This window comes from Kogia breviceps, chromosome 5 (assembly GCF_026419965.1).
Source record: "Kogia breviceps isolate mKogBre1 chromosome 5, mKogBre1 haplotype 1, whole genome shotgun sequence".
NCBI lineage: Eukaryota > Metazoa > Chordata > Mammalia > Artiodactyla > Physeteridae > Kogia > Kogia breviceps.
In genome coordinates, this window is record NC_081314.1 from 56359172 (window position 1) to 56470074 (window position 110903).

At 36.8% G+C, this 110903-nt stretch overlaps 1 protein-coding gene and 1 non-coding gene across 11 annotated transcripts; both read left to right on the plus strand.

Annotated features, from left to right (window-relative positions):
* Positions 1 to 34671: 34671 nt before the first annotated feature.
* On the plus strand, positions 34672 to 100063 carry ECT2 (epithelial cell transforming 2). 10 transcript variants are annotated; one of them, XM_059065453.2, is made up of 26 exons: positions 34689 to 34776; positions 38040 to 38191; positions 38817 to 38896; positions 39011 to 39103; positions 40624 to 40806; positions 42667 to 42756; positions 43607 to 43714; positions 44673 to 44746; positions 45458 to 45588; positions 45732 to 45847; positions 45948 to 46010; positions 47362 to 47584; positions 51962 to 52098; positions 57719 to 57838; positions 65877 to 65945; positions 67335 to 67445; positions 68336 to 68432; positions 70038 to 70119; positions 72838 to 72916; positions 73306 to 73425; positions 82731 to 82869; positions 84504 to 84658; positions 93630 to 93737; positions 95139 to 95285; positions 96966 to 97235; positions 98494 to 99813. In XM_059065453.2, the coding sequence occupies exons 2-25, from the start codon at positions 38062 to 38064 to the stop codon at positions 97188 to 97190; spliced, it is 2880 nt and encodes a 959-aa protein (XP_058921436.1). In that variant the 5' UTR covers positions 34689 to 34776; positions 38040 to 38061; the 3' UTR covers positions 97191 to 97235; positions 98494 to 99813. The 10 variants fall into 10 exon arrangements, 9 of the variants coding, with proteins under 9 accessions (XP_058921432.1, XP_058921436.1, XP_066890123.1 ...); XR_010840670.1 differs by lacking the exon at positions 96966 to 97235 and adding an exon at positions 90284 to 90326 and having other exon boundaries at positions 34693 to 34806; positions 98494 to 99816; XM_067034022.1 differs by having other exon boundaries at positions 34693 to 34806.
* Positions 58460 to 58597, plus strand: LOC131757894 (U4 spliceosomal RNA). Its single transcript, XR_009336042.1, has one exon. It is a non-coding gene; the product is annotated as a U4 spliceosomal RNA (small nuclear RNA).
* Positions 100064 to 110903: the final 10840 nt, after the last annotated feature.

Here is a 110903-nt window from a genome sequence, read left to right on the forward strand (position 1 = left end):
AAAGGACAAAGGTGGCAGCTTGAAAGGTCTCCCCATGGCTAAAGCTGGGATAATTTTAGCATTAAAATAAATAATAATGGATTACAAACCATTGAATAAAATAAATATCTAGGAGTCTATACTAATATAAATAAATAGGGAAACACCACGTGAAAAAAATTCTTTCAAGTGGGTCAGTGGTAGCAGAAAAAGCATTTGCATCCAGATTTCCTATTAAAGATAGGAGTAGGGGAGGGGATATAGAATGAGAGAGATAAAGAGAGAGAGAGAGAAACTTCACCAGCAGAATTACAACCAGAGATCCAGAAGGAAAAAATTGGAAGAACTGTTTTAAGGAGGTGGTTAGAGAATAACTCCAAACTTATTGATCGAGGCCTTAAAACACCTGGCACATATACATTTGCAACTTAATATAGTAATTTAAATGTAACCTAATCCAAAGTAATGAAATAATCGTAAATTTGGGACTGAAAATGAGATTCTTGGGAGAAAGTTGGCTTCCTATACAAAGTTTGGAATAAAACATTTATATGAAGGGTACACTTAAATCACGTGTCAAGCATTCAAGTTTGAGATCATCATTTTATCTTTCTTTTCAGTTACTAGTTAAGCATATAAGTCTAAACAGAAAGAGATATATAAGTTTGTGAGTGAATGTATGTACATAAAGTTAGAAGCTAATTTCTACGGGTGATTACAAACAATCCCAGAGCTACCAACCGAATTGACAACTGGATTGATTCACATAATTTTCTTTCAGGTAATCTGTAAAATAATTCAAAGTTTTACCTGTAGACTTTAATATTTTCTTCCTGGATTTTGATTATATTCATAAAATCATAGATCTTAGAGCTGATGAAAAAAACAAACAAACAACAACAACCCCACACCTGACCCATCCTTCCATCTTCAGCCAGTAGTTACAAGCCTGGTTTATAGATGAGTCTTTTGAGGCCCAGAGCAACTTGTTCATAGTCTTCTAGTTTGTAAGTGATAGAACCAATATTCACTTCTCCTGCCTCTCAGTGCTGTGTAGCTTCCCTTCAGCAGTGCACTAAGAGATAGAAACCAAGAAAAAACAAAGAAACCACTCTGATTCTCAGTGCTTCTTCTGTAGATCTAAGAGTCTTTATAAAATGAAACCAATCTGAGATAAATTTAAACACCTTCATCACTTGTTTCTAATACTTCATTCATTCCACAAATATACCTGGTCCACACTAGGAAATAAAGGAGTGGGGGCAAGGCAGTAAGGTCTCTGCTCTTTTTGATTTTGCATGCTTGGTAGTGATGACAGTTGTGGGGTGAGAGTAAGGAAAGTAGAGAAAGGAGAGCCAAACAATAGATAAATGATAACAATTAACAGGCATGGAATGCTAACCACAAGCCAGGTTCTGTGATTAACACTTTGAATGTATTAACTCATATAGTCTTCACAATTCCTATGAAGTATGTGCTCTTCTTATTCTGAAAACAGAGGCACTGAAAGATGAAGTGCTTGCCCCGAGTCACCTAGGTAGTGGGAAGTATAGCTGGGACTTGAGCCCATGGAGTCTGGCCCTTGTGCTCATGTGCTTTACTGCTCAACTCGGCTGCCAGGTGGTTAGGACTGGGAAGAAAATAGAACAGGGCAGTGTGATACCTTCTGGCTGGTTGCTGCTTTAAACTGGGTGATGAAGGGGACTTCCTTAAGGAGATGCCATTTGAGCTGACAGCTGAATGACTAAGGAGACAGCCATGCAGGAATCTAGAGGGTGGGGAACAAGTGCAGAGGCCCTGAGGTGTTACGAGTTCAGGGAACAGAGAGAGTGCTGGAGAGGTAGGGGTCATGTGCAAGGGGCGGTAGAGCAGGCACAGTCAGAGAGGTAGCACGGATGCAGAAGGGTGGATCGTCTAGGACTGTGTGGGTCATGATAAGGAGGTGGCATGGGAAGCCATTGAAGACTTTGCAGCAGGAGAGCAAGAGAATTTAATCTGTATTTGAAAAGAAGCACTCCAGCTGCAGTGTAGAGAACAGGAGGCTTTTTCAGTCATCCAGATCAGAGATGATGGTGGCCTGGATGGGCAGTGTTAACGGTGGGACAGAGAGAAGGGGCAGATTTAGAATACATTTTAGAGATAGGGGAGACAGGACATACTCACAGATTGTGAAGGGTGATAAAAGGAGAAGAGTCAATAAAATGCTCTGCTTCTAAGGAAATCATGTGTGATTTGATGTTTAGACAATTGACGTTTCTGTTTATATAGAATATCTTAAATTAGTTTTTATTAAGATCTCCTAATTATATGACATAGCAATATCATTGCTTAACAGAATTTTTACTTTTATAACTTGAAATAGTTTACCCAAAATGCCATATACTATGCCATGCGAAGTGGGCTTCTTCGTCTAAGGACAAGCAGAACTTTAGTTCAGCAAACACTTACTGAGTCCTGCTGTCTACAAAGCACTGTGATAGGCGCTGTCATGATAAAAATGGTCCCTTTCCCACAAAACAATGTCCACTCTAGTCAGAGAGAAAGTCAGATAAACTTTTTATTATTTGAAATATACAAATTCCAGAGCTATAGAGAGGAGGAAATCATGAGTAGATCTGTTCTAGAAGAGTGAGGAGTAAGAAGACCTACAAGAAAGGTGATGACTGAGCAGATTGGGCAGGTTGGACAGGAGTGTGCAGGTGGATATTAGGTAAGATCATCCCAAGCAGAGAGGAGAGCACACACAAAAGTCCTGAAATGTGGTATGAGCTGCAAACAGTTCAGGTACTTCTCGGGCATCAAATGCAGGAAGGTGGAGAGATTAACCTGAAGAGTTAGGCAGGAGGTCATGCAATGCAGGGCCTGGTGGGTTGTGCCAAGGAGTCTGAACATTATCCCCGGGGCAGTGGGGAGGCACTGGATGATTTACGTTAGATCTAGTGACAATGGAGAGGGTATGCGGTCTGCAGGAGAGCAGGGGAAGCTGCTGGCAGTGTGTCACTTCCAAGGTGTCCGAGAAAGATGATGCTATTGTAGTTCAGACTTGTATGAAGTGTTGGTAATGGGGTTGAAGAGTCCAAAGAGATCTAAGAGGTAGAATCAAAAGGACTTGGAGAGAGAGGGAAAAGGTGATTTCCCAGATTTCTTGTTGAAGCAACTGGATAAAGAATGGTGGAAGAGTAAAAGATTTGAGGGAAAATGACAAATTCACTGGGGAGTATTTGGGTTTAAGGTTTCTATGGAACATCCAAGAAGAGATATTGAGTAGACTCCTAGACATACAAGTCAGGAACTCATGGGAGAGGTCCAAGCTAGAGATGTAAGTGTGGGAGTCTTCATCCTATAACTGAAGCCCTGACAGCGGAAGAGAGAGAAGCTAAGAGCTTGCGAAGTGTGAGGAAGAAAGCCAGGCCTGAGGGCCTTGACATTTACTGATTAGGAGAAGGAAGAGGACAAGCTGACAACAGAGGCCAAGAAGAAGTGGTCAGAAAGGGGACTGTCTGATCTAGACAACTGAGTAATGATGGATAGTGAAAGTGAGAGAAAATCATTCAGAAGTTAAATTTCTGGAGTTTCCTAACTGGATTTGTGAAAGGGGAGAGAGCGGATGGAGTCAATAATGACTTCAAAGTTTCTGGTTTGAGTAATGTCATCAACTGACATAAGAAATATTGAATGCAAAGCAGGTTTGAGGGTAAGATGATGAGTTCAGTGCTGTGATGTACTAAGAATTATATTCAGCAACATCCTTATCACTATGATCTAAATTCAGTGTTAAATATTTGAGTAAGGTCAAAGCCACTACATGATATGTTGAAGAAAATTAGTTTGTGAATTACTGTATTTATAATGTATGTGCCTACTTTTCATAATCCCTCTACTGATTATGGTTTGAAGCTCATCCTTGATCCTGCCAACTGTGACATTATACTCACTTAAGACAGAAAACCTTGGCTTGTGTTCAAAGAACAAAAGGAAGTTTTTCTTTTTTCTTGCAACCATCCCATTATGGTATCATCCAAAGATCTATGACTTCACACACACAAAAAAAATCCAGCACACAACTCAGCGACCACAGCGACGTCCAGTCTCCCAGTTTCCTGGATCTTGCCCTCAGTAATGTATTAGCTTCCTATTGCTGTTCTAATAAAGTAGCACAAACTGAGTGGCTTAAAACAACAGAAAGTTATAGTCACATAGTTATGGAGTCTAGAAGTCTAAAATCAAGGTGTCAGACATCCATGGTCTCTCTGAAGGCTCTAGGAGACAATACTTCCTTGCCCTGCTCATGCTACCTTCTGTGGTTGCTGACAATCCTCAACATTCCTTGGACTGTAGATGCATCCAATCTCTGCCTCTTGTCTTCACATGACTGTCCCCCTGGGTACAGGTCTTTGTGTCTCATCTTCTTATAAGGACATCGGTCATATTGGATTAAGGGTCCTTTCTATCTCACTGTGACCTCATCTTAACTAATTACATCTGCAACAACCTTATTTCTAAATGAGGTCATATGCTGAGGTACTGGGAAGGAAGAGAATTTCGGAAGAGTGTGTGGCACTATTCAATCCAGTATAGTACTCAAGAGTCAGATGAGTAATGGAAGCACATTAGCCGGGCATTCTGCCCCTTCCCCCACAGTGGCTGTGCACGTTCCCAGGCCTCCTGAGATAGTTTGGGCAGTTCCTATACAGGTGATGTTCTCCTTGCTCATCTTCTGAAGCTCAGTCTTTTGTCTTTGGATTGACACCTAATCTAATAACTAATTCAGACTGATGGGAATAGGGGTGGGGATGTATAGGACCTTTCCTTATAATTGGCCTCTTGGAAGTAATACTTCCTTTGCTTTCTAACTCAAAACTGTCCTGTTCAGATTTCAAGCTGATAGAAGAAGAGTATATGTGGGGAGGATCATGGCCAGTGGTGATGGCTGTTTGCAAAAACATGGCCGTGGCAGTGCTCAAAGAATCTACAGCATGCATGCGCGTTCACACGCACACTCACGCGCGCGCACACACACACACACACACACACACACACACACATCTTCTAAAATAAGATAGAAATTTAAAAATCAGAAGGTAAATAAGGTCAGTAGAAAACATGAGACCATTTTTTTAAACCAGCATCTGGTCAGCATTAGCTCAGGTACTCCCAAAGGAGAAAGATACTTAGCAATAAGATACAAGGTGGGATCTTTGACCAAAGGTATTTCTCATTTAAAGTCAGGCACATTCCATTATCTAAAAACTTCTGTGCTCTCAAAGGAACTGATTGTTATTAAGGTGCCCTTGGTGGATCTATCCACTGGAAAAGGTGTGACCCAGGTAGATGACTGGGCATGGTTGTTGGTCCTGAGGTGCGTCTGATGGAAAGTGGTGAGTTGGAAATCAGGGTTCCAGTCAATCACCTGTGAATTTGAATATAATCTTCAAATAAATTCCAAAGTTCTTCCCAAGCCTACCAACCTTGGCTGGTCCGCTTCTGCCTACTCTGTAACTCACCTAGTGCCCTCTATGCTGCAGCCACACTGGCTTCTTTTCAGTAAGTCACTTCTATGAAGGCTCTTCTGCCTCTGGGTCTTTATTTGTGTCATTCTGTGCCATTTCCTCTACCTGGCACTCTCTGCCCTCTACTTTTCATCCTAGTTGGCCCACTCTTATTATTTAGGTATCTGTTTAAATGTCACTTCCTCGCGGTGACAATATCTTACAATGTCAAGCATGTAATACATTTGGACCTTGAAGCTTGACATAGAAGAACCTTCTGTAACTGCTACCTGATCAGTTAGCAGTTAAGACTCTTACCTTTCTCACAAAGCCAACTTAAAGGACCTACCTCTGGGTAAAGGGGACGAGTTAGACAGAAAGTTATGTTATTGGATATTTGTATCCTGAAGAAACCTGTTTTAAAGTAATTTTCAATATTTCTGAAATACTAACATGATTTTCTTATTTCAGAATCTTGTTTCAGAAAGATTATTGAATATTTGCCTGCTTAAAAGCTATCCTTTTAGTATGGTTCTGGTTAAGTATCTTTTCTCCATTTTCCATTTTTTTTTCAGACTTTCAGATTGACGCAAATGACTGGGTAACACATTTAAGGCTTATATTCCTTTAAACCCTGAGAAAATGATTTCATAGTTCTTGATATAAAGTAGCTCCTTCCATTTTATGTGTGCATTCAAGAACCAGATATCTTTTCATGGTCTATGCATGAAACTATGTAGAAAGGAATTGATAATATTTAAACATATAATATCACAATATGTTACAATTCCCTTATTATCTTTGGACACAGATGTCATTTATTTTCAAAATCTGTAGACATTTACCGGTGACCTACTAAGTATTGAATACTGTTTCATTCTTGGGAATGGAATAATATCCCTGCAGGGAAGGAGTTCTCAGTCTAGTAGGAAAGAAAATAAATAAACAGGAAAATAAACAGAAGAAAACTTGCTAAGTGCTATAGGAGAGGTGTAGATAGAATATCTGAGTAGAAGTACACAGACAAGCGCAGAAAGGCATATGCAAGCATATTGTGTAATCAAAGGTTTGGGTGCAAGAGCATGACACTTTCAAGGAGCAACTTCTGTTGATTTTATGAATCATATAAACAAGTCTGTTTTTAACTGAACTACTGGTGGGACCCGAGTTAGTGATTTAAAATCATAATTCATTTCAGTGACTTAATTGCATTTATGTAAATCAATGATAGCATAATCCGTGTATAATTCTCAGGAATAAATGATTTATATTGATAAAAATATGCTTTGTAATAATTAGCTATTAAAAATGTCTACTGGCGAAGTAGTCAAGATGAAATTTTTTTTAAACATCTTTATTTGAGTAAAACTGTTTTACAATAGTGTGTTAGTTTCTCCTTTACAACAAAGTGAATCAGTTATACATATACATATGTTCCCATATCTCTTCCCTCTTGCATCACCCTCCCTCCCACCCTCCCTATCCCACCCCTCTAGGTGGTCACAAAGCACAGAGGTGAACTCCCTGTGCTATGTGGCAGCTTCCCACTAGCTATCTAATTTACATTTGGTAGTGTGTATATGTCCCTGCCACTCTCTCACATTGTCACTGCTTACCCTTCCCCCCCCCATATCCTCAAGTCCATGCTCTAGTAGGTCTGTGTTTTATTCCCGTCCTACCACTAATCTCTTCATGACATTTTTTTTATTAGATTCCATATATATGTGTTAGCATACAGTATTTGTTTTTCTCCTTCTGACTTACTTCACTCTGTATGACAGACTCCAGGTCCATCCACCTCACTACAAATAACTCAGTTTCATTCCTTTTTATGGCTGAGTAATATTCCATTGTATATATGTGCCACATCTTCTTTATCCATTCATCTGTTGATGGACACTTAGGTTGCTTCCATCTTCTGGCTATTGTAAATAGAGCTGCAATGAACATTTGGGTACATGACTCTTTTTGAATGATGGTTTTCTCAGGGTATATGCCCAGTAGTGGGATTGCTGGATTGTATGGTACTTTAAGGAACCTCCACACTGTTCTCCATAGTGGCTGTATCAATTTACATTCCCACCAGCAGTGCAAGAGTGTTCCCTTTTCTCGACACCCTCTCCAGCATTTATTGTTTGTAGATTTTATGATGATGGCCATTCTGACTGGTGTGAGATGATATCTCATTGTAGTTTTGATTTGCATTTCTCTAATGATTAATGATGTTGAGCATTCTTTCATGTGTTTGTTGGTAATCTGTATATCTTCTTTGAAGAAATGTCTATTTAGGTCTTCTGCTCATTTTTGGATTCGGTTGTTTGGTTTTTTGTTATTGAGCTGCATGAGTTGCTTATAAATTTTGGAGATTCATCCTTTGTCAGTTGCTTCATTTGCAAATATTTTCTCCCATTCTGAGGGTTGTCTTTTGGTCTTGTTTATGGTATCCTTTGCTGTGCAAAAGCTTTTAAGTTTCATTAGGTCCCATTTGTTTATTTCTGTTTTTATTTCCATTTCTCTAGGAGATGGGTCAAAAAGGATCTTGCTGTGATTTATGTCGTAGAGTGTTCTGCCTATGTTTTCCTCTAAGAGTTTGACAGTGTCTGGCCTTACATGTAGGTCTTTAACCCATTTTGAGTTTATTTTTGTGCATGGTGTTAGGGAGTGTTCTAATTTCATTCTTTTACATGTAGCTGTCCAGTTTTCCCAGCACCACTTATTGAAGAGGATGTCTTTTCTCCACTGTATATTCTTGCCTCCTTTATCAAAGATAAGGTGACCTTATGTGTGGGGGTTTATCTCTGGGCTTTCTATCCTGTTCCATTGATCTATATTTCTGAGTTAGTGCCAGTACCATACTGTCTTGATTACTGTAACTTTGTAGTATAGTCTGAAGTCGGGGAGCCTGATTCCTCCAGTTCCATTTTTCGTTCTCAAGATTGCTTTGGCTATTCGGGGTCTTTTGTGTTTCCATACAAATTGTGCAATTTTTTGTTCTAGTTCTGTAAAAAATGCCAGTGGTAGTTTGATAGGGATTGCATTGAATCTGTAGATTGCTTTGGGTAGTAGAGTCATTTTCACAATGTTGATTCTTCCAATCCAAGAACATGGTATATCTCTCCATCTATTTGTATCATCTTTAATTTCTTTCATCAGTGTCTTATAATTTTCTGCATACAGGTCTTTTGTCTCCTTAGGTAGGTTTATTCCTAGATATTTTATTCTTTTTGTTGCAATGGTAAATGGGAGTGTTTTCTTAATTTCAATCTCAGACTTTTCATCATTAGTGTATAGGAATGCAAGAGATTTCTGTGCATTAATTTTGTATCCTGCTACTTTACCAAATTCATTGATTAACTCTAGCAGTTTTCTGGTCGCATCTTTAGGATTCTCTGTGTATAGTATCATATCATTTGCAAACAGTGATAGCTTTACTTCTTCTTTTCCGATTTGGATTCCTTTATTTATTTTTCTTCTCTGATTGCTGTGGCTAGAACTTCCAAAACTATGTTGAATAAGAGTGGTGAGAGTGGGCAACCTTGTCTTGTTCCTGATCTTAGTGGAAATGGCTTCAGTTTTTCACCATTGAGGACGATGTTGGCTGTGGGTTTGTCATATATGGCCTTTATTATGTTGAGGAAAGTTCCCTCTATGCCTACTTTCTGCAGGGTTTTTATCATAAATGGGTGTTGAATTTTGTCAAAAGCTTTCTCTGCATCTATGGAGATGATCATATGGTTTTTCTCCTTCAGTTTGTTGACATGGTGTATCACGTTGATTGGTTTGCGTATATTGAAGAATCCTTGCATTCCTGGAATAAACCCCACTTGAACATGGTGTATGATCCTTTTAATGTGCTGTTGGATTGTGTTTGCTAGTATTTTGTTGAGGATTTTTGCATCTATGTTCATCAGTGATATTGGCCTGTAGTTTTCTTTCTTTGTGACGTCTTTGTCTGGTTTTGGTATCAGGGTGATGGTGGCCTCATAGAATGAGTTTGGGAGTGTTCCTCCCTCTGCTATCTTTTGGAAGAGTTTGAGAAGGATAGGTGTTAGCTCTTCTCTAAATGTTTGATAGAATTCGCCTGTGAAGCCATCTGGTCCTGGGCTTTTGTTTGTTGGAAGATTTTGAATCACAGTTTCAATTTCAGTGCTTGTGATTGGTCTGTTCATATTTTCTATTTCTTCCTGGTTCAGTCTCGGCAGGCTGTGCATTTCTAAGAATTTGTCCATTTCTTCCAGGTTGTCCATTTTATTGACATACAGTTGCTTGTAGTAATCTCTCATAATCTTTTGTATTTCTGCAGTGTCCATTGTTACTTCTCCTTTTTCATTTCTAATTCTATTGATTTGAGTCTTCTCCCTTTTTTTCTTGATGAATCTGGCTAATAATTTATCAATTTTGTTTACCTTCTCAAAGAAACAGCTTTTAGTTTTATTGATCTTTGCTATCGTTTCCTTCATTTCTTTTTCATTTATTTCTGATCTGATCTTTATGATTTCTTTCCTTCTGCTAAATTTGGGGGGGTTTTGTTCTTCTTTCTCTAATTGCTTTAGGTGCAAGGTTAGGTTGTTTATTCGAGATGTTTCCTGTTTCTTCAGGTAGGATTGTATTGCTATAAACTTCCCTCTTAGAACTGCTTTTGCTGCATCCCATAGGTTTTGGGTCGTCGTGTCTCCACTGTCATTTCTTTTGTTGTTTTAAAATATTATCCTTTCCACTCTTTCTAAGTCCATGTGGACTTTCTAAGTCCACCCAGCCCAGGCCTGCCCCAGGGCCGACAAGTCAGGGGGTAGCAAATTTTAATTAGAGACATTTATCATTAATAGGGGTAGGAGGGAGCCCAAACTCAGCCTCCCTTGGGGCAGAGACCAAATTGGCCTCTCCTTCCTGCAGAGATGCTGGGCCCCTGAACTTGTCTAGGAACCTGGGTGGCTGGGTCTCAGGGAGGGGAGGAAGGTGGGCATCACAAGCATCTACTTCCATGACCACCCCCTCCATTGACACTGCAGAGGTGGACTACGGGAAACTGAAGGAGAATCTGCACAAATTGGGCACCTTCCCCTTCTGAAGTAAGTGGGGCCTGTCCCCTGTGGGAATCCAGGGAGATGTGAATGACCCTGGTCTCTTCAGCCAGAGACCAGAGAAGGGCACACAAACTCTGTCAAGCTGTTCAGGGATAGTCGGGTACCCTGGGGTCACTTTATTATGAGAGGAACAGAGGCATTGGGCACTCGTCTAGAGTCATAAGACAGGCAGGAAGCTCCCTTCTGACTTGTGACCTTGACTGAATATAGTCTGCTTCAGTTTCCCCAGTTGCAAAGGTGTAATCTGCTAAAGACCCTTCTCAGCCCAGCATTACTGTGGAGATCACCTGGATAACAGGTATGAGATTCCTTGTCAACCACATATCCTGTGTAGATGTGAGTGTACCCAGACTGTGGCCTCATCTCTCTCAAAGCCTTATTTGCATACTCTCTTCTGGGCGAAGCCTCCCTTGGCAGAATTAATTCCTATTCTGATTTCTCTAACTCATTTCCCACTTTACATATGGCCCTCCCCTCTTTGAAGTTAGGGACCAGATCAAATCTGTGACATTGAACATACAACATAGCCACAGATACAATAAAGGTAAAAGAAGTAGCAAATTCTGCCCTTCCTGCCCTGCCCACCCTCATCCATCACGCATGACAATTCCCTGAGGCATACTTTCAATAGCCTCATTTTGCAATGGGAAGGTGGGGCTGAGAATGACATGGTCGTTTGCCCAAGGTTACTCAGATAGATGGGTGGGATTAGAACCTGGGTCTGACTGCACAGCACAGCCATGCTTGTTTCACTCCACTGCACTGACTGCTGAGTCACTAAAGCAGACTATTTCAACAAATAGAGTCTGGTTGGCACCAGCTTTAGGAATGGATAGGCTCTGGCTGAGATGGTTGAGTGGAGCAGTTAAGAACACGGACTCTCGCACGTGGTTAGGACTCCCTGCTTTCACTGCTGAAGGCGCGGGTTCAATCCCTGGTCAGGGGACTAAGATCCCACAAGCTGCGTGACACGGCCAAAAAAAAAAAAGAACGTGGACTCTCAATTCAAATCCCAGCTATGGCAATGACTTAGCTGTGAGATAATCTCTCTAAACCTCAGTCTCCTCATTTGACACATGGGAGTATAATAACGCCCACATCATAGGATGGTTGGGAGAACAATCTGAGAGTATGCAAATGAAAGTATGCTGTAAATTGTAAACAGTGATATACGTTAGAAGGTATTGATCCAATGATAATTATTACAACTAAAAAATTAATGAACAGAAACCTCAAAAAAAATGAGTTGGGAAGCCAGAAGGGGGAGCTCTCACACCTGAATGATAGCAGAGCCCAACAGGAAGAAGAAAGACTGGTTTCCTGGCAAGGACTCAACCAATGAAAAGCCATGACTCTGTTCACTATAGCCCTCCCAACTTTCTTTACCCCTTTGTAAAAGAGTTCTTCCCTTGCCATGCAAGACTTGCCCGTGGCTCATCATGGTTGTAGAACCCAAACTGCAATTCTCTGCTGATCCTGAATAAACACACTTCTTTTCTGCTGGAGAAATAACTGGCAGTCTATTTGTTTTAGGTCAACAAGAATGACAGTATGATTGGCACAGTGGGCAAAGCTGTTTTGTGACAGTGGTCACCACTGGCCTGACCGAAACCCCATTCACGTCTCAGTGCTGAGGTGATATAACCCTTCCCTAGGGAACAGTGAATGCCCTGTAGACACCCAGATTGAGTACTGACACAAATTCTAAATAAGTTTCTGCTGGGGCTCAACTCTAAAATCCGTGTTTCTCTTGCCTGATCCTGGACCTTTTTTCCCTTTTTTGTAGCCCAACACTCAGGGGCAGAGCAGGAAACCATCACATATCACTTTGCCAAGGTCTTCTGCAGCAAGTTAAAGCCCCTCAAAAGAGGATGTGGGGGCTTCCCTGGTGGCGCAGTGGTTGAGAGTCCGCCTGACGATGCAGGGGACACGGGCTTGTGCCCCGGTCCGGGAAGATCCCACATGCCATGGAGCGGCTGGGCCCGTGGGCCATGGCCGCTGAGCCTGCGCGTCTGGAGCCTGTGCCCCGCAACGGAAGAGGCCACAGCAGTGAGGGGCCCATGTACCGCAAAAAAAAAAATAAAAAAGAAGAGGATGTGGGAACCTACCCTTAATGAATCAGTGAACATTTAGAGACTCTTCTGGAAAGCATTGCGTGAAACTGTGTAGCTATTTATTTTAGCATTGTTAATTTGTACTGATTATTTGAACAAAGAGTATTCTTTTAAAATAAAAGTCATAACCAGAAACTGGAGGGAGGGGTTGTTGCAGAGGGCCATTTGGCCCTGAACTCACACCAACAAACCTCAAAGATGAACTTTCAATTATTTCCAAATGAGGTCAAATGGATGAATACAGAGCTACTCCAGCAGGACTGGGGGAACAACATTCCCCATAAAACTTTAAGCTTGTGTCTTATCCCCTTAGTATGTAGAGTGGACCATGGTTTCTTGTGATAAGGTATAATATTTTTGTGTATATTGAATCCATTACTTTGTTAATAAAATTTTTTTAAAAAATTCTTTCCTACAACTGCATGTCTCCTGGTATTAGATTAATGTCTAATTACTCAAAATAAGATTATGGTTTTGAACACTTGTAGAGATTTGACAACTTGCTTTCAGGATTAATCAAACTAACAGGAAAACACTTACCTCTCTTAAGACTAACCAAAATCCCTGCTGATTAAGCTTAATCTTGTAAGTACAAATGTTCAATCTTGTATGGTCTCAGATACTAAACAAATATATATCGCTCACTTGCTAAATGCAACCCTTCAAAAACTTGAGGAAGGTAACCTGGAATGCTGCAAAGCTATCCTTGGTCCAAAGTGTGCATATATGCCATCCTTAGATAGGTAGAGTGCCCTGCCCCAGTTGGACCCTTGGACTCCAATATACAACTCAGGGCAAGCCCTACCCCTTGGCAAGAGAAGGGGACAGTAAATACATCATGAAGGACTTTGATTGTCAAGGTGTAGCTTAAGCTTTATACTGACCTGAAGGCTAAGGAAGTTGTTTGAGAGTCTAATGGAAGGTAAATAACATAATCAGATCAACATTTTTAAAAAGATAATTCTGATAACATATGCTTGCTGTAGTGGGTAGGGCAAGATGAAAGTCAGGATGTTAACCTGGAAGCATCACTTCCAAGGTCTGTGTGAAAAGAGCTGAGAACCTGAATAAGATAGCAGCAGAAGGGGTGGAAATAACTGGATGGATTTTAGAGGGGCAAGTACACAGGACTGCTGGGCTATTACATCTTGGAAAAAGGGAGGAGTAGAAGATGATTCCAAAGTTTCTAAAGTCGTGGACATTTGGGTAGGTGGCACCATTCACTTAGAAAATACAGCAGAAGAAGGTCTGTGTAAGATAATAAGGTCTGTGTAAGAAGGTCTGTGTAAGTAAGCCCCAGCAGAAACTGGGGCTTACTTACAGTTTGGGGCTTACTGAAGATTGAGTAATTGTGAGACTTCCAAAGGGAGATTCTGGGAGGCAGTTCAATGTATAGAATGTGGATCTCAGGAGAGAGATCTTAGTGAAATGTAGATTTGAATACTTAAAACATTAACAGTATGAAAAAACTTGGTAAATTCACCCAATATTTTCTTAAAATTTAATGACAATTGTCATTTATACAGGTTATTGATAAGTATTTAGAGAAATCACAGATACAGAAAAAAGGCAAGAGAAAAAGGAGGGAGAATAGGAAGGAAAGTAAGGGATAAAGAGGGAGTGTTGGAGGGAAAGAGAACAAAAAGAAAAAAATTTAAATATTTAACTCCTCAGAAATATTCATTTTATTCCATGTTAAAAGGTGAATCATCTGACTCTTCATACATCTTTTTTTTTTTTTTTTTTTTTTTTTTTTGTGCCACACTGCCGCATGTGGGATCTTAGTTCCCTGACCAGGGATCCAACCCGCGCCCCCTGCAGTTGGAAGCACGACGTCTTAACCACTGGTCCGCCAGGGAAGTTCCCCATACATCTTAAAGTAAATATGTTTGGGTGTGTGTGAATGGGACATTATTCCAAAAATAAACTTGCATGAGGATCATAGTGGGCATTTTGTAAATCTGTGGCCTCTCAGAATCTTTTGAACACTCTAAATGTTGGTAATTTCCCACATTGTAAATCCCGTATCTGCAAGCTAGAAGCTATAAGTGTCACCTCTCCAGTCTCTTTCACATCTCAGACACCCAGTGTGTGCCCTAGGTTCTGCCATTAGCCGCACTCATGGAATGCCTTTGACTCAAAAGAGCATCATGAAGAGTCTGGCTGAGAGGCACAGAGCTCTCAGCGGTGTCAGAGGTGAAGGTTGGTGGTACTGCCTGTCCTCATTGTTCCCAGAGGCACAGTGGAAAGTCTCACGGCTTTGGGTACTGCTCCAAGAAGTTTTAGCCTCTGAGAATGATTGGTCCTTTTCTGTTAAAACTAGCTAGACTGAGTTGGTTCTGTTGCTTATAACAGAAAGCCCAGATACAACTGTTTACAGAATAAATTCACGATTATGATGATTTTTAATATTTTATAAACCCAGCTCATTAATATATGAGAATTCCTGAAGGTAGAGGCTAGCCAGTGGTGACACATCCATAGGATACAGAGGAATTACAACTCAGTTGCATTTGTTCTTTCTCCTCCTCTCCTCTCCTCCTCTGTATACATCCATGTATAGGTCTATACCACCGCATTTCCAGAATTAATGAATGCGCAAAATAAAAACATATGCTGAACCTGATATCTATATTTTTGCCCATGTTTTCCAAGACACAAATAAACACAATGCTAAGGCATCTCTGAGAGTTTATAGAATTTCAGAACAGAGTTGTGAAAGGCAGCGAGGGGTATGGGAAAGACCATTGGCATCTAGTCCTAGTTCAATAATGCACCAATCATGTGATCTTGGGCCTCTTTGACCTAGTTTCCTCCTCTGTAAATGGTAGGGTTTTGTTAATAACAACAGCTATTATTTATTTAGCACATACTTTGCTAGTCACTCCTGAAGGAGTGATAAGTAATATTACTATCTTAGGCTAAGAGAGGAGCTATGCAAGGTTAAGTAACTTGCCCAAAGTCACACAGTTAGGCAATGACAGAGCTGGACTATTATGGACTTTGACACATTGTTACCAAAGCTTTACTCTTTAACCTTCATTAGGTGATCTCTTGTGTTTCTTTCAGCTATACCCCTCTAAAGAAATGTATTCTTTTGTAAGTCTAGATAAGAACCACAAGGAAGATGTAAGCTGACTTTCACAAGCAACTTAAACAGCCTAAGGTATTGTTACGTTTTTTGGTAGGCTTAACATCCTGTTAACTCCTGTAGAAACTGACTCAGAAAGAGAAAGAGCCATGAGACTTGGCTGCCTGAGGGAACAAGCCATGATTGATGAATGTGTGTTTGGAATGGCACAGTGATAAGGCAGAGATCCTGGGGTGGGGTCTGTACCAATAGTGAGGGACCAGCAAGCACAATGGTGGCAGTAGCAGCAGCTATGGAATAGAATTAAAATCCTTGATGGTTATAGAACAGGCAGAGTAGGACTGGCAACTGCAGAGCGGTCCCAGCATCGTCATCATCATCATGAGGAACACCTATGGAGTATTTCTTTCTCTGTACCAGGCAGTGTTCTAAGTATTTTATATACATTATCTTATTTAATCTCTTTTTTGGCTAATATATTTCTACTTTTACTATAGATAAATGTATATATTTATAAAAACAGTTTCATACAATATTAAGTTTTTGTCACCTGCTTTTGTAATTTCATATATTGTGAGTGTCTTCCCTTGTCTTAAAAAAAAATTATTATTATTTATTTATTTATTTTTGGCTGCACTGGGTCTTCATTGCTACGTGTGGGCTTTCTCTAGTTGCAGTGAGCGGGGGCTACTCATTGTTGAGGTGCGCAGGCTTCTCATTGCGGTGGCTTCTCTTGTTGCAGAGCACGGGCTCTAGGCGTGTGGGCTTCAGTAGTTGTGGCACGCAGGCTCAGTAGTTGTGGCTCGTGGGCTCCAGAGCGCAGGCTCTGTAGTTGTGGTGCACGGGCTTAGTTGCTCTGTGGCATGTGGGATCTTCCCAGACCAGAGATCGAACCCGTGTCCCCTGCATTGGCAGGCGGATTCTTAACCACTGCGCCACCAGTCTTCCCTTGTCTTTGAAAACAGAGTTTCTCAAACTGTCTGTGAAGGACCAGGGATTTTTCCAATCCTTTTAGACCAATATTTTGTTAAGTTACTCCGATCATGCAGTTGAATGTCACAGCAATGTTAAACTGGTATTAAAGTTTCTAAATGCTTACTCACAATTTCTGTATTTATCTCACTGTGAATTGATAACTGTTTATAGACTGGTTCTGATCTACAGAGCATGCTTTAGGTAACATTGTTTTAGAACACCTAAAATTACTGCATAGTATGAAGAAAAACCAATTTGATAACCAATCCTTTGGGGGCTATAACACTGTTCAATGGCAATCACTCCATTCACTGGCTGGCTCTATTAATTTTACTGCTTGAGAAACAAGGCAAGCTCTACTGTAAATATACTACACTTTTGTTATAAAATCAACTCCCCATAGCATGTTACCAATTACAGAGACTTGCATTTCAACTTAGTCAGCAGCAAGTCTTCAGTTTTGTTTACCCTGCCTCTGACATCTGCCTTCTTTTTTACTGCTGCCATCCTTGTTCAAGACCATAGAATCTGAATTCCTGGGCTATTAAAAAGGTCATCTTGGACTTCCCTGGTGGTGCAGTGCTTAGGAATCCTCCTGCCAATGTAGAGGACGTGGGTTTGTGCCCTGGTCTGGGAAGATCCCACATGCCATGGAGCAACTGAGCCCACGAGCCATAACTACTGAAGCCCACATGCCTAGAGCCCATGCTCCACAACAAGAGAAGCCACCACGATGAGAAGGCCATACACTGCAATGAAGAGTAGCCCCTGCTACTCTTTCTCTAGATAAAGCCTGCGTGCAGCAACGAAGACCCAACGCACAGCAACGGACACCCAATGCAGCCAAAAACAAACAAATAAATAAATAAATTTATTTATTTTAAAAAAAGAAGAGTATCACATAAACAATTTTCGGGGGATAAAAAAGGCCATGATAATTGTCTGCTTAACACCAGCATCTTTTCTTTTTCCTCATTTGAAAAATGAAATGAGCAGAGACTGACTTTAAGGTGTTCTCTAGCTTTAATATTCCATGGTTTATCCCCTGCTGTTCTTATTGATTCTGGCTCTGCTTTGCCCATAATACCTTATCATAAATTTTACATTAGAGTCTTTGCTACAAAAATAATTATGAAAAGGAAGTACAGCCTGGAGATCAGCAGCTGAGATTTGAAAGATACAGCCAGACCCAACATACTGACAATCCAGAAACTGTAACCTTGGCTACCCTGCATTGATGTTTTCTGCTTTTTAATTTGGCACTATACCCCTCCAGGTAATTAATATTTCTGTAACCCTAGGAAGGCAACCACTAAGAGTAATGAGAAATAATAATGAGAATAGTATAGAAATAATGAAAAACAAATTTAAATCCATAGTATTAATACTTTTTAATTGCTTGAAGTATAAAAGTAGTAATGTTTTTTAATCAATATAATCTGTGTTTTTTAGTTTGATAAATGTGTATATATTATTTAAGAAGACCTGATATATCAGACATGATTTTTAATTAATAAATATGAAATTTTATCATACACTTCTGTTTCATTAAATAAATAATCAATGTTTAAATTTATTTTGATTTAGTATCTCATAATAACTCATGTTTAGTTAGTGCAGTAAGTTAGCATTAAACAAAGTACATATAGGAGTGAGCGTTCCTTTCCGTGAAAAGCTCCATAACATTGAAGATCCCATCTGCACTCCTGCCGTTGCCCTCAAGGAAGAAGGCCATTTTGTGTTTCAGAAGATTGGAAAGAAAGAGAGGGAGAAGATAGAGACCAGTTCCCTGAGGTGAAGATGGATTCTGGTCTGACTTTTGGGGCACTTTTCCTGAAACATGGTGGAGGCAGTCCTGAGAGTGATGAAGATCTCAGACCCACTCCCACGCGGCTCCTCAGGAAAAGTAAGAAACAGGGCAGCTGCTGAGTAGGGGCAGCTTGGGAATGCCTGGGGACTGAAGCGAAGTATAATCATTTGGGAAACAGATGGTACTCTTCTTCAAGCATGGTATGACAAGACTAGAGGTGGCTGCCTATAAATAATTAATGCAGGCAGCAATAATTAACATCTCAGTGGTGATCAAAATGGACTGAAGACCAGAATCCTTTCCCCCAAATTTTTTGGATTGTATATGATGACGCAGATTGTTTATGATACTACAGAGGGGTGCAGCCCATCTGCCTTATATGCATTCTCCTGTATAATCAGCTAAACAAGATGGATTAAATATCCCACCAATCCTGTTGAGTAAAAAGCTTAGGCATGCATATCTAATTTAGAACAATAAAGAAAATGATTTTTTTTTGGATCCAGGATTGTGGAGCAGATTCACATCCTTTACAAATATAGTGGAGCCCAGTGTACTCTGACTCAGCCTGAGCTATTTAGGAAACATAGAAAAGGGAGATCACTGTGGGATCCCTGGTTCCTGGCAGAATGTGTCCACATTTGAGAAGAGATATAAAAAAGGACCACCGGGCTTCCCTGGTGGCGCAGTGGTTGAGAATCCGCCTACCGATGCAGGAGACACGGGTTCGTGCCCCGGTCCGGGAAGATCCCACATGCCGCGGAGCAACTAAGCCCGTGAGCCATGGCCGCTAGGCCTGTGCGTCCGGAGCCTGTGCTCCGCAACGGGAGAGGCCACAACAGTGAGAGACCCGCATACCGCAAAAGAAAAAAAAAAAAAGGACCACCAAGTGATGCAGGTGGAGGTAAAGCCCAGTAATGTGGTATAAGCCAAAGATGGTGAACTAGAACCCAGTCCTTCATTTCTATGGCCTAGGAAACAAAGCCTATGCTTAAACCCCCTTCTCCTGGTTCAAGAAAAGTAATTGTGCCACAATAATAAAACTTTTTTCTGTCTTGAGGAATTCTAAAGTATGCTCAAGAAATCAAGCCAGACCTTGCTTAAGACAGTACAAAGTCTGTTTTACTAAAAATTCTTTTCCCTATGATAATCTTGTGATAATCAAACACATATTTGGTTTTTCTTTAGGAACCTAAGATAGTAAGATACTAAATATATTCATTACAATTTTAACAAGATAATGTAATAGATGAATAAACTAGAACTCAAGCTTTGTTTTGTTTTGAGATTTACACTATACTTATAAAGTTTATGGGTAGATGATTTAATATCTAATTAGATATTATTAAAACTTCAGATAAATATATGAATTGTGGTTTCTACCTTAAAGTATTCCAAGAGTTTCCAGAAAATGGGTCTTTTAACTTATGTTCCTTATTTTCAAAGCATGGAAACATATTTGTACTTTCTGCTTGGGGGAGAGTTGGTAAAAGGCCTTGGATGTTCATGGGAAAGTGCTTGGACATATGCTACTGGTAACAGGAAGTCAAAGGTTTGATAAGGAAAATGGCATAATTAGGACTGCTTTGGTTTCCCAAGTTTTAAATTATATAAGTAATCCATGTTTACAATTTTAAAAAATCAACATAGAAGTGCTGTCTAAAGGTATCTACTATATGATAAGATATTGGCTTTTAATTTCACATTAGTGTTCTCAAGAGCAGTGATTTAATATACATCAATTCCTTGGTCAGTCACATTCATGCAAAAAAGAAAACAAAGAAAGAATTTTAATTAGGAAAATGAAACAATATAATTTGAAAATATTGATAAACATCTCAACTCTATGATTCTATACATAATAGCTCCATTTAATCTTCAAAAAGAGAAGCATGCAAAATGTTAATAAAAAATTAAAGGAAATTATGCTTAATGAAGGAGAAAATAGCCTAATGTTTTAATAGCCTCTATAAGTTCAACTGTGTGTGAAAGAGAAGGTAAAAATAATGAGACATAAAGCGTTAGGTTTTTTTTTTTTTTTCACATCTGCGACTCTATCAAGCATCACAACTTTCATGTTAGTAGGCATTAGGGAAACATTTTTCTATTTTATACATATTAACATAAAATTACCTGTTATGGATGGTTAGCATGCTATATGGCCTTGTGAACTCCAGTTGTAAAAAAAGGAAAGCACTATGATGGAGTGGGGATTGTCTACATAGAGCTCACTAAACTCTGAGCTCTATGGTGGCAAAGGCTGCACCAATTTGTTTCATAATTTTATCCCCAGTGCCTAGCACAGTGCATGATGTATAATAAGTACCTAAAAAATATTTGTCAAATGATAATAATATCTAGCATTGATTGAGTACTTTCTATGTGTCATTATTCTAAGCACTAACATCATTTTATACAATTCGCACAAAAACTCACAGACCACTTCATGGGGGTACCCATTAGCTTATTTGCTATAGGGCAAAGGTTAAGAACTTCTGGAATCACACATTTGCCTGAATTTTAGGTTTCCTCTGATTCACCTTTGTTGTCCAAAGTATGGAATTTATTTTCCTGCGTGTGGCTCTGGTCTATAGCATCTTACATACTACTTGATCCCTAATGCTTGCTAGAATTTTAGTAACCAGTCATCGTGGGTTTAAAACTTCTGGAGTCCCAGTGCCTTTGAACTCATATCCCATAAGCTGTGACTCCTGCTAACAGTCACTCTTTTGTTCTATTTCTGTTCCAGAATTTAGTAAAGGTATCATATTCAGGGTCAATATATCACAATCATAGGAAAACAGAGAACTGGGAAGCCCAAGGTCAATTTACATGAATAAAAAAGTATAAATTTGGGAAACAAACAAAGAAAAACTTGCAAGGGTCTCAAATATGTGGGGTTTTTTTGGTAATGCATCTCTAAAAGATATCTTTAAAGACTATAATCACAATACCATTATCACACACACAAAAATAAACATAACTCCTTAATATCATCAAATATCCAGTCTGTATTCACATTTCTTTGATATCCTCTTATTTTAAATAAATTTTTACTGAATTTTTCCCAAAAATTTTATTGTGAAATTTTCATACAGCAAAGTCGAAATAATTTTACAGTGAACACCTATTTTCAGACCACCTAGATGATACCATTAATGTTTTTCTATTTCTGGTTTTATCATATACCTATCCCTCTGTGTATCCATTAGTTTATCTATTTTTTTTACACATTTCAAAGTAAATTACAGATATCAGTACAAGTTCCCTTAACTATTTACTTCAATATTCACATCATTAACTGGAGTAAAATATTTGTTACTTTTTCTTTTGTCATAAAATTTCCAAACAATAAAATGCACAAATCTTAAGTATATATCAAGTTTTGACCAATGCATATATCTGTAACTCAAACTGCTGTCAAGATACAGAATATTGCCATTGCCATCATGCTCCTCCCCATTTACTCCCTATCTCCATTACCTAAGAGACAACCACTGTTCTGATTATTTTCCATAATAGCTTAGATTTTACTGTTCTTGAACATTAAATAAATAGCCTTACTCTTTTGTGTGAGGCTTTTTTCCACTCAGCATAATGTTTTTGAGAGTCAGTCATCCACACTGTTGTGGAAATCAGCGATTCATGCTTTTTTCCTGCTGAATAATATTCCCTTGTGTGAATATACCACAGTTTGTTTATATAGTCTCCGATGGATATCTGAGCTGTTTCCAGTTTTGGGGTATTATGAATAAAGCTGTTATGAAAGTTCTTATACAAGTCTTTTTATGGTCAGATGTATTGATTTTTCTTGAGTAAGCATTAATGTCATAGGGTAGGTGCATACTTATTTTACAGGAAATGGTTCAGATCTTTTTTCAAAGAGGTTGTAGCTTTTTACATTGACCAACAATGAAGGTTCTGATTTTCTCACATCCTCACCAACATTTGGTATTATCAGTCTTTTTACATTCTAATGAGTGTATAGTGTTATCTCATTTTGCTGTTAATTTGCTTATCTCTGATGACTAATGACATTGAGCACCTTTTTATGTGCTTCTTGGTCATTACCATTAGTTTGTATTCTTTTGTAGTGTCTGTTTAAACCTTCTGGATTTAGATCTATCATTTATTATTTGTTTTTTGGATTCTCAGTTTTTTATTCTCTCCTTTCCCTTTTTCTGCCTTCTGGTTTATTTAAATGTTTTTAGAATTTTACTTAATTTTTTTCTGCCTCTTTGCATTTTTATTTATGCCTCTTTGAATTATTAATTTAGTGTTTTCTCTAGGGATTACAGTATACAGTCAACTTTTCATATTCTACCTCATATAACATGTGCTGTGGTCTTAATATTTGCATTCCCCCAAAATTCATATGGTGAAATCTCAATGCTCAATGTGATAATATTAGGATGTGGGGCCTCTAGGAGGTGCTTATGTCATGGGGCTGAAGCCCTCATGAATGGGATTACTGTTGTTTTAAAAGAGACTGCACAGAGATCCCTCACCCCTTCTACCATGTGAGGACACAGTGAGAAGTCAGAAGTCTGCAACCTGGAAGAGGGTCTTCACCAGAACCTTACCACCTGTTACCCTGATTTTGGACTTTCAGCCTACAGAACTGTGAGCAATAAATTACTGCTGTTGGGGCTTCCCTGGTGGCACAGTGATTAAGAATCCGCCTGACAATGCAGGGGACACGGGTTCGAGCCTTGGTCCAGGAAGATCCCACATGCCATGGAGCAACTAAGCCTGTGCAGCACAACTACTGAGCCTGCGCTCTAGAGCCTGCAAGCCACAACTACTGAGCCCACGTGCTGCAACTACTGAAGCCGCACACCTACAGCCCGTGCTCCACAACAAGAGAAGCCAACGCAATGAGAAGCCTGCGCTCTGCAATGAAGAGTAGCCCCCATTCGCTGCAACTAGAGAAAGCCTGCATGCAGCAATGAAGACCCAACACAGTCAAAAACAAAATAAATAAAGAAAAAGAAAAGAAAAAGAAAAAGAAATAAATTACTGTTGTTTATAAACCAACGAGTCTATGTTGTTTTTGTTAAAGCAGCCTAAACAGATTAAGACAACATGTGCAAACTCTGCAACCATGTGGGTTTGCTTAGAGCTCCTGCCTTTCTTTATGCAGTAGTTGTCATATGTATTACATCTACTTACATTATAAACCCCATAAAAAAGCCTATAATTTTTGTTTTAAGCAGTTACATGTGTTTTAAAGAAATCAATAGAAAAATAATCTTTCACATTTACTCAGTTATTTACCATTTCTTAAAGTTCTTCATTTCTTCATGAGTATTAAAGTTTCTAGCTGGAATCATCTCACATCAGCCTGAAAAACTTCCTTTAGCATTTCTTGTAATACTACTGTGCTAGCAGTTAATTCTTAGTTTTCTTTTATTTGAAAATGTCTTTATTTTGCCTTCATTCTGGAACGATATTTTCACTAGATATAGAATTTGGGGTTAATAGTTTTTTCTTTCAGTATTTGTTTGATGTTGTACCACTGTCTCCTGGTCTCCATAGTTTCTAATGAGAAGTTAGTATATTTGCAAATTGTTGTTCTCCTATTTGTAATGTGTCTTTTTTTTTTCCCCATGGCCACTTTTAAGATTTTGCCTTTATCTTTGGATTTCAGCAATTTGACTATGATATGAAAGATGTTCTTTGTATTTATCCTAATTTGGGTTTCTGAGCTTCTGGAAATAGAAACTTTTTCTTCTGGTAAATGCTATGTCTTTTCCCATATTTGAGAAGATTTTGGCCATTATTTCTTAAAATTATTTTTTCCTCTTTCTCTCTCTCCTCCTGGAATTCCAATTAGATGTGATATTTTCCCACAGGTTCCTAAAGCTCTCATTTTTTATCCAAAAATTTTCTCTCTCTCTTTATGATTGGGTAATTTTTATTGGTCTATGTTCCAGCTGACTGACTCTTCATTCTTCTATTAGGTCCATCCATCTGCCTCCTTAGCACAGTAGGCAGTGTGCCAGGCTCATAATCTACTATTAAGCCCATCCGGTTAATTTTTTGTTTTAGCTATTTTATTTTCCATCCTAGAATTCCCATTTTGTTCTTTTTTTAAAGTTATGCTTATTAAGACATTATTCAATACAGTAAATTCATGACTTTTGGCAGAGATATACATTTGTGTAACCACTACCACAATCAAGACATGCATACTTCCATCATCCCCCAAAGTTCTCTTGTGCCATTTTGCAGTAAGCCTCCACTCCTACCCTTTAGCCTCCGTCAACCATTATCTGGTTTTTGTCCCTTTATCATTGTCTTTTTCACAATGCCACATCAATGGAATCATACAACATGTATTTTGTTTCTGTTTTCTTTCACTTAACATGATGCTTATGAGAGTCATCCATTTTGTTGCATGTAAACTGCTGAGTAGTTTCCCATGTTTTGGATGTACTTGTTTATGCATTCACTAATGATATACAGTTGGGTTCTTTCCAGTTTTTAGCAATTATGAATAAAATTTCCTCAATGATTCTCATACATAGGAATGGGATTATTGGGTCATTTGGCAATTATGTTTAACTTTGTAAGAAACATCCACACCAGCAATGTATGAGAGGTCATGTTGCTCCACATCCTCACTAGAACTTGGTACTGACCATTTTTATTTTAAATTCTAGCCACTCTAATAGATGTATAGTAGTACCTGAATGTGGTTTTAACCTGTATTTCCCTGATGAATTGTGATGCTGAGCATCTTATAATGTGCATATTTGCCATTAGTATCTCTTCTTTGGTGGGGTATCTGTCAAATCTTTCTTTGCCCATTTAAAAAAAGTGGGTTGCTTGTTTTATTAAGTCATGAGAGTTCTTTAAATATTCTGAATATGAATCTTTAGTCATATAAGTATTTTGAAAGTAATTTTTTTCCAGTCTGTGGCTTGTCTTTTCACTTTCTTAACTGTTGACATTTCTTAACAGTGACTTTTGGAGCGCAGCAGTTTTTAATTTTATGAAATATAATTTATAAAACTTTTCTTAATTTATATTATGATTCTTGCTTTTTGTGCTCCATTTGATTCTTTTTAATACTATTTCTCGGGCTTCCCTGGTGGCGCAGTGGTTGAGAATCCACCTGCTGATGCAGGGGACATGGGTTTGTGCCCTGGTCCGGGAAGATCCCACATGCCGCGAAGCGGCTGGGCCCGTGAGCCATGGCTGCTGAGCCTGTGTGTCTGGAGCCTGTGCTCCACAATGGGAGAGGCCACAACAGTGAGAAGCCTGCGTACCACAAAAAAAACAAAAAACTATTTCTCTGCTGAGATTTTTCTGTGTTTTCACTAATTACAAGAATACTTTCCTTTATCTCGTTCAGCATAGTTATAATAACTGCTTTAAAGTCCTTGTATCCTAATCTTCAAATCTGGGCTACCTCAGAATTAGCCTCTATTGGTTTATTTTTCTTAGAATGTGTCATGCTTTTTTTTTTTTTTTGATATGGCACAGAACATAGATGTGATGGTTATATCTTGGAGATTCTGAATTCTATTTTATTCTTCAAAAAAATGCTGATATTTTTGTACTGTCAGGCAATTACTTGTTTGAACTCAAACTGAAAACTCTGTCTTTTGAGCAGCAGCTCAAATCTCAGTTCTGTTCTTTTTTCTTGACAGGATTACTTGCAGTCCTCCTTGTATTTGCATGGTTAAGTATTCAGCTAGAGATGGTTTCATTTTATATGCAGAATTTAGCATGCTTCTCTTAGGCTCTCTAGAGGACCCTCTGTAACCCCTTACTTTCCAGCAGCTGTGATTGCCCCAAACTCTGTCCTCTGCTCCTTATGACAGAAAGACTGACTTTTCTCTTAGTTTTGCCCTCCGCATAACAATAACTGCAGAGTTTTCCTATTCTAAAAGTTAAAACATTTTTAAACACCCCATGTCAGTCCAAGATTTTACTCCTCTGCAGAGTCTACCTGCTTTTGTTCACTGTTCAAATCTTTTGGGTAATTGTTTTTTGTACTTTTCCCCTATAGCTATAGTTATTTGTGAAAGAGTTGGTTGTTTAGCAGTTTACTCAGCTATAGGAGAAGCAGAAATCCTGTTGTCATAATTTTAGAAAAAGTTTGAATCATGATCCAAATAAAATCTACATGTTGTATTTGGTTGTATGTCTTTTAAGTATCATCTATTGATTATCCCTTTACTACTTATTTTCCCCTTTCAATTATTTGTTGAAGAAATCAGGGTTTCTTGTAGAGTTTCTACAAGGCTAGATCTTATTGACTATATCCCTGTGCTATAATTTATCACGCTTCTCAGTTTTCTGTATTTCCTAAAAAATCAGATCTAGAGATTAACTAGATTCAAATTCAAAAAGAATTTTTTTTTTTTGCTAGATAACATCATAGATGGGTGTGAATATCTATTAGGAGTAAATCTCATCTTCTTGTTTTGTAAATAAAGGGTTTGGCCCTTCAGATACAGTGGTCAATCATTTCCAAATTCTGTCAGTAGTCAGTGGTTTTCAAATTCTATGTTCTAGAAGAATTAAAATTCCTGCAGTCTCTATAAAGATAAATCATGACCTCTCTTCTTCTATGTCAATTCAGCTTGGCATTTATCTGTTTTATGTATTGGAGTTCACTGTGACATTTCATTTGAAGAAATATTCAAAAAGCTTGAAAACAATGGATAAACTATTAACTAAATTTTCATTATATTATGTAAGTAATATTTTGAAATATTTATTTCCTTTCTTCCTTATTTTCATTCCTTACTTTCTTCTTTCATTTATTCTTTTTTCAAAAAATTTCTGAGTACCTATCATGTGGCAGGTACTGACTTAGTCACTGGAAATATACTAGGGAACAAACAGACAAAACCCCCCTGCTGCCTTCACGGAGCTCACATTCTGGCATGGAGAGACAGACAATAAATAATTACATAACAAATAAATATATACTTGTAGTTGATAATGGCTATGAAATTAAAAGGGCAAGGCAAAGGGGATCAGGAGAGCTTGAGAAGGAGCTGCAATTTTTGGAGGGGTAGCCACCTAGCTGATAAGGTGAATTTGAGCAAGAACTGAAGGAGAAGAGGGGTAAGTCAGGCACATATGAAGGAAGAACATAAAAGCAGAGAAATCAGCCTGAGTTAGGAGTGTGCCTCGTGTCTTTGAGGAGCAGCAAAGAAGCCAGTGTGGCTAGAGGTAAGTAAAGATGTGAAAGGGAGAAGGTGAGGATGTCAATGAGGATTATGTAGGGCCATGAAGACTATTGTGGGAACTTTGGCTTTAGTATGAAAGAAATTAGAAGCCAATAAAGGTTTTGAGCAGAGTGACATGATCTGACTTATATTTTAACAGGAATATTCCAGTTGCTTTGAGAATAGATGGTGAAGATCTATGGGTAAAATTGGGGGCATGAGTTAGGAGGCTATTGCAATAATTCAGATGAGAGATGATGGTAGTTTAGAAAAGGGAAATGGAGGGATAAGAACTAGTTTAATTATGGACATATTTTGAAGGTAGAGCCAACAAGATTTGGATTTGTAAAAGCAACACATCTGGGCATTCTTGGTCACAAGCAATAGAAACCAATTCTAACTATCTTGAAGGAAAAAACGATTTAATTTATTCTGCAAATTCACAGAATCAGTATGAGGGTCAGCCTTGGGAACTGGGAGGAGCTAGAGAGCTCCAGAGGTGTAGGCAGTGTAAATACCATCAAAGATTACTGGACTCAAAGAAGCTGGTCTGCACACTGTTGATGCTATTAGAATGTATCAATATATGATCCTTAACCCTTCCCATATCTTTAGCACATGCTAAAAATTCAAAATCCTTTGAAAGAGCAGATGATGACTGAGCTTTAAGCATGGGAAGAGGATGTGGCTCCATTCAGATCTATGGTAACAGATGAACATTACCTTGCACTAAAACCATATTCAATGAGGGATTTCTCAAAAGGGAAATCAGACTACTATTAGGAAGGAATGGTTAAATGTTCAACAGCCAGGAAAGCAACAACTGTCCACTAAAATGCTCATGATAGAAAATTTGAAAAGTACCAAAAAAAAAGGAAAGGAGAAGGGGAAATAATGCAAATGCAATGGTCAAGATAGAGACATTAAGAACATTTTGTGTATTTCATTAACGTTAATTTTTTTCTAGGCACAGGATTTATATATAGTTGCATTATATACTTGAATATCACTTACAACAGTATATCTCACCTTTAAAATACCTTCTCCAATGCATTTCTATTTACATGTAATTTTTCCTTCATTATTAAACCCACAGTTAATCTGCTTATGCTAAATCCTCATGCCAACTGAGGTCAAATATCCACCATTTTTTGAGGACTTGGGTTCCATTTTTATTTCAATTGCATTAGCAATTCCATTTTTCCATTCATTTGAAGAGCAGCAACAAAATATTGCTAAGTACAATCAAAGTATTCAAATTGTTGTCATAGTAAATATCAGTACTACTCTACAAAGACGGAGTTACTGTCAAAACTAAACTGAAGACAAAATCACTTTGGGATAACTTTGATGTTTACAAGTCAGTATACAGTGTGGAAGAGGCAATTTATAAGTATCAGTGTATAATGTATGAAAGTGTAGGTTGTAGGAAAGCTGAATTTTTGATATGGATAATTGCCTATGTTCATAAACAGTGGCAAGTTTTATCCAATCAGTTTAGTACTATTAGCATTAACTCTCTTCCACTCATAGCTGGAATAGGCATGGTATAAAAAGCATTCAATTCTTGGGTAATTTACTCAACTGTCACTAAAAGATGTAAATTATTTTATCTTTTTGTAAATTTATTAAGTTTGGAAATATGCCACTTAATTTTTCCTGAAAAATTGTCATAAATAATGGGTTAGATAAAAGTAAAAATAATAGAAACCTTTTTTAGGGGAGTTCCCTGGTGGTCTAGTGGTTAGGACTCTGGACTTTCACTGCTGTGGCCTGGATTCAATCCCTGGTTGGCGAGCTGAGATCCCACAAGCTGCATGGAGCAGATGACAAAAAAAAAAAAAAAAGAAAGAAAACTTTTAAAATAACTTTAGAAAGGACATCACTGATATTATAATAAAAATAAGTTCATTTAATCATTAATTCATTTACTTGTTATTTCAACAAATATTTCATTGAGTGCCTTCACTGTGGACAAAATGGTAAACAAAAAGACATTTTCCCTTTCAAGTAGCTTAGATAGTGGAGGAGAGAGACATTAATCCAATAATCACATCTTTGATAAGTACCACAAAAGAGATACTCATGGTGCTGGGGGCTGTATAATGGGGATTCTGATGGTATGGGTAGTTAGCAAAGATCTTCTGAGGAGTAGTAAGTGAGCAAATGCTAAAAGGATTAGAAGTTGTCTCTTAGGTTAAAAGAACGGGGATCAAAGGAATTGGTAGAGAGAAGAGCAGATGCAAAAATCCTTGAGAAGGAAGGCAGGTATACAACTCAAGAGAAAGAAAGTGAACATGGTATAAGATGAAGCTGGAAATGAGTAGAGGTCAGGCCATGGAGGCCTACTAGGATTGAAGGGTTTTAAGGAGGTAGTGATATGATGAATTTGGATTTGCATAATGTCACTCTAAATGCAAACTTGAGAATTAATTAGAAGAAGGCAATATGGATTCTGAAGATCAATTACAATGTTATTCATGCAACAACTTTTGACAACATCTTATATGCCAGGAACTGTTGCTAGGTGTTGGAGATAGATACATTGGTGAACAAGACCAACAAGGCTCTTATGGGACTGAAAGAATCTTTTTTTTTTAATTTAAAAATTTTTTAATTTTTGGCCATGCCAGGTGGCATGCGGGATCTTAGTTCCCCAACCAGGGATGGAACCCACGCCCCCTGCATTGGACTGCCAGGGAGGTCCCTGAAAGCATCTTAATGTCCTCAAAAGTAACATATATAAGCAGTATGAATAAAGATATTGGTACTTTTATAAGTTTAATGTAAAATATAAATATTAGTATCTTTAATTATAATAAAGACAAAATACATTAATAGAAATAAAATTTTTGATCTTGATTTTTCCTTTAACCAGTTACCTGACCTTGGTAAAGGAATATAAGCTGTATGTTGCGGGCCTCGGTAAAATTCATTTGTAAAATAAAGAATGAGACTAGTGAACTGAGATTTTTTTTCCACATCTAAAATTTTGCTAATCAAATTACATAATTTGAAAAATGGCCTCACCATATTTGGAAACCTCTTGCTCCATCAAGGAACGGTAATTCTATTTGTCCAAGTGAAACTTTAAGTAGTAAATTTGTATAGTATTGCAAATCTATGTCAAGTGATTTACAGCCTAATGATTCATATGAATAAAGCAATGTCATATCCTAATTACTGACTGTTGAGGTATGTAAAATAGCTTCTTCTGGCTCACAGTGATTATAATTTCTAAAGCTTGTTTCACAGGCAGAGATGACAGGTTAGAAGATGCTATATTATAACCAACTTGGAAATACAACATTTTAATTGGAAAATGTTAATAATTCCAAGAAAGTACAGAATTCCATGGCTACTCATTAAAGATTTTGAAACAAAAATCTTGAGTGATAAATTCTTAGAGGGACTGAATCTTTGTAACTGTACCTAGCGTGGCTTTATGTATAGCTATGTATTTCAGAAATGCTTTGAGGTGGTAAGGATGGTGACAGGGGAGAAAAACAATTACATGAGTTCTATGTGCCATTACAATGTTAATATTTAGTTACAGTAAAACATTTAATTCTATGATGAAATAGTTAAATTTACTATAAAGTAGATGGTATTATTGGTCAATGACATTTCATACTTAAAAATAAAGCCTAGGACTTCCCTCCCTGGTGGTGCAGTGGTTGAGAATCCACCTGCCAATGCAGGGGACATAGGTTCAAGCCCTGGTCCAGGAAGGTCCCACATGCCACGAAGCAACTAAGCCTATGCACCACAACTACTGAGCCTCTGCTCTAGAGCCTGCGAGCCACAACTACTGAGCCCACGTGCCACAACTACGGAAGCCCGCGCACGTAGAGCCTGTGCTCTGCAACAAGAGAAGCCACCACAATGAGAAGCCCATGCACCGCAAAGAAAAGTAGCCCTCACTCACTGCTACCAGAGAAAATCTGTGTGCAGCAATGAAGACCCAATGTAGACAAAAATGAGTAAATAAATTTATTTAAAAAAAGAGAAAGAAATGTTCCTTGGGTTTTCCTGGTGGCGCAGTGGTTGAGAGTCCGCCTGCCGATGCAGGGGACATGGGTTCGTGCCCCGGTCCGGGAAGATCCCACATGCCGCAGAGCGGCTGGGCCCGTGAGCCATGGCCGCTGAGCCTGTGCGTCCGGAGCCTGTTATCCGCAACGGGAAAGGCCACAACAGTGAGAGGCTCGCGTACAGCAAAAAAAAAAAAAAAAAAAAAAAAAAAAAAAAAAAAAAAAAAGTTCCTTTAAAAACTAAAAAGTAAAACCTAGAAATTATATTTTATCACAACTTTAGGTAATAAAAACAAAATCCACCACAACAAATATTGCCCATTTACTGCAAAAATTTAATAGTCTTTTCAGATATACTAATTCTTATTAGCAGATTAGATCAAACTACAAAAGTGTGAGAAATCTTCTTCATTCTGATTTGAAGAGTGATGGCATGGGCAGTGTGCATACTTGTGAATGCGGGTGGGTATAGGGTGGAAAAAGATATTCCATAACCCCAAACTAACTTTCCTAACTCCCCATTCTCTGCTGCCCTGAAGGAGTACATATGGAAAACGAAGATGGAGATGGAAAGGGGAGGGCGTAAGGAAAGAAAGGAACTATAAATAAAGAGGAGGGAATAAACTGGAAGAGGAACAAGTGTTATGAGAGTCAGGAAAGATGGTCCAGCGTTGTCACTCAATTCAGAGATGGAGGTGGGGAAGTTGATCCTCCAAAGGAAGAATCTCAGTAGTTTGATCTTCCACATTTCATTTCCCCACCTCAGAAATTATCGTATTGTTTGATGAAAATGTCACGCACTTTAATATACTAAGTACTTTAGTTCAATTCCTTTAGTATTATTTGTTGAAAACTGTTCATTCAGCATCTTAGGAGTTGTGAATGACACGTAAGAATTTTTTAAATGGTTTATTCTTTCAAGGAACAAGAAGGCCATATCTTCTAGACAAGAGGAGACATCTTGAGCATTGCAGGCTTTCCCTTAAAAGAGAAGAGAGATTAGGTTTGGTGTAGGACTGTCCTCTCTCTGGTAGGAAAAGAATGCAATGGAGGTCTTCACCGCACCAAGCTTGGCCTGGTGGCTGGCAGGATTTGTGGCTGGGGATGGGTGGGGCAAAGGGAACAGAAACACTGCTGCCATTGCTCCTGAGGGGTGAGAAGGCAGTATAGAGGACCATCAGTCCCATCAGGCAAGTATAGGGCCTCAGCTGAGGTAACAGTAGTGGTAATAGTAGCAGCAGCCACAGCAGCAAAGTAGTAGTAATATTAACAGCTAACATCTACTGAATGTTTATTATATGCTAGAATATGTTTTAATTAGATATATTAACTTTTAATCCTCACAACAATATTCTGAGGTAAGTACTATCATGCCCTTTTATAAAAACTCAAACTGAGGCATAGAGGGGTTAAATGATTTGCTTGAGGTTACTTGCCTAGGAGATGGAAAAGGATGTCACATGGTTAGGAAATGTTATAAGACTGTAATGCCCGTTTATTTGCTAGTCAAACTGCCATATAACCCTTAAAAGGAATCAAGTATAGCTTTTGTTAGGCTAGCATACAATTTGTATGGTGATACCGTGTAGGCAATCAATAGATTTGGGTGCAAAGCCTAACGGGAAGCAATGCACAGAGGAAACAGGTTGCTTTCTTCACTAGCTTAATGTATTTTCAGTGAGGAGACCTTTTGGAATGCTGGGCACACCCTAGTTTAACTACGCAAGCACATTCCAAAGTGAAATTTCAATTACTGTTTTTCTTTGCTTTCGCCCTAACGGTTATCATGGCATTAAATGAAGGGCAGACTGTAAATATTCTTCAATTATCAACAGGGAAACCAATAATTACCAGACTGCTTCACTCATTTTGTGGAATACATTACAAACTTTTCAGGCATTCTAAGGTGGCCTGACAAAGTTAGGAAAAATTCCAAATCCTGACGACCTGTTTGAGACTTTCAGAATGTTCCATTCCAAAGTACAAGTTCTCCTCCTCTTGCTGAAATTTAAGGTTTCAGCAGCGGATTCTCCTTTCTTCCTTTATTTAAACCAGCGATTAGGTGGGAACTATGCAAAACTCACCTTCGGGAGGCGTCTTTTTAAGAGGTTGTGTGACAGGATATTATATTTAGAAAACGAAGAAAATAAAAGATTTTCATGATAGTAATCGTAATTATAGGAAAACCGATAAATTCTTGGCTAGACTTCAGAGGAAAGCAGCAAAAGACCTCAGGGAAGGGGGGGAGGGGCGGGTGCAGCAGCTAACAATTCACTTTGGCTCCAGGAGAGTCTAGAATCTCACGACATATTTTTACATTTGTTCAAATGCAAGCTTATATTTTTTTTAAAAAGGCCTAGAAACACTAAGAATATATTCTAATCATCCGTGAAATTCCCTAGACCATAGCACAGTGCTTTACATACGTCAGGATTTAAGTAAGAGGCTGCTGATTTGAAGTCCATCTGGAGAGACTCCGAGTTCCCGTGTCCTGGACCCCGCCGCGCCAACACAACCACCAAACCCCAAACACCTTAACCCAACTTTAAATTCCTAAAGCTCAGGCAGAAAAATCTTACAGCTCACAGGAATCACTGAGGAAAAATTCATCTGTCAAGGCACTGATTACGTTTAAAGGATGTGGTGGCGGGGGAAAAAAAAAAAAAGCCGAGGGGACGGAGAATCCACTCAAACTTTCCTTAGGAAACAGGATGTTTACTGAGTAAACAAGCTGTAGTCACAAACACACCTGCTACTCCCACAGTAGCCCAGGAGCCATTACTACCACCTCCTGGTCACATCCGGGAACTTCTCTACAGATTCGGGACGTTCTGACGTCGGAGCGGTTGGGTTTATTTGAAACACACGCACAACCAATCGGTTGGCACCTGCGGGAGGTGGGCGGAGAGCAGCGGCCAATCACCGCCCCTCTGCGGGTCACTTTTTGAATTGGCTGCGGCCGCCGGCGGCGAGGAATGGCGGTAAAAGTGAGAAGGGTCGGTTCGTGAAAAGGTGGAACTTCCAGGGCGTCTTTTGAGAGTGGTGAGGGCTCTGTGGGTGCGGGTGGCGGAGGTGGGAGTGGGCTGGCGTCCCTGGAGCAGTGGGCCGCTCTGCTTGTGTCCCACGGCCCCGCCCCGGTGACCGCGAGTTCCGGAGCTCCCAGCCTTGTCTTCCCGGCTCTGGGAACCACACCGTTGCGTTCCCAACAGCGGGGCCGGGATGCGGAGTGGGAGCCCGAGGTCCGCCTGGCTGCTGTGCGTCGTCATCGCTCACCTGGTTGAATATTTCTTCCGAAAGAGTTTCTGGGCAAAGTGGGGAATTGTAGGGAAGGGGGTCTTGGCAAACCGCAATGGGCTCTGCGGCTTTGGGGCTTATCTCAGATTACTTAGTGGTTTCACCCTTGGATTCTTCTTGGCGTCTTCTCATTAGTTTTTAGTATTTAAGGTAAAACGCCAGCTCGTTCCGGCGCCCCACCCCGCGTACAGATGGGTATGGCTTAATGGTTAAAAGCGCAGCCTCTGGAATCAGACCGGATTTGAACCCATGTTTTGCCGCTAACACTCTGACCTGGGGGGAATTAATCTCTCCGCTCTAGGTTTCTTTACCTGTAAGAGGAATATGATAATAGTACCTGCCTCTTAGGATTGTTGCAAGGATTAAGTGAATACAAGTAAAAGGTTTAGAACAATGTCTAAAGGTTTAGAATAATGCCGCGTATTAGGCGTTAAATAAATATTGTTAGTCACAGTGTTATGTAATGTTAACAGTTATTGTAACACCACCAACATATCCAGGAAGGCATTTAGCTCCTCCACCCTGAAAGATGATTATCTAAAAAAATAAGTAAAAGGAAACTTGTTTAAATGACAAATTTTACCTTTGTGATGAAAAAAGGCGTGAGTTGTATTTAGTTAGAAGCTCCTTGAGTATGTTCTCAGATGAGAAGTAATCTGTATGGGTTTATGAACACTGATCCTTTTGTGTTTGTAATAAAAGCTTACAGAATACATAAATGTGAAAAAGTGATTAGTGTATTTCAGTTTGTAATCAGACTGTTGATATGTGATGAGTTTAGCATGCAGCTTTTTTCTAAATTTCAAAACTGTTTTGGCAGTAAATTGATCACATACAGAGTCATCAGTCAATTTTAATTTTTAATCACCTATCTTTTTTTTTCTTTGGCTGCGTGGGATCTTAGTTGTGGCATGCAGGATATTTGTTGCCCTGTGCAGGATCTTCGTTGAGGCCACATGGGATCTTTAGTTGCGGCACGTGAACTCTTAGCTGCAACATATGGGATCTAGTTCCCTGACCAGGGATTAAACCTGGGCCCCCTGCATTGGGAGCGCAGAGTCTTAGCCCTTGGACCACCAGGGAAGTCCCAGTCACCTACCTGTTTTGGTGGTCTTTAAACAGAGAGGCATAGGTGAAAAATGTAAACTCATGGTGTTTTTGATTTATTAAAGTCTCCCTCCTCCTACGTTCCTTAAGGCAGGTTAATTCATCTCTTGGTTTTTCTTTTTAACATTCTTTTAAGGGGACTTTAAATGAAAGCCTGTTTAGATAGAGCCTTTCTTTTTCACTGGAAACATTTAAGTGTGAGACTTAAAAAAATAAGGGCTGGATAGAATTTATCATTGATTGTAAGTAAAGGCTCTTATTAACAACTATTGGAGCACTCCTTTGGAGAGCCTTAGAATAATGATTGCCGTGGATATTTGGTAAGACAATGAGAAATGTCCACATTTTGAGTATATATGAGAATGAATAAGTGTCACTCATTTAGAGAAATCATCTATTCAGTTTTTATCACAATTGGATTTGAGTTGTACTGTTATTTCTTTTCCTGATGTGGAAGCTGAGGCTTAACCTACTAAGTGCAGAGCTGAGACAGGAAGCTGAGTTGCTTGTCTTTGAAGTGTGCACCTAATAATTGGGCTTAGGTCTGTTATTAGTATGTACATTTTCACATTATTTGACATCACCATGCCGAAATGATGCTAATGATACCTGAAACTATTACTTTGCTAAAAATCTGGTGGAACTTATTTGTACATTTTATTATTCTGAAAAAGTAGGAAAGGGTAAATTAGATCAGGCATAGACCTCCAGATAAGATTGGGTTTCCTCTTTATATTTGCCCAATCTTCTGGAAATTTACTTCAAGATAATAAACTTATGTAAAAACCCCAATTTAAATTGATGAAGATCTATTCAACTTTTTCTTTATTCCCTGCTTGCTTAACTTTTCAACTCTTTAAGTCCTAGAAATTTAAAAACAAAAAAAGGTTTTCTTTCATAGTCCAGAGTCTTATTGACACGTGTTAATTGTCTCGTGAAATCTTTTAGACATTTGTAAAGTAATATAAAAATGCAGGTAAGGGAGCAGTCCAGTTATACATGAGAGGTTTGGAGAAATCTAGAGGATAAGTCAAGAGTGGTGGGTCAGGGGTTGAAAGACATGATAGGTGGAGAATTGAGCACTATTAAATACAAGTAGGTGTGGAGTAAATTGTGATCTATATTTGAAAAATGCTGGGAAATGCTTTGTGGCTGGAGCATACAGTCGATGTGGACTGGGGGAAATACAGGAGATGAGGCTAAATAGGCTAGGACTAAAGTGTAAAGTGGATGGTGAATTTGAACTTGGTCGTATAGGGAGCAGTGCTCATGGAAGTTCTAAGTAGCGAAATAATATGGTCACATTTGTTTTTAGGAGCATACCCCGAAAACCATGTGGAAAGTGACCTCTGAAGAAACTGGTGATAAAATTGTTTGGAACTATTGTGTTTGACTAAGTGGCCACTGTGGCATTGGCCACAGAAAGGGGGGCTGGGTCCCAGAGATACAGAGATGCTTTGGGGCAGGGTGAATGAGGCAGATGAAAGAGTATGGCTGGATCATGTTTTTGACTGGAATTATATGGGGGATGATGGTATTATAAATGAATACAGGAAGAGAAATAGAGGGCAAAGGTATGGAGTGGGGAGGTAGCATAGTATTTATGAGTACCTTTTGAGTACTTTTTGACTGTCAGGTAATATCTGAGTACTTTTGGTACATTGTTATTTTTACTGTATCCCTGTGAGTCAGTTATTAGTATCTTTCTTTCACTGAAGAGCAAACTGAGGCTCAGAGAAGTTGAGTGACTTTGTTTGGTTCAGTATTAAAAAAAAAAGGGTAGTGATACTTTTTATAAATTCTAGGTATAATGCTTGTTTTTGCCCAGTAATTAATTGTTTCATGTAATTTTATTCAAATTTTGTTTTTTTCAGCCATTGCAGAAGAGTACAAATAATGGCTGAAAATAGTGCATTAACATCCACTACTGGGAGTACAAGCTTGGCAGACTCTTCCATTTTTGATTTTAAAGTTACCGAAACTTCTAAGGAAAACTTATTTATTGGATCTACTTCATATGTTGAAGGTAAACATGTTATCTGCTTTAAAATATCAAATCACTATTTTAATCCTAAACTTACTGACTAGTGACTTTCTTATGATTTAACTGTAATACTGTTAAGCTAGGCTACAGGTAGTCAGTAAAAATTTGTTAAACTCTTTACACTAGATTTTTTATTATTGTTTGGATAAATGCTTCCCAACTTTGAAGGTGAAAGCATCTTGTTGGATATTGCTTTTTCCGTATGTGAGGGCAGTCTAGCTGCAACATTGTTAGCTAGAATATAGTCAGTTATGACTGGTCAGGAGAAGAGCCATTTCTTCCTTTTTCACTGTATAAATGGATCTTTCCTAAAGTTGCATGTGCTGTTGAAGAGGATGACTGTGCAAGTAGGCGAATGCTTTCTTTGGTTAGGAGGAATGCTGATGTTTGAATACTTTGCTACAATACAATATGTTTCTCTTCTTCTAAAATGATATATGATCAAAGTTTCAAAATAAGCTGGGAATTAAGTCATTTTAATTTCAGGGAATGTTATGATCTCAAACATGGAAAACATTCCCGATATAGCCAAAAAAGGGGTTAGGAACTACTGATTTTTATGTTAGTGAATGAAAATGTTTTACTTAAACATTTTTAATTTTAATAGAAGAAATGCCTCAGATTGAAACAAGAGTAATACTGGTTCAAGAAGCTGGAAAACAAGAAGAGCTTATAAAAGCCTTAAAGGTATGGGAATTTAGTTTTTATTTATTTATTTTTTTAAAAAACTATTTTTCTTCCATCTGTGTATAAATAAATTGATAGTTTTCTTAACCTCATACTTAAGTCTCTTTTCCACAGACTATTAAAATAATGGAAGTCCCTGTTATAAAGATAAAAGAAAGTTGTCCTGGAAAATCGGATGAAAAATTAATAAAAAGTATTGTTAATATGGTAGGTCAAGTATTTCATTGCATGTGGCATGCTGCACTTCCTTTGTATTTGTAGAGTCCACTTATGGTGATTGGTTATACTCTGCGCACTCTGAAGCTAGATTAATAGAAACTATCACATTTATTTTAAAATTTGGGTGTTTCTGAAACCCAAAAATATAATGTTTCATAAATAATGAAATCCTTATAAAGTAATTTGGCACTGTTAGATTTAAATGACATTCCATTTATGTATTTATGAAGATGATACTTTAAACTCTTCAGTTTATTTTTTCTCAATAATTTTATATTTATTCTAAATTCTTGCTTTATTTCCAGAATTACAAATCACAATAATTGACAGTCATCAGGGAATTTACCTCAGCATGTGAAATATATCTAACTCTCTATACCAGTTATACTAGATTGTGAGGGTCTCCATGACAAAATACCACAGACTGGGCAACTTAAACAACAGAAATTTATTTTCTCACTTTCCTGGAGGCTAAAAGTCCAAGATCAAGGTGTCAGCAGGTTTGATATCTCTTGAGGCCTCTCTCCTTGGCTTGTAGATGGCTGCCACCTTCTTGATATATCGTCACATAGCCTTATGTGCATGCACATCTCAGCTATCTCTTTTGTGTGTCCAAATTTCCCCCTCTTATAAGGACACCAGTCCACCACTAATCCAATCTGACTAGGATCCACCCTTGTGACTTCATTTAACCTTAATTACATGTTGAAAGGCCATATCCCCAGATAGTCACATTCTGAGGTATAGGGGGTTAGGACTTAAGCATGAGTTTTGGATATACACAATTCAGCCCTTCACATCAGCCTAGCAAATAAATCCCAAATAATTTACTGACCCATTTGAATTTTCTTTTAAATGGTTCTGTTCTTTAAAAACAGTCATATAGATACCAAAATATCTTCATTCTTTTTCATAGATCTACAGTATAAAGTGTTAAACACTAACTTGCCTTTTTATATGCAACTGCCTACATATTTCATATCTTTCTCTTACTTCCCTTGTATATACTGAAATGATTACGTTAACTCCATCTTTTTTGTAGATGTTGCATGTCATAGTATTTTTTTCTATTTTTCTGAAAACAGTTTGTGCAGGAAGAACTATATGCATGGCATCATTTTCTTGATCAGAATGAAGAGCAGTAGTGGATATCTTTCTAATGCATCTTACTGTCAAAATACGTGTACTTAAAAAATTCATCATCTTTATTTTATATGCATACTAGATACTTTATAATGACTACCAAGTCATGTCAGAAACTTATGCCTTTATAATAATCTTCAAAATTTAAGATCTTAATATGGGAGGAGATATGTTTATATAAAAACATAAGTAAAGAAATATGACTGTTCACTATTAAGTATAATGCTTATTGTATGATTTTAAACTTCTACAAATATAGAAATAAAAATGTTGATATTGAATTGATTTTTAGGTCTTCTTTAGAGAGACACATGAATTAATTTTATAATATTTTATTTCTAATAACTCCGTGAAAAAAAATCCAGGAAATTAAACTGCCATTTGTAAAGATGGAATCAGTTGAAGAATTTAAAAGTTTGGATTCTCCAGAATTTGAAAATGTATTCATAGTCATGGACTTCCAGGATTCTGTCTTTAATGAGTTATACAAGACTGACTGTAGAGTTATTGGACCACCAGTTGTATTAAACTGTGCACAAAAAGGAGAGGTAAGAAAGAATATATGCTTATTATAACTTCTCAAGGTTAAATTTTTATTAAAGAATTTTTATGCAGAAAAATTTCATTAATTGTTGAGAATATGAATATTTAGGATAGGAATAGTAGTGGCTACTCTAATTATAGTCCTTTAATTCTAAACAATATTATTTACATATATTTAGTCTCAATACCTGCAGTATCTTGGGAAGTAGTAGTTTGCTTAAACTTGAGTTCTAAAGATGTGTACATATACATAAACTTTAATTTTCCTCCACACAGAACAGGTACCACAATTCCATTTTTATCAGTTTCTGCATGATTTAAAATTAGAGAAATTACTTTCGCTATTTATTTATTTATTCATTCATTCATTCATTCATTTATATATGGCTGTGTTGGGTCTTTGTTGCTGCGTGCAGGCTTTCTCTAGTTGTGGCGAGCCAGGGCTACTCTTCGTGGCGGCGCACGGGCTTCTCATTGTGGTGACTCCTCTTGTTGTGGGGCACAGGCTCTAGGCGTGCAGGCTTCAGTAGTTGTGGCACGTGGGCTCAGTAGTTGTGGCTCGCTGGCTCTAGAGCACAGGCTCAGTAGTTGTGGTGCATGGGCTTAGTTGTTCTGCAGCATGTGGGATCTTCCTGGACCAGGGCTTGAACCCGTGTCCCCTGCATTGGCAGGTGGATTCTTAACCACTGCACCACCAGGGAAGTCCTACTTTAGCTTTTTGTTTTTAAATAGCATTTCAGTGTAAGAGTTGTAGTAGAGTTAATACCTATTCTTTGGTTTTTGTTGCTCTGTTTTGGCATTCTTAAGCTTGCCTTAACTTTATTTATTTTTTTTTATAAATTTATTTATTTTATTTTTGGCTGTGTTGGGTCTTTGTTGCTATGTGTGGCTCTTCTCTGGTTGTGGTGAATGGGGGGCTACTCTTCGTTGCGGTGCACAGGCTTCTCATTGCGGTGGCTTCTCTTGTTGTGGAGCACGGGCTCTAGGTGTGTGGGCTTCAGTAGTTGTGGCACACAGGCTCAGTAGTTGTGGCTCGCAGGCTCTAGAGCACAGCCTCAGTAGTTGTGGCACACGGTCTGAGTTGCTCCGCGGCATGTGGGATCTTCCCAGGCCAGGGCTCGAACCCATGTCCCCTGCATTGGCAGGTGGATTCTTAACCACTGCGCCACCAGGGAAGCCCTTGCCTTAACTTTAAATTGCTTGGGTCTTTGTGCTTCTTTTGTTATAGATACTAGTAATGAGCACATGATAATCTTTAATTCTCTGTTTTGATTCAGAAGTATTGCTTTCAGAAACCACATAAACTTTTTAAAGGCCAAAATTATGGAAAAGAACATTCATGCATAATAGTGGGAATTAAATATATATATTTTAACCATTCTCTTTTATGTATAGATAGATAAAACCATTTGTTAAATTATTTACTATCTCCATTTTTTAGCTCAAAAATTGGAATCATATTTGGTTCAAGTATATGTACTATTAGTATTTATTAGAAAATATTTTTGACCTCTTTTAACTTTAATTTGAAGCATTTACAGTAGCGTGTGGAAGTCTTTCCTTATAATACTTCATATGTGTCAAAGTACATTTTGGAAATAAAGGTTTGGCTATGAATATTTATGGGTTTTTTTGCCAGTAGTAAAAAGTGTGTTTAGATGATATGTGTCAAATACGATATGGGAATCATGGGAAATTATTGTGAAACTGGGTTTTTGCTATTTGTTGCATATTGAAAGATGGAAGTATATCTTTGGATTGGGAAAGCTAATTGGCAAGAGAGGGAAATACGTTTAGCTTGAGAAAGATGTGTTTTATTTTTACTGTAAAGAAGCTCACAGATTTAAAATTGTTGTATCCTTCAGCCTTTGCCGTTTTCATGTCGCCCACTCTATTGTACAAGCATGATGAATCTAGTACTATGTTTTACTGGATTCAGGAAGAAAGAAGAACTAGTAAGTATTTTAAAACATTCTATTCAAAGAATATTTTTTCTAGCAAAATAAATTTAAATTAGCTTTTTTTTTTAGTAGTTATATCATGGTTTTATTTTTTATATATTGAAGGAGAAATTAGTATGAATATACTAGGTCTTAAATTTTGTGAAGAAATACTCTGAAGAGCCTTGTAAATAAATATTTTGTCTAGGATAGCTGGTATGTGAATTAGAAAAATTTCATGACTATCTAATCTGTTTAAACTATCTTTTTGATAAGTATCACATCAGCCACATTATTTGAAGTTTTTGTTTACGCATTGTGATTTTTTGTTATGCAGGTCCAGCCTTAAAGCATTCTCATTGCTCTGGAGAATTCATAGAAACTTCTTTCTTCGATCCATAAAATTTTTTATGTTAGAGCTAATGGGGTATTACTCTAATTTTGTGGGAAGAATCTTGTTGTGATGGCAACCTGGTTTTAAAAAAATAATGTACTGGGGACACACAGTTTTTCCAGGCATGAGCCCGATGTGTCCCCCTTTGCTTGGCAAAGCAATAAAGCTATTCTTTTCTACTTCACCCGCCTCCAAAAAGTAATATATTTACTTTTTTTACTTGTGTGAAAGCCAGTTGTTAATTAACTTAGTTTCGTGTGATCATCTTTACTAGCTTATCTCTGTATAATTTTGCCTGTGCCAATAAGGCAAATGAACCTTTAATTTTTTTGACATAAAATTTATCTTTATAAAAATTCTCATATGTACGTTATAAATAGAAAGTATTCAGTAAATGCTAAATGAATTATAAACGTAGTTTAAAATGTTGTCAAGTTAATCATAAAGTCAATGTTTACATTTTCTTTTGAGGTGAGATTGGTGACATTGGTTCATCACATGGGTGGAGTTATTCGAAAAGACTTTAATTCAAAAGTTACACATTTGGTGGCAAATTGTACACAAGGAGAAAAATTCAGGGTATGTAAACTTTAGTATTTTTGTATATTTCCATATAGTACTGTTTGAGGATGGATTTAATAGTTGTGCTCTTATCCTGTCTATTTCACCCATAATTTATTGGGGATCAGAAATTCAATTTTTGCTATATGTACATTTAGTAAAAATGTTAAATCATAGGAGTGTGGCCCCTGAGGTTTGAAGGAGACAGTGGAACTTGAGTTAGGTCTTGAAAGATGATTAGGATTGTGGAGATTGGTAGGTGGGTAACAGTTTAGGCAGATGAATAATATTAGCAAAGATTACTATGAGCAGTGTTGAATAAGGAGGTCAGAAGGTGATGAGGGCAGATATTTCTCTTATCTAAGAGCAGAGCTTTGTTCTTATAAAATGGTTCCAAGATTTAACTTGTGAAAATTATAAAAGAACAGGAGAAAATTCTTTTATTGGGATTAAAGTCTTAGTTTAAGATTGCACTTGAATACGTTAGGAAGAGTTTATCACTTTGTTCCCACCCTCCATCAGTGTATTTGTGTAGCAAATGGTAGTTTTAGGGTATTGTTGAATTCCTGGGAGGTATACTTACAATTCATATCTAAGGTTTTAGTGACTTAATCAGAAATATTCTCTTACTCTTACTGCTGTCTTGGGGGTTAGTACTTCCAGGGAGGTAAACACAAAGAGAAATAGAAATATAATAAAGATGAACTTAATTAACTTCACATATGTATTTATTTAAAATACAGTGAAACAGTTTGGACATCATGGGACTTGTTTCAAAGTTATTTTAACCTAAATTGTATGATGGAAAGATAGTTTTTTCTGTTAATTTTTCTTTATATTTTGTTACAAAGCAGATGAACAATGATCTAAGACTGTGCAAAATGTATGTATATAATTGCTTATAACTTGCATGAATGCAGTTATTTAAGGTAAAAATTCACCATATAATTAATGATAAACATGTTTATGTTTTTAGATAGCTGTGAGCCTGGGTACTCCAATTATGAAACCAGAATGGATATATAAAGCTTGGGAAAGGCGGAATGAACAGTAAGTGTTTAGAAATTCAGTAGTTAATTATGTGAATCAGTCACATTGTTTCATGAAGATAAACCCATGTGCCCAAAATTCATAGATTAGTATATAAAAAATTAATTCAGTCTTTGTGAAGCTTAGGGAATAAAGTCTAGGAGGAACAAAGTTTTGTTTATAAAAAATTGAAAATGGCAAGACATCTATGATATCTTTGAACTTCACTTTGTGAAATAATTTAATAACCATTAAGAATATTCTAAAATTATAAGGTAATAGCTTAATGCATCTGGATGTGTGGGTTGTGCTATATTTTTTCTTATTTTCTGTTTGTCTGGTTACATTTTAAGTGGTGATTGCATTTCGTAACCTTGTTAAGCTTTACAATCTCATAATTCCTTGCTATTGTACTTCATTATTACTTAAGATTTTATGAAACTATAGAACTCCTGGAATGCATATAAAATTTCACGTACAGAGCAGAGAATTCCATCTTGTAAAGATTACCCGTGATTAAACTTTGTGAGATGTTATTTCTGGGATGACTGAGGACACGTCAATTTTTTTTTTAACTGAGGTTTTTATGAACATTTCAGGACCAAATGTAAAATATTTTCAGTAAATAGGTTATGCTAAAACCGTGAGAATTACCGTAGATTTATAAATTAACCTGCCTAACTTATTGAATTTCAGTTAAGCTGGTTTTAGAACAGTGTATTTTGTTTTTAGGGATTTCTGTGCATCATTTGATGAATTTAGAAATGAATTTAAAGTTCCTCCATTTCAAGATTGCATTTTAAGTTTCCTGGGATTTTCAGATGAAGAGAAAACCAATATGGAAGAAATGACTGAAATGCAAGGTAGAATTTAGCATAATTTAAAAGTTATATATATTTTATTCCTTATTCCTGCTGATCACTTCCTGGTGAATATGCCTCTTTAAAAATTTGGGCCTGGGGCTAAAGAGTTGGGCTTATGTATGCTCGTATGCTTTTCTCTTTAGGAGGAAACTGTTTACCTGTTGGAGATGAAAGATGCACTCACCTTATAGTTGAAGAGAATATAGTAAAAGAACTTCCATTTGAACCTTCAAAGAAACTTCATGTTGTCAAGCAAGAGGCAAGTAATTCTAGAATGAGATTGTTTTTTAAAAAACATTGGTAATATTGATAGCTTATCTGATGAGATAAATTCTTAATTAAAATGTTCTTTCCCCTAGTGGTTCTGGGGAAGCATTCAGATGGATGCCCGAGCTGGAGAAACTATGTATTTATATGAAAAGGTATGCTTTTTGTCTCTTTTGTCATTTGTTCTGTGAACTTGATTATATAAAGATGACACTTTTTTATCCCCAAAGAGCATAGTATAATTAGCACACAGGTCACCTTTTTTGTCATATTTAGGGGTTTCAGAATAATTAAACAGTAGGATATTGAGTAATAGTCTATGTAGATTTAATGTATTGGATCTTATTTTAATCTAATACATTTAATTCTGTACAAATTCTTGGTAATACCATTATGAACAGTAACATCCCTGTCTTCAAAGACTTAGAACCTTAAAGGAAAGAGATGTGCAAACAGTTATAGTGCTGAATGAAATGTGCTGTAATTGAGTAATGTATGTATTCTAACTAGCTTCACTCTGAGAGACTCGGGCACGATTGAAAGAGCAGATAAATACTGAGCCAGCTTCCTAGGCTAACCTGGTAAGGACATTCATGTTAGATAGCAGGTGGGAGAGGGTATGAAAACTTGAAAGTACATTAAAATAGCAAGTAGTTTAGTATGGCTTTGGAAAAGAGTGTGAGAAAGAAGGCCAACAGATAAAGCTGACTAGATAGGCAGAATCAAGTTTTTAATATGTTAAAGGGTTTGGATTTGTCCTGTAAGTATTGGAACCACTGAAGAATATTAAGGGGAGAGATGGCATTTTAAAAATGACTGTAGTAGAAGGAATATAGGCAAGGAAAAATCCAGCCTTCATGCTGGATCTTGGTGGAAAGTAGTATCATTCACCAAAATGTGACATAAAGGTATAGAAGCTCGCTTTAAGGAAAATTTACTTCAGTTCGAGATTTAATAATTTTGAATAGAATATTTGAAAGCAAAGATGTGGATTTATTGTGTTTCTATAAAATCTAAATATGTACTCTGTTGTTGTTCTCTTTGGACTCTTTTATTCTCAATGTAAGGTTTCTGACATAAAGTTTTAAAAATATGCCTTAGATTTCAGAAGAGAACTCCTAAAATCAAGTGGTATTTGACAAATATTGGAGAGCACTATGTCCAGGCATTGTGCTAAATGCCAGAGATATGGTGAATGAAATATGAATGGTCTCTCTTCCTGGAGTTTATGGCCTAATGGGGAGTAGACAATAAAGAAGCTTACAGACGAATATGTAATAGTAATAGTGCTATGGAGAAAACACATTAGGTGTTAAGGGTTAGATAATTCCAGTGGTCCTTTGATTATTATGTTTCATGAAGCTTCTGAATTACATGGAAGAGTATATAGATGTACAATTGTGCAAAATCCTGATTTTGTCAGACTCATAAATATATTTTTCTTTTGTTCTTGTCTCAGTAAAGAACCACAGAAGTAAAATTGAGCTTTTGTGCTTTTGATTGCAGGCTAATACACCTGAGCTCAAGAAATCAGTATCACTGCTTTCTCTAAATACCCCAAACAGCAATCGCAAAAGACGTCGTTTAAAAGAGACACTTGCTCAGCTTTCAAGAGAGACAGACATGTCACCTTTCCCTCCCCGTAAGCGCCCGTCAGCTGAACATTCCCTTTCTATAGGGTCACTCCTAGATATCTCCAACACACCAGAATCTAGCATTAACTATGGAGGTAATTCACATTAAAAAAATTTGATCTTTAAATTTAGTGGAATAGAATAATTATTAGAATATAGATAAATCCCTACTACAGTGAATATGAAAGGCTCTTTGTTTTACATTAATTAATTAACTTATTTTTGGCTGCATTGGGTCTTCGTTGCTTCATGCGGGCTTTCTTCAGTTGCGGTGAGCGGGGGCTAGTCTTCGTTTTGGTGTGTGGGCTTCTCTTTGCGGTGGCTTCTCTTCTTGTGGAGCAGGGGCTCTAGGCATGCGGGCTTCAGTAGTTGTGGCACTTGGGCTCAGTAGTTGTGGCTCTTAGGCTCTAGAGCGCAGGCTCAGTAGTTGTGGCGCACAGGCTTAGTTGCTCCGCAGCATGTGGGATCTTCCCGGACCAGGGCTTGAACTTGTCTCCCCTGCATTGGCAGGCAGATTCTTAACCACTGAACCACCAGGGAAGTCCCAGAAAGGCTCTGTTTTTAATGACCTTTGATGTGTCTGAGGAGAAAAGGCACATGAAAATGCTTACATTTAATAGTTGCTTGCTATATACTAACTGTTTATGTATTTTGTGTATTAATACGATAGGTTTTATTGTCCCGGTTTTACAGATGACTAGATTGAGGTTAGAGAAGTAAAACTTGTCTGGGGTCACAAAGCTAGAAAGTTATAGAACTGTTCAAAGAGCAGGTTCTTAACACACAGGAATCATAGAAGACACGTAGATTATGGAGAAAATAGGTACAGTGAAGTCAGAGGAAGGTGAATTTACTTTGTTCTCAGCTGATACAGGAAGCCATCTATAATTAGCTCTTCTCCCTTTTTTTTTTTTTTTTTTTTTTTTGCGTTACTTGGGCCTCTCACTGTTGTGGCCTCTCCCGTTGCGGAGCATAGGCTCCGGACGCGCAGGCTCAGCGGCCATGGCTCATGGGCCCAGTTGCTCCGTAGCATGTGGGATCTTCCCGGACCAGGGCACGAACTCGCGTCCCCTGCATCGGCAGGCGATCTCTCAACCACTGCGCCACCAGGGAAGCCCCCTAGCTCTTCTCCCTTGATCTTCAATTTATCCCCTCCATTTTTTTTTAGTCTGCACACAAATTTGTTGTGTTTTCTAATTTATGAAACAATCAAAACCTTCCCTGGACTCTGTAATACTTTCCACTTACTGTCCCATTTCCCTCTTCCCTTTCATATAGGTAGTCTTGAAGGAATCACCTTGATCCATTGTCTCATTTCCTTGCTTTTTATTTTCCTTTCAATTCATTCCAATTGAATTTCATTCATTCCAGCTGCTCTTGCTGGGGGTGCTGACAGTTTTTGTGTAATCAACAGCATTCAACACATTAGCAGCTACTCCTTCCTGGACACATTTTTAACTTTTGGCTTTTGTATATCACTCATTTCACATTATCCTTGACCTAACTTCTCTCTCTAACTCTAAATGTGGAATATTATTCCTGAGTTGTTTCTTCTCCATTGAATTCTTCCTAAATGATCTCATTTAATTCCATGGCTTTTCTATATGCTGTTGACTCCCAAATTTGAGGTTTTCCCTGTCCAACTATATACTTGACACCTCCTTGTTCATGTCTAATACACATCCTAAACTTAACATAATCAAATTGGAACTCTTGATTCTCTCTGCCACTCCAACTCTGTTCCTTTGTTACCCTCACTTTATCAACCTTTTCTGTAAAAATGGTCTCTCTTAGACAATTGCAGTGGTCCCCAAGGTGGTCTCACTGTACTCATTTTTGTCTTTCTACATGCAGACTAACCAGTCTCTAAAAACGTATAAATTAGTTCATGCCATTCCTCTGCATGAAGTCATTCAATGGCTTTGTATTACCGTAGCTTTCAGGTTCCTATGTAATCTTTCTTCACCTACTTCTAACCTCATGTGCTTTTGTCCTCCACTAATCCTCTCTGGGTGTCAGTCATAATATCTTTATTATTCTTCAGATTTTTCTACTATAACCATACCTCAGGAACTTTATATTTGCTCTCCCTGTCTTGAAGAAATCTTATCGGGGTTCTCTTTAAAGTTAAGTCTCTGTCCCACTACTCCTTCCTACCAACCCATTACCTGGTTGTCATCTTCAGTAGTAGTTATCACGGTTAGAAATTGTTTGTTTACTGCTTTATTTTACTTGCTTCACCAGAATGTAAGCTGGAAGAGAACAAGAACCTTGTCTAGCTTCTCTGCTTTATTCCCAGTGCCTAGTATAGAGTAGGTACTCACTAAATATTCATGGAAGGAATTGAAAGTCAATTGAAGGTAGGCCCAGAAAACTGAGGTGGATTTGAGATTATAAGAGGAGCAAGAATACAGGTAACAGCATACAAAATGAGTTTTTAGGGAATAGTGAATAGGTCAGTTTGCTTGGAGTATGGAGGAGTAAGAGTCAAATTAGAAAGGTTAATTGGGGCCTAATATTAGAGAACTTTGAAATCAGACTGGCATGTCTGATCTGTATATTGTCATCAGCAAGGAACTTTAGAAACTCGAGCAGCAGAGTGATTCATTGAGTCAGTGATTTGTAGTGGATTATTCTGAAGAATGATTAGAAGTAAGGCAGTTTATAGGTAGCCTGACCATGAAGTAATCTCTAGAGACTTGGGCCACAAGGTGGACCTTGGCCCTAAACCAGGGTTGATGATGTTTGGAAAGAAAAGTTAGAAGCACTAGGGAAATATTGATAGAATAGAGTGATAGCGAGGAAGAGGAGAAGATGGCAAAGTATTAAATGGAAGAAATTCTACCGTAGCAAAAATAGAAAGTTTATATTTTGGAAGAAGGAGTGTAGTTTGAGAGAAAATCGAGGTTAAATTGAGGTAGAAACGTCCAGTAGGCATTTGGAAAAGCTGAACCAGGTGCTTGGGTGGGGGATTATGATTAGATATGTAGATCTAAGAATTTACTGGTTCTGTGATCACAGTGAACATAATGGGCATGAGATGGTAAGAGATGAACATAAAGGACTGAAGGTTGAATATGAAGTTGAGGGGACAGAAGAAAATGAACCACTAAAGAAAACAGACATGACAACTTATATATTAGGTATTCTGAATAATAGAATACCCAGTTTGTAGATCACTGCTTAGACACAATAATTAAATTAGATCAGTGTATGTCAGTTTTTTTCCCCCTAAAGTATACCATAATGGCAGAGGCTCCTGGGTCTGGTGAGTATAGCCCAATATAATATATGGCAAGTGGGAAATTCTTTGAAGCCTGTTTTTTTGTTTTCTTTAAACATTCAGAACTCCACAGTATGCATGATTGTTTAAATTAATGCTTAAGATTATTTATCATTGAGTAAATTTGATATGCTGGGACTATATATTATCTTCTTTCATGTCATTCTATTATGTGTAATACATTCCTTTTCCTATTGAGAAACTTGCTATTAGGAGATTCTGTATATAATGTTTAAGTATTCTAACCATATTGATAGTAAGAAAATGTATTTTAAGCTTTTATTAAATTTCATTAAAAATTTTTTCTTGAGATACATATAAAATATACTAATGCATCCTCCCTCCAATTTGGGTTAGACTGAATGTCTTATGTTAAGATACTTTAGCAGAGAATTTAGTTAATGTTGGGGTTTTTTTTTTTTTTTTTTTTTTTTTTTTTTTTTTTAAGGGAAGTCTTTCTCCATATATATATGAAAAGTTTTCCATTATTGTGACTGTGTAATCGTAACAACCTTTTCCTCCTTTTTTAACTTAAATATCTTTATATTATTGCTGTAAAGATTCCTGTACTCTCAGATTTCCTAAATGGAAATATTCTGCCATATTTTCTTTAGTATTCATTCATTCTCTCTCTCTTTTTTTTTTTACATACACATGCATTTTTTATATCTGTGCTGTTTTGAGAGTAAGTTGGAGATATGATGTGCCTCTACCTCTAAATACTTAATTGTGTATTTCCCAAAATACAGGAGCATTTCTTACATAAGTACAGTATAAGTATTGCTATTAGGAAATTAACATTTAATACTATGATTTACTGTATAGACCTTCAAATTTTACCAGTTATTCCACTAATGTCCTAATGTGCTTTTAAGCAAAAGAAAAAAGTTTTTTCTGGCTTAGGATCCAATCCACGATCACAGGTTGTTGTGTTATCTTTCTCTCGTCTCTTCTTATCTGGAACAGTTCTTTTTTTAATCAATGTTTGTTTTTAATGACCTCGATATTTTTGAAGAGTACATGACCATTATTTTTTTCTGGCCTTATTCTAGGAGGAAATTCTATTTTAATGAAAATGTGTATGTTTTTAAGAGTAGATATCTTTCCCTTTTTTTCTGTTAAATTTGTACAGTGTTTGGTACTTACATCTAACTTCCATTTTAAATCTTTCCTCCTTTTTACCTTTTAGAAACACCAAAGTCTTGTACTAAGTCATCTAAAAATTCTACTCCAGTTCCTTCAAAGCAGTCAGCCAGGTGGCAGGTTGCAAGAGAGCTCTATCAGACTGAAAGTAATTATGTAAATATATTGGCCACAATTATTCAGGTAAGAGTTTGGAAAAATGATCTCTGTTCCAGTGATTATAAGTAAAAAAATCTAAGTGGTATTATTTTTTATAAGAAAATTATATAAGCATAGAATTTGAACATAGATACTAAAAATGAAAATGTATGACAAAAACTGCTCTTAGGAAATGGCATAACTGTAAGAGTAGCGTTTTATTCATGCAGAAATAGCATCTTTTTTTAATAGTGACTTTAAAGAGAGAAGGATCCTCAATAGACAATCTTAGAGGGGACTGAGTTTAATTCAGAATTTAGCAGCTTCCATGTCAAGATACTGCATTTATATTTGGAAGTGGTGGCTTTTTCTGATAATGTGTATTCTAGAGTCACTGCTTTATTTAGTACTGTATATATATGGAAAAGCAATTAGCAATGAAGCATAACAATATGGTTGTCAATAATTTTTTTTAGTAATCCTTTACTCTGTCGTGTCGAGTTTTCTTAAATTACACAGTAGTCAAATGTCGACTCATTGCTTACTAATATTAAAATGTACTATGAAGTTATTTCTGAAGAAAAGCAATTCTAATGAATCCTTGTAGGTTGAGATTGAAGAAGATATTAAGGAATAAATCAAAATTCAAGGTTCTGAAAGACAATAACAGGACATTATTTTGGAATCTGTAGAAAGAAGGAATAACTTTGTGGTAATGAAGGAAATAGTTTGTCAGGAAAATAAGGTTGATACCACCAGGCTTGATTTTGAATAGAAAAATGATAAGGAGTTTCTGATTTGGGTTTAATTTTTTTTTTTTGCGGTATGCGGGCCTCTCACCGCTGTGGCCTCTCCCATCGCGGAGCACAGGCTCGGCAGCCATGGCTCACGGGCCCAGCTGCTCTGCGGCATGTGGGATCTTCCCGGACCGGGGCACGAACCCGTGTTCCCTGCATCGGCAGGCGGACTCTCAACCACTGCACCACCAGGGAAGCCCTGGGTTTAATTTTTAACTGATCTCTATTTGAAATCTTAATATATCTCATTAAGGTCCAATATAATGGCCTTTAGTTGCTTGTACCATTGATAAAATTCATGAATAAGAAATGAAAAGACTTCTTTCTTGGTATTCACAGAGAGATTATTCTTCACAGTTAATTTGTTTAGCAGTAGTCAGGGTTTTATGAGGCCCTCTGCTATATTAAACTTCACTTGTTTTAAGTCAGCTCTGCTCTTCTTCCTCAAGGGAAATCATCCTAGATGAGTTTCTTGTTGGCATTTTTATAGTCAGCCAAAATGTGGTTGAGTAGCAGAAAATCCCTTTGGCATATAGTGTTCATGTACTTGGTAGCCTTTATTACCTAGAAATGTAAATCCTTTCAGGCTGTGGTAAAGGCACTGGAGTTTCAGAATTTTAATTTGCATATCAATTAAATTCACTAAAACTTCTTTTTTAAAAGCACTTGTAATTATTACACTGTAGACACTTTCATACCACTGTGCTTAGTATAAACTCACCTAAGTTTACTTAAAAGATTGTGGTCTAAATTCATGATAGTGTTCTTTTTAAGCTTTTTTTTTTTTTAGGACTAATGTGTCTTTTTTTTTTTTTTTTTTAGTTTGGATTTGGAATAGCTTAATTTTAACTTAGCCCCCAAATTAAGTGACTATCCAGAAGCTTGTTGATGTATTCCAAATAATACTTAGGTACCTATTAATATAAAGTTTTGTGACAAGTGTTAAAGAGGGTTCCTGTTTTAAAGGAACTTAGACTGGAAGAGGAGTTAAAACATACACACCTATTATACCAGGTGGAAGGTTATGAACTTCATGAGGGAGGTTAGTTAAGGTATTTGGAGATATGGTGAGAATTTTGCTCTTCTTCCAGCTTAGGGAAGGTTTGGTCTTAATTTTCAATGGTTGAACATTGGGAAAAGTATCATAAAGAAGATACAAATTGAAGTGAGTTTTAAAGCATAATTAGGATTGGTGCCTGCAAAGAGTATGGTAGGAAGTGTATTTGAGATTATTCCAGCAGTACAAATGACTGAAGGTATGTATCATTCAAGGTATTACAGAGTAGTCTAGGGGGATTAGAGTTGAGGGTGGGTTAAGGGGACTGGGATAGGGGTTGGAGTATGGATACAGTGAGAGTTAAGACTGCTTATGCCAGACTGGAGAAGGCCTTTGTACAGTGTGTCACGTGTAATTATAGAAGAATTTTTGATGGGAGGGGGGATGATATCACTTGACTTGTATTTTAGAAGGGAACTTGGTTCACTTTGAAGGAGGTATTGAAGAAGGGGAAATTGTGGAGGCAAGGAGATCAGCTTGGAGTTTATTTTGGCAGTCTTGGTTAGAGATTTTGAGAACCTGAACTTCTTAGGATAGTATCAGTGAGAATGAAAAGAGGATAGATTTGCAAAATATTGGAAAGGTAAAATCAGTAGTTTTTTGGCTAACTGATTTTATATGAGGGATTAAAACAAACACAGTAGTTGTGTCTTAAGAATACTGAGAAGTTTTAACGAATCTTGATGTATTTTGGTGTCTGAATATTTTTGTTTAGGAATTTTAATTAAATGTTGACTAGATAAAGGAATGCTTATACATGGTTACAGATATCTTTGCATCCTCTATTGTGTTTTTTCCCAATTCCATTTCTTTCCCCTCTCAGCGATAACTGTAATCTGGAATTTTGTGCTTATCATTTTCCTTATAGATTTATCACATATGTGTAGAAAATCAAATGTAACAGTAAATATTTTTTAGTGAATTGCTTTTTTCACTTGATAGAAATGTTTTTTGTGTATTTTTTTGTGTGGTACGCGGGCCTCTCACTGCTGTGGCCTCTCCCGTTGTGGAGCACAGGCTCCGGACGCACAGGCTTAGCGGCCATGGCTCACGGGGCCCAGCCGCTCTGTGGCATGTGGGATCTTCCCAGACCGGGGCACGAACCTGTGTCCCCTGCATCGGCAGGCAGACTCTAAACCACTGCGCCACCAGGGAAGCTTGATAGAAATGTTCTTGAAACACATCTGTGTCACTGCATGTAGCAGTAATTCATTTTCCTGTATGAATATTTCAACTTTTTAAACTTTTATTCTTAATAGACATTGAAATTTGTTTTAGTGTTTCATTGCTGTTTGTTTTTACTATTACTAGTAGTGCTGCTGTGAATACTTTTTTTTTTTTGGCGGTACGTGGGCCTCTCACTGTTGTGGCCTCTCCCGTTGTGAAGCACAGGCTCAGCGGCCATGGCTCACGGGCCCAGCCGCTCTGCAGCATGTGGGATCTTCCAGGACCAGGGCAGAAACCCGTGTCCCCTGCATTGGCAGGCGGACTCTCAACCACTGCACCACCAGGGAAGCCCTGCTGTGAATATTCTTATTCATGGCTCCTTGAGAACATATTCTGGGCAAAAACCTGGAATTTCTGGATCATTGGTTAAACACACTTTTAATTTTACTGGAAGTTGTTAGTATGTTGGAAACTAGGTTTTGTGTTGGTCTTCTGTTCCCACTGAGGCTTTTATAGGTGAAACTTAACTTTCATCAGTTTAGGCAAATAAATGTCTTTGGGGCAAAGGTTGATTTAGTACTCAACTTTCTACTTTCCCTTAGATTTTGGCCTCTGAAGGTACCTCACTTTGTCAGCTTATCGCTGTATTCAGAAAGAGGTTTTTCTTCAGTATTTTGTTTTCAGCAGGTAGCTTTCACCATACTTACAGAAATAGAAAGCCGGCATATATATATATATATATATATATATATATATATATATATATATATATAAATTTTTTTAAGGGGGATAAACTGTTGTAGAATTGTAGTCGTTCTTAAAAATAGGAACAATTCATAATCTTAATGAAGTTTCTTACTATTTAGAATGTACTGTCTTCCCCCTCTTCCTTCCTTCCTTCAATCCCCTCCTGCCCTTTGTGCTGTTGTCATTCATTTTACTTCCACATGTTAAGAACACAATAATACATTATTATTTTTACTTTGAATAGTCAATGAACATTTTAAAATTTAAGTCAAATTTTATTAATTATATAGTAAAATTGACTTTCTTTCATGTACATTTCCATGAATTTTAACACATGTGAAAATTTGTTTAACCACCACTACAATCAGGATACAGAATATTTCCATCCCCCCAAAAGCTCCTGGTACTATTCCTTTATGTCACACCCTTTTCTCCTTCCACCTCCTGGTAACCACTGATCTCTTCTCCAGTTTTATAATTTTGTGGTTTTTGAAAATGTCATAAAATGGAATCATATAATACAATAGTCCCCAACCGTTTTGGCACCAGGGGCCGGTTTTGTTTAAGACAGTTATTCCACGTATGGTGGGGGTGTGGGGGATGGTTTCGGGATGATTCAAGGGCATTACATTATTGTGTACTTTATTTCTATTATTATTACATTGTAATATATAATGAAAAATTATACAACTCACTGTAATGCAGAATCAGTGGGAGCCCTGAGCTTGTTTTCACTTGCCACTCCTGATAGGGTTTTGATATCAGTCTGCAAGCAATTGATTTATTATGGTCTGTGTGCAGTCACACCTCTCTGCTAATGATGATCTGTATTTGCAGCCGCTCCCCACTGCTAGCATCACTGCCTCAGCTCCACCTTAGATCAACATGGTTATAAACAGGTCTTCTAGCTTCACATCCAATCTTTTCCCCCTAAACCACGTTTTTTTGTTTGTTTGTTTGTTTTGTTTTTTTGCGGTACTCAGGCCTCTCACTATTGTGGCCTCTCCCGTTGCGGAGCACAGGCTCCGGACGCACAGGCTCAGCAGCCATGGCTCATGGGCCCAGCCGCTCTGCAGCATGTGGGATCTTCCCGGACCGGGGCACGAACCCGTGTCCCCTGCATCGGCAGATGGACTCTCAACCACTGCGCCACCAGGGAAGCCCCTAAACCAAGTTTTTTTGCTATCGTTTAAAAACATTTAGTACTTATATTAAGTGTATGACTGCTTATTGCTTTGTTCCTTACTTACTTGAATAAAAAAGTAGAAATTACGGTGAATCATACTAACAATTTTAATGATTTATAGAACTGTGATAAACTTTTATTAGATTCTAATGTAACATTTTATTTTATTTTATTTATTTATTTAAAATTATTTATTTATTTATTTATTTTTGGCTGTGTTGGGTCTTCGTTTCTGTGTGAGGGCTTTCTCTAGTTGCAGCAAGCAGGGGCCACTCTTCATTGTGGTGCGCAGGCCTCTCATTATCGTGGCCTCTCTTGTTGCAGAGCACCGGCTCCAGATGCGCAGGCTCAGTAGTTTTGGCTCTCACAGGCCTAGTTGCTCCATGGCCTGTGGAATCTTCCCAGAGCGAGGCCTTGAACCCATGTCCCCTGCATTGGCAGGCAGACTCTTAACCACTGCGCCACCAGGGAAGCCCTAATGTAACATTTTATTACAAGATTGTATATATACACAGAGATGAATAAATAAGTAGGATAAAACAGACTAGAAAATGTTATGAGAAAAGTTGTCAGATTTAGGGAGAAGTATTTTTTTTTCAACTTTTTTTTCTTTTCTGTTAACATCATAGCTCTCCTTTATCACTGTCTGTATGTTAGATTTTTAATTTTTTTTTCCACAATCTACCTAAACTAATCTTTTTTACCTTTTAGTTATTTCAAGTGCCATTGGAAGAGGAAGGACAACGAGGTGGGCCTATCCTTGCACCAGAAGAGATTAAGACTATTTTTGGTAGTATTCCAGATATCTTTGATGTGCACACTAAGATAAAGGTAAATTTGTATGTTAGTGTGGTAGTAATTCCTTTTACATTGTGTGTATTTACTACGATTTTTCAGGTGCTTCTGACTAGCTAAATAAGTTTTGTATTTAAAATTTCTTAATCCCTCATTTATTCCTTTGAATCATTTGTCCCTTTGCCCCAGTGCCTTATTAATATTTGCTGTTTGCCTATGTTTTGATTTTGATTAATTTGAAAATAAGGAATTTAGACCTTATGAAGTCTTTTCTATAGAGACATGTGTTTGCTAGTACTATTTTTATTATTTTCCTGCTGTTGTTCGTCTTAAGTTGTGTGTTTTTGTTTTGCTTTGGTTTGTTTGAAAAACTGTGAAGTTGAAAGGGACTCAAGATCATTTCATTAATTTCTCTCTATCTGTATGGTCAGATAAATGCCAAAACTGTGTAAGACAATGCTATCCTCTAATGATTTTCCCTTGATGAAGGGTCCATGAATTCCAGGTATCAATCTCTCATAGTAAAGTAATTTTGGAGCAGGTTTAGCTGAACCCTTAAAAGTAGTTTAGCATTGTTTCCTCTTAGTTTTCCTATGTGATGCCTGAGCAAAATTTATCAGTTTTCCTCTCAAAACAACCCATATTAATGTTTATTCCAGCTTTGTGAGTGGCAGTATCATAGCCGATGAGGTTTATCTGAGGTGCACTATTATTGTTAATTGAAAATTTTTCCCTAAATGTTTATTCTATTTTACAATAAAAAGATCAATCTGAATTACAGAATGTTTTCCAAAATATACATTAACTTACTTTTGATTTTACTGCATGTTGTGGACAAAAATATAAAAGATCTATAAGTTAATAAAAATGCAATTTATCAAATGCTTATATTTTATCAAAATCCTTGACCATATTTCACTTATTTCTAGATTTACAAGTAATTTTGAAGGAAAGGAGTCTTTTCTTAAAAAGCTATAGAATCTCAGGCTAGTTTCTCCTTATTTCCAGTTAGGATTCTGAATATTTGAAGAATAAAATTTTCTTGGAATGGTTTTTTTTTTTTTTTTTTTTCCATAAGAAACACTGAGAGGCATAAAGGTAGAGTGGAAAGGCAAGCAGGTTTTCATCTTGGTGTTTTACTACTAATTTGTGGGTCACTTTGTGTTAGTCATTTAGCCAGTCTGGATGTGCAAGTTCCTGTCCAATATAAAATGTTACATACTTTTTTTTTTTTTTTTTTTGTGGTACGCGGGCCTATCACTGCTGTGGCCTCTCCCGTCGCGGAGCACAGGCTCCAGACGCGCAGGCTCAGCGGCCATGGCTCACGGGCCCAGCCGCTTCGCAGCACGTGGGATCTTCCTGGACAGGGACACGAACCCATGTCCCCTGCTTCGGCAGGCGGACTCTCAACCACTGCGCCACCAGGGAAGCCCTGTTACATACTTTTTATGTGTATAGGATCATAATCTCAATTCAGAAAATCATGTTCTCTGATTGACTGGTGCTTTTTAAAAAAAAAAAAAAATTTTTTTTTACTAGATGAAAGAGTCTTTAAATTCTATAGTGCTATACAGTTTTCAAAAGTTTCATATACATAATTTCATATAATCCCATAATAACCCTCTTTTTCCACACTACCCTTATATTGCCCTCCTCGCCACCAGTAACCACTAGTTTGTTCTCTATATCTGTGAGTCTGCTTTTTTGTTTCATTCACTAGTGAGTCACTGGAGCTTTGAAAACGATGGTCACCCTTTAATTTTCTAATGTGTTACATAATTTTTTAAGCTTTTATAAACGTGGATTTACCAGTGTTTCAACTAGTAGTTGTTTTTTAGCTGATTGCAGGTTTGTCATACGTTTAAAATTTTAAAGCCTATGTTTTTTTCTACAGTGACGCCAATGTGTGCTGTCAAACGTTTATTTGTAAAATAAAGGAGAAAAGGAAAAAGGAGTAGAAAAAACCTATAATCCCATAACCCAAATACTCCTAAAATTTTGTTGTATTTTCTTTCTGTTTTTTTATGCATAACACTTTTTTCTTCTTTTGAATGTAGCCCACCATTTATCAAGTACTGTCACATCTATTGAACATTACCAAGAAGTTGATATTATACAGATGTGAAACTGCTACATACAGAGATTAAATAATTTTTCTAAAGTCAGTCATATAATAAATGCTGGACACTGAATTTGAATCCTTTTTTGTCTAACTTCTAAGTCTGTTCTCCTAAACCCTAATGTTGTCTTGCCCCCCCCTTCTAATGAGATAAAATTGACATATAACATTGTATTAGTTTTAGGTGTACAACATAATGGATTGATATATGTATGTATTGCAAAATGTTCACCACAATAAGTTTAGTTAACATCTGCCACCACACATAGTTTTTTTTTTTCCTTTGTGATGAGAACTTTTAAGATCTAGTCTCTTAGCAAGTTTCAGATATACAAAACAGTATTGTTAACTATAGTCACCGTGCTCTACATTACAGCCTCAGGACCTATTTTTCTTATAACTGGAAGTTTGCACCTTTTGACCACCTTTACGCATTTCACCCACCCTCCTCCCCCTGCCTCTGGCAGCTACCAGTCTGTTCTCTGTATCTATGAGTGTTTGTTTTTTTTTTTTTTAAGATTCCACATGTAAGTGAGATCATATAGTATTTGTTTTCTCTGACTTATCTCACGTAGCGTAATGCCCTCAAGGTCCATCCATGTTGTCACAGATGGCAGGATAACCTTCTTTTCATGGCTGAATAATATTTCATTATGTATACCACATTTTCTTTATCCGTTAATTCATTTATGGACACTTAGTTTCTTGCCATGTCGTGACTATTACTAATGCTGTATTGCTTCTTAATTATCATGCTGTAGATTTATTCTTTTAATATGTAAATGAATAAATCGTATAAATGTGGCTTAAGTTTGTACACTTTGTCATATCATCTTATTGGTATGGTATTCCTGAGAAGCACTGGTATCCGTATTTTATAGCATTGCATAGTGGTTTCAGATATGGACTGTGGAATAAAGTAGATTTGTGTTTGAAGTAAGGTAACTTTAATAGCTTCAGTTTTCTTATCTGTAAAATGGGGATAGTATCTGAATCATGGGTGGTTGTGAAATTTTTATTCTCAGTTTTTACATTTTTATAAGTCATTAAGCATAGTGCCTAACACTGAGCATTCAATAAATAACAATAGCAATTCATATTACCAATAAACTAAATTCAGAAGGCAAGTAAACTATGTTTAGATGTTTTGTGAAGGACTAAAATCATTTTTTACCCACTGTGTTTACAACCACTGGCACTTAGATTTCTATCAGTAAATATTTGCTAAACATTGGTCATGCTACTTTTAAATGTCCAAATCAGGACTGGAACTTAGTGTATTTTGTCATCCTAGATATCATGTGGATACCTTTAGCCTTATTCTTAATTTGCCTCCAACTTTTAGCATGCTAATATTTAGATTAAGTTGAGAATTTTTGAGATTGTTATGAACACCTCTTTTCCTATGTGTGAATTTTTCCTTTTCAGGGCTAATCACCATTGGTCCTTGATGTGCAAATGCCTGTTTTTGTATGGAACTATGATGAAACAAAAGACAGGAAAGGGTTGGAGGGAGAATGTGTTCTTTCTGTGTTTATGCTTTGTTATTTGTTAATTTAATGTAAGTCATAAGGTACCTTGTACTTGTTTCAGGAACAGCTGTATACTGGGAAATCTGCTAATTTGGTGTATTGTGAGCTAAGCAAAAGAGAATCCCATCTTGTATAAAAATAGATGGTAACAGGACAGAAGAAATCTTAGCGAAGAAGAAAGAGAAGGAAGGAGCTTAGCTTTCTTAATCCCATACGCTTACAACTTCTACTTTTGCAATACGCTTTGGGAGCTATGCTCTGTCTTAGAACTATAGAGTTCTCCTTTCTTATGGCCAGGAGGTAACTTTGGGAGCATCCAGTGGAGAATTGTGTAATGGACAAGGAGGAGGCATGTTCCAGGGTCTGTCCGAAACTGAGTCAAGCATATTCCTACAGAAACATTGTAAGAAATGGTGGCACTATGGGGGCTTCCCTGGTGGCACAGTGGTTGAGAGTCCGCCTGCCGATACAGGGGACATGGGTTCGTGCCTCGGTCCGGGAGGATCCCACATGCCGCGGAGCGGCTAGGCCCATGAGCCATGGCTGCTGAGCCTGCGTGTCCGGAGCCTGTGCTCCACAGCGGGAGAGGCCACAACAGTGAGAGGCCTGCGTACCGCAAAAAAAAAAAAAAAAAAAAAAAAAGCAATGGTGGCACTGTGAATAATGCCCTTTGGGGCTTGCCTGCCCACCTGACTCCCCATTTCTGATGGGGAGAACTGTGGTATAGATCAAGTAGAATGACATAGAATCAGGAGTCAGACAAGCCTGGGTATGAATACTGGTTCACAACTGTGATTTGGGACAAATTAATGTCTCTAAGCCTTAGTTTCTTTACTTAGTCCCTGAGCTAACAGTCGATTAGGGCAGAGATCTTTATTTAATCAACAAGCACAAGGATTTAAAGGTTAACCCAAAACAGTAGACTATTTTTCAGATCCCCTAGAGATTATTTTGCTTTCTGATAACAATATTCTTATATAAGTATATGCAGCCATCCTGTAATTATTTACACTTTAAAAATGTACCACTAGATTATATTGGCAGAGCTATAAGGGGTTTTTTTTTGTTGTTGTTGTTGTTGTTGTTGTTTTTGCATCACAGTTTTCCAAATATCTCCCTTATTTATATTAAATACATAGGAAAATATAGTTAATAATAGCTTATTGAGCACTACTATAGGGTTAGGGTTTCTAAGTGCTATACAAGTATTAACTAATTTAATCCTTTATGAAATAGGAGTCATTACTATTCTCATTTTTCATAATAGAAAATTGAGGCACTTTAAGGTTAAGTAACTTGCCTAACAGCACAAAACTAACAGGCTCTCGAGCCAGTATTTAAAACTAACTAGTCGGTGCCAGAATTCACTACATTATATTGTTCCAAGATTAGTCTTATTTATAATCTTTTTCATCTTTTGTTTCTTTCAAGTGCAATTTTAAACAGTTAAATCTTAGTTCTTGACTCTGTGAGCTGTTAAATTATTCTTGCTTGAGTTCACCTTTATGCTATTGGAAGTAAATTTTATCCCTTTTGGCTTTTCTGAATCTGAAGAATATAGGGTAGTGGTTCTTAAATTATTTGGTCTCAGGGTCCCTTTTCATTCTTAAAAATGACTGAGGAACTTATGTTTATATGGGTTTTATCTATTGGTATTAACTGTTTTTGAAATTAAAACAAAAATTTTATAGTATTTTTAAAGATACCTCAGTTTTTTTAACAGATTTATTGAGGTACATTTTACATCTTTAAATTCAACCTTCTTAAAATATATGATTCAATGATTTTAATAACTTCACCAAGTCATGCAACCACCACCATAAATCCATTTTAGAGCATTTCACCTTCCCCATTAAGATCCTTCATACCCATTTGTAGTTAATCCCCATTCCTAGCCCCTGGTCCAGGCAACCCCTAATCTACTTTCTTATGAATTTGCCTTTTCTAGACACTTCATATAAATGTGAATATATAATATGTGGTGTCTTATGTCTGACTTTTTTCACTTAGCATATTTTTGAATTTCATCTATGATTTAGTACGTTAGTAGTTTGTTCCTTTGTGTGGCCAGATAACAGTCTATTATACAGCTATCCTACATTTCTTTATCCATTCACCAACTGATGGAAATTTAGCTTGTTTTCAGTTTTTGGCTGTTAGGAATAATGCTGATATGAACAGTATGTGCAAATCTTCGCTTGGGCATGCTTTCATTCTCTTCCGTAGATACTTAGGAATAGTAGAATTGCTAGGTTGTATTGGTAGTCTTATATTTAAAATTTTTGAGAAACTGCCAGGTTTTTACATCATTTTATATTCTTACCAGTAATGTATAAGAGTTCAGATTTCTACACATTCTTGCCAATACCTATCCTTTTTCTTTTATAGCCATTCTGGGATGTGAAGTGATTTTGATTTACATTTCCCTAATGATTAATGATGTTGAGCATCTTTTCATGTGCTTGTTAGCCATTCATATATTACCTTTGTGAAATGTGTGCTTAGATCTGGTGCCCATTTTTTGGTTGGGTTGTTTGTTGTCTTACTGAGTTGTAAGAGTTCTCTATAAACTATAGATACAAGTCCTTTATCAGCTCTGTGTTTTGCAGATATTTCCTCCCAGCCTGTTGTTGCTTATCATTTATTTAGTGGTGTCTTTTGAAGTACCAAAATTTTTAATTTTGATGAAGTCCGATTTATCCATTTTTTAAAATGTAATGTGCTTTTGGTGTCATATCTAAGAAATTTTTTCCTAACCCAAGGTTTTGAAGATTTTCTCCTATATTTTCTTCTAGAGGTCATATTGTTTTAGCTCATACAATTAGGTCTAGAACCGATCTTGAGTTCATTTTTGGCTGAGGTGAGGGTTTAAGTTCATCTTTTTTTGTGTGGATATCCAATTTTAAAAACATACATTAATGAATTTAAAGTAATAATGACTCATTATATGATAGCATAAATAACATGGGTTTTTTTTTGAAAAATAACTGATTTCCAAAACAGAAGTAGTGAGGAGTGATGTTGATTTATGGTTTTTTTTTTTTTTCTGTCTGGCTTAATAGAAGACTGTTTCTCCTGCCTACTTAATTTATTATGTTGCAGTATCACACATCATATACATAGCCTCTAGAAAACTCTGTTGTATCCTTATGAGAGAATTAGAATAAAAAAGTCAAATAATGCCTTAGTATTATAATAAAAATAGTTTAATCTCATGGATCCCACTAAAAAAGTGTGTTGGGGGGGTCTGCATATAACAGTTTGAAAAGCTCTTGTATAAGTTTATTGATTAATTTCTACTTTAAAGTCACTTTTAGGATTTCAATTAGGGCATGTCATTTCTTGGCATCTCATTTTATCATCTGATTTGTGTCTTATTATCCTAGAAAGCTTTTACGTGTCTTCTAAATTTTTGCAAATATGTAGTATTTTAGGATGATGATTGAGAAATTTTATAGGCCAGGGATTAGCAAACTATAGTCAGTGGACCAAATCCAGCCAATTTAGGATTTTGGTAAAGTTTTGCTTGTTTTGGTAAGGAAGGTTTTATTGATACACAGCCACACACAATCATTTATGTATTATCTATGGCTCCTTCCACTCTACAAGGACGGAGTTGAGGATGTGTGACAGAAACCATGTGGCCTGCAAACCTTAAAATACTTACCTTCTTGCCCTTTAAGTAAAGTTTGTTGACCCCATTATAGATTACAGTTTCTAATGGCTGATGTTTCAGCAGCAAGATCAAAAGTAGTTTGCTATAATTAATTAATTCTATAATTAATCACACCATCAGCTTTATAGTTAATAATTAGAAAAGATACTGAACTACCACATCATTGGGAAGTTAGACTTAGTCTTTTTTAAAAAAATAAATGTATTTATTTTTATTTATTTGTTTTTGCCTGCGTTGGGTCTTTGCTGCCATGCATGGGCTTTTTCCTAGTTGGGGCAAGTGGGGGCTACTCTTTTGTTGGGATGCACAGGCTTCTCATTGCGGTGGCTTCTCGTTGCGGAGCATGGGCCCTAGGTGCCTGGGCTTCAGTAGTTGTGTGTGGGCTCAGTAGTTGTGGCTCATGGGCTTAGTTGCTCCATGGCATGTGGGATCTTCCTGGACCAGGGCTCGAACCCTTGTCCCCTTCATTGGCAGGTGGATTCTTAACCACTGTGCCACCCAGGGAAGTCCCTAGACTTAAGTCTTATTGACTTGACATTCTTTATATTTTCTTAATTATTTTTCAAAGGATATCTTCCTCTTAGTCAAAAAGTTAATTTCTTGTTGAGGAGGAGTGTTATTAATTGTTATACACATCAAATTAAGATACATTGTAAAGTGTATCTTTCAAATGAATATCTTAAATATTAAAAGATGTTAAAGGGATTGTCAGAATCAATCTCCTTGTCCCATTTTGTGTTTTTTCAGGATGATCTTGAAGACCTTATTGTTAATTGGGATGAGAGCAAAAGTATTGGTGATATCTTTCTTAAATATGTAAGTATTTTATTTCTTTTTTAAGTTTTCAGATTAAAGTATCATCTCAACAAGGACTGGCAGGGGATGAAAGTTACCTGTTTAAATGTGAGAGCTTTTTAAACACTTTGACATAGTTGTTTTTGTGAAATATATTGGGAAGTGTTCTTGTCTTCTTTTTTTGTTTGTTTTTGTTTTTTTGTTTTTTTTTTTTTTGTGGTACGCGGGCCTCTCACTGTTGTGGCCTCTCCCGTTGCGGAGCACAGGCTCCGGACGCGCAGGCCCAGCGGCCACGGCCCATGGGCCCAGCCACTCCGCGGCATGTGGGATCTTCCCGGACCGGGGCACGAACCTGTGTCCCCTGCATCGGCAGGCGGACTCTCAACCACTGTGCCACCAGGGAAGCCCTGTTCTTGTCTTCTGAAGCATACCTTCTATATACAGTCTTAACACTTTCTTGATAGCTCAAGGTCATCATTAGGAACACTAATTGTTGTATTGTGCTACAAACATTTTACTATATATCATGTTATTTGCCTCTTATAAATAGCCACAGATTAATGATTTTTTTGAAATTTTCAGTAATCGAGTTTTAGTCATTTCTTAGTTGATAGCAGTTTTTACTGTCTTTGTGTCTGCATAAAAGTTTCTAATGAACTGTTTCTTCTCTAAGATAAGGACAACATAGTTTATCAAATAAAGTATATTAATTTTGGATGAGGTGCTGTGAATATGATTTATAAATTTCTTTCAGTCTCTTTGGATATGATTTATAAGTTTCACTGCCTTGGATTCTTGACCATTTACTTTTGTTTTCCGAGGTCTCCTAACTTTAATCTTTACCCTATATCCCTTAGATGTTTTTTTTCTGGTTGGTTGAGAACTCCAAATATGCAAATTATTGTCCCATATCTTTTTGATACCTGTTAGTCTCAATTAGTCAAGACATTTTCCTTTTTTTGTTTTCATTTTACCTAAAAATTACCCAGTACAGTTGGTCTTTTAATGGTGGTTTGGATCCTTCAGTAGATAATAGCATGTTCTTGGATTCTGCATAGGTCAACTATAATTACTATATTCTGAATTTATAGAAGTTTTAAAACTTTGTCATGTTTATATCAATACTATAAGCTTTAATATACTTCTTTTTCTTTTTGAGTCTTTATTTGCTTTTCAGGCTTTAGGCTCTGGGTACTAATTGATGCATTTTGTTTAGCAGTTAACTCAGTAGTTAGTGAAAAGTTTATAAAATAAATTCCTATATTTAACTTGAGAAGAAACTTATTTTAAGCTTTTATTTTGGGTCCAGTATGTCAGATTTTGACTATTGATTATTCAACTTTAAGTTTCATTGACTAAGGGTAACATCCATTACCAATTAATGTGTTTGTTTTTTTTAATTGTTGCTAGTCAAAAGATTTGGTAAAAACATACCCTCCCTTTGTGAACTTCTTTGAAATGAGCAAGGAAACAATTATTAAATGTGAAAAACAGAAACCAAGATTTCATGCTTTTCTGAAGGTAATGTACATTTCTTTCAAATAAAAATCTAAGGAGTTCATTAAAATTATACTTTTAGTAAAAATGTATCCATGTAAGAACACCTTAATGTTATCTGTTAACTTAGCTTTACCTGAGAGTGGCAGTGATGTTTGGCTTCACAAGTTTTGACATGCTACAAGCAGGATCCAAGAAGCAGCTGAATGAATATGAATGTTGTCTGTGTTTTTTTTTTTCTTTTTAAATTTATGCATGTTCTAGTTGTCAAACACCTCTAAAAATTTTCCAATGAGCTTTGTTTTGCTATTAATGACTTTTTTTCTTACCAGTGCCTTACTTTGTTTATCCAAATGGTATCAGCATAATAATAATAATAATTATTATTATTATTATTATTTTTGTGTGTGTGGTACGCGGGCCTCTCACTGTTGTGGCCTCTCCCGTTGTGGAGCACAGGCTCCGGACGCACAGGCTCAGCGGCCATGGCTCACGGGCCCAGCCGCTCCGCAGCATGTGGGATCTTCCCAGACCAGGGCACAAACCCATGTCCCCTGCATCGGCAGGCGGACTCTCAGCCACTGCACCACCAGGGAAACCCCTATAATGAATATTCTTAATTTTTTTTTTTCTTTTGAATGGTGTAGATGTAAGAGAAACTCAAATGAAATGTATAAGAGTGCTTAGAGAACTCACTCTCTGTTTAAGGTGTTAATCCTTGGCTTGCCAGTGGGCCATTTCAGGCCTTGGGGGATTATTTAGCCACAGTAATCTGCCAGAGAACTACTGCCACCCTACTTCTCCTGTTAGTTCTTATCAGGGCACAAATAATAAAGGTGTAATCTGATAAATGTAATGTCTAATCTTTGCAGAAAACCTTTTAAATAATTATTGAATAAATTAATTCCTTTCAGATAAACCAAGCTAAACCAGAATGTGGGCGGCAAAGCCTTGTTGAACTTCTCATCCGACCAGTACAGAGGTTACCCAGTGTTGCATTACTTTTAAATGGTACTCATCTGATCTGTTTCCAGACAATTTTGGATGTTTCTATGGAATGTTTTGTTCTAAACAATTTGAAAATTTTCTCATTTTCAAAATGCTCTTAGGTTTCAGCTTTAAAGCTTATATATTTTACATAGGAAATATCTTTATGGATAATCTGAATAATCACTGGTGCTACAAAAATTCACTCTGTCCTGAAATGCTTTACTTGTTGTGATGTCAATTATATTGACTAATATTGTACTTTTTGTCTCTCTACTTAAAAGTCTTCTTATATTTCATGGTGCATCACTAATTTCGCAATCAGTTTACATCTACACAAAATTCACCCACAAAATCACAAGATCAGAGATGATTAATATGTCTCAAGTTATTTAGTCTTTTTCTGAATCTTAGTAAAAGTTCTTTATGCTTCATTTTATGCCTTTTTTTCTTACATAGTGCAGAACGCTCCTGAAACATACATCCATTTATTCTAAAACTTAAACTACAGTTATCAATGAAAGGGATTTTTATAGCAGAGTTAATTTTTAAGAATAAATTATGCCTGCATGAAAAGAAAGGCATATTTATATGCTTTTATATTTACCTGACTAAAGTAGTGAATAGTTTTAGGACAGTCAATTTTTATATTTTTTAAATTTAAGTATGAAAATTAAATTACAAATAGGAGTAAGTATAATAAAGCATTTTGGTCCCCAAACCTTAACTACAGTAATGTGTGTAGCAGATAAGGAGGCTAAGTTTGTGACTGTTTAATCTATTATTGACTTTAAAGTATATTGGTTAAACTGTGAGTTATGGTTGTAACTACAAAAAGTGATCATTTTTATTCTCTTTGAGGTTATCTAATGTAGTTTAGAATTACTAACATGTAAGATGATTTCCCCAGTCTTTAAAAGCTGTCCTGTTTTACAGATTATAAGAAGAATATATGAACACATGAACTTTTAACTTTACAAAGCAGGGTATTTTTAAAATTTATCTTCGTTATTGTTTCATTACGTACTTATAGGAATCCCATCAAATGTTGTCATGACTAAAATAAACTTAGTGATTTCTAAGCCTTTCTTCTATCATTCCCCTCAAAAGATTAGGTGGGCCTAGTATTAGGGAACAGTTAGATGGAACATTATAAGCAACTTGGATAAGAAGAGTCAAAGTGTAAGCATCTCATGAACCTACAAACTAAACAAAACCATCTCTTTAGGACACCAACTGTTCTCTGTGATGGAGCCATGGACCCCGCTATGAAATATAGCATATATAATGATTTCTTAGCTAATTGAGAATCATGTGTTTTCCTTCAGCACTATGGAGAGAGTTTGAAGAATCTAGGAGTCCTCAAGCTTTACTAGAAGGGAATTGAAATCGTGTAAGAAAATCTGTTACATATTCTGGAAATTTAGTCAGTGAAAAAACATGGAAACTTTAATACATTTAAGAAGAGAGCTCTTAAAAGGGATTACATAAAACATTTTTAAAAGTAAAAGTTAAATATTATTTTAAAAGAATTAATCAGCCTGTGTCAAAGTGGATAGCGTTTTTAAGTCACAGTTGGAAAACCACTGAATTTTTTTTAATCATAGAGAAAACATTTTATCATTACAGATCTTAAGAAGCATACAGCTGAAGAAAATCCTGACAAAAGCACTCTAGAAAAAGCTATTGGATCACTAAAGGAAGTAATGACGTAAGTACATTATTTCAATTTTTTATTGCTCCTTAGATTTAGAATGGAATTGGTAGAACAATTAGAATCATAAATGGTGAGAACAATATCAATAGCAAAATTCTGTAATAGTATCTAAATTATTTTATAGTGTAGTCACACATTAAAATGTTAGAAGTATTGCTAAGAATACAATAATTAATTAAAAACATTTCTGAAGGTATTGAACTATTATGCAGAGAGTAACAATGGTTTAGAAATTTGAAAATGTTATAAATACACTAGTAGACATTTTCTTCATATACCTCCGGTCTTAGCTTGTTTTTGTCTTCATATTCTTACAAACTACCCAAATGGAAATTGGGAATTTGACTATGATGAAAAGTAGAAGTTTATAGTGCTTTTTTTTCACATTAGCTTTGACTTTTTGTTTCTTACTTTGAATCCTATGGAATTAAATTGATATGGTTTGTTGGAGATGTATTAGAAGTATAAACATATTTACTAGGGAACTTGATCGTTAAACTTAAGCTGTTTACCGTAGGTTTAACTTGGAGACATAGCACTGATCAGAAATTATTTTTTCCTGACTAATATGATCAGAATTGAAAACTCTGTTGCTGTTAATTGTTTTGCTTCATGAAGGGCGAGGGCATTTCACTTCTTTGAGCTTTACATATAAGTATATTCAATATATTTAAATGATTTCTGAGATTCCATGAGGTGCTTCTATGTGAAAGAACGTTTCTTAAAAATACTTGCAAAGGAGCCCCTAGAGAGAAACGTTACTAGCTCTAGTGAAAAGATCCAGCAGTAGTATAATGCTCAAATTAATGAATACCCGCTTCTTTTGCTGCTGAAAGCATTATGCATATTTTGGCTTTTGCTTATGTTTATATATTATATGTTAATCAGCCAGCCTTCATGCTTTTGCTTTGTTATTTGGGGATCAGGATAATAGTGTTTTTCAACACTTTGTGGTTTAACGTACTCACACATTATCTACCTTGATCCTTTCTACAAACTACAAGTTAAGCAGTGAATGCTAACGTATTTGCATAAAAGAAAAAAGCTTTTAATTTTGATTTTTTTCTATTATTTTTATATTCTCGATTTCATTCATTTTCACTCTGATCTTCATGATTTCCTTTTTTCCTGCTTGCTTTAGATTTAGCTTGCTCTTTTTCCCCCCCAGTGTCTTACAGTAGAAGGTTAGGATACTGATTTGAGGTCATTTTTTAAACTGTACACTTTTTTTCCCCACTTCTTTAAATTTATTTATTTATTTATTTAGTTTTGGCTGCATGGGGTCTTCATTGTCTTCGTTGCTGTGCGCGGGCTTTCTCTAGTTGCGGCAAGCGGGGGCTCCTCTTCATTGTGGTGCGTGGGCTTCTCATTGTGGTGGCTTCTTCTGTTGTGGAGCATAGGCTCTAGACATGCAGGCTTCAGTTGTCATGGCACGTGGGCTCTAGAGCACAGGCTCAGAAGTTGTTGCGCGCAGGCTTAGTTGCTCTGCGGCATGTGGGATCTTCCTGGACTAGGGCCCAAACCCGTGTCCCCTGCATTGGCAGGCAGAGTCTCAACCACTGGGCCACCAGGGAAGCCCCTAATTGTACACTTTTATAGCTATAAATTTCCCTTTAAGCATTGCTTTAGTCATATTCCATAAATTTTGTGTTTTTGTTTATCTGAAAGTATTTTCTAATTTCCCTTGGGATTACTTCTTGACCCATCAGTTGTGTAGGAGTGTTTTGGCTAATTCCCACATATTTGTGAATTTTTAAAGTTTCCTTTTGTTATCAATTTCTGATTTAACTTCATTGTTTATGGAAAATATACTTTGTATTATTTCAGTCCTTTCAAACTTTTTGAGGCCTATTTTATGGCTTAACCTGGAGAATGTTCCATGTACACTTGAGGAGAATATATTGTGCTCTTTTTCATCATTTTACTTTCAGTCTATTTATATCTTTGTATGTAAAGTGTATCTTTTGTGTACAGGATATAATTGGCCTTGCATTGTTTCCTATCTCACAGGAATTGACTTCCAGTGACTAGAGAACCCTGTTTTTTTATAATTTGATGGTTTTTATTTTTTTAGTTGTTTCAGGCAGAGTATATTTTTTTCCTCCTTATTCCATCTTGACCAATAGTCTTAATTTTTATTTCAGTGAAATGATTAGCATATGACTTAGGAATGATTTGCATAAAACCTTACCTGAACTCACAGTTAGATTATGTTAACCTGAAGTTTATACCAGTGTAACGTATTTTAGGAAGTGTATAGTGAGTATAGTTTTAAAAAAAGACAATATAGTAAGGACTAAAGCAAAATACACTTTTCTGAAGGGTAGTACGAAATTTTTTTTAATGTAGTGGGATACATTTAGGGAATATTTTAACTGATACAGGTACCAAAATTAAGATAGACTCGGGCTTCCTTGGTGGTGCAGTGGTTGAGAGTCCGCCTGCCGATGCAGGGGACACGGGTTCGTGCCCCGGTCTGGGAAGATCCCACATGCCGCGGAGCAGCTAGGCCCGTGAGCCATGGCCACTGAGCCTGTGCGTCCGGAGCCGGTGCTCCGCAACGGGAGAGGCCACAGCAGTGAGAGGCCTGCGTACTGCAAAAAAAAAAAAAAAAAAGACTCACATGGAAGGATTTTTGTTTGTGACACGAGATGTATGTATATACAGTTTTTATAGTCTGTTGTTCTAAAAGTAACCTTATTAATTTTTCAGCCATATTAATGAGGATAAGAGAAAGACAGAAGCTCAAAAGCAAATTTTCGATGTTGTTTATGAAGTAGATGGATGTCCAGTAGGTATTCATTTTTGATGATTGTCAACTTATTTTCTTTTTCTTGTTAACAGTTGACCCTTGAACAACTGGGAGTTAAGAGCACCAGCCCCACCAGTGCAGTAAAAAATCTGCATATAACTTTATAGTTGGCCCTTTGTTTCTGTGGTTCTGTATTCATGGATTCAACCAACCATGGATCGTGTAGTACTGTAGTACTTACTTATTGAAAAAAAACTGTGTATAAGTGGACCTGTACAGTTCAAACCTCTGTTGTTAAAGGCTCAACTGTTTTTAGATTCTGCAGTTATAATATAAACAATCTCAACACAACTTTCTTTTAAATTATAACTTTTAAAAATTATTTGCTATAAAATAATCTCTTTTATTAATATTTTCAATCTATTCAGGCTAATCTTTTATCTTCTCACCGAAGCTTAGTTCAGCGAGTTGAAACAATTTCTCTAGGTGAGCACCCCTGTGACAGAGGAGAACAAGTAACCCTCTTCCTCTTCAGTGACTGCCTAGAGGTAAAGTTGTCCTTAATACAGTGTAACACTGCTGTTTTGTGTTCACTGACTTCACTGAATGTTTAAAACCAAACTTTGATTTAATTACAATAACATTAATTTAATTAAGTGATTAAAGTAAATAAGCTTCAAGTAAAGTGAACTTAATCACATTTTTTTGATGAGACTGGTTAATGAATGCTTTTAGGAGAAGACATAATATTAAGAAATGTGATGATTTTTCATGACTTTAGATCCAAGTCACAATGAAAATTTAGTTTATTTCCATGCAAATAAATGCTTAGGTGAAGAATTTTAGGAACTTCTTGTATCTATGTATATTTCTTCAAGATTTACAAAATAATTTATGAGTTCTTTTTGAAATTTAAGTAGACTTTTCTAGCAAAGAAATCAGTATTTTATTGAAGAAGAAGAAAACTTGATTATTTAATATAATGAATTTATAATCCCCTGATTTCTTCCTTAAGTTTTCAGGTTTTAGAGTGAGTTAATGATCAGTTTATCAGATGTGGTGCAATGATTCTAATTCTAAAATTCTTAGCTATCCAAGTTAAATTTTTTCCCCATATTACTCCTACAGGCAGATTGAATTATATTTATGTGCTGTTTCCACCCCTTTCTTTCATTCTTTTATTTGTGTATTTTTAATCAACTAAACAGTCTAATTGGGGGATATAAAGGAATGTATTTTCCTTCATCTCAGAAGATAGAACACATTCTGTCTTCTAATGATAAAGTCATTAACCAGGAGACTCATTTGACGTTTGTGTTATTGGGTAACTTTTTGTTGCATTCATTGAAGTGATTTGATGAGTTGCCTTTTTCTTTAAAATTTATACTTCTTCCTTTTATTCCTTTCTACTTCACTTCTTATCTAGTGCTACCTTCTTGTATCATGCACATTAGATTTTTTTAAACATCTTTATTGGAGTATAATTGCTTTACAATGGTGTGTTAGTTTCTGCCTTATAACAAAATGAATCAGCTATACATATACATATATCCCGATATCTCCTCCTGCTTGCGTCTCCCTCCCACCATCCCTATCCCACCCCACTAGGTGGTTACAAAGCACCAAGCTGATCTCCCTATGCTATGTGGCTTCTTCCCACTAGCTATCTGTTTTACATTTGGTAGTGTATATATGTACATGCCACTCTCTCACTTTGTCCCAGCTTACCCTTCCCCTTCCCCATGTCCTCAAGTCCATTCTCTACATCTGTGTCTTTATTTCTGTCCTGCCCCTAGGTTCTTCAGAACCTTTTTTTGTATTCCATAAATATGTGTTACCATATGATGTTTGTTTTTCTCTTTCTGACTTAACTTCTCTCTGTATGACAAACTCTAGGTCCATCCACCTCACTACAAATAACTCAATTTTGTTTCTTTTTATGGCTGAGTAATATTCCATTGTATATATGTGCCACATCTTCTTTATCCATTCATCTGTTGATGGACCGACACTTAGGTTGCTTCCATGTCCTGGCTATTACAAATAGAGCTGAAATGAACATTGTGGTACATGACTCTGTTTTTTTTGTGTTTTTTTAAATTTTTCAATTTTATTTTATTTATTTTTTTATACAGCAGGTTCTTACTAGTTATCCATTTTATACATATTAGTGTATATATGTCAATCCCAGTCTCCCAATTCATCACACCACCACTCTACCCCTTGGTGTCCATAACGTTTGTTCTCTACATTTGTGTCTCTATTTCTGCCCTGCAAACTGGTTCATCTGTAACATTTTTCTAGGCTCCACGTATATACATTAATATACAATATTTTTCTCTTTCTGACTTACTTCACTCTGTATGACAGTCTCTAGATCCATCCACATCTCTACAAATGACCCAATTTTGTTCCTTTTTATGGCTGAGTAATATAACATTGTATATATGTACCACATCTTCATCCATTCATCTGTCAATGGGCATTTGTGTGTATTGAAGAATCCTTGCATTCCTGGGATAAACCCCACTTGATCATGGTGTGTGATCCTTTTAATGTGCTGTTGGATTCTGTTTGCTAGTATTTTGTTGAGGAATTTTGCACCTGTGTTCATCAGTGATATTGGCCTGTAGTTTTCTTTCTTTGTGACATCTTTGTCTAGTTTTGGTATCATGGTGATGATGGCCTCGTAGAATGAGTTTGGGTGTGTTCCTCCCTCTGCTATGTTTTGGAAGAGTTTGAGACGGATAGGTGTTAGCTCTTCTCTAAATGTTTGATAGAATTCACCTGTGAAGCCATCTAATCCTGAGCTTTTGTTTATTGGAATATTTTTAATCATAGTTTCAGTTGCAGTGCTTGTGATTGGTCTGTTCATATTTTCTATTTCTTCTGGTTCAGTCTTGAAAGGTTGTGCATTTCTAAGAATTTGTCCATTTCTTCCAGGTTGTCCATTTTATTGGAATATAGTTGCTTGCAGTAATTTCTCATAATCCTTTGTATTTTCTGCATTGTCAGTTGTTACTTTTCCTATTTCATTTCTAATTCTATTGATTTGAGTCTTCTCCCTTTTTTTTCTTGATGAGTCTGGCTAATGGTTTATCAATTTTATTTATCTTCTCAAAGAACCAGCCTTTACTTTTATTGATCTTTGCTATTGTTTCCGTCATTTCTTTTTCATTTATTTCTGATCTGATCTTTATGATTTCTTTCCTTCTGCTAAATTTGGGGTTTTTTTGTTCTTCTTTCTCTAATTGCTTTAGGTGCAAGGTTAGGCTGTTTATTCGAGATGTTTCTTGTTTCTTGAGGTAGGATTGTATTGCTATAAACTTCCCTCTTAGAACTGCTTTTGCTGCATCCCATAGGTTTCGGGTCATCGTGTTTTCATTGTCATTTTTTTCTAGGTATTTTTTAATTTCCTCTTTGATTTCTTCAGTGATCTCTTGGTTCTTTACTAGTGTACTGTTTAGCCTCCATGTGTTTATATTTTTTACAGATCTTTTCCTGTAATTGATATCTAGTCTGATAGCATTGTGGTTGGAAAAGATACTTGATACGATTTTCATTTTCTTAAATTTACCAAGGCTTGATTTGTGACCCAAGATATGATCTATCCTGGGGAATGTTCTATAATCACTTGAGAAAAAAGTGTATTCTGTTGTCTTGGATGGAATGTCCTGTAAATATCAATTAAGTCCATCTTATTTAATGTGTCATTTAAAGCTTGTGTTTCCTATTTATTTTCATTTTGGATGCTCTGTCCATTGGTGAAAGTGGGGTGTTAAAGTCCCCTACTGTGAATTTGTTATTGTCAATTTCTCCTTTTATGGCTGTTAGCATTTGCCTTATGTGCTCCTATGTTGGGTGCATAAATATTTACAGTTGTTCTATCTTCTTGGATTGATCCCTTGATCATTATGTAGTGTCCATCTTTGTCTCTTGTAATAGTCTTTATTTTAAAGTCTATTTTGTCTGATATGAGATTTGCTACTCCAGCTTTCTGCTGATTTCCTTTTGCATGGAATATCTTTTTCCATCCCCTCAATTTCAATCTGTATATGTCCCTAGGTCTGGGGTGGGTCTCTTGTAGACAGCATATGTATAGGTCTTGTTTTTGTATCCATTCACCCAGTCTGTGTCTTTTGGTTGGAACATTTAATCCATTTACATTTAAGGTGATTATCAATATGTATGTTCCTATTACCATTTTCTTAATTGTTTTGGGTTTGTTATTGTAGGTCTTTTCCTCCTTTTGTTTTTCCCGCCTAGAGACGTTCCTTTAGCATTTGTTGTAAAGCTGGTTTGGTGGTGCTGAATTCTTTTAGCTTTTGCTTGTTTGTAAAGGTTTTAATTTCTCCATCAAATCTGAATGAGACCCTTGCTGGGTAGAGTAATCTTGGTTGTAGGTTTTTCCCTTTCACCACTTTAAATATGTCCTGCTACTCCCTCCTGGCTTGCAGAGCTTCTGCTGAAGGATCAGCTGTTAACCTTATGGGGATTCCCTTGTATGTTACTTGTTGCTTTTCCCTTGCTGCTTTTAATGTTTTTTCTTTGTATTTAATTTTTAATAGTTTGATTAATTTGTGTATTGACATGTTTTTCCTTGGATTTATCCTTTATGGGACTCTGCTTCTTGGATTTGATTATTTCCTTTCCCATATTAGGGAAGTTTTCAACTATAATCTCTTCAAATATTTTCTCAGTCCCTTTCTTTTTCTCTTCATCTTCTGGGACCCCTATAATTTGAATGTTGGTGTGTTTATTGTTGTCCCAGAGGTCTCTGAGACTGTCCTCAGTTCTTTTCATTCTTTTTTTCTTTATTCTGCTCTGTGGTAGTTACTTCCACTGTTATCTTCCAGGTCACTTATCCGTTCTTGTTTCTCAGTTATTCTGCTATTGATTCCTTCTAGAGAATTTTTAATTTCATTTATTGTGCTGTTCATCATTGTTTGTTTGCTCTTTAGTTCTTCTAGGTCTGTGTTAAGCACTTCTTGTATTTCCTCCATTCTATTTCCAAGATTTTGGATCATCTTTACTATCATTATTCTGAATTCTTTTTCAGGTACACTGCCTATTTCCTCTTCATTTGTTTGGTCTGATGGGTTTTTACCTTGCTCCTTCATCTGCTGTGTGTTTCTCTTGTCTTCTCATTTTTCTTAACTTACTGTGTTTGGAGTTTCCTTTTTGCAGGCTGCAGGTTCGTAGTTCCCACTGTTTTTGGTGTCTGCCCCCCAGTGGCTAAGGTTTGTTCAGTGGGTTGTTTAGGCTTCCTGGTGGAGGGGACTGGAGCCTGTGTTCTGGTGGATGAGGCTGGATCTTGTCTTTCTGGTGGACATGACTGCATCAGGTGGTGTGTTTTGTGGTGTCTGTGACCTTATTATGATTTTAGGCAGCTTCTCTGCTCATGGGTAGGGTTGTGTTCCTTTCTTGCTAGTTGTTTGGCATAGGGTGTCCAGCCCTGTAGCTTGCTGGTCGTTGAGTGGAGCTGGGTCTTAGTGTTGAGATGGAGATCTCTCTGAGAGCTTTTGCCGTTTGATATTACATGGAGCCGGGAGGTCTCTGGTAGACCAGTGTACTGAGCTCGGCTCTCTCACATCAGAGGCACAGACCTGACACCTGGCTGGAGCACCAAAACCCTGTTAGCCACATGGCTCAGAAGAAAAGGGACAATAAAAGACATAAAGAAAGAAAAATAAATAAAATAAAGTTATTAAAATAAAAACGTTATTAAAAATAAAAAAATAGGGCCCGTGAGCCATGGCTGCTGAGCCTGCGCGTCCGGAGCCTGTGCTCCGCAACGGGAGAAGCCACAGCAGTGAGGCCCGCGTACCGCAAAAAAAAATAAAAAATAAAAAATAAAAAAAAAATAAAAAAAAATAAAAAAATAAGAAGTAATTCAAAAAAAGAAAAGAAAGAAAGCAGAGATCAATCAAAGCAAAAAACAAATCCACCAATGATAACAAGCGCCAAAAACTATACTGAAAAAAAAAGCGGACGGACAGAGCCTTAGGACAAATGGTAAAAACAGCTCTATACAGACAGAATCACACAAAGAAGCACACACATTCACAAAAAGATAAAAGGGAAAAAATCTATATATTAAAAAAACAAGGAAGAGAGCAACCAAAGCAATAAACAAGTCTACCAATAATAATAAATTCTAAATACTAAACTAAGATAAACATAAGACCAGACACAAACGAGATGCAGAATGCAAACCCCAAGTCTACAGTTGCTCCCAAAGTCCACCTCGTCAATTTGGGATGATTCGTTTTCCATTCAGGTATTCCACAGATGCAGGGTACATAAAGTTGACTGTGGAGGTTTAATCCACTGCTTCTGAAGCTGCTGGGAGAGATTTTCTTTCTCTTCTTTGTTCCCACAGCTCCTAGGGTTCAGCTTTGGATTTGGCCCCGACTCTGCGTGTAGGTTGCCTGAGCGCATCTGTTCCCACCCAGATGGGACAGGGTTAAAGGAGCAGCTGATTAGGGGCCTCTGGCTCACTCAGGCCGGGGGGAGGGAGGGGTACAGAGTGCGGGGCAAGCTTGCGGTGGCAGAGGCTCATGTGATGTTGCAACAGCCTGAGGTGCGCCATGTGTTCTCCTGGGGAAGTTGTGCATGGATCCCGGGACCCTGGCAGTGGCTGGCTGCACAGGCTCCCACAAGGGGAGGTGTGGATAGTGACCTGTGCTTGCACACAGGCTTCTTGGTGTCTGCAGCAGCAGCCTTAGCATCTCATGCCCGTCTCTGGTGTCCGCGCTGATAGCCGCGGCTTACACCCGTCTCTGGAGCTCATTTAGGCAGTGCTCTGAATCCCCTCTCCTCATGCACCCCAAAACAATGATCTCTTGCCTCTTCGGCAGCTCCAGACTTTTTCCCAGACTCCCTCCTGGCTAGCTGTGGCGCACTAGCCCCTTCAGGCTGTGTTAACACTGCCAATCGCAGTCCTCTCCCTGGGATCTGACCTCCGAAGTCTGAGCCTCAGCTCCCAGCCCCCGCCCACCCCGGTGGGTGAGCAGACAAGCCTCTCGGGCTGGTGAGTGCTTGTCGGCACCGATCCTCTGTGTGGTAATCTCTCCGCTTTGCCCTCTGCACCCCTGTTGCTGAGCTCTCCTGCATGGCGCTGAAGCTTTCCCCCCGCCCACCCCCGTCTCCACCAGTGAACAGGCTTCCTAATGTGTGGAAACTTTTCCCCCTTCACAGCTCCCTCCCACTGGTGCAGGTCTCATCCCTATTCTTTTGTCTCTGGTTTTTCTTTTTTCTTTTGCCCTACCCAGGTACGTGGGGGAGTTTCTTGCCTTTTGGGAGGTCTGAGGTCTTCTGCCAGTGTTCAGTAGGTGTTCTGTAGGAGTTGTTCCACATGCAGATGTATTTCTGATGTATTTGTGGGGAGGAAGATGATATCCGCGTCTTACTCCTCCTCCATCTTGAAGGTCTCCAGCACATTAGTTTTTAAAGTATAAATACAAGGGAATCTTAGAGAACAAGCCAAGTACAGTTACAGGTGCAATAAAATCTCACCAAAAATTTACTTGTGTTAAAGAGTTTTGTTGTTGTGAAGTTAGTGAAAAATGGTATTTTCATTTGGTCAATACTGTCACAAAACACAAAAGTAAAGGCAGTGAAAATACTGTACACAATTGACCTTACCCTGAACTGAGAATAAAAATAAAATCATGAGGCAGATAATTCTGGACTACTTGTCTCCCCCAGAATGAGAGCTTTAGCCTGCTCTGCTTTTGAGAACAGGGACTAGGTAGAGTCAATTTTTGATCATATTTTATTTGAATCTGCAGTATCATGCTCACTGAGTACCATGTAGCTGCTTAGTAGTTCTGTTTGTTTGCTTTCATTAAAGCTTTTGTAAGTTTTTCCTGTTGATGTTCATAGGTCAGCTGGCTCCATTCATCTAATAGGTTAAGTTATCTGTACTTCCTTTGCTAATCCATTCTGGTCTTTATCCTCTTAATCCCTAGATAGTTGAGGCTTACTTTATTTTTATTTTTTTTTTTTTGCGGTACGCGGGCCTCTCACTGTTGTGGCCTCTCCCGTTGCGGAGCCTGCACAGGCTCCGGACGCGCAGGCCTGGCGGCCATGGCTCACGGGCTTAGTTGCTCCGCGGCATGTGGGATCTTCCCGGACCAGGGCACGAACCCGTGTCTCCTGCATCGGCAGGCGGATTCTCAACCACTGCGCCACCAGGGAAGCCCGAGGCTTACTTTAAATTTTTTTATTTTACATCCCCTTCAGTTTTTATGAAGTCTTCTACAACTGGCTCATTGACTTACCTTCCATTTTAATTCTTGCCATTGGTCATTCCTTGTAGCCTCCAAGTCTGTTATCTGATACCCTGGCTTCTCACTTCCTTCATCTTCCTGAATTCAGTGACTTTTTGTTCTACTCTCTCTTAGTCTCCATGTCAGAATCACAGTAACTGTAACATTTCTATTTCTAACATAAATTTGGACTCCAAATTTATAATTTGGACTTTTAGATTTATAAACTCTTATTCTTTAGCTTGTTTGTTTAAAAAAAAACAAAACTTTGAGCAAATTTGGAATGAAGAGAATGGTAAAAGTTAGAAGCATTTAAAATAGATAAGATCTAAACTGACTTCACTTAAACATGTCAGGTGATGTATTTGTATTTTGAGTTTTTACCTTGATGGACTAGCATTTGTATCATCAGTATTAGCGCTTGTCATTGTTTTTCCTTTTTAAAAATGAACCTTAAAATTATTTATTTTGCTTAGCTAAATTAAAAGTATATTCAAATAGTACAGTGGAAATAATTATTTAAAGAATCTGCTTTTTTCATATATTAATGTAAATGGGCTTGTAATATTTGATATGTATCATAGATCTGCGTCATATTTCTGCATCAATGTGAATATGATACTGACTGCTTTTTGATCTTTTTTCATTAGTCAACACAAGCTGTCAATAGTACATTTTTCAGCCTTACTTTGTCATATTCATGATTATGACCAGTCAATCTCAATTCATTAAGTAGCTTAATCTAAATTACTTTGTGTTAACGTCTTTCAGTTGATGATTATAACCCCCAAAGAAATGTTCTTTTAAAAAGGCAAAATAATATTCTAGGATTTCATGAAAATGAAAGCAATAAATTTAAAGACCTTATAAAATTCACAGAACTCAAATACATCATGAGTCTGTACAGAGTCCTTTCTTATTTTGCTCCTGTCTTCTCCAGCATTACTTTACCTATGTCTTCCTTTGCATGAGTTCCCAGTTTAGGTAAAGTTATATCTTAACATAGCACCTTGACTTTATAATTTGTATCAATTTTTAATGTATTATTTAGTTACTTTAATTTTCCTATTTTTCAATAGTATGTAGGTATCATGAGAGCCAGAACCATTTCTGTGTTATTCACTTCTTTATCCTCAGTGCCTTGCACAGCATCTGAGATAATTGTGTATTCTGCTCTTACACTGAAATCAATTATCTTTTGAACCCAAGGCAGCAATCCCAGAGCAACTATTCCCCTTCCCGAATTCAAGGCCTTTTATTGAAGGTTCCTTCATTCTTTGATCCTGTTACTTCTCACAGTGCTTCTAAGTTCTTTCACACCTCTGGGATCTTTTCCATATATCCTGTTTTCCTGACTTTTGAGCTCTTCTCATATAAACATGAGCATTTCTGCTATATAGTTACATGTATGAATTTGTCACATAGTAACTATGCTTCTCATCAGGTAGTAATTTTGGAATGACTGGTAGTTAAATAAGCTGCATATAGATTTATGTGATTAGTGCCATTTTATTTTTAAGCATTTGGTGTTTGTTTTTATGTTACTGACAATGAGTTTTTTTTTTTTTTTCTATAATCAGATAGCAAGAAAACGACACAAGGTTATTGGCACTTTTAGGAGTCCTCATGGCCAGACCCGACCCCCAGCTTCTCTTAAGCATATTCATCTAATGCCTCTTTCTCAGATTAAGAAGGTGCTAGACATACGAGAGACAGAAGGTATGGTCATTGGATAAAGTATTGGCTAGATAAAAAGTTTATATTCATTGAATATATTCATTTATATATTATATATTTATATATTATATATATAAATATAAGTAACATTTATATATTATATATATTATATATCATTTATATATTATATTCATTGAATATATTCATTTATATTCATTGAAAGTTTGAATCCCTTATATATATTTTTTAAACTGGTAAATTATCTTTAAATATTGTTGGTTAGTTCTGGCAAAGTAATTGTTCTTATACTTCAACTACATCTCTAGGAACTGGGAGATTTTTTCAAATGAAAATACTATCTCAATCTGAAGGATATCTTCATCTCTTAAGGGACATAGAGCTTTTAAATGGTTACATGTCAAAATAGTGCCCGTTTCCACACCAAAACTTATTTTTATTCCTTCAGAATCCAAAGGCAATTGTAGTCTATTACTGTGCCCCACAGCTTATAACCTTCCCTGTTGCCAGTGGCTTTACTGTTAGGGATACACTTAGGATATGACCGGGAATAGATGTGCGTGAGTAAGTACACCCAAAGTAACTATGGTAGACTCAACATGGGCTCAGATGTGTATTAAGGAAAGCTTTTACTCTATACTTTGGGAGAGGATTCTTTGAAGGCCTGAAATTGGGAAAAGCTTATACCTACTGACGCAGTATCATTTTTTAAAATAGTACCTAGTGATGTGTGTGCCTGGCAATATTTTGCTTGTTTAGGCAAATATTTTTACAGTGTAAATTGGTTCCATTACTGATCCCATCCTCAAATGATGGAAAGCTTTTAATTTATGAGAAACAATTTTAAAAAACTTGAATGGCAACTTATATTGCTATCTTTACTCAGTTGTCAAATTCTGGATTTGTTAAAGGTTACCTAGAGCATTCACTTAAATGATCTCTATATTTTTGGATTATAATTATAAAAGACTTCATTGTTTAAAATAGGTTCTGTTTTAGCATCTTGGTCATAAAACATCTTGTAACAGTTTTAATAGTTGAGTATTTTACTTATTTGAACTTGATTTAAATAGGTTGAATTATTGAATTATTCTTACAATGTCACTTTAATTTAAAACTTTAATTCTAGAATTCTAAGAAATTATATAGGGGCTTCCCTGGTGGTGCACCGGTTGAGAGTCCGCCTGTCGATGCAGGGGACACAGGTTTGTGCCCTGGTGCGGGAGGATCCCACATGCCGCGAAGCGGCTGGGCCCATGAGCCATGGCAGCTGAGCCTGCACATCCGGAGCCTGTGCTCCGCAACGGGAGAGGCCTCAGCAGTGAGAGGCCCGCATACTGCAAAAAATAAAAAGAAAGAAATGATATAATCTAATTTTTAAAAACTCCATCAAAGAAAATATTAAATGTCATGGAAAATACTGCTTACTTAACAATATCATTGTTGGTTCCTCCCATGGTACATACTATTATAATTCTTTCCAGTGTTTCAACTTAATATGATGCTATTCTTTGTCCAGTTAAAAACAAAGGGGACAGAAAAGGTAGAGAAGAGATAATTTTTTGGAATTTCATTGCTCTGAGAGAACTTAACTTGTGTTAAGTCTGTCATTTTCCAAGGAGTAACATATAATGTTTGTGATTATTTTGGAACCCTAGATTGCCGTAATGCTTTTGCCTTGCTTGTGAGGCCACCTACAGAGCAGGCAAATGTGCTGCTCAGTTTCCAGATGACATCAGAGGAACTTCCAAAAGAAAACTGGCTAAAGATGCTATGTCGACATGTAGCCAACACCATTTGTAAAGCAGATGCTGTAAGTTCTTAAACCACTATTATAATGAAAGTTTAAACTCCATGGTAATGTACAGACTAAATGTGTACATTTCTAATGACTTGTTAATTATGAATTAAGGAGAGTTTATGTTGTGTTTATTGAGGAAAACTGATTTAAAAGTAGTTTTGGAGGAAATTTTTAAAAATATAGACACATGAAACATTTCTTTGAGTCCCTAGCTTACAGACAGGGCCTCATATATAAGGCCTCATAGCCTTACAGCTCCTGTGACTCTGCTGTAGTGAAGCTTTTGGGACTTATAATGTATTTTCATTAGTGCTCTTTGACTTGGCTATCTGTGAGAGAGTATTTTGTTCTATTGTTCTTTTTTATTGAGAGCAATAGGTGAGTTGTAGCAAGTTGCTTTTCCTGTCAGGCAAGTTGCCAATGCAGATTTCTTAGTCCAGTCTCTTAAAATCAAATGCCATTATGAATATATAATCATTTTTATCCTGTACAGATTAAAGTGAAGATATATGAGAAAATCAAATTATTGAAGTTAAGTGACTCACCAGAAACCAGGTAGCTTGTAGTAGATCTTGGATGAAATCTAGGTCCATTAAAAGATAATTTGATTTCTTCATTATATATGGGAGAGACATGTGATAGATATAGATCCCTTCATCTTTGCACAAATGACATAGATGGAGGAGAATGTATAGACAGATAACCTTTTTCAGTATAGTACTTGGACATTTCCTGTGGGTATAAAACATTTAGTTTATTATAGTTAAATCTGATCTTCAAAGACATTGAGGTATAATTATTATTGTTTATAAAGTATTTACCTGTTTAGAAAAATTAACAGACTTTTAAATTTTATGTTTTTTAATTGAAGTATAGTTGATTTACAGTGTTGTGATAGTTTCTGGTATAAAGCAAAGTGATTCAGTTATACATATATATACACATATTCTTTTTTTCATTATGGTTTATTATAGGATACTGAATATAGTTCCCTGTGCTATACAGTAGGACCTTGTTGTTTATCCATTTTATATATAGTAGTTTGTATCTGCTAATCTCAAACTCCTAATTTATCCATCTCCCACCCCCATTCCCCTTTAGTAACCATAAGTTCTTACATTTTCTATGTCTGTGAGTCTTTCTTTTTCGTAAATAAGTTCATTTATGTCATATTAGATTCCACATATAAGTGATATCATGATATTTGTCTTTCTCTTTGTGATTTACTTCATTTTGTATGATAATCTCTAGGTCCATCCACGTTGCTGCATGGCATACTTTTTCATTCCTTTTCATGGCTGAGGAGTAGTCAGTCCATTTTTTTAAACTTTTTTTTCTTTTTAAATTAATTAATTACTTATTTTTGGCTGCATTGGGTCTTTGCTGCTGCTCATGGGCTTTTTTCCTAGTTGTGGTGAGTGGGGGCTACTCTTCGTTGCTGTGCGCAGGCTTCTTATTGTGGTGGCTTCTCGTTGCAGAGCATGGGCTCTAGGCACATGGGCTTCAGTAGTTGTGGCTCGCCACCAGTGAAGTCCCTATTCTATTTTGTATATATACCACATCTTCTTTATCCATTCATCTGTCAGTGGACATTTAGGTTGTTTCCATGTCTCAGCAATTGTAAATTGTGCTGATGTGGACATTGGGGTGCATGTATCTTTTTGAATTATAGTTTTCTCTGGATATATGCCCTGGAGTGGGATTCCTAGGTCATAGGACAACTATATTTTTAGTTTTTTTAAGGAACCTCCATACTGTTTTCATGGTGGCTGCACCAGTTTACATTCCAACCAACAGTGTAGGAGGGTTCCCTTTTTTCCACACCCTCTCTGGGATTTGTTATTTGTAGACTTTTTAATGATGGCCATTCTGACTGGTGTGAGGGGTACCTCACTGTAGGTTTGATTTTCATTTCTCTAATAATCAGTGATGTTGAGAATCTTTCCATGTTCCTCTTGGCCATCTGTATGTCTTCTTTGGAGAAATGTTTATTTAGGTCTTCTGCCCAGTTATTGATTGGGTTGTTTTCTTGTTATAGAGTCGTATGAACTATTTGTATATTTTGGAAGTTAATCCCTTGTTGGTTGTATCGTTTGCAAATATTTTCTCCCCTTCCGTAGGTTGTCTTTTCTTTATATGGTTTCCTTCCTGTGCAAAAGCTTATCAGTTTGATTAGATCCCATTTGTTTAATTTTGCCTTTATTTCTATTGCATTGGGAGACTGACCTAAGAAAACATTGGCACAATTTATGTCAGAATGTTTTGCCTATGTTCTCTTCTAGGAGTTTTATGGTGTTGTGTCTTATATTTAATATAAGTCTTTACCATTTTGAGTTTATTTTTATGTATGGTATGAGGGTATGTTCTCACTTCATTGATTTACATGCAGCTGTCCAGCTTTCCCAGCACCAGTTGCTGAAGAGAGTGTCTTTTCTCCATTGTATATTCTTGCCTCCTTTGTCAAAGATTAATTGACTGGAGGTATGTTGGTTTATTTCTGGGCTCTCTGTTCTGTTCCATTGATCCATATGTCTGTTTTGGGGCCAATACAACACTGTTTTGATTACTGTAGCTTTTGTAGTATCCTCTGACGTCTGAGAGGGTTATGCCTCCAGCCTTGTTATTTTTCCTCAGGATTGCTTTGGTAATTCTGGTTTTTTTATGGTTCCATATAAATATTAGGACTTATTTGCTTTAGTTCTGTGAAAAATGTCATGAGTAACTTGATAGGGATTGCATTAAATCTGTAGATTGCTTTGGGTAGTCTGGCCATGTTAACAATATTAATTCTTCCAATCAAGAGCATGATTTCATTTCTTTGAATCATCTTCAGTTTCCTTTAACGATTTTCTAGCATTCTCAGCATATAAATCTTTCACCTCCTTGGTCAGGTTTATTCCTAAATATTTTGTGTGTGTGTGATATGGTTTTAAAAGGGACTTTTTCTTTTCTTTTTTTTTTTTTTTTAACTTTCTGATATTTCATTGTTAGTGTAAAGAAATACAACAAATTTCTGTATGTTAATCTTGTATAATTACCTTGCTGAATTTATCAGTTCTCATAGTTTTTGTGTGGAGTCTATAGGGTTTTCTATATTTAGTGTCACGTCACCTGCATGTAATGACAGTTTTACCTCTTTTCCAATTTTGATATATTTTATTCCTTTTTCTTGTCCATTGCTGTGGCTCGGACTTCAAATCCTATGTTGAATAGAAGTGGTGAGAGTGGGCACCCTTACCTTGTTCCAGATTTTAGTGGGAAGGCTTTCAGCTTTTCACCATTGAGTATTATCTTGGCTGGGGGTTTGTCAAAACAGCTTTTATTATGTTGCGATATGTTCCCTCTATACCCGCTTTGGTAAGAGTTTTTATCATGAATGGACATTGAATTTTATCCGATGCTTTTCCTGCATCTGTTGAGATGATGATGTGTTTTTTATCTTTTTCTTTGGTTGATGTGGTGTTATCACACTGATTGATATTTGTATGTTGATTTTTATGTTGAACCATCTTTGTGACCTTGGGATGAATCCAACTTGGTTGTGGTATATGATCTTGTTTTTATGTGTTGTTGGATTTGGTTTGCTAATATTTTGTTGAGAAATTTTGCATTTACATCCATCAAAGATATTGGCCTTTAATTTTCCTTTTTGGTATTGTTTTTGGTTTTGGTATCAGGGTGATGGTGGCTTTCTAGAATGCCTTTGGGAGTGTTCCCTTTTCAATCTTTTGGTGGAAGAGTTTGGGGAGGGTTTTTATAAGTTCTTCTTTGTATGTTTGGTAGAATTCCCCAGTGAAGCCATCTGGTCCTGACTTCGGTTTGCAGGGAGTTTTTTCATTACATATTGTATTTCACTTGTAGTGAATGGTCTGTTCAAATTTTCTTTCTTCTTCATTCAGTTTTGGTGGATTGTATGTTTCTAGAAAATTGTACATTTTTTCTAGGTTGTTGAATTTGTTGGCATATAATTGTTCATAGTATTGTCTTATAGTTTTTTAAATTTCTGTGGTACTAGTTGTTATGTCTCCTCTTTCATTTCTTTTCTTTTCTTTTTTTTTTTTTTAATTTATTTATTTATTTTTATTTTTTTTGCGGTACGTGGGCCTCTCACTGCTGTGGCCTCTTCCGTTGTGGAGCACAGGCTCCGGGCGTGCAGGCTCAGCGGCCATGGCTCACGGGCCCAGTTGCTCCGCGGCATGTGGGATCTTCCCGGACCGGGGCACGAACCCGTGTCCCCTGCATCGGCAGGCGGATTCTCAACCACTGCGCCACCAGGGAAGCCCCTCTTTCATTTCTTATTTTGTTTATTTGGATCCTCTGTTCTTGATGAGCCTGAAGAGAGGTTTGCTGATTTTGTTCACCATTTCAAAGAACCAGCTCTTTTCTATTTTTTTAAAATCTATATTTTATTTTCTCTCTGATCTTTATTATTTCTTTCCTTGTAAGAACTTCTTTTGCTGCATGCCATAGATTTTGTATGGTTGTGTTTTTATGTCATATGTTTCAAGGTACCTTCTGATTTCCTCTTTGATTGCATCAATCAACCCATTGGTTTTTGTAGCATGTTTTTTAGTCTCCATGTAATCATTTTTTTCTCATTTCTCTTTTTTGTGGTTGATTTCTAGTTTCACGCCTTTGTGGTCAGAAAAGATGCTTGAAATAATTTCTATCCTCTTAAATTTGTTCAGGCTTGTTTTTTATCCTAGTATGTGGTTCATCCTAGTGATTATTCCATGTGCACTTAAAAAGAGTGTGTATTCTGGTTTTTTTGGATGTAATGTCCTGAAAATATCAATTAAGTCTAACTGTTCTGTTGTATCTTTTAGGATCTCTGTTGCCTTACTGATTTTTATATCTGGAAGATCTGTCCATTGGTGTGAGTGAGGTGTTAAAGTCTGTTACTATTGTATTCCTGTCAATTTCTCCCTTTATGTCTGTTACCATTTGCTTTTTGTATTTAGGTGCTCCTATATTGTATATGTTAACAAGTGTTATGTTAATGAGTGTAATAGCCTCTTCTTGTATTGACCCTTTTATCATTACAGAGTGTCCTTTTTATCTTTATTACATTAGTTTTAGAGTCTGTTTTGTCTGATAGGAGTATTGCTAGACCCACTTTCTTGTCATTTCTGTTTGCATGAAATATCTTTTTCGATCTCATCACTTTCAATCTATGTGTGTCCTTCACCCTAAAGTGGGTCCCTTGTAGGCAGCATATTGTAAGCTCCTGTTTTTTTATTAAATCTTCCACTCTATGTCTTTTTATTAGAGAATTTAGTCCATTGACATTTTAGGTAATTATTGATAGATATGTATTTATTGCCATTTTAAATCTTGTTTTCCAGTTGATTTTGTATTTCTTCTTTGTTCCTTTCTTTTGTTTTTCATTTTGTAGTTTGATGGTTTTCTTTTGTATTATGCTTTTGTTCTGTTCTTTTGTTTTTTGTGAATCTATTGTATATTTTTCATACTCTCTTCCCCCACATTTTATGATTTTGATGTCCTCTTTTACATCTTCATGTTTATTCTTTTGGTGTTCATTGTAGTTATCATCGCTTTCACAAAAGTTTATTTTTTTAATCTGTATACTGGCTTAAGTGATTTACTTTCCAATTGAGATATCTCTCTTTCCTCTAGATTCTTGCTTATTTTCTATTTAGAGAAGTGATAATCTTGCTGGGTAAGTATCCTGGGTTGCAGCTTCTTCCCTTTCAAGACTTTGAATATATCTTGCTACTCCCTTCTGGTCTTCAATGTTTCTGTAGAGAAATCAGCTGATAGCCTTATGGGGTTTCTGTTGTAATTAACACTTTGTTTTTCTCTTGCTGCCTTTAGATTCCTCTTTATATCTTTTAACTTTTGCCATTTTAATTATAATGTTTTGGTGTAGGTCTGTTTGGGTTCATCTTGTTTGGGACCCTCTGTGCTTCCTGTACCCTGGGTATCTGTTTCCTTCTTTATATCTGGGAAGTTATCAGCCATAATTTCTTCAAATAAATTTTTGATCCCCTTTTCTCTTTGTTTTCCTTCTGGGATCCCTATTATGCATGGATCTGGATACTTTATATTATCCCATAGGTCTCATTTATTGCTTTCCTTTTTTTTTTTTCTTTTTTCATTTGTGTTTCTGTCTGCTGGTCTGATTGGGTGATTTCCATTATTTTATCTTCCAGATCACTTATTAGTTCTTTTGCATCATCCAGTTTGCTGTTGATTGCCTTGAGCTCAGCTTTTGTTTTGGCAAATGAGTTTTCTAAGTTAATTGCCTCCTTTTTATAGTTTTTAGTTCCTTTTTACAGTAATGTGCATTTCTATTGATAGACTTGCTTAATTACTTCAGTATTTTCATTACCTCCTTTTTGGACTCCGGATCTGCTAGACTGCAGATGTCTGTTTCATTGTTCTTTCAGGGGAATTCTCTTGGTCTTTTAATTGGGAGTGTTTCTTCTGCTTCATTTTACTTCTATTTCTCTGACTCTGTGAATTAAGGAGAAATAGTTATCTGCTGTGGTCCTGAAGGGCTGTTTTTTGTGTTTCCCTGTGTAGCCTTCATGAGTGTAATATTTTTGTTTAAGGGCTGTTTTTATTATGGATGTCTGCCACATTTTTCTTTAGTGTGTGTTAGCCGTTATCCCCTTGATAAGGGGGTATGATTGTTATCGTGATGACCAGAGCCTGCACTGGATGTTGAGCGTGGCCTCCTCTTTGCTCTTTGGTTGTCAGAGCCCTGTCAGGGGCAGGGTCTGCTCCCCAGTTGTTGGAGTAGATGCCACCAGCTCTGTTTCTGGACTGGTGTGAGGTAGGTGGGGCTTGAATGCCCCTGCTGGGAGAGGAGCCCCTGATTATTTCTCTGCAGAAGCTGTCTACTTGGAAGTCGCTCTGTGGTTTTGCCTGTTACCTGTCATGTTGGCTCACCAAAGTATACTGTCTTTGGCACTGCCCTCAGACCCACCTCAACCATGGGAATTCAGGCAGTAAGCTTGGGTATCCCTCAGGCGCTGTGCTCACAAAGCCACTAGCACTGAGTTCAAGCACTGGTACGCCATGGTCATGCACCTGGACTGGGTCAAGCACCTGGACCCACCATAGGAGTTACTGAGTCAGCCCAGACCCCGGCCCTACCTCTGTGTGTGAGTGCCAGCAGAGCCTGCTATTGCCAGACCTGCCTCAGCCACAGGAGCACCAATAATCTACCCTGATGTCCTGCAGACACTGGATTTACAAAGCTGTCTCAGGTGCACAAATCCGCAGATATCACAGCTGCTGGAACACTCAGATTTCAACCCTGCTTCTGAAGTTGTGCGGCCACTCGCCATAGGTTAGGGTTTCAGCCCTGCCTTCATGTGTGGGCAACTCACCCAAGCTTGCTTGCTCCCAAAACATAGAAGCAGAGCCTCACCCTCTTTGAGCACACTGAGAATGAGGCTGCTGTTCCAGGCCCCACCCCTCCCTTCGAGCTTGCAGGTTAACAAGGGGGCGTCAATGACAGATATGGGCTCCTTCTTGCGCATGCCCCCGTTTGCAGCTGTGGACCACACTCCAGTCCCTTCATGCTGTCTCCATGCAGCCAATCCCAGTCTTCTCCTCAGGTCTGTCCTCTGAAGCCCAAGTTTCATCACTCAGCCCCTGTGTGTACCAGTAGATGTGGGTCCTAGGCTGAGGATTGCAGTGAGATGGCCAGGGCCTTCTGTGCAGGTCTCTCTTTGTTCTCCTTGTTGCACACTGGCTGCAGCACTCTCCTCCAAGCTTCTGAAGCTCCTTTTCTCTCCCCCACTGATCTCTGCTGGTAAAGTGGCTTCCCAGGGTGAGGGAACCTTTCCTCTTTCACAGCACCCTCCCAGGGGCACAGATCCTGTCCCAATTCCCGTCTTCTTTCTTTCACCCTACCCTGTTAGGTGGTGATCTTTCTTGCATTTTGGTGTTATGAGATCTTCTGCTGGCGTTCAGCAGGTATACTGTGAGAATTATTCCACATGTAGATGTATTTGTGGTATATTTGTGGGAGGAGGTGAGTTCCACTTCCTTCTGTTCCACCACTTCCTCTGGTCCTTGATTTGTTTGTTTTTAAAAAAATTCTATGGGCCAATATGTTGTTATAAATAAAGGATTGTTCCACAAAAAGGTTCATAGAAGGAAATACAGTGCTAATGCATACCACAGAGTGCTGACGAGAAAAGAGATGCAGACAGCTTTTTTATAGCCAAAAAACTGCTCATTATAAGTACGAATTTTTACTCAAAGTTCTAGATATCCATATATAAAATGGATTTCTGCAGTATAGGGATTGCCTATTAGAGATTACTCCTGCATTTATCACAATGTCCGACTACATGGCTTATGCAGTCCTTTCTAAATTTATAACCATGATTCTGAAATGTAAACGGTTAATGCAAAAATTTCCTTAAAATAAAATCTATTGAATTACTAGCCACAGGATGGCTAATAATTCTAGAACTAAAATATAAACAGGTAATGAAGATATTTCATAAAGTAAAATTAACCACAAGATGGCAGCAAACATTTAACTATATCCTGATTTATACTGTGTTAAACCACAAAATTCTTCCCAGTTGTGAAATTTTGTTACTAAGAAATGTTTGTAAATTCAGATATTCAGTTGCGCTCTTTCCTACATTTCAAATATTATGCATAGTAAATTTTTTAAAAGCCCTGAGTCGGTGTCTTATCATTTGAGAACTTTGCCATGTTGAAGAGAAAATATTTCTATACTCACACACGCACACACTGTAAAAAATATAAAAATCTGATTCTTTGAATCAGCTTTTGTCCTTCTGTTATATACTTTTTGAGGCCTTAAATAAATTTCAGAGTAGAAATTATGTCAAACACATCAGAAATCTTGAGTAGCTTTATTTATATATGCTCCCTATGTGTGCATATAAGTTCTTAAAGGTTTGATTTTAGGAACAGCTGTGTATTTTTATTTTATTTATCTTAAAATAAAAATATTAATTTTTAACAGGAGAATCTTATTTACACTGCTGATCCAGAATCCTTTGAAGTAAATACGAAAGATATGGACAGTACATTGAGTAGAGCATCTAGAGCAATAAAAAAGACTTCAAAAAAGGTGAGTCTTAGTGAAATTATTATTCAGCATATCTCCAAAATGTATTTTTCAGAGTATATTAAAATAGTATTGCCATAGACATCAGGTAGTATATAAAATAAAGCTGTTTTTGGTTCTAGGAAATGGCCTACAGAGATAATAGTTTAGCTCAGTGAATTCTTTGGCACAGTAATTATAACAATGTGTTATCCTTCCCATTCTAGTTACTATACTTCTGATGATGTTTTAGGTATAGATACGTGTGCATTCATGTTAGAAATTGCCTCAGATATTTTTCAGCGAAGGGCACACAGTAGAGTCAGGAAACCTGGAATCTATTCCTTACCATAAGTGTGTTTCAGACTTCTAATGATGAAGATAGCTTTGCTACTTACCTTACAGTATTGAAGTTGTTGAGGACTACACAAGAATATTGGTAATAGGGCTTTTTAAAAGTAGAACTAGGGGCTTCCCTGGTGGCGCAGTGGTTGAGAATCTGCCTGCTAATGCAGGAGACACGGGTTCATGCCCCGGTCCGGGAAGATCCCACACGCCGCGGAGCAGCTGGGCCCATGAGCCACGGCCGCTGAGCCTGTGCGTCCGGAGCCTGTGCTCCGCAACGGGAGAGGCCACAGCAGTGAGAGGCCCGCATACCACAAAAGAAAAAAAAAAAAAAAAGTAGAACTAGACTTTTAATTTTACAGGTAACATTTTGCAACTGTAGTCTACTTGCTAGGTTTATAAGTTTTTTAGTTGTTGTTTTCCTTGCCTTTGAGGGGAGACTTTATACTTTAATCATCATTGTATCTCTGCATTTAACATGTATGATGTATAGTAGATAACAATGATGATTCACGTAAACTCCTACACTTTTTCAATTAAAGAAATTGAAGTTTAAGTGACTTTGGATCAAAGATCTCACAACTAGGGCTTCCCTGGTGGCGCAGTGCTTGTGAGTCCTCCTGCCGATTCAGGGGACACGGGTTCATGCCCCTGTCTGTGAGGATCCCACATGCCACGGAGCGGCTGGGCCCGTGAGCCATGGCCGCTGAGCCTGCGCGTCCGGAGCCTGTGCTCCGCAATGGGAGAGGCCACAACAGTGAGAGGCCCACGTACCGCAAAAAAAATAAAAAGATCTATCTCACAACTAAATTGTAGCAGAATCAAATAACACCCACGTTTCTTCTCTCATGCCAAATTTTCCCTTCCCACTTTCTCCTGCTAGATTAGTGCTCTATGAAACCAAGGTGGAGTAATCTACAATGTACTACATTTTCTCACTGCTTTGTACAAAGAGATTCTAATCCTGCTATATACTTTTTAGAGAAAAACTTTTGGTGTGAATTTGGCTTTGTTTACATATAATTGTTCTAATCAGTTAGATTTGTCTAGGTTTTTTAATTAGTTATAATTTAACTCTAGGTTACAAGAGCATTCTCTTTCTCCAAAACTCCAAAAAGAGCTCTACGAAGGGCTCTTATGACATCCCAAAGTTCAGTGGAGGGAAGAAGTCCTTCTAGCAGTGATAAGCATGTAATGAGTCGTCTGTCTAGCACATCATCATTAGCAGTAAGTAATTTTGATTTAATGGGCTAAATGACTCCAAATTTATGAAGTTGGTGTGGAATTTGTTAACTTTTTAAAGATGGAAATATTAATATCTCCATCAATTTTTTGGATATATCTAAGCATCTGACCTCTTTACTGGGTTAGGTAACTGAGAAAACCTCACTTAATCAACTAGAGACTTACTTAATGTGTAGTTTGATATGAAATTTTATTGGGATTGAGATGTAGATCTCTAAGAAAGAAACATGTTTCAATCTGGCCTATCTGGCTCCAGTAATATAGCAGAGACTGAGTTTTATTTCTTTTATTCTGTGATGAATATATAATCTCTGAAGCTGTGAATATCAATGGAAGATATGGGTTCTAAATTCATGTATATATTTTTAAATGTTTCCTGAGCAATCCAAATTCCCAACAGTGTCAGAATTTTAGTCATTTAATTAATATTAAGGGCATTTCTAACATTTATTACTGTCACTAAATAATGATGTATCTGTCCTTTGTAAAAATTATTAACCTTAACTACTAAGGTTAAGAAAAGCAAGTGACTGTCATTTCTTAGCTGTATGTCCTTCAGCAAGTTTCCTATTCTCTCTTATCCCCATTTTTGCAGACGAGAAAAGAGGTTAATAGTACTTACCTATGGTGTTATTGTAGAGAGTAAATACACACACACACAGACACACACACAGACACACACACACACACTCACTCACACATAATGTGATTATGTACTCAAAGGCAATTTGAGTAGTGGTTAAGAGCGTGAACTCTGGAACTCACATGTTTAAATCCCGGTTCTGCTATTTGCTAGCAGTGTGACTTTTGTCAGCTTATTAGAGATCTTCCTGTTTCAATTTCACTGTCTGTAAAATGAATCTAAAGTAGTAGTTGTAAGGATTAAATAAGTTAATATACACAAAGTGCACAAAAGGAGTGCTTTGGTGTTTTATAAATGGTTACCTTTAATTGTTAAAATTTATACAGAAAAGGCACATGATGCTTAATAACTTATAAAGCTAGTTAAGTCATTAGTTAATATACATCAAAGGTTACAGCTAGGGAGGGCTTCCCTGTTGGTGCAGTGGTTGAGAGTCCGCCTGCCGATGCAGGGGACACGAGTTCGTGCCCCGGTCCGGGAAGATCCCACATGCCATGGAGCGGCTGGGCCCGTGAGCCATGGCCGCTGAGCCTGCGTGTCTGGAGCCTGTGCTCTGCAACGGGAGAGGCCACAGCAGTGGGAGGCCCACGTACCGCAAAAAAAAAAAAAAAAGTTACAGCTAAATATGAGTATGTTTATACAGACTTTTAATCAAGATTAACCTTCCAGTGAGAGAGAAATTGTACTTAGTTGATGATATAAATTTTTGCAAAGAAATTTGATTGATGAAAAATATATTGAAATTGACAAAATTTAGCATTCATTTACTAAAATCAGATTGTAAGCTTTCTGAAGGCCAAAGTACTATCCCTTGTTTATTTCCTGCATTTATAGTAACTATTATAAACATTATTGCTTTTCAAACAAAGATAATTGGATTTTATAGAAGAATTTTGGAAAATTAATATATATTATTTATGGTTTTGTCAATTTTATGTAGACAGCATAAATAAGAAGTACCTAAAATATCTTTAAGACATTCATGTCATCTTCTCAATTGCCTATTTCTGTTCTAACAGATTACCCATTCTGTTTCCACAAGCACTATAATTGGATTTACTAAGCATGGTTATGTTCAGCGCTCAAACTCTACTGGTGGGCGCTCTCAAAACTCCTGGTTTCGATCTATACGTCATTCTGCCTCACAAGCTAGTTTTTCAGAGATGCTAGAAGGAAATACTGAGTTTTCAAATTTCAAAAAAAAAGTTCTATCCAAGTCATCTTTGACATTTGTGAAGAATTAGGAGATATGCCAACCAGTAATGGAAACAAGCCTCGTGAAGTTTAATGTGAGCTCATTAGCTATTTGAAGTTTGCGTTTGTGAAAAAAGAAAGTATTTTTCTCCACTGAGTTACTAATTAGGTGGGTGGGGACTTTTGAATTCACAACTTTATAACTGCTTTGAATTCACAACATAGGCTTAATAGAGTTTCTTTGCCTATTGGCACATAAAGATATGTTTGCAAGATAATTTACTCATAAGTCCAGAAAAATTCAGTCCCATTAGAGATTTTCTTATTTATGAAAATGATTATTTAAAAAATAGTAGTAATTGTCCTGTGAAGTGGATTTATATTACAGATCTGATTCTTAATCTTAGATTTATGACATTTATGTAAAATTTATGCTTTTAATATGGTAAATCATAAAGGTTTTACCTGAGGAAAATGTAAACTATTATGCTATCTACTTAAATCATTGCTTTGCTATCACTTGAATGGTAATACTTTACCAACCTAGCTCTTTAAACACTTCATTTTATTTACTCCCTAGTTGAAGAGAACTTATAGCTAGCTACCTTGCTGGCTCTCAGTTTAGTTTCAGTTAGCCATTAATATCTGCTAAAATAAAACAGTACCTTTATAATTTGTTTTGATTTTTACCCCGTCTTGAGTGTTTGGTATGCATGTGTATGTATCATTGTTATTAAAAATCTGATGATATTTAACTTTGACACTCTGAAACAATAAGTTTAGACAGCTTAGTATATTAATAATCTCTATTATCAGAAGCACTGCTGTTTTGCTCAATTTTTATATGGAGCAAAATCATACATACACACAAACATATACAGACATATAAATATGAGTTGCATACATAATATAAAAACTTTCAAGTTTATGACTTTTAATTTAGAAAATTATTTCCCATGAAGTAATTTTACTCCTCTTAATTCTGCTTTATGATTAAGTTAAGAAGAAACCACTAGGGTTTGTCTTTTTAACCTCAAAACTTATCTTCTAATTTATAATTTTAAAAAAACCTGAAACACTAAGCATATATCTGTTTCAGCTGAGTTCACATGTAGTAAACTAGTCTATCCATTTGTTTCTTGTTTTCAGAATGCTAAAATAGTTTCAATTATGTGTTCTCCCCACCCTTCCCCCTAATTTTAAGTTTCTGTTTATTTAAAGAGTTTAGATTTTTCAGATGTCTTAACTGTTATGATAATTTGTAAAATGTAAAAATGACATGTATGATACTAAACTGTATATTACAATTTTTAAAAGAAAAAATTTTAAGTACAAAATATTTTGTCTTTACAGGGCATCCCATCTCCTTCCCTTGTCAGCCTTCCTTCCTTCTTTGAAAGGAGAAGTCATACTTTAAGTAGATCTACAACTCATTTGATATGAAGCTTAAAAACAATCTTAATTTGTAGAAACTTTCAAACAACCTCATATTCAAATAAGAAACTGACTTAAATGGTACTTGTCGTTAGCACTTGGTGAACGCTGGAAAGAAGGTAACACTAAACTATGCCATTTTATTTTCTTCTTGAAAGAGTAAGCTTAGCCTCTTAAATTTTTTGAGTTAATTCATGTAAATTATATTGATTTTGATGTAATTTTTCTCTTTGTTGAATCCAATTGAAGACCAATCATTTAAGTTATTCATGATATTAGTAACTTTGCCACATGATACAGTAAATGAATTTTACTGGCTAATGCCAAATACTGCTGTGAATCTCTTTGTACAGTGTCCATGAATGAATTTTTGGAAATAAATATCTGTGTATCTCAATTTGTTCAGAAATTAAGTGAAACCACAGTACTTACTAGATAAAAACCTGCATAGATCTCTGAATAGTGGGTTCTTGGTCCACATATGCTATTTAAAGTAGTTATTTAACTGCTCCTTTTGCAGTTTATTTTATAAATAAAGATACAGCATGTGGATTTTTAAAGATTTGCCGCTATTAACAAGAATAACAGTTAAAGGAGATGGTTTCAAAATACGCTTGCAAATTGAGATAAGGGCAGAAAGATTAGAAAATAATGTATATTTTGCACAAACATGATACTGGTGTATACTTGTAGCTGTTTAAGGGATAATATCCTTATGATGATTTTAGCCATTAGCAAATCTTGATTTAGTTTGATAGTGTGTGGAATTTTATTTTGAAGAATAAGACCATGGGGAAATTGTGGTAAAGATTGTTTATATTCTTTATGAAATAATTCTAAAGTTGGCTAACCTGCTGTAAAATACATAGATATGTGTATGGTCAAATTTTTATCATGGCCTCATAATTAAGTATAAAACTGAAATACATTTATTTGCTTTTGTAAAATATTTTTCAAGCCCTGATGTTATCTTTCACAGTAGTCTTTTTTTTTTAAGTCAGTAATACAAATTAATCAAGTTCCTATGAATAAATGCATTTTTATTTCCTACCTGTTCAGGGAGTATTGCAGATGTTTGTCACCTAACAATTTTCAGTTATCAGTTATGATAGTTTGACTATATGGATTTTTTTCTATGTCACATATGTACCACTTTTAAATAGTAATGATCCTTTATTGCTATATTTTAAAAGCAGTTGTATTAGGAAGAACTTTGTAAATAAATACTTAAAACTCAAGTATATTTTATGTTTCATGTTTTAAACAGTTCTTTCAGACAAATTTTCATAGGCCAGTATGAATGTTTATATCAGCCTTTGCTCTGTTGTGTATTTGCTTGCATATTTATTGCTTATTCCTCTATTAGTATTTGTAAGCATTATATATACTGGGCAATATGTAAGTTAGGAGTCTTTAATCTGGAATCTACTTTGCAGAATGGAGGTAGTGAATCCTATGGTAGTTTATATAAAAGTTTATGTTTATGTGCATGTATGCATTTTTTCTGGCAGAAAATACACAACTTTTATCATTGAATTGGGATGGAGGGAGCTATGGTTGCCTCCAAAGATGTGGGTTTTCCAGGGAGAGGAAGTGATGTGAGAAAAGGCATGAAGTTGGAAATGTATTGGATGTTCACTGGCAAAGTGTAGCAGGTAGTTAATTTTAACTTTAAAGGGAGCTTTAAAGTCATTGTGGGAAGGTACTATTACCCAGGAGTGTGGATGCAGGAAGATGTGAGCAAATTGGAACTCATTACTGCAACAGAATACCACAATTCTCATAGACATATTTCTAGAAAAATGTAACTTATTAATACTGATATAGGAAGAAATAGAACACATATAAATGTTCCTATAAACACTATAGAAATGGAATCCACATTTTAAATTATTCCTAGAAAAAAATCACCAGGCCCAGATGACTTCACTGGATAATGCTATTCAATATTTAATGAAGAATTAATACCAATCTTATACAAATACTTCAAGAGAATAGAGGAATGAAACTTCCCATCTCATTTTATGAGTTCTGGATAACTTTGGACATTTTAAGAAATGTTAATCCTATTTGTGAAAATACATGCAATATTTCAAAATGTTAACAAATGAAATATTGTTAATATATAAGAAGAATAGTATATCAGAACCAAGTTGGGTTTATGCCAGGCACACAAGGTTATTCTAATTTTAGATAATTTATCAGTATATTTTCCTAATAGGTTAAGGGAGAAAAATTATATTACCTCTGTAGTTGCAGGGAAAACAGCCGATAAATTTGTCTCTTGTGATCAAATTTTGTGCAGATTAGGAGTAGAATGGAACATCCTTAAACTGATAAAAGATTATCTACCAAAAAAACTATAACAAACATCATACTTAATGATGAAACCTTGGCAACATATTCTTTGTGATCAGAAAGGAGAGGGGTGCCTACTTCACCTTTAATCAACATTTTAATATAGTCCCTCCCAGTGCTGCAGTATTGTAAGAAAAAGAAATGGTATAAAAATTAGAAAGGAAAAACCAATACTGCTGTTATTCACAGATGATGTGATTGTGTAGATAAGAAATCCTAAAGAATCTACAGATAAGTTACTAAGTTAAATTCTGATATAAAATCAGTATACAAATATGAATTATATTAACACCAGCCACAAACAGGTTGAAAATGCTTTTTTTTTTAAAGATACCTGTTACAATAGCATAAAAACCACTGAAATACTTAAGAATAAATCTAATAAAAGATGTACAGGATCTTACAGAGAAGACCATGGGACTTTATTTAGGTTAATTAAAGACCTTAATAGAGATATTATACCATAGTCATGGATTGGTTCTTTACTTTTGAAAAATGTTTCCCCCGAATTGAATTATAGATTCAAACAAAGCCAGTCAAAATACAAAGTATGGGGCTTCCCTGGTAGCGCAGTGGTTGAGAGTGCACCTGCCAATGCAGGGGACATGGGTTCGTGCCCCGGTCCGGGAAGATCCCACATGCCGCGGAGCGGCTAGGCCCGTGAGCCATGGCCGCCGAGCCTGCGTGTCCGGAGCCTGTGCTCCGCAACGGGAAAGGCCACGACAGTGAGAGGCCCGCGTAACACAAAACAAAACAAATACAAAGTGTGTGTGTTTGTGTAAAATGACAAATTGTTTTAAAAATGTATATGGAAATATGAGAGTTATGAATAACCACTCAGTTGAAGCTTTATTAGAAGCAAGGTTTATTATAAAGTTGTAGCAATCAAGACGTTGAGGTGTTGGAAGTTTTGGTGTACTGAACACAAATAGATTAATGGATTATAATTGAAAATACATAAACAAAAGTAGCACTTTAAAACATTGGGGAAAAGACAGTCTGTTCAATAAATGGTACAGAGAAAAATGGATATCTTTATTAAAAAAAGAAGGAAAGGAAATTAATTTCCTCACATGCTATACAAAAATGAATTTTAAGGGAATTGTAGACCTAAATATGAAAGGTAAAGCTATAAAGATTTTACTAGGTAATATAGGAGAGTATCTTTAATCTGTTGGGTTGGAAAAGATTACTTAAACATGTTACTTTGTTTAAGCTAATTATAGTGGGAAAGTGATAAATCTACATTAAAATTAAGAACTTCTAGTCATGAAAAGACATCAAGAGAGTGAAAGTCACAAAGTAGATGTTTGCAATTTATGCAACTGACAAACGACTCATATCAAGAATATGTAAATAACTTAAAAATCTGAAAAATCAGACATCTCTATAGAAAAAAAGACATTTTACAAGTGAGAAACCCAAATGGCTAATAAGTTTAAGAAATGTTCCTCATTCGTAATGCAGAACATGCAAGTAAGATACCATTGCACATGCACCATATTTGCTTAGCACAAATGGGAAGCAGAGAAGTCTCTTCCACTGCTTGTAGGAGTCTAAATTATATAATCATTTTATAAAACGCTTGGGCATTAAGCAGTAAGGTTTAAGATATGCATACCTTAAAACCAAACAGTTGTAATCCCAGATATTTATTTCAGGAAAAATAGGCACGTGAATACCAGAATCCATGTACAAAAGAATGTTCATAGCTACATTATACATAATAGCCTGAAAATGAAAAATCAGAAATTTACATCAACATTATAATGGATGAATATACTGTATTATAGTCATGCATTGAATGAACTCCTGAACATGCAATGACCTGGATACATCTTGAGAGTATTGAGTGAAAGAAAACAGATATAAAAATAGCTATTTTTAAAATTCTATTTATATAAAGTTTAAAAATTGACAAAGTGATACTTTATTGTGTAAGGTTGTAGAGTTATCTGGTAAAAGTTTAAAGACAAACAAGAAAATTGTTACTCTAAAAGCCAACATAGTATAACCTCCATGGGGGAAAATGAGGAAGGGGCACATGGGAACTTATGTACTCTGGCAGCATTCTATTTCTTAACCTTTATGTTATACATTTGTTCACTTCATAGTAATTTATTGTTTTATTTAGCTTTTTAAGAAGACCAATAATGTTGACAAACATCTTTCAAGGTTGAGAGAGCAAATATATAATGTTAGATGTGATATAATACACTGACACCTGCATATTATATTATGAACAACTTTCTGCCAGTCAAATTGCAGACTTAGCTGAAATTGATAAATTCTGAAGAAAATACAAAAAAAAATGACTCAGTAAGAAAAAAAAATCCTAGTTGGTTCTATAATTATTAAAGAATAGATTCCAAAGTTAAAATTCTTTCTTACAAAGAAAATGCTTGGCCTAGATAGTTTCAGGGTAAGTACACCCCAAATTCAAGAAACAGATTGAAGAGAGAACATTTTCCATTTATTTATTTATTTTTAAATATTTATTTACCTATTTGTTTTTGGTTGCATCAGGTCTTAGTTGCAGCACGCAGGAGTTTTCATTCTGGCACACAGGCTCTTTGTTGCAGCATGCGGGCTTCTCTCTAGTTGTGATGAGCAAGTGGGCTCCAGAGTGTGCGGGCTCAAAGTTGTGGCACACGGGCTCTCTAGTTGTGGCACGTGGGCTTAGTAGTTGTAGTGCGGGCTTAGTTGCTGTGTGGCAAGTGGGATCTTAGTTCCCTGACCAGGGATTGAACCCACGTCCCCAGCATTGTAAGGTGGATTCTTAACCACTTGGACCACCAGGGAAATCCCAACATTTTCTACTTTCTAATGAGTTTTTAACATAACCTTGATATCAGAACAAAGAGAAAAGGAAAGGAAAATTATAGTCTAATCTCATTTAAGATTATCAATGGAAAAATTCTAAAATTGCTAATACTCTTAGCAATGTGAATTCAGCATTGCATAAAAAAGATCATGCATCATTGCTAAGTTGAGTTTATCTCTGGAATGCAAGGTTGCTTTAACAATGCAAAATCAGTTTTTAAATACAAAATGTAATTCACCACATTAACAGATAAAGGAAAATCGAAAGATCATCTCAATAATAAATAAAAAACATCTGAAAAATTTAATGCATAAAAAAGCACTTCCTTAAGGTAGTAAAGGACTTTCACCAAGAAAAACTACAGCACACATCTTACTTAATGATGAAACTTTAAAAGCATTTCCTTCAAGATCAATACAAGGATGTCATTATATTGGAGGTCCTAGCCAGTGCTTTGACAATTTAAAAAAAAAAAAAGAAAGGTCTAAGAATTCAAGAAGGAGGGACTTCTCTGGTGGCACAGTGGATAAGACTCCACGCTGCCAATGCATGGGGCCCAGGTTCGATCCCTCGTCAGGGAACTAGATCCCACATGCATGCCGCAACTAAGAGTTCGCATGCCACAACTAAGTAGCCCTGGAGCTGCAACTAAGGAACCCGTCTGCTGCAACAAAAGGAGCCCACATGGGGCAACTAAAACCTGGTACAACCAAATAAATAAATAAATATTTTTTTAAAAATAATAAAAAGAATTCAAGAGGAAAAAATATATTCTTATTCACAGGGGAGTTATTGTCTGCATAGGCCCATCTTTCCTCCCCACCTCCACAAAGAATATGCAGAAAAATTGGTAGAATTAATAAGAGTTTAGTAAGGTTCTGGAAACAAGTAAAAATCAATTTTATTTCTATGTACCAGCAAAAATCAAAAGCTATAGTTTAAAAAAAAGTAATTTGCAAGAGTTTTATGCAGAAAATTAAAACTTTATTAGAAGTCATTAATCTAACAGTACAGAGTATATTCTTAGATAGAAATTCCCAAAATTGATTGTCCATCCTCAATAAGAATTTTTAATTTATTAAACTGGCTAATTCTAAAATAGACTTGGTAGAGCAAATAGCCAATAAAGATACTCGTGAGGAGGCACAAGGTGAGAGCATTTGATTTACAAGATACCAAGACTTATAAACGAAATGGTATTTGGTGCAAGAATAGGTAAATTGATGTATTGATGAATTGATTTATTGCACAGAAGTCAGTTTGTCATTACGTAGTAAAGTTGTACATAACCAAACCTATGTCCATTCTTACTTAGGGACGCCGTTGCACACGTGTGTCTGCTGGTGTACAGGTGTGAGAATGCCTGCAGCAGCATTGCTTATAGTATTCCCAAATTGAAAACAACCCAATGTCAACACTAGAATGGATATGTAAATTATAGTATAGTCATACAAGTTAATAACATACAGTGATGACATGAATGCATTTTATCTAGTCCAATAACAATTTCAGGAACTTACTGAGTGAAAAAGCAAGTCAGAAAAATAGATACAGCATTATTCTGTCTAAAGTTCAAAAATAATATAAACTTCAAAAACAAGAAGGACAGTTATTTAGGGATAGATAGCTGGTAACACTTTAAAGAAAACCAAGGGCATAATAACTAGCACAAAATTCTGGATAACAGTTACCTCTTGGGAGGGTGGGTTTGGAGAGAGATGTGGTCAGAGAGGAGCACAAAGGAGATTCTAAGGTACTGGTAACAATACGGCATGGTGTATACATGGGCGTTTATTTTGTTATTCTCATAATATTCACTTTAAATTTTAAGTTGTATTATATATTTCACAAAAGTTTTTAAAGAGGAAAAAAAATCCTCAATAAAATATCAAAAGAGGGAAATTATATAAATGTAATACTCTGTAAGAACTGACAGCAAATATCATGTTACATGAAATACACATACCATTGCATTAAATCAGAAAAGAGATTTACCCTCCCCCACAACTGTTAATTCGGTTTTTAAAGCTTTAGCTAATTCAAAATACAAAAAAATTAAATGATTAGTATACATCAAAAAAAAGAATAGGGAAATTATTAATGATGTGGCTGTATATTCCAAAGACTTCCCTAAAAATCTTAGAATTAATAGTTGGCTGGTTATGTGATAGGTAATACAGAAATCAAAAGCTTTTCTTCAAGTTGTCAATATCCAGTTAGCATTTGAAGCAACAGATAAATTCTCCTTACAGTAGTGACAGACTTTATAAAATCTCTTGGAATAAATTTAATAAGAAAAGAACAGACCCCGTGTAAATACAGACCCTTATTAAGTAAAGGGCAGGGCTTCCCTGGTGACGCAGTGGTTGAGAGTCCGCCTGCCAATGCAGGGGTCACGGGTTCGTGCCCCCATCTGGGAAGATCCCACATGCCGCGGAGCGGCTGGGCCCGTGAGCCATGGCCGCTGAGCCTGTGCGTCCGGAGCCTGTGCTCCGCAACGGGAGAGGCCACAACAGTGAGAGGCACGCGTACCGCAAAAAAATAAAAATAAAAAAATAAAGGGCATAAATAAAGCAATCTTGAATGATCATAGAGACTTTTTTCCTAGACGGGAATACCTAATATTTAAAATGTCTAAATTAATATCTAAATTCACTGCCTTTCCATTTAGAATCTTGTTTGTTTATAAATTTTTATTGAGATATAATTGGCATATAACATTATATTAGTTTCAATTATAAATATGATTCAATATGTGTATATACTGCAAGATGATCACTACAGTATGTCTAGTTAACATTCATCACCACACATTGTTACTCATTTGTTTTCTTGTGATAAGAACTTTTAAGATCTAGTCTCTTAGCAACTTTCAAATATACAATACAGTATTACTAATTACAGTCACCAAGCTGTATATTACATCCCCATGACTTATTTAATATTGGAAGTTTGTACCTTTTGACCCATTTCGGCCACCCTCCAGCCCACACTCCCCACCTCTGGCAACCACCAATCTGTTCTCTAGAGGTCCATGAACTCGTGTTTCGGGGGTGTTTGTGTGTTGTGGTTTTTGTGTTTTTTTTAAGATTCCACATATAAGTGAGACCATAAAGTATTTGTCTTTGTCTGACTTACTTAAGTTAGCATAATGCCCTTAAGTAGTTCCCTCCATGTTGTCAGACATGGCAAGATTTCCTTTTTTTAATAAAGTGGCTGAATAATATTCCATTTTGTGTGTGTGTGTTTGTATCACATTTTTAAATCCATTCATCCAATCACTGGACACTTGTTTCCATGTCTTGGCTTTTGTAAATAATGCTGCAATGAACATGGGGGTCATATATCTTTTCAAGTTAATGTTTTCTCTGTCTTTGGGTAAATACCCAGAATGGATCATATGTAGTTCTATGTTTATTTTATTTTATTTTTTCTTTGTGTTACGCGGGCCTCTCACTGTTGTGGCCTCTACCGTTGCGGAGCACAGGCTCCGGACACGCAGGCCCAGCGGCCACGGCTCACGGGCCCAGCCACTCTGCAGCATGTGGGATCTTCCCAGACCAGGGCACGAACCCGTATCCCCTGCATCGGCAGGCGGACTCTCAACCACTGCGCCAACAGGGAAGCCCTATGTTTAATTTTTTGAGGAAACTTCATGCTGTTTTCCACAACAGCAGCCCCAATTTACATTTCCAACAACAGTGTACAAGCATTCCCTTTTCCACAACCTCACCAGCTCTTCTTTTATCTTTCTGATAATAGCCATACTAACAGGTATGAGGTGGTATTTCATTGTGGTTGAGATTTGCAATTCCCTGATGATTAGTGATATCGAGCACCTTTTCATGTGCCTGTTGGCCATCTGTATGTCTAAAACTGTCTCTTCAGATCTTCTGCCCATTTTTAAATTGGATTTTTTTTTTTTTGGCTCTTGAGTTGAATGAGTTCTTTATATATTTGGATATTAGCCCCTTATCATATATATGATTGCAAATATTTTCTCACACTCAGTAGGTTGCCTTTTCATTTTGTTGTTAGTTTCTTTTGCTGTGCAGAAGCCTTTGAATTTGATGTAGTCCCACTTGTTTTTTTTAAGTAGGTTTTTGTTTATTTTTGTTTGCTTTTTTTTTTTTGGAATAGTACAAAATGATTCTAATACTAATGTCTGTAGGGGAGAGTAGACATCTGAGACTAGCCAAAATTCTTTTGCAAGTTAGGAAGGACTTGCCTCCCAAAGTTTCTATAATTAAACCCACTTAGTACTGGAATGGTATAGACAACTAGATTAGATAAATAATATAGATGATCCAGAAAAAAAAGATCAGAATATATATGAGAAAGTAATAAATGATAAGAGTGTCATTTCATTTTGGATGTAAAGGATGGTTTATTTATGAATATACTGGCATAATGGGCTATCCATTTGGAAGAAAACAAAGTTATATTTACAGCTTATATCATTTTGAAAATAAGTTCCGTTTTAAAATATAAAAGCAATAAAATATAGGAAAATATTGTCATAACCTCTGTGTGTGGGGAAAAGAAACCAGACAAAAACGTCAAGATAGACATGTTTTACTTCATAAAGATAAGTTGTTTGTATATGGTGAAAATTTACATATATAGGTCTACCTTGGAGATATTGCAAGTTCGGTTCCAGACCACTGCAATAAACTGAGTATTGAAATAAAGGCAAGTCACATAAATTTTTTGGTTTCCCAGTGCGTGTAAAAGTTGGTTTACACTATACTGTAGTCTATTAAGTGTGCAATAGCATTATGTCTAAAACAAAAAGACAATGTATATACCTTAGTTAAATAATACTTTATTGCTAAAAAATGCTAACCATCATCTGAGCCTTCAGCGAATCTTTGTGCTGGAGGAGAGTCTTGCCTTGAGTTGATGGCTGCTGACTGATCCAGGGTGTTGTTTGCTGAGGGCTGGGGTAGCTAGCAATTTCTTAAAATAAGACAACAATGAAGTTTGCCCCTTTGATCAACTCTTTAAGGAACAGTTTCTCTGCAGCGTGCAATGTTGTTTGATGGCATTTTACTTCAGAAGTTTCAAAATTGGGAGTCAATCCTCTCAAACCATGTGCTGCTTTATCAACTAAGTTTGTGTAAATCCTCTGTTGTCATTTCAACAATCTTCACAGCATCTTTACCAGGAGTAGATTCCATCACAAAAAACCACTTCCCTTTGCTCATCCATGAGAAGCAACTCTTCATCCGTTAAAGTTTTATCATGAGATGGCAGCAATTCAGTCACATCTTATGGTTCCCCTTCTAATTCTACTTCTCTTGCTTTTTCTGCTACATCTGCAGTTATTTCCTCCACTGAAGTCTTAAACCCCTTAAAATCATCCATGAGGGTTGGAGTCAGCTTTTTCCAAACTCCTGTTAACTTTGTTATTTTGTCCTCTTCCCCACGAGTCATGAATGTTCTTAATGGCATCTAGAATGGTGAATCCTTTCCAGAGGTTTTCAACTGACTTTGCCCAGATCCATCAGAGGAATCACTATCTATGGCAACTATAGCCTTACAAAATGTATTTCTTAAATAATAAGACTTGAAAGTCAAAATTACTCCTTGATCCATGGGCTGCAGAATGGATGTTGTGTTAGCAGGCATGAAAACATCATTCATCTCATCATACATCTCCATCAGAGCTCTTGGGTGATGAGGTGCATTGTCAATGAGCAGTCATATTTTGAAAGAAATCTTTTTTTTTCTGAGGAGCAGGTCTCAGTAAACCATGTTGTAAACATATGCTGTCATCAAGGCTTTGTTGTTCCATTTATAGAGCACAGGGAGAGTTGATTCAGCATAATTCTTAAGGGCCCTAGGATTCTTGGAATGGTAAATGAGCACTGCCTTCAGCTTAAAGTCATCAGGTGTATTAGCCCCTAACAAGAGAGTCAGCCTGTCCTTTGATGCTTGGAAGCCAGGCATTGACTTCTCTCTAGCTATTAAAGTCCTAGATGGCATCTTCCAATATAAGGCTGTTTTATCTACATTGAAAATCTGTTGTTTAGTGGAGCCACCTTCATTAATTATCTAGATCTTCTGAACAACTTGCTGCAGCTTCTACAGTACTTGCTGCTTCACCTTGCACTTCTATGTTATGGAGATGACTTCTTTCCTTAAACCTCATTGACCAACCTCTGCTAGTTTCAGACCATTCTTCTGCAGCTTCCTTACTTCTCTCAGCCATCACAGAATTGAAGAGAGTTAGGGCCCAGCTCTGGATTAGGCTTTGGCTTAGGGTAATGTTGCAGCTGGTTTGATGTAATATCCAGACCATTAAAGCTTTCTCCATACCAGCAATGAGGCTGTTTCGCTTTCTTATCATTTTTCACTGGAATAGCACTTTTAATTTCTGTCAAGAACTTTGCATTCACAACTTTACTGTTTGGCTCAAGAGGCCTAGCTTTTGGCCTCTCTTTTTGACATGCCTTCCTCACTTACCTTAATCATGTCTAGCTTTTGATTTAAGTGAGAGACATGCAACTCTTCCTTTCACTTGAATACTTAGAGGCCATTGTAGGGTTATTAACTGGCCTAATGTCAATGTTCTTGTGTTTCAGAGAATAATGGCCTGAGGAGAGGGAGAGAGGTGGGGGAACAGCTGTTCAGTGCAGCAGTCTGAACTCATACAACATTTATAGACTAAGTTCACTATAAACATGGATTGTGGTGCCCCCAAAACAATTACAGTGGTAACATTGAAGATCACTGATCACTGATCACCATAACAAATATAATAATAATGATGAGAATGTTGGAAATGTTGCAAGAATTACCAAAATGTGACACAGAGACACAAACAAAGCAAATGCTGTTGGAAAAATGGTGACAATTGACTTGCTGGACGCAAGGTTGTCACAACCATTCAATTTGTAAAAACTTCAGTGTCTGCAAAGTGCAATAACGCCAAGTGTAATATAACAAGGTAGGTCTGTATTAAAACTAATGAGGGGAATGGAGTCAAGATGGCATACTTGCAGGACGTGGAATGAAGAAACAGAGAAGGAGGGAAAGCCAACACAGTCTGCTTTACCAAGCTGGCCACCACCACAAACCACTCTTGCTCGGTCGTGTAGAAATGTTCCTTCTGTTATGTGAAAGGAGGAAGCTGAGCATTGAT

What these genes read in the sequence shown, in the direction of transcription:
- ECT2 (XM_059065453.2), top strand. Translation starts at nt 38,062, where the DNA reads ATGGCTGAAAATAGTGCATTAACATCCACTACTGGGAGTACAAGCTTG. An exon ending in ATGTGCACACTAAGATAAAG is followed by an intron (nt 57,839 to 65,876) that starts GTAAATTTGTAT and finishes GTGTTTTTTCAG; the next exon opens with GATGATCTTGAAGACCTTAT. An exon ending in CTAGCACATCATCATTAGCA is followed by an intron (nt 95,286 to 96,965) that starts GTAAGTAATTTT and finishes CTGTTCTAACAG; the next exon opens with ATTACCCATTCTGTTTCCAC.